Source organism: Pseudorasbora parva, chromosome 8, assembly GCF_024679245.1.
Source record: "Pseudorasbora parva isolate DD20220531a chromosome 8, ASM2467924v1, whole genome shotgun sequence".
NCBI lineage: Eukaryota > Metazoa > Chordata > Actinopteri > Cypriniformes > Gobionidae > Pseudorasbora > Pseudorasbora parva.
The window spans coordinates 32,338,751-32,460,646 of record NC_090179.1 but is presented as its reverse complement, the minus strand read 5'-3'; the positions used below and the strand labels follow the sequence as shown (position 1 = coordinate 32,460,646).

Below are 121,896 nucleotides of genomic sequence, written 5' to 3'. Positions count from 1 at the left end.
TGTAAAACATTCTAATAAAATATTAGATATAAAACTTTGGCAAGTCAATCCTCCCATAATTACAATATATTTTGCATTACAACTGGCCATTTAGTGTATTTAATTAATATTTTTTCACTATACTATAAAACACTTTTTAAAATTGTATAAATGTTACAGGTTATTCAAAGGTGTCCTTTAGTTTGTACTGTTGAGTATGAAAAAGGTCTGCAAAGTTCCAAAGCACAAAGACACTGTAAAGGGAGTTATTCTCTATATCAGTAAGCACTGTTTCTGAACTTCCTGAAACAGCTCAGTTGGAATTTTTAGGTTTCTTCTGGGAACGAACACACGTCACAATATTTCTCATTTAAATAATTCCTGCCCTGGGAGTTATGTTAGTAATGTGTTGAAACTCGTGGTTATGGTAAGAGGAGTGGCATTTCCAAAACAGTCTGGAAGCGGACCAATCACGACACACTGGTCCAGCTGACCAATCAGAGCACATTGTGCTTTTCGGATAGCCTAGAAATCTAGACACACCCTAGAGGCAGCAAACCTAATCTGCCGTGAGTATCATCTAGCAACTCTCAATACACTTCTGAGCTGTAAAAACCAAACTCTGGTCAGGCCAATCACATTGGCCCTCATTTATCAATCTTGCGTAGAAACTGTTGTATATGTTGGCGTAAGATTATGCTTACACTCCTCTCACCCCCTGATTTATGAAGCTGTGCGTACCTCTGCAATCCAGGTGTACGCAATACTTGCCCTTGATAAATGCGGCGGCTGAAAACGATCGTCATTAGAATAACACGCCCCTATATATTAAAGTCTCCGCCTCCCCCACGCCCTCATTTTACGCCATGGACAAACAGAAGACGGCAAAGAAGCAAAACTTCTCCGACGTGGAGATCGGGCGCGCTCAATCATCTCACTAGTCCACTAGTCAGGGCACTGATTATAGGACATAAGTCAATGGGCTGACTCCCTGATCAGTGCTCTGACTACTGACCTATTGAGATGATTGAGACGCGCCCATCGAGATCACCTGGGAAGTGGAAAAAAACCCGAAATTGTTTTATTTGGGAGTTTAAAGAGTGGAATTAAAGGCACCTACAAAAACAAAATATGGACACAAATAACGAGTACTGTTAATAGTGTGGAGATTGAGAAGCGCACTCCAGCAGTTTAAATAGCTGTTTGGATGATAAATTACCATCACTGCATTATTTTACAGCACGTTTTGAAAAAAATTAGCATTTAATTTAGTATCACGGCACATGTATTGGGGTGTACAATAGTGATGATGATGTGATGTGGAGTAAGATTCATTCACATTAATAATTACATGACAATTTGTAAGATTCTTCTTTTTATTATTATGATTATTATTCTTAATGTTATTTAGAATAAGAATGTCGTTTTTATTGATTTTATTATTATTTAAAAGAAGAAGGTCATTTTTATTATTTTGTCAGTCTGAATTATTCCCAGTCCGTGTGCAGCTGCCGGGCCAGGCGGGCCTGAAACGTCAGATAAAGCGCACAGGCTCGCGACTGGAGGAATACATATGCCTACAAATCAAACACTTTGGTGAAGTCACACAAATTAAACATTGACGTTCATGTTGCACAAAAATAAACTATGAATGTTGGTGGGTCATAATATAGCATATCTTGCCAGTGCGTTTTGCGGTGTTAGGAATTGCTTTTCTGCGTATTTTCCCACTAACTCAAACGTGCGTACACCACCTCTGAGCTGGCGTAGGATTTGAGCGTGCCGTACGCCAACGTCTATATTGATAAATCTCAAAGTCACCGTGGGTTTAGGTGTACGCAAGGTGTACGCTGGAAATTTGGTGTACGCACTTTTGATAAATGAGGGCCATTGTGTATAGAGTTGGTGGGCGGGGCTTAACATAATGACGGCGAGTTGCATTTGCATGCTACTAGTAAACGCAGAAGCTGGCGAACAGCGGTCTTTCAAATCAGCTTTGACCGCAACTCTGGAAGACTTAGAGTTAAAGGGGGGGTGAAACACTCAGTTTCAGTCAATCTCATGTCAATCTTGAGTACCTATAGAGTAGTATTGCATCCTTCATATCTCCGAAAAGTCTTTAGTTTTATCATATTTATAAAAGAAATATAGGCTGTACCGAGTCTTTCCGGAAAAAACCGAGCGCCTGGAGGCGTATCGTGTGGGCGGAGCTAAAGAATGACAAGCGCGCAAAGCGGTGACGTCCTCAAGCGTGGAGAAACCCATCTATCTCAGCTAATACAGATAATGATCCACAATCAAATCTGAGGGAGAAATAAATTGAACAGGAGAAACGGCAACAGCAGGACGTCCGTCTCTGTGGTATGTAAGTTACTGTATTTAACCCCTTAAGTGTCACTGGCCCACCGGTGGGCCCATTAGCCACTGCATGTTTAAAACAATATATCCTATATTTGTCCTGATCTAATGTTGACAAACTATATATCATTCGAAAGCTTACGAACTCAAGATTCATCCTGTGCAAACCGATTTGAAATCGGACCTTGCGTTACCATGGAAACGGTGCTCTAAATTATTCTAGCGGGCTCCTCCCCAAGAGGCGTTGTCATGTTTCATATTTATTTAACATATTTATTTAATTTATAATAAAAACCTTTTCTAATCTTGACAAAACGCATATCGTCGGAAAGGTCTTAGTCTCACGGTTCTATATCTGCAAACTGTTTTGTGATATTTACACAAAAATATATACATTTGACACAGGAAATTGCATTTTAAAAAATCAATGGAATTTCAATGACACCCGGTGGCTATTTGTGGTACAACGCCTAAACAAAATCTCATGGGAACTTCAATTTTTGTGATATCAACTTCAAATTTGGAACACATTAATTAGACAAATGGCTTTGATTTGATAGTAATTTTAGAGTCCACATTATTTTGTAACATATATATTTTATATTAAATATTAAATATCTAGTACAGTATTTTTCATTTACAGTACATTTAAACTTCCATAACTTTTTTAAACTTATTTTTTTTGAAATGATTTCACTTGAGCAATACTCTGCTGACTGTCTTCTTTAAAATGAGACCAAACTTATGTCTATATTCCAAAGCATTCTTGAATTGCAACCATTTAAGTTTGGATAGTGAATTTTCATGTATATTTTCAAAAAGGGGGGTGACACTTATTAATGGCCTCTCCACATTTCTGTGTGTTTACTCGCAGTGTATGAGGACATGATTCGGTTTATGGACTTTTGTATGCGACTAGACCTTAGAAGTAGCAAGCATACTGTAACGTTATACACAGAACAACAATGGAGTAACCGTTAGCGCATTTGAATGACGAAGCACGCGATCGTGTCGTTTACTGATGTTTACTCATGCGACGGTAGCCAATAGCAAAGACATTTGAAGCAGTTTAAGTTAACTCACCGTCGAAGCTTTATCGCTGGGACCGCTCCGTCAGAAACACACTTCTTTGGTATGATTTGGTAAAGTCCTGTGACAGCAGTGGCGTGTAAATCCATTTTGAGACGCAACTGAAACGATGTTGTCAAGCTTCCCGTCATTTCTGCGTTCAAATCGGTTCAAATGCAGCGCTGCCTTCCCAGAATGCTGTGCTGAAGAGTTGAAGTCGCTCGACGTCACCCATAGGAATAAAGTGGAGCGCGGCGCCGTTCACGGACGACTGGATCTGCAGCTGAGAGACTGTTTACAGCGTGCTCTAGTCACGCGCGCGCGCACCCTACCGGGAGAAGAGCCCGTACGGCCCATACAAGGACCTTCCGCTCTTATTAACGTCAAATAGACCCATACTCGAAAAAAACTCGCCGAAACTTGTGAGAAACCGGAAGGAGTATTTTTGACACAGAAATACTCCATCAAACGTCCAACATTAGTTTTTGAAACTTTGTCTATGTTTAGGATGGGAATCCAAGTCTTTAACAGTGTAAAAATCTCAGTATGCATGAAACAGCATTTCACCCCCCCCCCCCCCCCCTTTAAGCTTTTCTCTGAGAAAAAACAAAGAACGGCACTGAAGTCATTCTTAAAAAGGCATGATGTGTTCAGAGTTTTACCGACCGGATATCAATCAATCAATCAATCAACTTTATTTATATAGCGCTTTTACAATCACGATTGTGTCAAAGCAGCTTCACAGTGTCAAACAGGATAATATTGCGACAAAATTAGATTTGGCTGTACAGTCGTACTGGAGAAAACAGTGATGTTATCAGCTTATTTTGATTTATCATATAGCGACAATGTTGGCAGATCAGTATTATAGTTTATAGAATTAAATAAGACCTAATTCATACATTTTATTTGTATAATAAGTTGAATAACTTAGATCATAATTTAAGGATACAGCGAAAGTTTAATCTATCAACGAGCTCTGCTTCACAGTGCTCTGGTTGATTGTAGCGCTATCCATTTGCATGCACGCCGCTCAGAGGAAGTTTGATAGAGAACCGTTTATCCCGCCCCTCGGATTGAGCCCTGTCAATGGTGAGTTTCCAGACCAAATCTTGATGTGGGTCTGGCTTGTAAGGCTACTTTTCAGAAGGAAGGGCTTCATAGGGACATGAACTTCAAAAAAATATTCACAAACTGTGGAGCTGCAAAAATGTAAAAATAATATTTTTTGTACATTCAAGGAAACCTATTCTAGTAGACCCCCAAAACAAAAAAAGGACATAATATATCCACTTTAGCTATATATGAACATTTTGTATATAAAAGTTTAACATTTTCATCTCAACATTTTGTTTTTAGGCGTCAAATCTAAACACATTCAGCTGTCGATATGGAGCCAAACAGCTTGACAAGCTATTGGGAGGGAAGAATAATGACTTACACTTTCATGCCTCTTTTATTCTTTCCATTAAAGTTGGACACATATAACAGAATGAGAAAATGAGCAATCTGGATTGTTGTTTCATTGACAGTGATGATTTTTATTGGCACTCTGCATGTTTTCAAACAATGAGACTGATCTATGAATCACATACTAAATCTGTTTTCAATTACTGATTTGAAGAAAGTTAACGGCTTTGTGAATGAGATAATGCACATTTTCAAGAAAGCTAATTTCAGCCGAAACAGAGGAGTTTTAATTACCGTAGCATTTTTCCATTTTTTATTCAGATGGCAAGGTATTCTAAATCCATTTTCTAGAGAAAAAAACTCCACCTGGCTCAGCAAATGTAATACTCAGTACCAAAGAAAAGTATATTACAGATAAATATTTGCATGCTGAAGAAATCTTCCATTAATCTGCAACTCATGACCTAAACGAAGCACAGAAGCAGGCCAGTCTGAACAAAGCCAAGAGTTTATATGACACTCTTAGTGTGTGATTTTTACCTTTAGTGTATTACTAATACTCTGTCATAAATTGTTCCCACTGAGAAAGACTTTCTCATTCATATCCGCTTTGCCAAATCAATTTTGGTCTTAATATTCTGCTCACAGGAAGGTATTTCAATAAAGGCTTTAAGGTGAAGCCATGAAGAGACTGACAGCCTAATCCCAGATTTTTAGGAGTGCTCAGATAAAAGTCCTAAGTAAGACCAAGCCATAGGTTTTTGCATTACAGTTAATTGCGAGGTTCCAGATATTCTGTTCATAGCTCTATTGTTCTGGTATAGTTACCAAGCCAAGTGGAATCTGGTTTGGCAGTCCTTTAGCAGAAGTTCATCTCAAGGATGAGGAGCCGTTGAGGGAAACAAGGTTTTAAAAAGTTAAACATTCCTCACAAAAAAGGAAGAAGAAATCAAAATAAAGAGAGAATGGAATTTCTTATGCACAATTTACTTCAAACATTCTAATACTATTTAAAGAGATTACTCTTCAGATACTTAGATTGAAGTAAGAGAAAGAGATGGTTTGGATTATTGTGAACTGAGGTATAGTGTCAATAAGAAACCAGTCATTTTACCAGTATAGTGTCATTTTAGATAAATGAACCTTATTTGCAATGATATGCAGTCAGAGACTTATTTAATCCCTTGAGAGATTGTGATTGGGATGATATAATCTGTGTGTGCGCGCACCCTTGTTTATATTACATTTTGGGGACTAAATGTCTCCATAAGGATAGTAAAACCTGAGATCACCTACATTGTGGGGATCAGCCAGCGGTTGGCTTATGAATCATACAGGATGAGTTTTTTTGAGCAAGTAAAATGTTTTCTGTGATGGGTTGGTTTTAGGCAGGCTATTCTCACAAAAATGCGTATAAATAGTACGAGTGTGCAATGTCGTGGAATGTATACGCCAAAACTCATTTTGGCGTGTCTATGGCACGCTGTCTTTCGCGTGCATATGACACGCATTTTATGGCGTATTATACATACGAACCCCCCACCCCACCCCACCACCCTAAACCTACCCAAGAGCGTGTCATATATATGCCCCACCACCCTAAACCTACCCAAGAGCGTGTCATATATATGCCCCACCACCCTAAACCTACCCAAGCGCGTGTCATATATATGCCATAAAGTGCGCATCATATGCACGCGAAAAACAGCGTATCATATGCCTATACATTCCACGACATTGCACACTCGTACTATTTATACAGTTTGTACGGTATAAAAACCATTACGTCTATGGAGAGTCCCCACAAAGATAGTGAACCAGACGTGTGTGTGTGTGTGTACAATGACATTATGACCCCCTTCCTAATATTGTGTTGGTCCCCGTTTAACTGCCAAAACAGCCCTGACCCCTTAGAGGCATGGACTAGAACCCTGAAGGTGCTGAGGTATCTGGCACCAAGATGTTAGTAGCAGATCCTTTAAGCCCTGTAAGTTGTGAGGTGGGTTCTCCACGGATCAGACTTGATTGTTCAGCACATGCACAGATGATCAGTTGGATTGAGAATTTGGAGGACAAGGTCACACAAGGCCACAGCCACCAGGGTATACAGGACCCAAGGTTTGCCAGCAGAACATTTTCCAAAGCATCACACTGCCTCTGCCGGCTTGCCTTCTTCCCATAGTGTATCTTCTTCTATGTGTTCCCCAGGTAAGTGACGCACACGCACCCGGCCATCCACTTGATGTAAAAAAATATGATTCATCAGACCAGGCCACCTTCTTCCATTGCTTCGTGGTTCCGTTCTGATGCTCACATGCCCACTGTTTGCACTTTCGTCAGTGGACAGGGGTCAGCATGGGCACCCTGACTGGTCTGCTGCTATACAGCCCCTATATGCAACCAACCGCAATGCACTGTGTTTTGAACACCTTTCTAGAAGAAGCGTTACCTTCTTGAGTAATTTGAGCTACAGTAGCTCATCTGTTTGATTGGACCACATGAGCCAGCTTTCACTCCCCATGTGCATAATGAGCCTTGTAATAGTGAAAGTGCCCTTTTCGATTGTACCGCAGTGCTTTGACCTTGCCCTCACAGAGGTCTGTGCAAGCCACTGATGTCCGGAGACTCTGGATGTTTCTCAATACCAATTCACTTCTGACTTGAGTCCTTGGTTGTTTAGACTTGCCAAGTTCGACTCAGGAGAACAAACTCTAGAGGACGTGAGGACACAGGTCCGCTAATCTGCGAATGGAACAGCAGCGTTCCTGATAGCGTCACACAGCTCACTCTTACTCTAGTTATCTCTGTTTATTTTATCTCTGTTTATAATAAAAACTAATTATGTCCTAAAACACCACTCTGCCTCTTTTCATTTTAATTTTAAAAAATCAAAAATTTATTAATGGCCACACAAATGTGGTTCACAGACATGAACACATATCGAGAAACAGCCTCGGGCTTGATGGCCATGATGGCCAGAAGAGCCACCAGAAATGGAAGTGCTGAAAACTGTGGTGGCCTGAGAGGAGCGCCCTCTGTTGGATATCATGGGCACTCCCGCTGGTGGATGTAACACCTGGAGTTCCAACACATTGGAATTTTTATGGAAAAACATGAAACCAGTGGTCTCAAACTCAGGTCTTGGAGGGCAACTGCCCTGCAGAGTTTAGCTCCATCCACACTTGATCCGGCTATTTCAGGATTACTAGAAACTTCCAGACAGTTGAGCTGGAGCTGTTTGGAGTTCAACTCTTTAGAACAGTGACCCTCCAGGAGCTGAGTTTGAAACCACTGACTTAAACAAACACCCTGAAGAGATTAATAGCAATATAGCCACAAAATACACAACAGTTCTGGCTATGCCTTAAAATGAATGGGTTATTTATCGTAACATTTCATGTTCCCCAGGATCCTAGCTTCCAGTCAAGAGCGCTGACTTCTGCACATCTGTTTATTTAAAACGCCCTCAGTGTTTAAGTTTGTGAAGCATTCCCTGGTAAAGTGACCTAGGGGGATTCTGAAAGCAACTTAAAAAAAAAGAAGACGATGACGCAGTCTGTCTGAATTAATCATCATTCTTTTTTCCACCTGAAAACTTTTAATGATTTCCCAATAAAATGTCTTTGATTAATATGCTGTGTCTCACTGCAGATTCCTCAGAGATCATTCATAACCACTCAAAATGTGAGTGTGTTGCTACGAGCAGTCTGACAACAACAGTCATCTGAACTGCAGTGTTTTGAGTATGACGAGGTGAAATTCCAGCCACAAGTCTGTCGGGTTTAAACAGACAAGAGAGATACATACAGCAGAAGGCAATGTGAAATCAGCACCTGAAAGTGACTCAGACTAGTAGACACATATGCTTGATCTTACCAGATGTGTTTGAAAAGATGTTGTAAACTGTGAAAAAGTTTTCATTATTTTGAAAAATGTTTGAAATATCGAGGGGGGGCAATTTTATATTAAGTGTCTTTACTATATGTAATATTTAAATTAATTAATTTGATCTGTGAATCTGCAGAATCTGTGAAAATGTGAATACTTTAAGTGCTATCTTATATTTAGTGCTGTCCTGGATAATATATTTTACATAAATATAGTACACAAGAAAAAAAATGCTGAATTTAGAAAAATGACACCCATTCAAAAGTTTATGAACCAATGATTTTTAATACTGTGTGTCTCTGTGAACCAATGATTTTTAATACTGTGTGTCAATACTGGATGATCCATGGCTGTTTTTTTGTTTCCCTGAAGACTAAGTACAATTTACATTGATATTCAAATCAGAAAGCTTGGTGTTAAGGTATAAGGAAGGGTCAATAGTGCAAAGAGGGGAGGCCCCATTGCACTGTTGACCCTTCCTTATACCTTAACCCGTCCTTAAACCTACCCCCACACACACCATTAAACCTGTCCATAACCTTACCCACATACCACTTCAACAGCAGAAAGTCTTTTCAATTCAATTCAATTAAATATACCAGCACAAGTAAACTGTATCTTTATTTACACTGTACTTTTATTTTATGAGTACATAGTCAAAGACTCCTAATATAAGGTGGGACATTGAGACAAAGTCATAGGGTAGTATGGTAGTCATCGGGTAGTCAGTGCATTCTTTGCATAATGTATTATCGTTGACACTATTACTTTTAAAATGCATATTTATTTATTACAGAAATAATATACTTTAAAAGAATATACTTCAAGTGCAAACTAAATGTAATGTTTTCACTTAATTGCATGCAGGGACTTGAATCTTGAGCAGGGATTGTCTTCGTGGGGGGGGAGGGGGAGGTATGGGTATGGGGGGTCGTTGAACTGAACTTAGCCCTCCATGCAACCAAACAGGGAGACGCTGCTCTGTGTCACTTAACGGTGGCAATCACAGAGAGGCATCTGTGGCTAAATCTGTCGGATATCATGGACAGAGACACCTTAGCACATGCACAAAGATATTATTATTATATTTTTTTTTGTCTGAGATAATTTTTTACTTTGCATTTGAATTTGACATCGACATGGTCAGTCTTGAGGACAAGAGAATATGATACCAAATATTCTCAGGAAAACTGTAAACAGAGACATGTAAGTGTTTGGGATGGACTGATAACAGGCCATTAACTCTAAAGGGAAAGATTTACATCTGATTCCTGCAGAAAAGTGCTGTGTGGTTATTTCTCATAGCTTCAGGTTACTTTTTAAATATTCATAATGCATGCTGATGGACAGCAGCAACAATCAACACCCCAGGCAAATCAAATACAGTTGTATGCACACACGCACGTACACACGCGCACACACACACACTTTTTGTTTTTGTGAAATAAGGGGACATTCCATAGGCGTAATGGTTTTGATACTGTACAAACTGTATTTTCTATCCCCCTACACTGCCCCTACCACTACTCATCACAAAAAACAATCTGCATTTTTACTTTCTCAACAATAACTCATCCTGTAGGATTTATAAGCCTTTTGATAAGTGGGGACATATTTCATATTTCACCTTCTCCTTGTAATTTCTGTCATACCCATGTCATTATACACATTTTGTGTCCTGCTATTTCACAAAACAAGCAAACACACACACACACACACACACACACACACACACACACACACACACACACACACACACACACACACACACACACACACACACACACGTTTGTTTTTGTGAAATGTGGGGACATTCCATAGGTGTAATGATTTTTATACTGTACAAACCGTATTTTCTATCCCCTTACACTGCCCCTACCCCTAAACTTAACCATCACAGGAAATATTCTGTATTTTTACTTTCTCAACAAAAAAAACTCATCCTGTACGATTTAAGCCTTTTGAACTGTGGGGACATGGCCAATGTCCTCATATTTTACCCTCACCCTCACCCTCACACACACACACACACACACACACACACACACACACACACACACACACACACACACACACACACACACACACACACACACACACACACACACACACACACACACACACACACACAGACACACACACACACACACACACACACACACACACACACACAACAGAAGCACCGAAATAGTATCTAATTTCAGACTTGGGTGTGGTTTTCATTATACATTAATGGATGATAATACAGTCTGCATGCTGCATAAAGTAAAACATGCAGACAAGGAAAGCATGCAAGCTGATGTGGTTCATTTTATTTCAGACCACAATGATGACCACAGTTATTTCAGAAGGATTGGACATCAGAGCTATAGGTTCACTGAAACTATATTAGAAATTGTGTTAACGCTGAGGGGAAAAAATAACATTTCAGAACCATAAGGATTTCAAAAATATAGATAGATAGATAGATAGATAGATAGATAGATAGATAGATAGATAGATAGATAGATAGATAGATAGATAGATAGATAGATAGATAGATAGATAGATAGATAGATAGATAGATAGATAGATAGATGGATGGATGGATGGATGGATGGATGGATGGATGGATGGATGGATGGATGGTCATTGCATTTAATAATAATACATTAATTGTTTTACCTTAGCATCAAATTGTATTTGTTTATTTATTATTTTAAATTATTTTGAAGTAGGCTAGGTCTATATTATAAAATATGCGATTTTGTTTAATCTGCAAATAGGCCCTAACTAATTAATTAATATATTTCTGAAAAGCTGTTGTAATGATTTTCTATTTTGCGCTAATAACTATTGTCAAATTATTGTTCATTTTATATTTTAGCTTACTATTTTTGAAGTAAATGTTTACATTATTACAATCGATTTGTTTGGTCTGTAATTTAGTCAACAACGTACGTGCCACGCAGATCACTGATAATAAGAAGCAGTGAAAGCTGTCCGATGCTCCTCCTTTCTTTTCCTCACGCTGCTATTTTAACCGGGGGAGGGAAGTCGCACAAGTAGTCTTACCCTAGTCTTAGTCTACCTTCACAACGAGCGTGGCGAATGAAGAGAGTCAATATTTTCTTACATTTCTTACTGTAGTCTGAAATTATTTTGTGCGTTAAATTCGGTGGTTGGCCAAGACTGATAGACTAGCCTAATAACTAAACTGACAACTGTTTGAATTAAAAGAGAACAAACTACTGAAGAAACGGAAGCTCGAAGACATAGCATATCGACGTCGCTTTGAAATATTATGTTTGGAGTGACAGAAATACTATTTACATGCTGGTTAGTGAGTGATGTGGGTGAGAGGAATAGCCGCGGGCGGCAGTGATGGACACTCCGCGGACAGGTGCGTACTGACTGCTGATTCAAATTGATGCTTTATTGCCATGACTACTTGTTGTTGTGAAACTATTGACTGCGATGCAGTTTTCAAGCGAAGGAACATGTGTTTTAAACTGTGAGACATGATGATACATAAAACATGACAAATGCTTAAATGCTTTAAAAGTAAGGTTAAAAAAACGTGTCAAAAGTCTTGAAATCACATGTAAAAACAGATTGATTGAAAAGTTGTATTTAAAATGTATATGATTTTAGAATCTGTTAACATTGGTTTGTCCCTCTTTCTTCAACTTCACATGTTTGCATAACCTGATCTCCAGCTTGATTTGAGAATGAACCAAACAGCATCTTATGCTTCAGTTGAAACACCTGGCCATCTTTTCAAATGAGTTTAATATCACATATTTACCTATTATTATTAATGACATTAGAAATTGTACAAAACTCAAATCACTTTACCTCCAGACTTAAATAAAAAGACTTTAAGGTTTTTTTTCTGTAGACATTTGCACCTCACTGGTCTTGCAGCCTACAACAACAACAACAAAAACATAATGTAGATAATAACTGCATATAGGCCATCTAAAATTGTGCTGTTGTTACCATAAAGATCTAGTTCTACCTGAGATGATTGTTAAAATAACTCATTTTCCTATCAGAAGGTGCTGAGGTTTATTCAGTCATATGGAAACATATTTGAATATGCAAATGTTAGTATAATAACGCAGTCTCTAAAATGTGAAAACCACTCTGTTAAACCACCTGACAATAACAATCAATAGTAAACAGATAACTATGATTCATGGTTGTGATAAACAAAAGCCTGTCGGCTATTTAAAGAAGCACTGGGTAACTTTTGCTCTCGGGGTCCCCCTACAGTTGGGAAAAAAATGATGTCCTCAACTATACTGTCGTAAACTGTCATCCTACAACAGGGAATGCCATCGCGACCACTATTTAATGGTCGTGGGTGCGGGTTGTAAAAATATATACAGTGGTGCGGGGCGGGCCAAATAACTTTATAAAAGCGTCCCCGCGGGTTGGTGCAGCACTAACAGTTCCCCTGAACACTGCAGGAGGAGTTCACATGCAGGTGTTCTTCTGGCGTAGCGTGTGAAATGTCTTCATCCCAGGTACAGTCAGTGGCATATGTTTCAGCATGTCATATGAATATAATTTCATGGGTTTTCTTTTTTTCAAACGGCAAATAATCACGATGCTCACATTTACAAGCCAGTGTCATTATAGTAGTCTATTGGTTACCGTTTTACAGATTCTATATACTTGACTGGTAGGTAATCACCAAAACAAGCATGACAGCATCGCTCGGGCACGCCTCCTTCAGCTCACGGCGACGAGCAAACGCTGGTCCAATGTTGATCCTCGTCCTGCCTTTAATCCCATCACTTTTTCGTTTCCTCTTATTGCTTTCCTCCAACAAAACCTTTTCTTTCTTATTTGTCTCTGCTGCTTCGGACATGACTATATTATCCGACAAACAAAGTTGGGCTCTCACGTCTGAATTTAAGGAAGTGTTGGTGGAAGTGACGTATATGCCGTAAAGCAGTCGAATTTTGTAGTTCTTTTTGTTCTCGGGTTACTTCCCGAAACCCGAAGTTTAAAAGTACGATTAAAAAACGATACAGACCCCGTCAAGCTATGGCAGACGTGTCATTCAACTTATTGTAAGTCGATGTATCATCACAAGAGTCTTGAAAATATATTATGAAGGTTGAAAAGTTACCTAGTGCTGCTTTAATAGAACAGACTATTAGATCCTGCCACAATATCCTGTTTCAACAGGAAGTACTGTACAGCAGCACATGAATAGAAAATAGCAGTCACCAGCCCATTTCATGGGGTTGTTAAGCAACTGGGATGAGATGTATTGATTCGGTAGAAATTCAATTGTTTTTTTTTGTTTTAACAGACCCTCCAAGAAAAGGAACTGCAAGTCACTCACAATATACAAAGTTGCCATTGCTCCATCCCTGTGTCTGGGCTTAGGATTTAAGGGCAGGTCCATCTGAACATGCTTTCAAACAAGTCATGCGAGAACATCACCAGAATCGATGTGAACGGGAATCCGGTGATGAGCGCTCTGATGTTCATCGCCGGGGTGGTTGGCAACCTCATGGCTCTGGCTATCCTCGGTGTCCACCAGAAAGAGCGCCGAACCAAATCCTCAGTCTTCTGCATTCTCGTGACTGGCCTGGCTTTGACAGATCTGCTGGGAACATGTATACTCAGCCCACCGGTTTTCATTTGCTATGCCCAGAGCACATCTCTAGTGGGTCTGACGGGAGATCAGCGGCTGTGCGGACTCTTCGCCTTCGCCATGACGTTCTTCGGCCTGGCCTCTATGTTAATACTATGCGCTATGGCAGTGGAGCGGTGCCTCGCCATCAGTCACCCGTATTTCTACTCCAAACATGTACGCCGCAGCTTCGCTAAGATCGTCCTTTTCCTCATCTATCTCTTTACATTCGCTTTCTGCTTGCTGCCTTTCTTTGGATATGGTCGGCACAAGCAATACTGCCCAGGCACATGGTGTTTTATCAAGATGGAGGCAGAAGGAGAGAGTGAGGATGAGGAGAGGAGAACACTGACCTTCTCTTTGTCCTATGCCGTGCTCATGGCACTGCTTATCGCTGTAGTATTCTTGTGCAACGGTTCAGTCATCGTCAGCCTCTGCCGCATGCACCGGAGCCAGCTGACACGTCGGGGTTCGGTGGTGTCAGCTGGACGCAAGAGGAGGCTGAACACCTGGTTTGGACAGGGAGAAGAGGAAATGGACCATTTACTGCTGCTGGCCTGCATGACCTTCATCTTCGTCATTTGCTCCTTGCCACTTACTGTGAGTATTCTATTGTTTTATGTCACTGAAATGTTCTAGTGCTATTCATCCTGTTTAGTTCAAATGAGGATCAGAATCAATGTTGATGAGATTTTACAACAGTTAGTTCTGGTCCTGTAATTGATGGGTCAAGTGGTTTTCAATATCTTTAGTAACTGTCCAGACAAAGGTATGCGAGTAGTCAGCATTTTAGGAAACCACTCAGTCCTGTGAGGCCATACCACTGTCATATAGGCCAGTAGTTGACAGTATTGTGCCATAAACCTTTGTCAAAAACTACAGAAGAACATTTTGGCCTTGCTTATTGATTTTTTTTTTTCCTGATGTCAAACAACAATAGAGTGGTGGGAGGAAACCGACTTTTCAAAAATCTAAATTAGGGATATCAGCTTTGCTCCTGGAGGCACACTGGAGGCTCCGTCCCTAATCAAATACACCTGAAATTTCTAACCAAAGTATTCAGAATTGATAAAACATTACAGGCAGGTGTGTTTGATTTGGGGTGGAACTAAATTCTCCAGGACCGTGCCCTCCTGGAAATCATGTGGCTTGGTGATTTTAAAAACAAACCCCAACAAACTGATTAAAAACAAATATCTGATGTCTCAAAGCTTCGTGATGCATTATGAGTGCCCTTCACAACAAACGAACGGGTGTACTCAGTTATGTTTACAGATTGTGCTGCCATATTTCAGTCCAACACATTCCCAATATCTATAAACAACCTTTACGATGCACAAGCTGTGTTCATGACGTAACCATATTCTAATATGCATCACGGAAAATGTGATGCATATTTTTATTTTCAAAAACCATTTTCAGTGACCTTTCAGTGAGTCATTTTGCTGTTGGTGTCTAGTTGGTGATGCTATCCTGCCACTGTATTTTACTTGATCAGATGGGGATCTCATTGGTAGTCTGTGTATTATATTGCTGCTTATTTGCATAACATTTACATAAATCTGAGCTTTGCTCAGCTTTGTTGCATCAACCACATTCTATATCATATGTGGCACTAAAAAGCAGCAACTTATTAAAAATTATGTCTGGTGTCTTTGTTTCACCTGATGGAAAAATCCTGAATTTCTGGCCATCGGAATAAGGGATTTGCACGTTGTGAGCAGCTAAACCTCATAAACCAGCCTGGACAAACACGAAATTCCTGCTAGTTTATGCTGTATTTTTCTTTCCCAGCCCATGTCATCCTTTTAAACAGATGCGATACTGGACATAGCCCTGCTTGAACTGTAATTGCTTTTGATTCTGCTTTAAAAGGTCACAGAGATTGTCTTTCCAATTTGGTTGCAAATTATTCACAGTTGTTTAGTCTAAGATCAGTTCAAAATCAAATCTTTTGCCTTTTAAATCACATCCTGATTTGTGATTTAAAAGGCATTTGTGATTTAAAAGGTGATTTAAAAGGCCTGATTTGACATCCTGGCTGCTAACATATACTTACGAGTTTATTTACATGATTGACTAAACAAGATGTCTGCATTTTACAAATCAGTCAGCCTTGGTGGAAAAACAGCTCATATTTACCTTCTTCAATCCATTCAGTGAGCCGTAGGTGAGTTTTAGCTGTGTGTTGGGTTCACTGGGCGTGTATTTGCTGCAGGGGAGCTTGTACATGTATTACATAACAAAGGCTATTATTTTTGCATTGTAATCCCAAATGCCAGTTGATGTGTTGATGTTTTTTTTACCACGTTGTCAGTTTTGGCTCTTAATTTAGATGCACATTACAAACTTGACAACCCTGGAAGACTGGATTAGACTAGCCTTGATTTTCTTCCTCCAGTTTAAAATGGATTTGTTTCTGAGTAGATCAGTTCAGTTTGGAGATCAGTTCATTTTTGTCTGTTTTTGAACATACTAAAATCACTTAGTTTGTGTATAAAAGTTGTTGAAATGCAAATATTTTAAACAAATTATTATTGCTTTTTGGTTAGATGGTTTTTGTTAGTAACACTCTAGTGAAAGTTATAAGGCTATCAATCAATAGAATATTTTGGGTAAGGGTGTATGATTAAATGTGTGTTTTAATTTTTGTCGTTGTTTTAATAATTAATTACACTTATGCATTAAGCATTCTATATTTCTTTCATTCTTGTCTCGTTCTCGTTCTCGTTTTTTTTTCTTTTTTTTCTTGTCCCAGCTGTTTTGTATACTTTAGCATGCAGTCTCTGCAATTTATTGAAAGATGACACTAATAGTATTCCCTTTGTCTCATGAGATGGTCTGTTTGTCACCTGGAAATAAACACTAGATAGTAGATACTTAATCCAAAGCAAATAGTTTACATAACCAAACCATTGTGATATTCATGTGTCATTAATCATGTGCTTTTGCACTCAAATGTCATATTTCCTTTTTAACATTAAATGGTAAGGCACGTCTCCATTACAAGTGAGCATGGGGTATTGCTGGACCTTTTAGAGAGGCAGTATGCAGAAGGAGGTAAAGGAGGAAGGAACTATGTCACAATATTGGAAAATGCCTGGTTCATGTTTTTGTTTTTTTTTGTCTGAGAAGACAATGATCACATGTCTAGGATTATAATATATCAGATTGTGTAAAACTGTTTTTTTTTTTAGCTGCAGATTTTTTATTTTTTTTATTTATTATTTAAACTTAAGATTCCAACTTTTTTTCACACTTGATAATTTTTAAAATGCCTTCGTCATTAACTATAGATATGCGAGACAGTCTTTTATGTGTAGACTTAATAGTTACTTTTCACAATGGGAAAGTATTTCAAATATAAATTATTGCAAAATTATAAAAGTATGGTCATCTTTAATAATCAATCCATTTCAGCATTTACTAAGTGAAAAAAGGTAAATTATGACTGCCCTTCAATTGTGGCATAATTTCCAGCCAGAAAATGTAAGTTTTTATTTATTTATTTATTTATTTTTATTTTTTTACTACACAATTCGAGTCTAGCTATGAAATTAGCCTTAGCAAATATAACCGTTTTCTACACAAAAAAGTTGTATATTGTATAAGTATGTATATTTTATATATGTATGTATATGTGTATATATATATAATGTGTGTGTGTATATATATATTAGTGTGTGTGTGTATTAATGTTTAAACTTTCCACCACATCCATTTGCAAAAAATGTATATAACCTGTATTAATAGTTTGATATAGTTAGTGGATAAATTAAACTACAGAGGGTGTGAATAGTGTTTTCAGAGAGCTTAAAAGTGCAGACAACCAAAAGATCCCCCATAGTAGAAGAAACACGTATGTGTGTGTGTGATATAAGAGCTTTAACAATAACCTTGTTCAGTCAGGTCCTCTTACCGGTAAGTCATACACCATAGACAATCTTTTAGTCAACTTTTTATTGCCATATTTTGCAGAAATGTACATTTGCTGATACGGCTCTCTTCTAAATTCCCCATCATTTTTATGAGCTCCATGAAAAGCCAAGACTGGGAACAGCAGCAGCCTCTGGGGACAACCTCCCCTTTTTTTATTTTAAACTGGGAGGGCAGCATAAATCCCCATTGAGAACAGAGCATGACAACAGAATGACATCGATTAAAGCTGCAGTTCGTGTTCGAGACTTACAAAAAAATTATATAATGAGACTGTACAAAATGAATCCATTTTCAAAACCGTGTTTTTGTGTTACCCTTAATCATTATGGTACACTTTATAATAAGTGTTTCTATTGGGACTCTTTAAGACCATTCTGGTAGGAACCGCTGCAGAGGAGCACATTACCTGCGTGACTGGCCATAGACATGAACAGAGAGTAGCTCTCGCTGCAATGTTCTTCCGCAAAAAGCATTCAGTTTTGTTTATTATTTGCTAGAGTGCAAAAGGTTATAAAGACTGCAGCTTTAAGTTTAACACATTTTATGGAGGAGCTGGGGAGGAGGTGGGTTGCAAAGCAACTTGCAGTCGAAGCAACCAAGCAGGCAGGCTGAAGTTTAAGTAAGGTGCCCTGTTTAAGTGTTGCCAATTGAGTCGGATCCGCTGATGTAGGCGGGGTCAGAATTTTGCCAGAGCTGAAAACGGAGCTTGACTGCATGGCCTTCCTGAACTAATGCAGAATGCTGGATTCATGGCACTAAGGCATTTGCAGAAGCTGGTGAATGGTGATATCTGCCTCACCTCATGGAACAGGAAATGACAAGCTGCCTTTGGTCACTCTGTCATCTGAATTTAATTTATTGTACGACTGCTGTCAGACCTAAGTGTTTGCTCAATAAAGATACAGTAGCTTTAACCTTGAATTGCATTTGCCATATTTCAGCACTATTAATTCACTGTAATAATCTGCCACCTGTTTATAAGGTTTAGGGTGGTTTTCCCCCTGACTTTAATTGTTTACATCTGTCGCAGTCATCAGTCTTATTGCATTACTGTGTGCAGAAATGTCACAAAGTTAAACAGATGGACTGTGTTTGTTTGAGTTCTCTGTTTGACCTTCATCCAATTAGTTTTAAACTTTGGTTCTGGCTGTAATAAGTGTGCATTTATATTATACAGAGTTATTTTAATTTCCCTTCCTTTTATGAGAATTTTTTTTACTTGGATTTGATTAAATATTGGGCCACGTGTTTAATCTTAAGCTCAGTCTTAAACTGTTGACAGAATACAGATCAGGAATGTGTGTCAGTTCTTAACTATTTTGTGTGTTTGAGACTTACAAAAAAATTATATAATGAGAAGGTTTTGAAAATGGATACATTTTGTACAGTGTTTTTGTGTTACTCTTAATATAATGGGTAACACAAAAAGCATATTTTTCTGACTGTTTTTGGGTATGACAGTAAGTTGGCTTGTCAATAAACTTACATGTTTGATATCTTAAAATCAATGCCAGGAACTGATTATTCAGGTAGAAACAAATATTAAAGGGATAGTTCACCCAAAAATTTAAATTGTCAACATTTACTCAACCAAGTTGTTCCAAACCTGCATGAATTTCTTTCTTCTGCTTAACAGAGTAAATGATGACAATTTGCATTTTTGTGTAACTGCCCTTTTTAAGAAAGTAAATGTTGATGTCCTTATGTTGACCTTCCTGGTTCAATGCCAGTTAAGCTCAATCGACAGCACTTGAGGCACATTGTTAATGATCACCACACAAATTATTTTCCACTGATCCCGCTTTTGGGTTACAGTAATGCACTTATAATGACCATATTCTCTTCCATTATAAGTGCCTTACTTATACTATGTTTCCATCCAAATTTATACATTTAACTTATGCAGAAAAAACAAAAAAACATTAGCGAATAAAGCACAGCCGCTAATCCAAGCTTTAAAATGGCAGGGATTGTTCTGTTTTTTAAGTACATAATTAAATGCATATGTCCTTTAATTAAAGTGTTTCACGTGGCTCCGGGAGGTTAATAAAGGCCTCCTGAAGCAAATTGTGGCATTTGTGTAAGAAAAATATCCAAATTTGAAACTTTCTGAGTTCTGACTGATTGCCGTCCGTGAAAGAGTGTTGAAAGTGCCTTCTTAAGATGAGTATGCGACGTTGGATGAGCGCGTAAGCCTGCAGAGGCACATTCAACAATTTTTTATTTTTTATATATATAAATTCAATGCGGAAGGCGATTGGCTGAAACTTTACTTGATAAAGTTTGAAATATATTTTTCTTACACAAACACATCAATTCACTTCCAAAGGCATTTATTAACCTTTGATGGATAGGTGCATTTTTACGGTCTTCAAAAACAGAGTAACAATCTGTGCCTTTTTAAAGCTTGGATTAGCCAGGACTTTTTTAATATGACTCAACTTTTTTTTTGTCTGAAAGAAGAATGTCATATACACCTAGGATGACTTGAGGGCTAATCATGGTAATATCATAGTAAATCATTGGCTAATTTTCATTTTTGGTTGAGCTAACCCTTTTAGAGAACAAAATTGTCACTTTCTGCGAAACTGGCACAATGTTTTAATAATAATCATGAGTTTATAATAAAATATAAAATAATAAAAAGTTGCTTCAACTAGGGAAGCCATTGTGGCTCTTTTTTTCCCCCTACATAATAAATTACTCGCGTCTCAGTGCGCAGATGAAATGTTTAGAAACGGCGTCATGTTATCTTGCATTCGGGTGCCTGGTGTTTGGGAACGCAATTATGTGTGGATAGTTCTGGGAGGTATTTTTACCAAATCATTTTTAATGACCGACTTTGGCTCTGACATTTCAGACTGGCTATATATTTGATAACCTAGCCTGGATGCCAGCTGAACTTTGCCCCGTCCGCAACATTTGATGTCGGGAATTTCTGTCTGGACTTTATCTGTAGTGGAGCAACTATATTTGAACCAGAGCTGTTTAGACCAACCAAATTGTTAGGGCAGGCGTCCATTGTTAGTGGACGTCCATGGTTACGAAAGAGTGCTTGGGTTGAATTCGTTTCCTAAACTGAGAACTTTTTCGTATATGCATTCAACTTTACTATTTCTCTCAAAATGATGATTCTGTTAGTAAGTACTCAGAGTATCTGTAAATTCTTTTCACAACACTGGCAAAGATCTTTACACTCATCTTCTACTTTTTACAGTGTGTGTGCAATTGAGTTCTGTTGACACCCTCGTGCTTGTGCAGACGCATGGAGTGTAAGGCTTAACGCTACACAGTGAAGTTGGCAGTGTGATAAATGCAAGTAAATTCTTCAGTTCAATCTTTGTGTGCTAAAAAGGCACATAAGTTCCTGTAGAGATAGCAATACACATTCTCTTTTTTTTTGCCAAATAAATGAAATGCATGTTATTAATGTCTTCTCTCTTGCTGTATCAAAATCTCACCCATAGCTGTCCTCAGAGATGGTCAAGTCAAGTTTGTGCATGATTTAATTACATACAAATGAAAAAATAAGAAAAACTGTACAGAACCAAAAACCGTGACCCTAAAACTGTGATACGAACACAACCGTGGGTTTTAACCTAATATGCACCTAAAACACAATCATCCGTTGCATTTTTCATCCATTTTATTTATTGTTTTTGGTATTTATTCAAGTGCATTTCTTGCTTTTGTTTTTGCTTTTGTTCATTTATTGCGGATATTTAAAATGTTTTCCATTGTCAGTGTTAAATAGTCTTTAGAAATAAAAGTTTATTGATCAGATATACCTGCGTTATGCCATTATCATTATTTTAGATGAAAATGGTCTCAGAATGACAATATTATCGTTTATCGCAATAATTTCTTGGCCAATTTATTGTCCAGCAATTTTTTTTTTTTATCTTGACAGGCCTAATCACAGGCCAATGGAGCATTATCAGACTCGTATTCCTGCTAGAATCTCAGTATGACAACGGCAGGCTAGTGATAACCCAAAATGTGCATAAAATGCTGCTACAGTAAGTCTGGTTTAAAGAAAATGTGAACAAGTGGAAATAACTTGTTGTTGTTAATCAAGTTTATGCCTCAAGTGCTACGGTAACCCCAGTTCAAAGAAAATGGGGACAAGTGGAAATTACTTTTTGTTGTTGTTAATCAGCTTTATGCCGCAAGTGCTGTCAATTGAGCTTTACCTGTATTGAACCAGGGATGTTCCTTTAAGGTCAAAATGACATCAAAAAGTAATGTTATCCGTAACAAAATACCCCTGGTGCATTCCCAATACTTTTAATTGGTTTAGGTGTTGTTGTGCCTAAAGCCCTATGGATAGTGGAAAACTGATGAGAACACATACCGGTCAATGACATGTCGTGCATATTTATTTTGTGTCCTAGGGCATTATTTCCCTTTAAAATTATTTGATAATTTCATATATATATATATATATATATATATATATATATATATATATATATATATATATATATATATATATATATATATATATATATATATATATATATATATATATATATATATACATATACATATACAGTCTTGTTCAAAATAATAGCAGTACAATGTAACTAACCAGAATAATCAAGGTTTTTCGTATATTTTTTTATAGCTACGTGGCAAACAAGTTACCAGTAGGTTCAGTAGATTCTCAGAAAACAAATGAGACCCAGCATTCATGATATGCACGCTCTTAAGGCTGTGCAATTGGGCAATTAGTTGAATTAGTTGAAAGGGGTGTGTTCAAAAAAATAGCAGTGTGGCATTCAATCACTGAGGTCATCAATTTTGTGAAGAAACAGGTGTGAATCAGGTGGCCCCTATTTAAGGATGAAGCCAACACTTGTTGAACATGCATTTGAAAGCTGAGGAAAATGGGTCGTTCAAGACATTGTTCAGAAGAACAGCGTACTTTGATTAAAAAGTTGATTAGAGAGGGGAAAACCTATAAAGAGGTGCAAAAAATGATAGGCTGTTCAGCTAAAATGATCTCCAATGCCTTAAAATGGAGAGCAAAACCAGAGAGACGTGGAAGAAAACGGAAAACAACCATCAAAATGGATAGAAGAATAACCAGAATGGCAAAGGCTCAGCCAATGATCACCTCCAGGATGATCAAAGACAGTCTGGAGTTACCTGTAAGTACTGTGACAGTTAGAAGACGTCTGTGTGAAGCTAATCTATTTTCAAGAATCCCCCGCAAAGTCCCTCTGTTAAAAAAAAGGCATGTGCAGAAGAGGTTACAATTTGCCAAAGAACACATCAACTGGCCTAAAGAGAAATGGAGGAACATTTTGTGGACTGATGAGAGTAAAATTGTTCTTTTTGGGTCCAAGGGCCACAGGCAGTTTGTGAGACGACCCCCAAACTCTGAATTCAAGCCACAGTACACAGTGAAGACAGTGAAGCATGGAGGTGCAAGCATCATGATATGGGCATGTTTCTCCTACTATGGTGTTGGGCCTATTTATCGCATACCAGGGATCATGGATCAGTTTGCATCTGTTAAAATACTTGAAGAGGTCATGTTGCCCTATGCTGAAGAGGACATGCCCTTGAAACGGTTGTTTCAACAAGACAATGACCCAAAACACACTAGTAAACGGGCAAAGTCTTGGTTCCAAACCAACAAAATTAATGTTATGGAGTGGCCAGCCCAATCTCCAGACCTTAATCCAATTGAGAACTTGTGGGGTGATATCAAAAATGCTGTTTCTGAAGCAAAACCAAGAAATGTGAATGAATTGTGGAATGTTGTTAAAGAATCATGGAGTGGAATAACAGCTGAGAGGTGCCACAAGTTGGTTGACTCCATGCCACACAGATGTCAAGCAGTTTTAAAAAACTGTGGTCATACAACTAAATATTAGTTTAGTGATTCACAGGATTGCTAAATCCCAGGAAAAAAAAAATGTTTGTACAAAATAGTTTTGAGTTTGTACAGTCAAAGGTAGACACTGCTATTTTTTTGAACACACCCCTTTCAACTAATTGCCCAATTGCACAGCCTTAAGAGCGTGCATATCATGAATGCTGGGTCTTGTTTGTTTTCTGACAATCTACTGAACCTACTGGTAACTTGTTTGCCACGTAGCAATAAAAAATATACTAAAAACCTTGATTATTCTGGTTAGTCACATTGTACTGCTATTATTTTGAACAAGACTGTGTATATATATATATATATATATATATATATATATATATATATATATATATATATATATATATATATATATATATATATAATATACTCTGATTTGCATTCCTGGGCTGTTACTTGTTCTTGGTCATGTTGGAGAAGTTTTTTAAAATGATTGATTAATCACTGAGTCCCACTTTTGCTAATTACTTATCTTACCAACTTTGAAGTCTCTTTGTCTCTTGATTATCTGAGCTGAAGAAAGTAATGACCTCCATGAAAGCACTAATCAATACTGAGATCAATAATGAGGTAATGAGCATATACCTTACAAAGTCTCCAGAGATGCAGGCCTAAAGTCAGTGAAGAACACAATGATACCGGAGACTTGCTATAGTGACCTTTCAAGCCAGCTGAGAAATGGAAATCAAATAATGTCATCATGCTCAAACACACCAAATAGGGTCATATGAAACCCACGTTATCGTAGATATTCTGCCAGGCCTGAGATGGAACCATTGAATGCAGGCCAAGCGATATTGATCAAAACCTTTGTGTGAAAGGTGACCCAAAGAAAGTGCTTGCGTCTCCTTTGGGAAATGGTCGAAATTTAATATAGCCAAACCAACTTTTGGATTACTTTGTAAACTGCCCCCTCCAGCATGTTATTTAGGCGTGCCCATTTTCCATCGGAAGCTTTTGACTGCAGTTTTGGTTATGTAAGTAACTGATGTAAAACAGTAAGGTGTAGTCAGAACTTAATGAAAAAAAAAAAACCTTGTTTAATATATTTATTAATTTAATGATTTAAAATGTGCCAAGCAAATTCTATTAAAGTTGTTATCCTTTACATGAAATTTATCCCATGTTTTCCTATAAGAAATGTACTGTACCTGAGTGGAAACTGTCAAATATCCCAATACTGCAATCAAAATTATTTATGCCATGTTGTATGCTAGGAAGAGGGGAAGTGGGACTGAAAGGCATTAAACCATTTTCAATGTATGGCTTGTTTGAACTCAAACAAAAGCAGCGCACCTGCTGGGTTCCTGAACTCTGTGAGTTGTTGGAACTTCCTAACAGTAAGCAAATAATACAACAATTAATGAAACCTTTCTTTTTTATGCATTTATTTGATGTCTCTTACAGTACGACAGATGTCAGTTCTATGTTTAAAAAAAAAGAAAAAAAGTTTAACTTTGATTAATTGTCATATTGTAAAAAGATGCTTCCTGTCTGAAAGAATCACAAAGTGACCATTATTTTATTGTATTCTGGTTGAATGGGTTTTCCAAATAGTGGCTTGTGGTGTGGTGGCTCTTGTCAATGACCGAATGCTCAGAATCGAAGGATTCATACCATTATTGCCAAAGCCATGCCAACCAAGCAAATGGCTAAGTTTTGTGGCCTCATGTACAAAGACCTTTGTTGAATTCAATACTAAAACATTGCATATGGTCTAAGTTGTAAATGTGCATATGCACAAAAACATCTTATGTATGAATCTCTGCATTTGCACACACATTCTCTTTGTGCAACCCAATTAACGTGAAATTGTGTACACCACACACACACACACACACACACACACACACACACACACACACACACACACACACACACACACACACAAATTAATGAATTAATAACAAAAGACAAAAAAAAAGTTTGGCTGTCACTGTCAATGCGTTGGGATCTGAAAATCGCTCTGTAAATGACCTTGAAAAGAAATGGTCTGATAAAGGCTGAAGTTAAGCGGAGAACTGCTGCTGGGCAGAACAGGTAGTGGTACAGGGGTCAGTGTACTTGCACCCTTTTTGACACTTTATTCTGTGGGATAGTATCTTTTGATGTGGGTGACTTTTTGTTTGCTTAACTTACTTGCATGGCTTACCAGCCTGCTTTTAATTTTCAAATGGATGCGATGTAGCTGGCCAAAAGTACACCATAGATATTTTGTATCCATTGCATTCATGGCATATTAATAAGGAACAGACTCGAATCACAGTTAATGTGCCTGTGTTTATTTAAACTTATATGGTGCCACAGCAAGAATGTCTACTGGCACGCACTCCGAGTCCATTGTGTCCGGCGTCTCCAGTGTTCCCCCCAGAGCTGAGGCATGTCCATATGGCCGTATTCAAAAAACATCTTATGGCTAAAAGTAGCTCCTAACTTGCCGATTTAGGAGAACCTCTTAAAAATATTGGGCATGTCACTGCTAATTGAGGCCAGTCACGGAAAGTAGGGACAGAAGTCGGTTCTGCGTCCATTTCGATATCATCTAGACTAGAGGCGGCCAGAGCGCTGTATAATAAGTAGCCATGCTTTCCTTGGAGGGCGGGGCAATAACAAAAGCCGGCTTATCCAGTATGGAAATGTACACAGACAATGACACGCCCATACTGCAAGCTAGAATCTCAGAAAAACAAGCCAATTTCAACCTCAAAAACGTATGCTTTTAAATATACTAATACTGCTATCTCAAACACAGAGAGGCTTCTTTGTGATCTCAACTAACAGATTCTGCAAAAAAGAAAATCACCTATTTTGAAAAAAAAAACTACAGCTTCTTTTTTATTTAGCTCGAAAGTAGTGCTGCCGACTTGTCACCGGTTTCCTTGATGGGTCACAATTGTATTTGTCCTACATTTTTGCATTGAGTATTTCACCATATTTTATTTATCAAAATTTCATCTTTATTTTATTGTTTTTAAATTTCCTTTACAAATGTTTCTATTTTTAATTTTACACATGGTATTATTTTTCTTATGCATATGTTATCACTATTTTAATCTTCATCACCTCTTTAATAATTAAGATGTTTTAAAAAAAAAATGTCAGATTACCTGTGGTAGTTGTTTTCACAAGTTCACACTTAAAATGACTCAATAAAGTAAAACGATATAAGCGTATTTGACATGCTGTCCGACGCGATCGAGGGCTTTAAAGGGGAAACCCAGACTTCTGTATCGCAGACCTAAAGTGAGGAACGGGGTGGCGGAGGGATGCAGAAAACTGTGGAGGTAACTAATGTTAGGTGAGTCGGCTCTCGGCTGTGTATATATACCTCCTCTCGCTCTGACAGTTTGAACGTGCTCCTCACAAACTTAGTTTATAAAACATAATTTGTCTCTTGAGTTATGCAATCTCTTGTTGGAGTCTGACAATTAGCTAAACATATACTGGTTTAATTAGCGACACTTAGGCTACTTTTTAAAATCTTTATTTGAATATGGCAACATTCTTATTTTAAACTTTTTCTTTTTAAATATAGCAATATGAAACCTCATTGAACTAAATATTTATATGATTAAATCCGAGACTCCCCTATCAGCCAATCACTGTGGTCATAGTTAGTAAGTGTGATGACATCATCCATAGCAATGAGGTCAACCCCTCTCTCACTCTTAGCTTAAGTCTTCTCTCTATTCTTTAGTAAAAGTTGCTATCGGGAGCTTTGTGAATAGGTTTTTAGAGAGAACGCATAACTAAGAACTTGTAATGCCATTTAGGAGAACTCTTAGTGCTAAGATAAAATGTTTTGTGAATAAGACCCCTAGAGTAACAACAACAGATTGTTATGGCCATCGGAGAAGTTGAAGCTACACTGTGTAATTTTTTGTTTTGTTTATTCTTAGCTAAGAACACTTAGTTCTTTCAAAAATATATGTGCTCATTAATGTATATTTACTACTTTCAAGTAATAAAGTATTCTCATAAGTTTATAATATGCCATTGAAAATACATACGGGTGAGGGGTTCGAATGGCGATTGCCATGTTGCCCCTCCATCTTGAAAGTACATTAGCCAAAGAGGGACATTCCCCGTAAATTCAAGCTTCGCCTTTCGCGTTTTAACACTCGATGGCACTGTGCTGAATGTGAAGAGGGGGATTGCCATGTTAATCTTGGACTAAATCGGTTGATAACCATGGTCTCCTGATGGGCAGTTAAAGTAATTAAAGGCAAAAAAAAAATAGACCAAAAACTTTAAATGCATCACGCACCCTGCTAGCTTGGAGCCTCATCCCAGCCGTGCTGTTTGTAAGGAGGTATGAATCATGAGTTTGACCCAGGCCACCTTGCCACAATATCTGTTTGGTGTATTTGTGCATCACATATTATCTGCACATTTACTGAATATAAAAGTTTTATGATTCGCATATGAAAATTCTTCTTAAGATGGCGCCTTTTGTAGCAATGTGTGTGCAGTCGATCGCTCCGATTACATTAGTAAAACCGGCTATCGTTGCAAATTTCACTTTAATGTTTGGCTGGTCAACTGCATCGCTACATACAATAGTATGCTAATTATTTTATAAATTGCAAATTAATAGCAATGCTTCTCACAAGTGATGGTGGGATAGACTTGAACAACAATTCGTAGTGTAATGTTTGCAGTTCACTTCATTGCCTGTAAGAGTTGCCAACGGACAAAACAATGAGAAATGTGCGGAACAAACATTCTCGCATTAATTTCACTGTTAGTACATCCAAAAACCTGCATAATTATGTTCAATAAATAAATATTACTTGTGTTTGGAAACCTTAAAGGCTTTCAAAGCTCATTTCTGTGCATGATTTTCCCAGTACACAGGAAAAAGCAGGTCTGTGGGCCTTATCTTGGACAGAGATGGTGAGCTGAATCTTATTGAAATTCAGATGAGTTACCAAATTTAAAGTCTATAGCCAGCAGCCTTGTCTACCAAAAGACATTAAAAAATGTGTGGTCTTTTGTTGAACCAGTTTTTGTTAAAAACCACAACAATAAAAAAAAGTCTGTGCTTGCTGTCTTTTGCAGACATGTTGTTTTTTGAATTTTGAGTGATCTCACATGTTTGATATTTGTCTTGGATTCATTCATTGTCTTTTAAAGGGCAAGTTCACCCAAAAATGAGAATTTTTCACTAATCACTCACCCTCATGTCGTTGGACACCCATAACACCTTCGTTCATCTTCGGAACACAAACAAATATATTTTTGTTGAAAGCTGATGGTTGAGAAAGGCCTCCATTAGCATTCAGTACATTCCCACTCACAAGACCCATAAAGGCACTAATGACCAGTGTTGGGAGTAATGCGTTACAAAAGTAATACATTACAGTAACGTATTACTTTTTCATGTAACGCAGTAGTGTAAGGCATTACTAATGAATTTCAGTAATATTTTACTCTGTACATTCTCAGTAACGCTTGCGTTTCTCATTTTCAAGAACGCTCTTCTATATCTCAAAAGTAATACAGGAGTAATGTAACACATTACAATTCTGAGACAGTAATATTGTAATGTAAAGAATTACTTTTAAATAGCAGTAATAAGTAATCTATAATATATTACAGTTTGGAAGTAACTTGCACAACACTGCTAATGACGTTGTGACGAAGTCCATCTCACTACAGTGGCTGTACAATAATTTTAAGAAGCGGCGAAAAGAATAGTTTTTGTGTGCCAAAAAAAATCGAAATAATGACTTTATACGGCAAGTTATTGTCTTCCGTGTAGGTCTCGGACGTGAACTCATGCAATAGCAGCGCTCCTCCACGCTTAACGCTGTATATGCTTCATATTCTCGCGCATGTGTCGAGTTCATGCCAATAACTTCGTGGATAAAGTCGTTATTTTGATTTTTGCGCACTAACTATTTTCATCGCATTGTAAAATTATTGTACAGCCACTCTAGTGAGATGGACTTTGTGTTGATGTGTTTAGTGCCTTTTATGGGTCTTGTGAGTGGGAATGGACTGAATGCCAATGGAAGCCTTACAGCTTTCTTATTTTTTATTATTGTATTTCTTTATTACCGCGGTTGAAAAGCAAGAAATTCCCGCAGTTCAGCCATCAGCTAACCTTTTAAAATGAATGTGAGCATCTTTGTTTAGTACTCTTTATGCTTAGCTTAACCCTATGCTTAACCTTATGACATGCCCTGTAAGATCATGAAAATATCTCATGAAACTGAAATAGGTTTTGACTCTTGGGAGTTTCAAACAATTGTTTTGCTTTTCCTTTTTTCTCGAATGATCTTTTATTATTTAAACCCTAAACAATAGAGACCTATATTTTAATGTTACATTTTCAGCCCCACATTGATTTGACTGAAATATTACTTAAAGCTCAAAGTACTCAATACTTCCTGATCTTTATCAGGATGTTCTTTTTTCTTTTTTCTCAGAATGACAGACTCAGATCTTTTTAGAAACGAAAATAGCCTTGAGAAATAATATTGAAAGAAGCTGTGAACATCTGATTTCCTTTTTATGTAGGTGGATAACATTTGGGGAATTCCCTTTAATAATGAGATTTTTACTATTCTATACCAATGTTTGTACTTGTAAGTCCTACGAGATGGTATAGATCCCTTTAAATGTTTATATGTGTACATTTGTGTGCAAATGTTCTTATTTTTTAACTTTAATTAAAATTTAAGAAAATATTCCTTATTAAAATTATATTTTTCAATCTTTCAACTCCCTCACATGGTTTCACTTTGCATTGTAGCATGTCTTTTCCCAAAATAATTGGCAGAGACATTTAACATAAATTAATAAATAAATATGTCAATGTCCACTGTAACACCCCCGCGGCAACACTGAGAATGCAAAGTATTCTTGCATTGCATTATAAATGTATTTCAGAACATGAATAAATGAAATTGAGATTTGAATTTGTATCAGGTCAACAGCAACAAGCACAAACACAAACCCATAAATCCTGTAACTGTGGATGCTTACTTGCTTTGATCTGATGTTTTTGTGGGGGTGACAATTTTCAGTATTCACCATTTAAGGCATTCATACTCCAGGAACAATGATAAAAATAAATCAAAAGGAAAGTTTGTCTAAACAACTTTTAATAGTAGCTTGTCAGAATGTTTATAAAAGCATTAAACGTTTGTGAACTCAAAAAAAAAAAAGTTTCCCTTTTGTTTGTCACAACCAGTGGTATAGTCTAGATTTTTGTAGTGAGTATACTGTGAATTTTTTTTTCTTTTTTTTTTTTCTACCAGCCTCATACGCACCCATCCCATCTCACAACTTAATTTGTGTTCAATTGACCTAATGTTTTTAAATTAATTAATTTGTGTTAAAACATGAATATTTTTTTTGTTGACAACAACTGGGTAGTGGATAGTTCTCAGCTTTGCTAGGGACTGCATTAGGAGAGTAAATTTAGAGATTAATGTGTTATTTTGTGTTTTTCAGTAAAGGGAATGATGTTGTTATTTGTGTTTAATATTCAGTTATGTTGGATATTTAGAGTTTCTGTAATGTTTTTGAATGTTATGGTTAACATTATGCAGAACAGTGGCTTCAGTGGCAGTCTGCTCTTATGTGTTCATCAGGGGAGAGTGGGGGAAGAGGAACCAGTGGGTAAGCTGACCCACACATCTTGGTAACTGTACACTTTTATTGGCATGTGTCCATATATTTTGGTACCATTTCTGCCAGAATGTGAAAGAGAAACATGTGTGGAGGGGAAGGCACCCATTTCCCTTTAAAAACTGTTTTTGGCATGTCAAAGTAAAAATGCAGCATAACATATCATCAACAAATGGCTGTACATCAAAGCAAATTTGTCCAGTTATAAAATATTTATGATATACATTGGTGATTTAGCAATGTATAAAACCATGCAAGTCATTTAGCTAAATTTTAACCTGAATTGGTAAGCTAGATGGTTATATCAAAAATGGCAGCTATGGGGCAAAGTGTGTCAGACTCAGCAATGCAAACAATTTAAAGATATTGAAATTTCAACTTACTTGAGGATGGTCGTGTGTGTGTGTGCGCGCGCATGTGTGTGTGCGTGTGTGTGCGCGCACGCATCGCGCGCGTCATTCACACAAAGCAGTAGAACATGCAGGAGTACTATTTAAATTGTATTTTGCAGTTATATATTTAAAGGGGTACTTCAGCGCTGGAAAGATGAATCTGTATTTAAACTGGGTCATTAATGTAGTAGAAATGTGAAATTTATTTTTGAATTTGGTGCCTTCTAGACTGAGAAAAGACAGAAAATGTATTTTTGTCTCATGGGGATGAAAGACTACAATTCCCAGAATGCTTCGCTGCTCTGTGAGGCCATTCCCAAAACCACCGCTACTGGATTACAGTGAGTTAGAGAACAGACACTACAATTAAATACTGAATGTGTCTGTTCAATATAACGATCGAGTTGCCGCGTGAGTCTCATAGCACTAACTCAGATTAGAAGTCAGATTACATTTAACGTCATAAATGAGCTAATGAGCTCTCGTGATGAAAGCTGAGGAAATTGTGACCACATTTTTCCAGAAATAAAAATGCATAAATCTCTCGTCTCAGGGGGATATGAGGAGGAGAAGCACAATCATTTGATTATGCTCCAGGGTTTCTACTGATACAAAGCCATATGCTAATCGCTGATGTACACTAGTATATATTCGGCTACAGTCTGGAGTCCTGCGCTTAGATTAACACGGAAGCGACTGAACACAGCTGCGGTTACCGGATATACTCAGGAGTCTGTACTACCAGTACTAGGGCTAGGATGGTATGTATTTTTATTACCGCGGTTGAAAAGCAAAAAGTTCCCGCGGTTCAGCGATTAAACCGCTTTTAAACCCGTTATTTAAAAAAAGAAAGAAGGCGCGTGCCCCCTCTTGCGCGTCTTGTTGTGAGTGGCCCACACATTAATTTTTTTCTATAGTTTGCTCTGTAAATTAAATTGAGAATTTAACTAATGCATATATATTGTATCTGTACTGTATTCCATATATATATATTACAATAATAAATGCGCAAACATCCATTTCATAAGCATGCGTGTTTATTTTCCGTCAGTGAAACAACACATACAGGCTGTAAAACATTTAAATGATTTTAAGTAAATAATGGTAATCTTAAGAATATAAGAAAATTAAATATTTGTTAAAACAATATTTGTTTTATAGCCTATTGGCCTGCAAAGATGCGTTTTGCCGGTCTGCGCTTTGAGATGAATGTGGGACACAAGCTGGATAGGCACCGTCTAGAATATCTTCGTCTTCATGTTTTTGTCTAGCCTGATGTGGTCATACTCAATTCTAGTCAGAATATGAGTCTGAAACTGCTCCATTGGGCTGTGATTATGGGGAGTGTTTCAACCGAACCAGGAAAGACATCAATTGGAGAGACCTAAAACCAATCAGAGCAACGAAGCCACGTGAACAGAGTTCAACGGCACTGTGTTGCCAAGTCCGTGTTTTTTCCCCACGGGTTGTTTTCTATGTCCGCGGGTTGAAGCGACTATTATGTGATATATAGACCCATGAGTGCGAGGTTTACCAGCAACCTTGCCACAATAACACACATTTTACCCCCCAAACACCATTTTTTTCCAGAGAACCCCCTGAGAAGCTATTGTTTAGGGCTAGTAGTTAGCGGGTTTTGTTGTAAAAACTTGGCAACCCTGTCTGCACGTGCGCTGAAATAAACGATCTTTGCTGGTGTTTTAAAAAAATAAAATAATATAATGATACACAGAGTACCTACCCAACATGATCATCATTTCTGAGAGAAATTATGAAGGTGAATGCATAGAAACAAGTTCTCCGTTTAAGATTTGAACAAATATAATCCAAGCCCCTTTGATGACATGGATGATTACGTTACTGTTTATCATCTGTCCGTCATCGTCTAAAGCCCGCCCTGATGATTTCATTGGTCTGAACAGTTTCTGTTCAGAGATAATTATTCCTCTATGGAGCAAGGCCAGACCGAACTGCCCGACCTAAAACATTTGTGGGCGGGGCTAAGTTCGGCTGGCATCCAGGCTAGTTTTTGTCCTGATGTTGTAAAACGTCTAAAGAGTGAATTTTATCTTCCACAGGGTCAAGACATTTAGGCTATGTTTGATTATTCACTGCTAGAGAAAATGAAAGTAAAACCGCTGGGTGTGAACTGCGCTATTCAAATAAACTTGATGCGCCTCAAGTCTAATAACAAGCACAAACTGTGTTGAATAATATTTTGTCCTACAGTGTTTTTCTACTTTACCACAGTAAAAGATGTGAATGGGTGTAATAGACAAAAACGAAAGCAAACGAAAGGAAGAAACGTTTATAATTCCCTGCAAAAATGAGTGCGCCGTGAGTGAAGATTTGGGAAAAGAAACGAGATGTCCCGTGGGATAAAATGGACTAACCCTAGGCCTATTGTTAAAATTCACGGAAATAGAAATATCGGATATCGAAATATCAGATTGCAAAACAGAATTAAAAAGTTGGCAAATCTTAAATTGGGCTTAGCCTCCCTCTCTCATTCGGCATGAATCCATTGCCTGTTTTTATTTCCCTTGTAAAAGCTTTGTGCTTCACCCCTGTGGTAAAAATCACGTAAAACAGCATACACATTTAAAAAAAAAAAACACTGGGTCAAAATTATAGTTTGAAATTATAGTTTAAATTAAGTAGAAAATTGTATGAAAGGAGATATATATATATATAAAAAAAAGTGCACAACTCCTCCTAAGTGGAAGCAAGCAAATTTTTCCCCTCACGTGCAAACTAGTGCTGATTAGTCCTTATTCGGGTTAGTAAAATAACAAAATGTAGTTTATATATTTATGTAAAGAGAGAGAGTAGCCTATAGTAAATTATATATTTGTATACAAATAAAATAATAAAAAAAACGATAAAGTGAACATGCTAGTTTTTCTGGGCCTGAATGTAAACCTTTTTTTTTTTTTTTTTTTTTTTGTGGTGATGGTGGTGACTATCTCAGACCCGCGGTAGGCATCACGTGACCGCGGTAAAACGGTAACCGTCCCAGTCCTAACCGGTACTACAGAAATGTTAATTTTAATTATAAAATTATTACATTTTTTTTATTTCAGTACCGACTTGGTACCAGTACTTGTGACATCCTTAATCTTGAGTTTGATTCAAATTCAGTTAGATCCAGATGGTTCAATTTACCCACTGACTCAGATTAACTGGGGTAAATTGAGCCACAGGAATACTTTTTTTTATAAGAAGCCATATTAAAACCTTTTGTCATAGATGCTTTCTGATCATTTAAAATTATAGCAAACATCCTAAAATTACTTTAGATACCTTCATTGTACTTCTGCCTTTTTTCTCTTCATCTTGAGGACTGCATAAGTAAAACATGGCTTATCTTACCCCACTATGCTCTGTATACATTGTGTAAAATGATGAATGAAACTGCGTATAATTGATTTCCCAATTAAAAAATTTAATTTATGTTTGACAAGCATAAAAAGTAATTTTATAAGTGTATCAGTTTCATTTAAACTATATTTGTTTAGGGTAGTTTGACCAACTCAATTGCATTACTTGTATTCATATACTCAAATACTACACATTTATTGGACGGATATTCTGCCCTGAAGTTTGTCCAATGTTTTTTTTTTTTTTTTTGCGTGTTTGTGTGTGTGTGTAATGCAGATAAATGGATGGATAGAGGAATGTGGATTGATTTAATTGGTTTTCGAAACGCATGTTTAATGAGAAATGTTTGTATTGAATTTTTGGTCATTGCATTAAAAAAAGCTGAACAGAAACACCAAAATGCACAAATTCTGAAAATGCACATAAAAAATGAATGCACTCAATTGAGGTGAATAAAAGGATATGCGTATTGATTGGAAACCAAATAAACCCTTTCGTATGCTGCAAAAGACTCAAATGACTTTGTCTAACCAGAGGATGTGATTAGTTAACTAGACTAACCAGCTAACCAATTGCATTGCAAAGCATCTTGAATGCTGCTTTGGTGATTTTGGAATTCCTGATCCAAAGTCTGTCATCAAATTGGTTAGGTACGATTCCCTCGCACACATCAGACTTTTGAGAGCAAGATAATATGACCGCGTTTATTGTTTTCATATGCACGTTATGATACGGAAATTGATGATGTATGAAAAGATAGCAGGAGCTTTTATTACAGATATTGCAGAAACAGTTGAGAGATGTTGTTTATTTTACTTTCTTATGGGAACCTTTCTTTTTTGAGATGTTGAGAGTATATATAATAATGTATTTTGATTTATTTTGACATGTGGTCAGTATATAAAACGACTTGACTGATAAAAAAGAAAATCAGTTGAATTGTTTCAACTGTATAAAGAGGACAGTGTGCCTCGTTGCATCCCTAGACATTTGGGGCCTGTGGTATTCTTTCTGTGGAAGTTTGAAAATCTTGAATTTACTGTACATCTGAGAGGAAAAGTTCATCCTCAAAGCATATTATGAGATACTAGTCTGCCTTTGTTTTCTTGGAAGTGAAAAAAGACTCTTGGGAATTCAGACTTTTCCAAAATACACCATTTCACCTATACCTTTGGGAGTTTTTTTTGTTTTTCAGTTCTAGGGGGTTTCAAATATGTTTTTGATGAGACAGAATATCATGTGAAGTGGTCCAGAAAGGTCAGTCGGCTGCTTGCACATTCCCATGCTTTTAGAGTTTGTATTAGGGGTGTCCATGGTTAACCGATTGACCGATTAACCGTTAAAAATTGCGTAACCGAGTGAAACATTTTGCTCGGTTAAGTGGCGTCAATGACGTGCTTTGAATTTAGTTGTAATATATTCTTGCACCCCTAGAGACCGCCAGAGCGCTCCCAGACATTTGTAATATCCACAAGAAGAAGTCATGACCCGCTTTCTAAGCGGGCAAAGAAAGCGTGGGAGCACTTTAAAAATGAGAGTGACGGGGCAAAATGCAAGTATTGCAATGCAGTGCTATAAGTCGCACTGGACTATAAGTCGCATTAGGGCAGAAGCAGAAGCAGAGCGGGAGCCGCGCGTGCTGTGCATAACGGATCAGAAGAAAGAAAGTTTGAAGTGAGAAACTTGTGAATGACTAGAGAAAAGCAGAGGTTACTTTAACTGTAATGAAGAAAACAAAAAAGCTAATCGCGGACTGAAAGCAAGATGGCCAGCGCTGAAGGGACGAATCCACAGATGCTTGAACTCTGCCGGGAGAGGCTCAGCCGTGCGAGTCAAACGCTGTGTGAAATGTGAATCATTCTCGGCTGCATATTTTACTGCATGCCCTAATCATGCAGGCGCCCTCGCGGACACTTGCATTGCTCTGTGAAATGTAGCGCGCATCTCATCCTAATTTAACGAAACTCAGCGTACGCCTCACTGACATGAAATATATCTTAAGAAAGCTTGAAATGTCTTTTAACAATTTTAAACGAAAAGAAATAGGCTACTCTCTGTTTATGTAATCCATGATGTGCATTTCTCTCTATAGGCGCGTTCACTACGGAGATGGTGGTCGTCAAATTAATAAACTAAAAATAACCCTGACGCACACTATGGTTAACCGAGTATTAACCGCTAAGGGCCTCGGTTAACGGTTAATGAAAAACTTGAAAACGTGCAGCCCTAGTTTGTATTGAATTCAGCTTCATTGACGCACTGATTTTTTGCATACTGAAAGCACGCATATTTGGATATTGTGAACATGTTCACTGAATCATGACAGCAGATAGTATAACGTTTAGAAAACTTGGTTGCTGGTTGAGGTGTTAGCACCAGCAGGCCACCACCAAGGTCCTTACTCTCTGTGGTCATTTCACTTCTCGTAAAGAGTAGGGGTGTAACCCCGGTGTCCTGGTTAAATTCCGTCCATTGGCCTTTACCAATCATGACCTCTTAATAATCCTCATCCACTGAATTGGCTCCATCACCCTCTCTCTCCTCTCCACCTATCGCTGGTGTGTAGTGATCATCCAAGTGGATGCTGCAAACTGGTGGTGGTTGAGGAGAGATCCATAGCATGAGTGTAAAGAGCTTTGAATGTACAGTAGTGCATGAAAGCGCTATATAAATGCTAATTCATTCATTCAATGCACTTTTGCTAGTTTAACGGTCAGTGCATGGTCCAAAAGAGTTGTACCCATAGTCTCTTAATGATTCATGGGTGAGTTTTGGGCGTATCAGCCAATCAGTCTCATCTCCTATTCCCTTTAAAAGCCAGTTGCACATGCGCAATGGCGGAATTTGCAAGAGGGAAAACTGAACAATTCTCCAGAGAGGAATCCTTTTATTTTTAATGTTTAAAAATATGTATGTGCTGCTGCGCGTCCGTGTGTGTAATAAGTAGAGTGTATCCGTTTTGTGTACCCGTCTATAGGCGCTATTACTAATGTGCCCTTTAAATAACAAAAAATACTGCGCTATTTACTTTAGACTAGGTTTTTGTTAGTCAATCGTGCAGTCGATTTCAATTGCTTCAAAATAGCAACGCACCAACAATGCGCCTGAACACCTCGTTTTTAGACCAACAAACTGATGGGCACGAGTGAATTTGATATTTAAACATGGCGCTGGACGTGAAAACTGCATCATCAGGCTGAAAAACAAAAAAACAAAAAACTGTTGGGTCACGCAAAATGTATAATGGCCTTAGAGTTCTGTCATTTCAGGCAACTTTATTTAAAGGTGCAGTATGCAATGTAAATTGCAGTCCAAATTCAAAATATTGGAGCATTACACATTTACATTTATGCATTTAGCAGACGCTTTTATCCAAAGCGACATACAACTCAGGAGTACAGGAAGCGATCCGTCAAGAAGAGGCAAAGAAACGCAAAAAGTGCCCTAAATACCAAGATTTGTATACTCAGAGTAGTAAAAACCAGAAAAAGGAAGAAGAAAAGAGAAATAGAGGAGGAAGAGTTTTTTTTAATGATAAGATTAACTGCTCATGGAAGAGATGAGTTTTTACTCATCGTCTTTTGAATGAAGCGAGTGATTCTGTCGTGCGTATGGAGGACGGAAGATCGTTCCACCAACCAGCAACAATGAAAGAAAAGGTCCTGAAGAGGGATTTCATGCCTCTCTGTGATGGTACCACAAGCCTTCGCTCATTAGCTGAGTGAAGGCTTCTGGTGGGGGTGTAGACTCGTAGGAGTGAGTCGGAAGTATGCGGGTGCTGAGCTTGTGGTAGATCCATAAGCAAGAGTCAGAGCTTTGAATTTGATCCGGGCAGCGAGTGGTAGCCAAATGCAGAGAGATGAATAGAGGTGTGACATGAGCCCTTTTGGGCTCATTGAATACAAGACCTGCCGCAGCGTTCTGGATCATTTGCAGCGGTTTGATTGCACAAGATGGAAGTCCAGTCAGAAGCGCAATGCAATAGTCAGGTCTAGAAATTACCAGGGCTTGAACAAGAAGCTGTGTTGCATGCTCTGTAAGGAACGGTCTGATTTTCCTGATGTTGTGCAACGCAAACCTGCATGACCCAGCTGTCTTTGAGATGTGGTCTTTGAATAATCTTTGATGACCAGCTGTCCTTCAAAGATTTCTGACCGACCCTGAAGGAGTAATCAAAGATGAACCTAGCTGGATGGTAAAATCGTGTTGTATGGTCGGATTAGCAGGGAAAACAAGCAGTTCAGTCTTTGCTAAACTGAGCTGCAGGTGATGTTTTTTCATCCATGCCAAGATGTCCACCAGACAGCTTGAGATTCATGCAGCTACTGTGGGATCATCTGTTTGAAATGAGAGGTAGAGCTGTGTGTCATCATCATTGCAATGATATGAGAGGCCATGTGCCTGAATGATGGGTCCCAATGATGTAGTGTAAATGGAGAAGAGGAGAGGTCCAAGCACTGAGCCCTGAGGAACCCCCGTGGTCAGTTGATGTATTTTGGATACCTCTCCTCTCCAGGCAACCTTAAAAGACCTACCTGTGAGATAGGACTCAAACCAGTGGAGTGGAGTCCCTGTGATGCCCAGAGATGAGAGGGTGGACATCTGATGATTCACAGTGTCAAAGGCAGTAGACAGATCAAGGAGGATGTGGACTGATGATTTGGATGCAGCTTTTGCGATCCGCAGGGTTTCAGTAACTGACAATAATGCTGTCTCAGTTGAGTGGCCCTTTTTGAAACCTGACTGGTTTACGTCCAGTTGATTAGACTGTGAGAGGATAGATGAGACCTGGTTGAAAACAACTCTTTCAATTGTTTTCGCTATGAACGGTAGGGGAGAACCAGGTCTGTAGTTCTCTACAACTTTTTTAAGCAGTGGGGTACCCGAGCCTGCTTGAATGTGGTAGGGAAGATGCCGGTACAGAGAGATGTGTTGATGATGTGTGTGAGATGTGTTGATATATCTGCATTGTAATTTTGCATCTGCTCACATATATTTTTTGATTAATATTTATGCTTTTTAGGTTGGGTAGAATATGCAATCTTTGACCCAGTTAGTTTTTTTGGCTTCCGTGGCAGCAATACGCTATGTTTCCCACCAACTGGCAGTGGGCGAGGTATTGAGATACTGTTGGGTAAATTGGCAGCGGGATCGCACAGACCAAAACAAAAAAAAGACGTTCCGATATGGAATGTACATTTTCAAGTATAATAACTGGCAGTTGTATTGTTTATCAGAGAAACAAGTATTTGAACTTAGCATGTTTCCTAAATCTATGCAAACATATTATGGTATTTTAATGCTTTAGTCAAAAAGATGACATGCAACACCGTTAACACTTTTCTTTTAAGTAAGAATATTTTTTTCTTTTGAATCCAGACTTTGGCTTATCTGGGCACAGTCTGAGACATTTGATAGACTCTAGGAGAGACAAGTCAGTTCAGTGTTGATTCAGTTCCGTTGTAAAGATCATCAATTATTAAATTGAAATACCTGAGGCCCCTTTTTCAGGAGCCCTTTCTTTTTTTCTGTCCTTCTGAAACTTTTTTTCTTGACTGGTTTCTTCCTGTAGAAGCTTCTGTTTAGAGCAGCATAATCGTGTTGTTTTTCTCATGTTTGCTACTTTCGGATTTGGCAGGTCATATTGTCTTGATATGTTGATATGTTTTGATGCTATCACAAAGGGTCAGGGTTTCTCCTGCAGATGCTTGAACCTGGGCGGTGAGAAATGATGACTTCTCTCACGACTGTTGCCTGAGAAGGTTTATCTGCTGCACTGCGGCTAGAATCTCAATTGAATTCAGGTCGCATTGAACCACAGTGTTCGCCTTCTTTCCTTTACTGAAATTGCTCGTGGGTAAAATTGCTTTATAATTTCCTGCCTCAACTTTGTGTTGCCTGTCACAGCGTCAACTTCTACTCTTGGTCACATTTGTCAGATATAGTGATAATGGTAGTCATATGACATACAGTTTATTTTGTATCAAAATCATCAATTCACTGTAAAAAAAAAAAAAAAAAAAATCAGGTCTCCAATTGAAAATTTTCAAATGACTGACTGGTAAATTGCATCTATTCACATAATTTCAATTCAGCAAACTGAAAAATGTAGATGTGAACAGTCACTAGAAAATTTTCAATTGGAGCCATTTTTTTTTTTTTTTACAGTGTTATCGGAAAGTCATAAACTATGGAAGCTGTTTTCCTCTTTAGAGTAAAACAAAGAATAAGGTAATTTCGACTTCCTTACTTCCATATATTATAATGTGGCTTAATATTTCACAATGTGATTTTATTTCTCACAGTGTGCATTTTTATGTGACTATTTTATTTCTCATTATCACAACTAATGGTAGGTTTTAAAATAGAGGAGGCTTACAAAATGTTATCCCCTCCCAAGGATTCCCTCCCCTCCCAGGGATTTTTAAACTGCTTTACAATGCTTTTTTCGGTCAGTATTAGACAGAAAATGTACAGATTTTTTTGTTGTTGTTGTCTTCCTTCATTTTTAATTTGTAACTGTTGTTTGAATATAGTCTGATTACATTTGTTTGCAATTAACTTTTTAATATCTCTACTCTCTATACTTAGTACAACAGCGGTAGCAGTTCAAACTAATATAGTGTAATTTATGTCTCTTTAAATGGTTGATATACCAATGGAGGTGGCCTCCTCTGCTATGTTCTCAACAATCCTAATCACTGAAAGGGTATTACTCAATGGTGATTTTTATCGGATGCACCGAAATCAAAATTCTTGTTTGAAACTGAAAAAGAGGAAACCAAGGCTGAAGACCGAAAGAAATCATGCCAATTATTATGCAAATATTTATTTAGCATGTTGCAACAATGCACCGTAGAAAGTAAAATTCAAGCTAAAATGTTTAACTTGACCTCACTCATGTGTACATTAAATAATAATGTACAGGCCTACTGACCTGCAGAAAGGTTTTAAAATGAAATGTTCTCTCATAAAAACAAATTGCATTTAGGTAAAGTGCATTAAAAACAAATTCTCAGTAGGTCTAACATTAGTTTTCAGGTACAGAAATTGAATAAAGTAATCAAAAGTAAAATAACTGCATATTTAAAGGGATAGTACAAACATGAAAATGGGATGTTTATCTGCTTGCCTTCAGTGCATGCAACATGTAGGTGTCTTTGTTTCTTCAGTAAAACACAAATGAAGATTTTTAACTTCAACTGTTGCAGTCTGCCAGTCATAATGCATGTGTATTGTATAATATAAATTAAAATTACCTCCTATTTTACCCTAAAAAATGTGGGTATGCTGTGCCTCCCCTGCATCCACTGATCACAACTTTAGGCTATGTATCACAAAATGACTAATCTTATAACTCATTCGTTTACGTTATATAAAGCCTTAAAGTTCTGCATAATTAAGGGCATGGTTACTTTGAGTGACAGGTGAATAGCCATTTATCTGCCAACTATAGTCATTGCGTCACCTAAGCTCCGCCCACATCCCACCCTTTTGCCTATTTTCTGTTATCCGGAAGTGATACGCGATGACTTGCTCCCAAGATGGCAACGCCTAGCTCGCCCCTACTTTAAGCTTCAGAACGGCTTATCGGAATCCTATGGGTGACGTCACGGACACTACGTCCACGTTTATTAACAGTCTATGTATTACACACACATGAGGAGTGTTGCCCTTGACAGTTGCCCTTACATCTCAGCATTGACCCTTTAAATAATCACCTTTATTATCCTTATCATTTCATTCCAGATCACACAAATATAAGTGTGGCCTGCCTTTTCCCCGTTGTCTTCTCCGTTTCTCTATCTTTCTTTAAGTGAAGCATAGCCCCTCCCCACATATGTTTCTCCTGTCAGAGGCTAACTAGGTTTGTCCGGTGAGAGGGTCTCATGGTCCCTATTCTTTACATTGAAAAGGGATAGCAGGATCCGAAGGGTCTCCTGGTTGGTATAATGATTACCAGATGTGTTCTATATAATGCAAGTACCACCTGTAGCATGTCACCATACCATGAGATGTATATGTGATGTAATCTTTCTCTCATTGGTTGAATCCATAATACGCCTCTTCTCTTTTTCCTATATATATTGCATTATAACAATAAAACTGGGAGAATACCTTTTTACCTTCTCCTCAGATCTGAGTCATATGTTTGTTCGAATCCAACAAGGAGGGCGGAGAGATCACGGCATGGGAACGGAACCCTACCCACAACCCTAGCTCTCAACCCATTAAATAGGTTAACCTCCACCCTTGAGCCCCAGATGCTCTGCAGCGAGCACTACTTGGGCTTTATATCTCACATTGTGACTATTTTAAGCCTCATTTTTACTCTGTGGTAGACATGGGCTTCGATAATTAATTGTGTTTTTTTTTCTTATCTTTGCACTGCTGTTTTGTCTGTTGAAGCAGACTGTTACATTGCAAGAAATTGTCTGCATTTAAAGTCCTCTCAAGACTTGATAACAAAGAAACCACATGGTAATTTGTGTTCGGGTACATGAGTAATGGCATTCCAAAACCACTTTCATGATGAGTATGGTTTGTTTATTGCCTCCAGGTAATGTCAGTCACAAAACATGGTGTTGAGGTTTGCATGTGACCGATGCATGTTCTAATATTTCAAACAGCTCGCATGAAGACTGATTGATGAAGATGAAAACATTTACAAATGAACTGCACCTGCAGTTTGATCTGCTTGCAGCAGTAACTCAGAAGTGCTGGTTTATTCAACATTTCCATCCTTTTTTTTTTTCCCCTGTGTTTTTTTTTTAATATATATATATTTGTCGACTGTCAGAGCTGACCTTTGAATTCACTCTTCAAATGGGTTATGTTGCAGTTTCAGTTACACTCCAGGTAAACATAAAAGGTTCCCAGAGGAGTGTTTTTGTTCTCGAAATTTGAAGTCAACTGATCTAGTGATATGCAAATTAGTAATAAAAAAATAAAAAAACTTGTTTTAGGTCATCAGTCATCGCTACAAGTTTGAAAAGTATGACTGATTTTATTTTCAGTCACATCAAGATTTGTTTTTCTTTTTAATTATTTCACGTCTTGACAAATCTGATGACCTCATTCAGAAAATATAAATATTGCGATAGCACATTGAAAGCAACACATGAATTATTCCAAACATTTTGTGGCTTTTGAAAGTTTAGTGTGTCAATCTTCAGCCATACTTTAAACTGCAAAATCTACAAAAACATTTAAAAAACATTAAGATGTTGTTTTTGGTTTCTTGGTTGTTGCTACATCAACACGGCTTGTGCTAACTCTTCATGGCTGTCAATGGACTCTTATTCAATACAAAAAAAAAAATTCTCACCTTTTTTTACTGTGAGAACTGAAATTGTGATTACTTGGAAAAGTATATTAAACCCTTTGGGTTACAGGTTTGTTCTGAGTATGAGCACTGCTTGCAGTTCAACACTCACCCTGACCGAACTAGAAATTTATTTAACTTTTGTAATGGTGCCAGGAAAGGCTTGGTATAGAAAAAAGAGAAGTAACAAAAGAGAACGCAAAATTGTGCAAGGAGTCACAGCCAGGGAGGGTTATTAAAATGAATGGTCGTCTCTTTCTTCTATTTTTTTTCTCTTTAGCTTTAAGTGGTCGAACAGGCCTGGGAGGATACGAGTTTCCTGTTTTGCCGATGGCAGTTGTTGAGTGTAGTTTGTACATGACCGTTCATCCACCTTCATTTGTGGCAGTATTTACCTCAACTCTGCAGTTAATGTCTTTTGACTCATTTAATTCCTTTTTATAGTGAAACACAATCTAATGATCAATGACAGAAAAGCCTAATGTGTTAGTGACCTGCTTCTATTTAGGGAACTGTGAGATGCACTTGGTGGGTTAGATGTTTTCTTAAGTATATTGAACCTGTGAAAAGTCTAATGACCTATATATAAAAGGTGCTATGTGTGTAAATGGTGTTGTGCACTTACAGGCAGTATGGAAAGGAGTTAACACTTAGACAGAAACTTGTGGTTTAAGTGTTATTGACTTTTACCAGACACTGTTTCATTATGCCTGAGGCTTTCCCAGAATAGAATAGTAATGCTGAAATGAAACGTGTGCAGTCACTGGATTTTTAAGGGAGGCTGTAATGGATCACCTATACAGGACCAGTTTCAGAATCAAATCACTGTGGGTGCATCTGAAATTACTGAGGGTGCTCTAGTAAAGTGCAAATTTAGGCTGAGCAATGGCTCCACCATAGCAGTGTACAGTGATACATTTAATGTTGCACAATGTAGTATTTTTGCAGTAAAATATCCAAAAACAACCAGGCCAGTGTTATATATTTTGTTCCGTTAAGTTCTTAAAATATCCCAAATGTTTCCAACTATTTAAAATTGAGGAAATTGCGAGAAAATTGCTATTTTAACCAAGGAGCCAGGACATCTGAGGAAGTTGCCTGTTAATTGCGTCATATCTGCGTTACCCTCGGTTTCTGGTTTTATTTGGCAGAAACTCTTTACTCTTAGCAGTGATGTCATAACATCGTTTTAAACACACTTAAATGTATGATATGATAAACAGAGCTGTGTTACCTTATACTCATGACCGAAAAAGCGGAAATGGCGCAGGCGACTGTCCCTTCATAATAAAAGTCCCGGTGCTCGCGAGCCGTGTATTGTGCAACAATCGCTCCAGTGGCCTTGCTCAGCTCCTCAACTCTCTGTCCTGCTCTGTTACAGTAGCATTAATAACAACATTCATCAACATGATTTCTGCCCGAGGACTCTTTTCCACCGGCTGTGACCTGAAGACCACATGTCTCAAGATTCTGAGCTAAAACTTGGCGGCATCAAACTATGCCTTTTGTTGTAAATAGGCGCCCTCTAGTGGACGGAAAGTTACATAGTGTAGCTTTAATATTATTTACAAGTCATCACTTTTACTGCCTTTAAATTGTTTTAATGAGTTATTATTTTAACATGTCATATTTCTAGCATTTATATGCAGGGTTCCCATTAGTCCTTAAAAAAAAATGTCAAAGCCCTGGCAAGTTTTTGATGATAAACACACATAGATACAGGTCCTTGAATTTATTTTGTGCAAAACTTTTTATGCAAAAAAACAAAAACAAACATATTATTCCCTCCAGTCCGCTAATGTGTTAGTTCACCAACACTGTGACCTATGCATTCAAGCTAGCTTGATTTACGTTAGTTAGACACGTTACATTAAGTGTGTCCCATGTGATGTTCTTTGTGTTGTACGTTGCAGTGATGTTCACGCGGGCACAAAACTACTACGAAGGCCTCAACATTTCACACATTGGAAAAATAGGCTGAAATATGATGGCTGGAAAATGCAAGTTTCAAGATATTTAAATGTGTCCCCATATTAAGTCCATGAATTTGAGGAAATTGGACCTAGAAAGTCCTTGAAAGGTTATTGAATTTGAAGTTATCCAAGGTGTGGGAATCCTGTATTTGCAGATGTCACTTAAGAAACTTTGCAGCATGCAATTGGTCATTGGTCCTCTTAGCAGCGTGAAAAACAATAGTTTTATACAATGGATTATATAGGCTGTAGTCTTGAAAGCGAGCTAAGGCTGTTCCCTTTGCAATCACTAAAACATTGTCGCTTTCTCAGTTCATAACGATCTCATAAAGTTCCGTTATAAACAATGAAGCTGCACAAAACATCTCTTACTTCCATCATGTCTGCTTTGTTTGTTAAAGGTGTCATGAACTGGCTTTAAAAAAAAAAAAAAGTATACTGTTGTCTGAGGTCAATTTAGGATGGTCACGTGGTTTTACATTCAAATACATCATAATGAATAAGTAATAGACTATTTTTCTACACTGGTTTTGAGGCTTTCTCCTGAACACCTGTTTCTCCATCACCTGTTTTGATGGGTGTGCCGCACTGAAGACTTGGAAGTAAACACCCACGGCTAGGATTGGATAAGATTTGCATATTTAATGAGCTTCTGTCGTGGAAGAGCATAGAGCATGAAGGGAAATGATGATGTGTGATGTGAATGATGGGAAAAACATCAGGTGGATGTGTTCATGGAGGACTTTAGAAGCGTTTATTGTAGATTTGTGTAGAGGAATGCATGAATTTTGGGGTTATCTCCAATAAGCATTCTAATTTAGTCAAACAGTCAAATTCATAGTTCATTTGTGTCATAGGCCTAGCAATGCTCACACTTTCAGAACTGCTCATTTGCACTTGTGAAATGCTGAAACTTCAAAAGAAGAGGCAATAGGTGACGTGCAAACCATGTACGTTTAAAGTAGGTCTAATCCCTTGTGGGAGTTTTTCTTAGGTTGTTTCAGTAAAACAAGATGATTAATTTCTGCCTTGAGAACAGTTTAGACGAGGTCAGTCCTGTGTTAAATTAAAATGCGGTACTCACAAAAACAGTTTTACTAGTTCCAATTCTTTTCAATACACTGCTTGTGAAAAGTGATTCAATAACAGTCTGGGCACTTCACAATTGTTTTTCACACTGATAAACAGATCTGATGTCGCACGTTGTGCCCTTTCTAAATTTGCACACTAAATACCTGAAACTCAAGTACAGGATAAATAAATATGCTAACAAACCGCTGTGGAGGAGTAAAATGTTGCAGATGTTAACCTCATCATGGGTCTGAGAGAAGGCTCTATTTCTTATTTGATTCTTTCATGTAAGTGATCTTTGTGCTCAGGGTTTTGTATGAATAATTCAACCAAATTTAACAATTCTGTTATCGTCATTTAATCAGTTTCTTTCTTCCATGGAGCACAAGTTATATAGCAGATTATAATACAGTAATAAATTTGAGTGTTAATATCTTTGTTCTTGGCAGAGTAGAAGCCACACTGCTGCTGTCATTATTGCTGCTGTTGCAGAGAAAATACAGGATTTACTACTGCCAATACATATACAACACGATGCTGTGAGCAAGTCTGCGCTGTGTAGTGTTGTGCTACTGCTCTACAATATTGCATGCATGAATTACCCATAGTAGATTTATACAGGTGGAGCTGGGGAAGGTGGAGGGTTTCTGAAATCACTCCGCAAACTGCTACAGCAAATGCTGACCAAGTATTTAAATGTTGAGCAGCAAGCTCATTGGCTGCTGATACAACAAGAACTAATCATCTTTGTAACTATTTCAAGTGTAACCGTATCCAAATTCTGATATTAGACCATTTCAGTTATAAATGATACGCTATCTACTAGTTTTGAGTCTGTATTAACTTTGAAGTGCTACCCATCCTAATACAATATAGTCATATTATAGCAGTACTCTTCCACATATTTTGCTACTGTAACTGCTTATTTCCATCATAAGTAGCAGACAAGAAATGACTAGATGTTTTACACCATCATACTGATAACGTTTTCTTAGTCATTTGGCAGTCCTGCAGCCTGAACCACTGCAGGCAAACCCCTCTTACAGTTGATCAGCTGTTTGTTTTGTTCATTTTCTTCTTGTGATCCAATAAACTAGGGTGACCAAAAGTCCTGTTTTCCCAGGACATAGACATTTTGGTTATAGGTAGCATTTTCTGTAATATAACAATGTTCTATCCATACAGAGGGGGCATACTTTAAATGTATTGAAATTAATAAGGCATCTTTGAATAAACTTCGAGTATCATTTGAGTATCTTATTGCTGGGCTGAGTGTCCTGGTTTTCGGTAATCAAAATAGGTCATCCTACAATAAACACTATAGCCGTCAACACTACTCTACATCTTTGAAGAGCAGCTCACATGCACACAAACACAAATGCCGCTTTCTGTGTGTAAATTTAGGACACTCAGTCATTGCGTGATTTGTGGCCAAACCACGGTGAATATCACAGTGCTGGAGGACCATATGAGGTCTTGGGGAGATGTAGGGGAGTGCCTTGGGGTGTGTTTGCAAATCTGTTTTGACGACGAGTGATTGCTGACGACTGATAACATTCAGAGCTGATGATACTGGATGGCAATTTATGTGCTCAAAGATGTGAAAATCTACCGTGCAGGTTGTTTGACACATCAGTGACAGCGTCGTTAGCATCACTCATGGCTTATTAATGTTTTATACCATAGTCGGTAGATGAAAGGCCACAGACGGCAGCCAACATTTGCAGCTGATTTTTGGCTCCCTCAGCATCCAGAACACTTTGTGCTTCAACATATCAGGTGTCAGTGTGAAGTCTCAACGTGTCTGTGATGATGGATTATAAACGATGACATCATCACAGCACTGCGGCTGTGGAAAATGATGAAGATTTCCTTTCTTGCTACTAATAGAAAATATGCAGGTCTTGAACTACTAGTTTTTGAATGCACTGTATCGGGGTTCAGATATGACGTCTGTTAAGAGTTTAGGGATTTTCACACTCAAAATTGTATAGTGTCATGTCAGTTTAAAAGTAGAAATGCACTGATTAAAATGCAAATACAATCCAATTATTTTCAAGTTATGGCTGAAAATAAAAAGAAATTGTAAATTAAATATTAATAAATTATTTTAAAAAATATTTAAAAAAAATTAAACAGTATTGTAATTATTTTGTAATATTTTCTTAAATTATTAACAACAAATAACACTTTAAATATTGAGAATAACTGGCAGTGGCTTTGTACACTGGGTGTTAATAGCAACTGGAGTCTATTTACACTCTAATTACACTATTTATGTGTAAATAACATATTTCCTTAGCGATATGATATTTACATTAAGTGCAAATAGCTGTAGGTGTTATTTACTATGGGAAAAATAGTGATATTCTATTTACACCATGCAAAACTAGCAGTTCTTTGCAATATGTGTAAAAGGTAATTACATGCAATTTATTCTTTATTTTGACAGATACATACTATTTGTACCTCAGTATTGTTGTACATTAACAGGATTCAATAATAACATAGCGTAAATGTTTATATTTATTAAAATTATTAAATGGATGCCGCCTTAATGGGACAATAAAAGCCCTCCCTACACCTATCCCAATAAAGGATTTTGTTATTAATAAACATTTTGTTAGGCACTTTATTTCACTTTCATAATATTTTCTTAATTTTTATTGACAGTAAACGCCTTTCCAATGTGATATGTAATGGGGGGAAAAAGGGAGATTCGAACCCGGGTCGATCGCGTCAAAACCAAGATCCTGTGAATATACACTCACCTAAAGGATTATTAGGAACACCATACTAATACTGTGTTTGACCCCCTTTCGCCTTCAGAACTGCTTTAATTCTATGTGGCATTTATACAACAAGGTGCTGAAAGCATTCTTTAGAAATGTTGGCCTATATTGATAGGGTAGCATCTTGCAGTTGATGGAGATTTGTGGGATGCACATCCAGGGCACGAAGCTCCTGTTCCACCACATCCCAAAGATGCTCTATTGTCTATTGGGTTGAGATTTGGTGACTGCGGGGGCCATTTTAGTACAGTGAACTTATTGTCATGTTCAAGAAACTGATTTGAAATGATTCAAGCTTTGTGACATGGTGCATTATCCTGCTGGAAGTAGCCATCAGAGGATGGGTACATGGTGGTCATAAAGGGATGGACATGGTCAGAAACAATGCTCAGGTCAGGTAGGTCGTGGCATTTAAACAATGCCCAATTGGCACTAAGAGGCCTAAAGTGCGCCAAGAAAACATGCATGGCAAGCAGTGGCCCGCTAATTATTATTAATACTATTATTAATATAATTATTATTAATTCTGTTGTTTGAGGTGTACCATAAAGCTTACATGATAATTTTAGTATATTAGTTAATATATAATTTTGCTAATATATACTATATTTAATTCTTAATTTAAAATATATACCTCTGACATGGATTTAAATTGACACCTGCCATTGTGTTTCTTATTTGTCATCTCTGATTTAGATCCGAGTCTTTGTATGTCCTTAGCTGATGTGCCATACTGTTTAGAGGTGAAGTATGTCGTTTCTGTGATTAGTGTCACCTAGCAGAATTACAAAAATATAGCATATTTTCAACTCCAAAATCACAACCACAATTCTCACGGACGGGTGCTTGTGTCGGCATATCTCAATTTTTTTGCGCCGATGTTGGTAGATTGCATTGGTCACTATGGAAATGGTCCGGCTGCGTCTGTGTTCTTTAATTTGCACGCCATAAATAGATCACGTGCAGAATTTTCCACTCCCATCTGTGTTTTTTTTTTTTTGGAGTTATGCTATCATACTAATTTGCCCTGTTTAGTAAATATGGCCCTGAGAACACTTTTATCTTACTCGTGGGAGTAAGAAAATCGCTTCTTGCGTCTCGCTTATAATAAACCTCTCCAATGTAACTGCATTGTTGTTGTTTTTTGACATTACGCACACACCTAGCATACCCGGTTAAAGAATTCACGGCCCGCCCATATATATGCATTCTAAGTTAAAACATCACCACGGTACAAATTTATATGTGTAAAGCTTTGCATAGCCCTGAGTTAAAAGGGGCCTTAACGCAGGGTTAGAAAAGGTCTTAACCACAGGTTTAAGCATGGTATGAGTAGTCACAGATGTTGTCTGAAGCACTTATCCGATAAGTGTAAATTTGTCCTGACAAACTGCATCCAGTATTTTACTGATTCACACAGACAAATGCTGGCACCTTTAGGAGATCCGGCCTTATCTGCCTGGCTATAGTGAAGCACTGATGCAAGATGTCTCAAAAAGAAAGGTCACATCTGGACCATAAATATAAGCTCATACTTTAGCGTTTCTAATCTTGATTTTTCATCAGCACCGAAGCCACATATGGCAATTGCCAAGATTTTATCAACATAAATCAAGGCTTTGTCAAGAAAAGAAAAAGCCCACTTTCTCTCAAGTTTTCAGAAGGCCACTACCATTTAGATTTTTAATCAACATGATTTTCCTGACATTGATAGTTATCAGTTGATTATGTCCTGTCAATAGTAAGGGGGCAGAAAGAAGTGTCAGACAGTTAATCTGTCAATCAGTGATTAACTCCTACGGCAGAGTTGCTGTTTGCAGCAAGACAAAAATATATATTTAAATTCAGAATAAGTTACAGAAAGTGATTAATGTGCCAATACGATACTAATAACGACACTTTCATTTAGCTGATCTTAAATATCATATTTAAGTATTTGAGTTTTAGTTATGTATTTTTAAATTAAATGTAATATTTTAATTTAAAAAAATCGTAATAATAACTCTTGGTAACACTTTGCAATAAGGTCTCATTTGTTAACATTAGTTAATGCATTCAATCAATCAACTTTATTTATATAGCGCTTTTACAATGACGATTGTTTCAAAACAGCTTTACAGTGTTAAACATGATAATATTGCAACAAAGTTTGATTTGGCTGTACAGTTGTTCTGGAGAAAACAGTGATGTTATCATCTTATATTAATTTATCATATAGCGACAATGTTGGCAGATCAGTCAGTATTATAGTTTATGGAATTAAATAAGACCTAATTAATTAATTGTATTTATATGTTTAGTTGAATAACTTGGATCATAATTTTAGTGTCCGCAACTGAGCAAGCCAAAGGCAACAGTGGCAAGGAACCAAAACTCCATCAGGGCATGATGGAGAAAAATAAACCTTGGGAGAAAACAGACTTGGTCAGGGTGCCAGTTCTCCTCTGGCCTATTAACAAACAGTGTATGATTATTATTCTGGCAACCTTACAGGTCAGAAATAATATTAGATCGGAATATTCAAAATTTCACGCAAGAGACTGATTTATTGAGCGCGGTGCATCGATTACACATGAATATTTGAAAGATCGGAGTCGCGTGCCGGAGACATGTTTATTGAGGATGACGTGCCGGTTTGGCAAATTCAGTGGAGACAACAATTTGACATGGTCTCAGCAGACACTCCAGAATGTGAATTAACTAATGTTAAAAAATACAGCTTTTGATTTTAAATATATTAGTAAATGAATGCTTAAATGAAAGAAGTATTTTTCATTTTTAGTTCATGCTACCTAATGAAACCTTATTGTTAAGTGTTATGCAATATTTTAAAATATAATAATACATTTCCATTAACAGTGAAAGTAATTAATACTGTTAAAAAGAAAACAATCAAACTTTTAGTTAAGTATCAGCAGATGTTTGGCTAACTGTATTAAAATCTTGATGGTTTCATAATGAAGATGCATACATGGTATGTGAGGGGGGAGTTCCGTTTATTTTGGCGTCATCTGAAGTAACAGTAACTCTCTTTTCCATTCCCAGTGTCATGAATGTTATGCTTGAAGTGAAGGTGTATTTATTAGAAGAGTTGGATGTGAAATCAGATGTAAATCAAGGAAGGAGATGTCAAGAATCCAAAACATGCCTTGATTTCCTTTTTTATGAAGAGCATGGTCAAATTTGAGGAAATTGGTCACTTTCACAAGCACTGGATATACAAAAAAAAGTTATGTGCCAAAAGTTTAATGGCTGCCATTTTAGCATCTGACAGACGGTTTTATTTTTTACATCCTACAGTAATTCAATTCCTATCTGTTGAAATGATGGGAATTAGAGCTCTTGAGAACAGTGGAATGTGATGCTCCGTTTCATCTGTTTCCTCTCATCTACAGCCATAGTGTTAGATTGTGAGATTTACTCCAAACACTTGCAACACAAAAACAAATATGCCAACAGTCGTGTATTTCCAGAAAACGGCTTTAATCACAAAACTAGACATATGTCAAATATTACTTGCAGGAAACCTTGTGGTTTTAGTGAAAACTAGTTTTGTCTTGAAATCATGTCCTTTCTCGTTTTCAGCATCTACTCCCTGAAATCATATGCTTATTATTATAGACAAAGTGTACTTATTGTGTGATTTTTACATTAAAATATTTGTAGACTCCAATAGTGAGACTTTTGCCAACTTCCGCAAGGGATAAAAGTGACATCCATTTCTTTATATCACATATAACATTTGAAATGGAAGAAACATTTGGTGTCAGGTGACGATTGAACACAGTGTAACATAAATCACATGGTACATTCACGGCGTGTGCCATGCAGGCTATAAATATGCAACAAAGCATTTGAGATAGGGTTGTTTCGGCTCAAATAACTCAGCAGGGAATAACATCTTATCATATTCGTCCACTAATATGTCGATATTGGAGTATTTTACTAATTCTGATCAGGATATTACTTTGTAGCCAACGACAATAATATAATGAATTTTATGTTCACTGATATGAGCACAGTAACAAAATCGATCAGTTTGAGGCCATTGAGACCAATCTAACAAAACACACACGCATACTCATTCATACAGTTTGCAGGGAAAGTGATATTTGTTACCGGAAAGGAATGAGTCCCAAGTATCTTGTTCAGACAGGATTTCTTGACCACAACCTGAGAGAATCAATATACTAGCAATCAATCATAGTTTGTTCGCTTGGATACAATTTCACCAGTTCAGCCAAAATGGAGACTTTTGTACTTGTGTTTGGATACTCCTATGAGCATTTGTTCCTCTCGGGATGGATTTGCTTGGCTGGCGGTCAGATGTTGTGTTCGGAGGGACACTTGGTGATTGGTTGAGTTTGCAGGGTAGCCTCGTAGTGCCGGTTCCTGGATAGCTTCCGTGAGAAGCTGGGTTTTGTAACAGGAGTTTCTCCGAGTCTCGGTGAGCGGCTGCGCGGACTCTAGGAAGTCTTCAGCGAGGTTCAAACAGAGTTTCGTGAAGAGTTTTTGGTAGCTCAAAGGGCAGTGAATCGCGCAGGCAACAAGATGGAAAGGATGGAAGATAGAAGTCACCGCAAAACCATGGCAAAGACATCTTGTTTGTACTTTGTTTATAAGCATGTCCCAAAGTCCATCCTTGAAAGTGTCACCAACCAAATCGGCTGTTGTTTTGGTTGTCTTATGCTCACTTCTGCTATGCTGGTATATCATTAGCATAACGCCCACATTATCATGTTCATAATGGTCTTAAAAAGGTCTTAAAAAGTCTTAAATTTGACTTAGTGAAACCTCCGGATACCCTGGGTTAGTGGTAAGTGCCAGTTACAACATGTAGATGTCACTTAAGATTTTTTACCAATAATCACAACCATAGAACATTACGAACATCATGGGTCATATAGGGGCAGGAAACAATTAGCAAACCACTTTTAGGTTAATGTCCTTTTAAAATCTACACATGGAAATTGCAGTGTTGAAGATGGAACAGCGTGACTTGAATGCTACAGCAAGAGTGTCTCATTAAATATGAATGCACTTTGTATAGTCACATTGAATTTTAATGTCATACTTAATGGCATAGTTAACCCAAAAATGAATATTCTGTCATTACTCACCCTCATGATGTTCCAAACCCATAAGACCTTCGTTCATCTTCGGAACACAAAAACTGCGTAGGAGAGTGACATAGGCTAAAACTAAATTCTTGAATAAAGTCGTTATTTTTGTTGCGCACAAAAAGTATTCTTGTCGCTTCATAAAATTAAGGTTGATACACTGGAGGAGTTGAGAGAACTTTCTGGGCCTCAAATATGGTAATTACATTGCTGTCTATGGAGAGGTCAGAGAGCTCTCGGATTTCATCAAAAATATCTTACTTTTGTGTTCGGAAGATTAACGAAAGTCTTACAGGTTTGGAACCAGATGAGGGAGAGAAACATCTGATTTCACAAATCCAACAATTACAATTTGTTTTCCATTCTGATCTGTCATTTTAATCTTTGACATTGTGAAAAGGTTTCAATTGCAATAACTGCTAAAGTGTTCTCAGCTGTTGGTCTGGGTGTAAGGCACGATTGGATATAATACTGACCACAATTATGTTTCTGTATAATATGTGACTGTTGGCAACCCAAGAAAGGAGGTCGTGTGAGTGTTTTGTTTATCTCCCACTGTTGTAATTTCTCTCTCTCTCTTTCTCTTTCTCTCTCACCAGATCTGTGGCTTTGTGAATGCTATTAGTCTGGTTGGGAATGATCAACAGAACCTAACGGCTTTCCGCTTCTCTGCATTTAACCCCATCTTGGACCCCTGGATCTTCATCATCTTCCGTAAGGCGGTCTTAAACCACATCCGGGAGTTCTTGCGCTGCTGCTTCCCCAGAGATGCAGTAAAGACCACAGCTCACAACTCCCTGTCCTTCCCCCTGGAGACTGGAGATGGGAAACACAGGTCCAGCATCCAGAGCAAGATCTACTGTAGCCTCCCTCAGTGAGGCCTTGATGAGCGATAAAGCATATATGAATGTGCACTGAGACTTGGAAGCCTGGGAAGTCTGCCTGAAGGTGTCAAGTGGTATTAGAACCAAATATAAAAGCATTGACCGCAGAAGACTGGTCAAAATTCAAAAATGATGACGTTTCTTGCCGATGGGAGTGGAAATATTTTGTAAATATGTGAATTGATGCCCATCGCTATGCCTAACAGGCTCTTCTGTGCATGTAGAATGCTGAATTTGCCTGAAAAACAACAATGTGAAGAAGATGTTGACAAATCAGAATAAAACAGAATGTGAAGACGCAACCAATGGGGAACTGGCACTTACCACACATGAAGAAGATAAACTGCCACTTATGCTTCCGTTTACCAGTAATCACCAACCATAGAACATCAACGGTCATAAAGGGGCGGAAAACAATTAGCATACCACTTTAAAGCTTTAAAGGTTAATATCCTTTTAAAATCGACACACGGAAATTGCAGTGTTGAAGACGGACAGTGTGACTAGAATGTTACAGCAAGTTGTTAAGCAGCAAACAACCAATCAAAAACTAAAAAGTGTCTCTTAAATATGCATGCACTTTGTACAGTCACATTAAGTTTGATCGACTTGGTCTGTTTTCAGAATATGAGGAAAGCGGGCAAAGCAATTGCATTAACTAATGTCATAAATATTTCCACAGAAGTTGTTAAACACTTTATTAATTTATTTTTAAATGTGCAGTTTAAAAAAATTCTAAACCCTAGCCAGGTTTACTTAACCAAGGCTATAGATGTATAGACATAACCCAAGATGCCAGGTTAACAATTTCAGGTGTAAGAAGACCATTTGGTACGAACATCATAGAAGTTAAAGATATAATATCTAAATCGCTTTTTAGGGATCGATGCATTGTAGAAGTGTGAAATTGAATTGAATGTCGCTTTCATGGCAGTACGTAATTGAGTGTTTAATTTAACTGTAATAACGTAATGTAAATAATTAAAATAAGACGCTTGAGCTGCGTCCTATCCAGGTGAGATATGATGGCAACAATCAGAAGATATCTGGTGGTTAATAGTTGTTTGGTACAGAGTTTGGACCAATAAGATTGCACTGTGTACGGGGCTACTCGGCTGCCAAAATGGAAAGTCAGGGTTGGGTTTTACCACTTTAGCACATGGTCTGGTAAGTACATGGTGTTAGAGGAAAGGCTTCTGTATAGTGTAAGTACATTTGACCATATAGTATGTTTACAATTCAGCTGATGTAGAAAGTTCAAACTATCGTAACACATTGCATGTTGTCATAGCTGCTGTTGAAGCTACTATCACCTTGAATGTTTTATTCAAAAACATGGATATCTGTCTTTAAAATACATCTTCTTTTACCATACATAGTGGTTATTGTAAATAAACATATTTATAGTCTGTGTTTGAAATAATCTGAGCTAAATAATTGATATTTGTCTAGACAGTCTTATTATATGCTTGCTTTACAAGGGTCATTGTCAGGAAATATTGCTTAATAGGTTAGCGCAAGGCCATCAGGTTGTAACCCCAGTAGACACTAGGGACGTCCTTAAGTGGGATGCATCCCCCCCACAAATTCAGATTAGTTTGTTAACAAATGGTCAGTTTTTAAACTATTACCCCTAATCCTAAATACCAAGTATAGTTTTTTTATCATTACTAGCCCCTAGCCTAATTTTAAAGTGCTACTTTATTTCAACCCTGTTACAGTTACTGAGGAAATTAGTTATAATACATTATGGGAGTATCTCTTAGTTTTGATGTGGCTTTAATTCAATCATACATTACACTGAGGAAAAAAACTAAAAAACATGATTATTATTATTAGCTGCTGTTTTGTTTCGGCCCTGCTACACTGACAGTTTTAGGGTTGAAGTGCAAACGTGTAATAATTGCCTTTGCTTAGTTCGCAAACATCACTGTACATACTTTATGAATATTTTTTCTGGAAAAAAGATTGAATAATTTTCACTTGCTTTTAAAGGGACAATTTGCACAGTATAACAGGGTTGAACGTGCAGGAACAAAGACAAAGAATTTATTCTCAGAAAACGCTTAATTTTAGAAAACTACAGTACATGGAGAACGCATGACATTTTAATTTCAATAAAAGCTCATTTTTGTATTTTTACCCCCTAAAAACAAATTGTGTTGAATGTTAAAAAAAATAGAATTGTTTTAATTATAAAATTGTTTGCATCAAAGACTAACTTTATTCTAACAAATATTCGGAATAAATTCAGTATCCTGTGATATCACATTCATGACCTGGTTTCACAGACAAGATAAGGCTTTAGTTCAAATAGATCATTTAAGTATCGCTTTAATAAACATTGCCTTGGAAAAAACAACAATGGCACTGATATGTTGATAAGATACATATCTTATCAACATATCAGTGATGTGTTAGTGCAAGTTGCTTTCAGTTAAAAAAAAAGTCCAGACATGCTGCATTTTAGTCTAAGACTAGCTTAAGCCTTGTCTGTTAAACTGGGAGAATGTGTTTTTCCTGAGAATGACCCACTGACATTCTGTCTGTATAATGTTCTGGAGGATCAGAAAGTTCAATTCTTTAAGCTAAGTCTGTATAGTATCAGTGTAAATTCACGATCCTACCATGTTCGCTAAAAGCATGCAGTGTATGCATGCATGATGTGAATCTGATGCCCTGTCGTGATGTGAGATTTTGTGTATTTATGTTTCTTTGCACATAATGTTCGTGTTGTACAGTCGATACTGCTTCATGCACATTGGGATTGTTCATGCAGTGTTGACTCAAGCTAGAAACAATGGACACTTAGTAAAGAACACAACACCCTGTCCAAACAAACGTATCTCTGTCTGTTTCTTCAGGCTGTTATTAGGATAATCATTTATATATTTACATTCTGATGGTGTAAAGGTTAACTTGTTCATTTGTAGGGCACTGAATATAGTTTTATATAATTAGTTTAATAATTGTGTTAATAAAAATATAAAAAGGCCTTTTGATAAATACTTTTATATTGGACTTATAACATTTTGAGCTACAAAAGATACACTAAAACGTAAAAGATACACTAATTTCAAAGTGACCTGATCTCATGGATGTGGCTGTTACGGCTGATACTTTTGTGAAAAAACCTGAGAGACACAAGAGTTCATTGAATCGGTTGTAAAATTGACTAGAGATGTCAATATCAAGAGACATTTCCATTTCCAACGCTAAATATAGGCCAATCCACAGACAACTAACAGGCATTAGGCTTTGCTCCCCACGTATATCAATGAGCCTTGGCCACCCATGACCCTGTCGCCGGTTCACCACTGTTCCTTTAGAGAGATGATACCACTGCAGACCAGGAACACCCCCTATAGTTGTCTAGCCAACAGAATTTGGCCCTTGTCAAACTCGCTCAAACCTTATGCTTACTTCCTGCTTCTAACACATCCACTTTGAGGATAAAATGTTCACTTGTTACCTAATATAACCCACTAACAGGTGCTGTGATGAAAATATAATAAGTATTATTTACTTCACTTCATGGTCATAATTTTATGCCTGATTGGTAATATATAATGGTTGAACGAGCATCAGAGGCATTTTGGCATTGTGTGTTTATTAGAGCAGATGTATGTTTGCTCTGTGCTATTGATTTAAACTATTGTAATGCTGCAATGCTTCAGTGAGTGTATAAAGTGTGACAGATATGGGTCTGTAATGAATGGCCACTCCAGGAACTCAAATGAATGGCCACTCAAGCGCTTACAATCAACTAGCAATTCATTTAAGTTAATGAAAATTGAGCTATGAAATATAACACTATGTAATTAAGCATTAAACTTTGAGGCAAACCATGCAGTGCCACACATTGTAAACACAGTCCTACACCGGAAAGATTCAGAAAGTCTTGCTGAGTCTTGGCAGCAGAAAACAAATCTGATAATATTTAAAGGGTTACTTCAGCGATTAGCATATGGGTTTGTAGAAACCCTGGTGTATATTCAAATAAATGTGCTTTTCCCCCCTCATATCCCCCTGCCTGAGACAAGAGATTTATGCATTTTATTTCTGGAAAAATTCCTCCTATGATGGAAACTGACGATATTTGCATCATAGTAGGAATGTTTGGCCAAAGGCTAAAGACTAGCCAGCAGAGGGAGCCATTACTGCATGTTTTGAACTTGCGCATAGGGGATGGGAGATTAAACTCAGAGCTCAGCTCGCAGCTACAGGCACTCATTTAAACGGAGCTATGGTGAGCAATGTAAGTCTTCTAACTTCTCAAATTAATTTCTATGAAAGTTAAGCTTGCAAAGGCATGAACTGAAACGCGCCAGACTGAACTCGCGTTGTGAATGTATGCCGCGGGTGTAGTCACGATTACCTCAGCTCTCATCATGAGAGCGCATTCAACTGCAGTTTGTGCTCAGTGCTGTGATACTCACGCAGTGACTCACTCATTATATTGAACAGACATGTTCAGTTTTTAATTGTAGTGTCTTCTCCAACTCAGTCACTGTAATCAAGTTGGTGGCTTTGGGAATGGCCTGCACAGGGCAACGAAACATTCTGGGACTTGTAGTCTTCCATCCCTATGAGACAAAAACAAATTTCTGTCAAAAAATAAAATAAAAATAAAAATATCCATGTTATTACATTTCACAAACTTAATTCCTATCAACCAGCTCACTTAAAACAGCGCTCGTGCATCGATTCGTCGAGACCGTTTTCCAAGATGGCACCTGTCCATGAACAGGTAATGCACTGTGTTTATAAAGTGTCTTCTTATTAAACTGTTTGTACACTTACAAAGTTCTCAATGCTTCGGTTTGCATGTAGAGACCCTCATTATGCTACCATGTTAGTGTGAGGCTATTTTGAGCCTTGTTAGTCGTATTAACTAGCGATTTAGTTTTACTAACCTGTATCTGCCCTGTGCCCCATAGACACGCGCTTTAAGCTAATCTGTTTTTAGAGATAAAAATCTTTACATTGGATTTTCATGAAAACGCATCCCAGAGAACGATATACTCGGTAACCATCTGTTAATTACCCCTAGGTTCATTTCCCACCGGAGTTGTCCTTTAAAAGATCAGATCAAGCTTTGGTGGGACAGATTCATTTTGGCGGCCACCAAATTTATTGAATGCAGAAAAAACCTTGAAATGGGTGTTACAGATCTACAGCCGGGAGAGAGGAAATAAGAGGGATTAATGCAGAGAAGGATTGCTCTTTCAAGGGGGAATAATGTTAAAGGGGTGGTTTGGTGTTTTTTTTCTAGGGTATGGTTGTGTTCATGGGGTGCAATATAACATGCCTGTTTGTTTGTTTTTAACTCCGTATTTTTCTTATATTTTACCTTTATTCCACACCGCTGTCTCCACTGTCCTTTGAACAGCTCGTTTACTTCCCGCATCTATGAAGCCCATCCCTCTGAAAAACGCAATGGTCTTAGATTGGTTAGATGGCCAAATGTAGTTTCATGTATTTTTATTGGCTGAAGTGCCAAGGTTGTCCGGAAATGCCACGACCCTTACCATTACGGGCAGAAGTTATGGTGCGTTCAAGTCATGTCGTACAGATCGTATTTATGAGTTGAAAGTGCATGAACGCCACCATAAATACCAGTGGGAAGTTTGGGATTTTCTTTAAGCCCCCGATCTTTACGAGTTTGGGTCATGTCAGTAAGAAACATGGCAGAATCAATGGATGCAATGTCTGTAGTTGAATAACAGGTATTTATCAGTGACACTGTCAGGCTTATTGTAATGTAACAATTAGCCTAATACAAAACGATACCATTTACAATGGCTTCATAGATTAATTAAAAATGTAAAAGATTAAAACACACCTGATTTAAAGGTAGGGTAGGACGGACTGATCTAAAACACTTTTGTCCAAATGTGTTTAAACTTTCTTTATATGTCAATACATAATTAAAATGTAAGTACTCTGAAAAGGAGAGTATAAAAACCGAGTGACTCTAGACTTTATCTGCAATAAACACTGCTCATTATTTTCGTTCGGGACGAAACAAATGATTGGCTTGGGCGACTGTCACTCTCTCTCGCTACCATGGCGACCACCACTTTCGTTACAGGATCTGCCCACATGCGCGCGCTCCTAGGCAAAATAATGGCAGAGAAAGAGCATTCAAAATTCCCAGTGCAGGGTTTTGCAGTCAAACAATGCAAAAAAGGAAGACGCAAAAATGCAAAAAAAGTACGAGTAAAGGCAATGCACAGAAAGTCTTTGGATAAACAAAGAACAAACATGAGTAAATATCTGCGTGGCTTTTCAACGATGGTGAGAACTGAGGGACCTGAAAAACGACTCATTGCTGGCTGTATTTCTGCTGGACAGGTAATTTCATTTTGATTATAATTTTTTTTTGGTTTAAGTTTTCATGAAGCATGTATCAAGAGCACATGAAGCTGCCTAATATAGACATAACATTACTCAGCATAAAGTTACAATGTTATACACTTAGCCATTAGTGGAGATATATTCAATATGCTTAGCTCAAGTTGATCGCTGATGTGTTGAATTTTGCAAAATTCAACTTTAGGTAACAAAATGCATGTGTAAAAGCTAGTAACAGTTACACCACATCCAGGAACTTTTTTTTAGAACTAAGTTAGCTTTAGCTACTACTAATCAGCAATGCTTTCATCATGGAAACTCTTACATGCAAAAATCTTACACGAAATTCATCTTCATTACAATATAACTGATGTTATTGAAAAAAACATGATGCTACCTGTTTTCTTTGCCTTGTAAATATAACTAGCTCGTTACCAAATCAAACAAAAAAATCTTTTAAACTTTACCAGTAGGCTATCGGTATTCTAGCTTGATAGTGAGTACTAAAAGACGGATTATTTGTTTATATTCATACTGATAAAGTTAGATGTTTTATAACATGTGATTCTGACATGTCACTACATGCACACTGCTCGTCTGAGGTAAATAATGCCTCTTTCTTCCAGCAGAGCGGTCGGTGTAGCGCGTTCATGTATTTTGGGGGCGTGGCTTTGGAAAGAGCCCAGAAGGGAAAAGGTGGAGTGAATGGAAATAATGAGCTGTCTTTAAAACAGTCGTGAGAGGTCTACAGACACTCAATTTGTATACTTTCTTTTTCAGAGTACTTACGTTTTAATTATGTATTGATATATAAAGAAAATTTAAACAAGTTTGGAAAAAAGTTTTTTAACCAATTCCTACCTGCCCTACCTTTAACATTCTTTGTTCTTTATTTTATAAAAGCGGAGTTAACAAACCTTGCTGTTTTGGGTGAAATTCATTAAAAGTAGGTAGGCTACACCGCCATCTTGCTCCAACCAAAGAGACTTGAACGCAAATGATGACGGCAACCCAGGAAGAAGCTCGTTGTAGTCCAAACTGGCCGTTTTTGTAGGCAATAAACTGCCATAATTTTAAAAGACAATATCTCCGCTTGCATTGAACTTTCAGCGCTGTAACTTTGCAGATACTGTTTATGCTCAAGCAGCAACATTACACACTAACTAAAGTTAAAACCGTGAAATTGCATGCAACTACCCCTTTAAGTATAGTCTTTAATAATTAAAATAAAAACTATGACATTTTGCACTGGTGATGAATGATGCAAAATAATACAGGGGACATCGAAAGGTTAATTTCGATTCCAGGCTGCGTCAAATGGAGATTTATTGGAAAAGTGAGATGCTCTTCAGGAACACAGCAGATGTTTGGCCTTTATAGAGTTATGACCCAAACTCTGTTAACATTTTAAAAACAATGACAGCAGCTGGTGTTTACAGCATAGTATTTGAAATCTATAAAAGGTCAATTCATTCTTTCCAATAATACATGATTGGTCCAGGTCAGATGACAGATGAGAGTTTTTGTTACCTTATGTAGGTATTTTGAAGAGAAGGGTGGAATAAGAGCATCCGTGAGATTGGTGTTTATTTATATTATAAAACAAATGATTTGTGCTCCAGGTCTTGCTGTACAATGGAAATAACTTGTTTGGCATTATCCTGCCTGATTATTTCAGTCCATTTGTTTTAAAAAATGTATTACTTTTGCAACATTAAAATTTAGAACAATGTGATCCATCTGTGGAAAAATAATGTCTATAATCCGAAATGTAGATATGTCAATCTACAAAACAGATTAATTTATCACTTAAAGGGATAGTTCACCAAAAAATGAAAATGTTATGTTTATCTGCTTACCCCTAGGGCATCCACAATGTAGGTGTGTTTGTTTCTTCAGTAGAACACAAATGAAGATTTTTAAATCCAACCGTTGCTTGTATAATGCATGCCAATGTTTTTTTTTTTTTCTATGAGAGCCACTATGAGAGTAAAAAACATACGAATACATATTAAACCCTGCGGCTCATGATGATACATTGATGTCTTAAAATATGAAACGATCGGTTTCTGCGAGAAACCGAACAGTATTTATTTTTTTTACCTCATAGCAGGCGAATCTCATCTAGTATTCCCAACGCCATTACTTTCACTGAAGAAGGTCACATATACAGTGCCTTGCAAAAGTATCCAGCCCCCTTGAACTTTGCGACCTTTTGCCACATAATGATATGAAACTGTAATTTCTTGTGAAGAATCAACAAGTGGGACACAATCATGAAGTGGAACGAAATTTATTGGAAAATTTTCAAACTTTTTTCACAAATCAAAAACTGAAAAATTGGGCGTGCAAAATTATTCTGCCCCCTTAAGTTAATACTTTGTAGCGCCACCTTTTGCTGTGATTACAGCTGTAAGTTGCTTGGGGTATGTCTCCATCCGTTTTGCACACCGAAGGACTGAAATGTTTGCCCATTCTTCCTTGCAGAACAGCTCGAGCTCAGTGAGGTTGGATGGAGAGCGTTTGTGAACAGCAGTTTTCAGTTCTTTCCACAGATTCTCGATTGGATTCAGGTCTGGACTTTGACTTGGTCATTCTAACACCTGGATATGTTTATGTTTATTATATGTATATTTTTACACTGTTAAAGACTTGGAATCCCATACTAAACATAGACAAAGTTTCAAAAGTTAAGGTGGACGTTTGATGGGAGTATTTCTTTGTCAAAAATACTACTTCCGGTTAGTCATAAGTTTCGGCAAGTTTTTTGAGATCATGCGTCCCCTTTGACGTTAATGGGGGCGGAATTTCCTTGTATGGGCCTTACGGACAATTCTACCGGAAGCGCGTGAGAGAGAGAGAGGGAGAGAGCGAAAGTAACAGGCCACGCCCATCAAAGCGCTGGCTTGTAGGATGCTGGACAGGTGATGTGCACATAACAATGTCACCAAAAAAGTGCGTTTTTGGTTGCCAGACCAAGACAGTCCTGCACAGATTCCCCAAAACCCCCGCGTTAAGGCAACAGTGGATGTAATTTGCTTTTCTGGATCAGCAACTGAGTTGCGCGAATGTTTATATCTGTTCGCTGCATTTCGGTGCCGACTGTTTCATAAACTCGACGCCGGATTTTCCCGATCGCCTAATGCTGAATGATGGAGCAGTCCCAACGATAAAGGTCCCAACGTTAGAACCGCAGGCGGTGAGTGAGACTGCTTCAAATGTCTGTGTTTTTGCCAATGCTCATCAAGTAGCCCAAACATGATCACGTATAGTTAATTGATCAATGGAGCATGCGATGTGTAGTGCGTGTACATTTGTTTAGCTGGCCACTATTTGTGTAACTTTATGTTTGTGTATTGTAAAAGCACTCAACAATACACAAAGAGGGGGGAAATATGTTGAACTAAATAAGCGCGCTTCTTCATTCAAATGCGCTACTATTCCGTGTCTTTCTATGTAAACACTAACTTAACCTGCCGTGCAAAACCAGTCCGCTTACTGTCTACACAAACCACGCGTAAACACACAAACACACGTGCACAACTGCACTTCCCACATGTACACCTTCAAAGACAAAAATACGACGATATAATTCAAGTATAAATATGTAAATAACACAAGCCGCTAAGCATATTATATAGTTAGTGTATAACTTGTACCACATAGAGACGTCCTGCTCTAGTCGTTTTTGCTGCTGCTCCTGTTCAACTGCAGCCTCTGGGTCTGATTCCGGATCATAGATGTATGGCTGTATCTGATTAAAAGCCATATTTTTATTTTGAATAAAGTTTTTTTCCCGCTGTTAGGGATGACAGCTTTACGACGCACTCGACTCAACACAATAGCAGCAGCGTGCACACGTCATTATTTAGCTCCGCTCACACGATACGCCCCCACCCGCTCGGCAATCGGCTTCGGAAAGACTCGGAACAGCGCATCTTTCTTATATAATTATAAAAAAAATAAAGACTTTTCGGAGATATGCAGGATGCAATGCTACTCTATAGGTACTCAAGATTGACATGACACTGACTGAAACTGAGTGTTTCACCCCCCCTTTAAGACTGATATTGTTGCTGTGTTCTGATATATTAAAGACTGTAAATTATTTAATTCTTTTTTAATTGAACAGTTTAACAATAGAAGTAGGCATACCATAATAATAACAATAATACTTTATTTTATTACGTAAATTGGATATGCTAAATCCTCTTGATATGATAGCTGAATCATTTAACCATCTTCATATAGTAGGCTAGTACACCATATCATATGCTCTATTGGCGAAACCTGGAACCCTGGCACTCGACGATCGGACCAGGCAGCGCAAGCACATAAATTCTGAGCTCTGGCTTAACATCATGTGCAATCTACACGTACATGTGAGTAGGTAACCTTGCTGAAATTGCACAGAAATCAGTGTATGCCCACCTTTAATGCTTTGGTATACCAAGACATTTCGGACAATTCCATGCTTCCAACTTTGTAGGAACAGTGCGATGATGGCTACTTCCTGTTCCAACATGACTGCACACCAGTGCACAAAGCAAGGTTCATAAAGACATAGATGAGTGAGTTTGTGCAGGCCAGTCAAGATCCTCCACATCAGAGTCCTCCTGACCTCAACATGATATAACACCTTTTGGATGAATTAGACAATCATACTTCGAGCAAGGCCTTTCTCGCTCAACATCAGTGCCTGATCTCAGAAATGTTCTTCTAGACGAACGGGCAAAGATTTCCATAAAAACACTCCTAAACCCCGTGGAAAGCCTTCCCAGAAGAGCTGAAGCTGTTATAGCTGCAAAGGGAGGGCCAACTCCATATTAAACCCTATGGATTAAGAATGGAATATCATTAAAGTTCATGTGCAATTAAAGGCAGGCGTCACAACTTTTGGCAATCAAGTGTATATGTAGGAAACTCACATCCTCTTAAACGTATGTTTTGGTCTAATAACAAGAAAAGGTCAAACATACCTATCCTTTATGCAGTAGCGTACCGTGGGGTTTCAGTCAGGGCCTTCACTAACGATCAACACGCCCCACGCCATAACAACACGCGCACACACACACACAAACACACCCCCCCCCCCACACACACACACACACACACACACACGATCAACAAGCCCCACGCCGTCGCCATAACAACACACACACACACACATACACACCCCCACACGCACACGTTTGTTTTTGTGACATATGGGGACATTCCATAGGCGTAATGGTTTTTATACTGTACTAACCGTATTTTCTATCCCCCTACACTGCCCCTGCCCCTAAACCTACCCATCACAGGAAACATTATGCATTTTTACTTTCTAAAAAAAACCTCATCCTGTATGATTTATAAGCATTTTGAAAAGTGATATGGCCAATGTCCTCATATTTCACCCTCTCCTGTGTGTCATAACACACACACACACACACACAAAATACAATAATGCACTGTACGCAATACTACTACGAACTTTGCTTTCATAGTGTTCGTTGGGAAGGGGGCAAGCAAAAAGTACACGCGAGACAAAAAGGCAATTTGACTATTTATTGATGATAACTTACTGCACTCACGTGTCCCCGTTTAGGCAAACGGTGAAAAGAATCAAAATCAGCTGGCACAAATACTCTTAAACAAACAAAAATACGGACCAACAGAACATCCAAAGAAACAGAAAAAACACTGCTTGTTAGCTAACATTACCGGCTTGACATCAGGATCGATCATTCGCACGCTGCCTGTCATCCGCGGCGGCCATAGTTTATTTCACACAGAATTCTCACAACCCGCGAAAAGTTCAGACGGCTGATGACATCAGCAGGGGGTAGCACACCGACACATCGCTGGGCCTCTGGGCCGTTCTATCACTACACATCAAATTTTGATTGGCTAATGACCCACGTCAGTCAAAGCTATGGTCCAATGGAAAATAGCAGCTTCAATGGAAGGCAAGCTATTCTACTAGTGCTGGTCCTCGGGGCTGTGATGCGTTTAGATGATGACATATGGAAAATACACCAAAAATAAATACATTCTTTCTGGAAATATAATCGTAACTATATATATATATATATATATATATATATATATATATATATATATATATATATATATATATATATATATATATATATATATGATTTTGACAGGGCCAGCAGAGAAGGCCCTGCTGGCCCTGACGGCCCACCACTGCCTTTATGTCATAGTTGGTGTAATGGCTAGGTCAGAGTGACTGGTTAAACTTAAATGTCAGAGAGGAAAACAGATATGCGAGGTGTTGTTTTAACACCTTTAAGAAAATATTGCAGATCTTCCATTATCTCATGTGTGAAGAGATGGAAATAGACATATTTTGATGCAAAAGCTACACAATCAATTCTGATGAATACACCCACTCGATCTTACAGCAGAGATCCACCAAAGATCTTACATTTGGAAATAAACAGACATACATGTAGTAGGATAAACGATTACAAAAATCAATAACATGTAAAAGAATTATAATATATAAATAATAATTAATATAGGGCATATTAAAGACATCATACAGGCACGTGAAAAGACCGATTAATGATTAACAGGCCTACGTTTTCACTCTTCGATAGAACTTATGATTAATATTTAAACAAAACTGAAACCCCAAGAATAGAATTATAGCTTACCTTAGCAAAACAAAGCTAAGTAGCGTCGTGACTGACTCTTATAATTTATAGTAAATATAAGTAAACATGTTTGTTCACCGAGACAAATGCAAAATACTGATTAGCTTACACAACGGCGCCATCATCTGTACAGCTTGTATATTTCCCTCCCATTACATCTAGTGTAGTTTCAACTTTTTGACTCCAATAATTGTCCACATAATCAAAATGATTATTTAAATTATTAGATTTGAGGCTTACAGATGTTAATTAGCAGCCGAATGTTCTTCAGGATCCCCCCTCTTTGTAACCACTTATCATTGATAAGGTTATTTTAGGTTATAGATTGACTTAAGTATTCGTTATAAAAAAATACCCATTGAGTAATATGATTTTACTAAAGTGCACTACTTTTCCAGTACTAGAATTTACTTTTACAATTAAGCTACCTCAGTTGGATATCCATGGCCGTGGGAATTAGTTCTTCTTTATATATATATATATATATATATATATATATATATATATATATATATATATATATATATATATATATATATATATATACATATACATATACATATACATATACACACACACACACACACACACACACGTTCTTCTAAAAAAAATAAAATTGCATATTGTGATAAAGTTCATTATTTTCCATAATTTAACTTTTTAAAATTTAACTTTCATATATTTTAGATTCATTGTACACCAACTGAAATATTAAGCTCATCCAGAGTGTTGGGTCTTGCGTCTCAACAGATTCTTGTGGGATATTGTGAAGAGATTCAGATTCAGATTCTTCACAGATTCAGATTCTTTATGGGGTTCAGGTCAGGAGAGTTGGCAGGCCAATTGAGCACAGTAATACCATGGTCAGTAAACCATGGTTTTGGCACTGTGAGCAGGTGTCAGGTCGTGCTGAAAAAAAGAAATCTTCATCTCCATAAAGCTTTTCAGCAGATGGAAGCATGAAGTGCTCCAAAATCTCCTGATAGCTAGCTGCATTGACCCTGCCCTTGATAAAACACAGTGGACCAACACCAGCAGCTGACATGGCACCCCAGACCATCACTGACTGTGGGTACTTGACACTGGACTTCAGGCATTTTGGCATTTCCTTCTCCCCAGTCTTCCTCCAGACTCTGGCACCTTGATTTCCGAATGACATGCAAAATTTGCTTTCATCCGAAAAAAGTACTTTGGACCACTGAACAACAGTCCAGTGCTGCTTCTCTGTAGCCCAAAAGTGGCTTGACCTGGGGAATGCGGCACCTGTAGCCCATTTCCTGCACACGCCTGTGCACGGGGGCTCTGGATGTTTCTACTCCAGACTCAGTCCACTGCTTCCACAGGTCCCCCAAGGTCTGGAATCGATCCTTCTCCACAATCTTCCTCAGGGTCCGGTCACCTCTTCTTGCTGTGCAGCGTTTTTTGCTACACTTTTTCCTTCCCACAGACTTCCCACTGAGGTGCCTTGATACAGCACTCTGGGAACAGCTTATTCATTCAGAAATTTCTTTCTGTCTCTTACCCTCTCGCTTGAGGGTGTCAATGATGGCCTTCTGGACAGCAGTCAGGTCGGCAGTCTTACCCATGATTGCGGTTTTGAGTAATGAACCAGGCTGGGAGTTTTTAAAAGCCTCAGGAATCTTTTGCAGGTGTTTAGAGTTAATTAGTTGATTCAGATGATTAGGTTAATAGCTCGTTTAGAGAACCTTTTCATGATAGGCTAATTTTTTGAGATAGGAATTTTGGGTTTTCATGAGCTGTATGCCAAAATCATCAGTATTAAAACAATAAAAGACCTGAAATATTTCAGTTGGTGTGCAATGAATCTAAAATATATGAAAGTTTAATTTATATCATTACATTATGGAAAAAAATTAACTTCTATCACATGCTAATTTTTTGAGAAGGACCTGAATATATATAAACGATTTCCACTAACCTCTGGTTCACAAACTAATATTGCACAAGACCCCACATTATATTAAAGATTCAACTACTTTTGATATGCAGGACTTGTTCCACAATTTACAAAGCAAGCTGTCATTTGTAAAATTAAATGTATTAAAATAGCAAAGCAAATTAGGTCCTTTAGAGATGCCCTAAGCGAACTTCTCACCTGGCATTTAGCAGAGCATAATTAAAATGGCAAGTGGGTAAAAGGAGATCCATCCCCATTTAACCCCTAGATTATTTACAGCTCCATCCAGCACAATCCTAGGAGTTAAAACCAAATATAGGTCAGATTCGGCTGAAGACCTCTCAGGTGAGTGAGCGGATTAGCTTGAAGCTAATGACAAAACCTGACAGACAGTTGCATATGACAACATGAACACCAAAGACACAAGTGTATGCAGAAACATATTTATTTTTATTGGAAAACACCGATACATATTTCACATATTATCCATAGATTTCACATGTTGAGTATTCCCAGTCCTGTCGCTCATTTTCTAACCCTGCCAACACGAAACTGTCAAGACAGTCCAGAAAAGAGCATTATATGCAATGTAAAGCTCTTCCACAGGAGTAATACATTTTGGCTGGAAAAAAATAAACCCAAATATGAGACCAATTGCAAGCCCTTCATAGTAACCATAGTCTTACAAGCAACATAATTCAATACATCGTCTATCCGCCCCTCAAAATAACCCCCGTTCGTCAGTTTCACCTTTATCGGTCGTCTAGCAAGCAGAGCGCAAATTAAATTTGGAGCACTTGACAACAAGAGGTGTGACAAACCCACGAGAGCAGGAGACAAATGTGCCGTAAAAGCAGCAGCAGCAGGTTCCTCTTCAGTGGTTGAACGTATAATCTACACCAAAGTGCAAATATATATATAAAGAGATATTTGTGTGTGTATATTCATAGATTGATAACATACTTCTTAGTTGACTACAAGATCTCTTGCGAGAAAGTTGAGGCTTACGAGTATTGTGGCACATTTCAAGACCATGGATCAAACAAAAAAAATCACAGACCTAACTAGAATAACAATACGCAATGCAAAGTTTACCAGACGTTAATATTGCAGAACAGTACATTTATAAAGCATAACACTGATAGCATTATGAGGATTATCTATGTAACTATGTTTTTACAGTTATGCTATTTGAGTTATTCTGTCACATTCTGCAGTACATACTTTACTTCTCAACGCTCCCAAAGTTTGAAGTCATCAGAGACAAAACCCACATTAAAATAAAGGTTTAAACCAGCTGACGATAACCACTGGCAACCAAGTACATGCCTTATAGCCCATAAAGACACTCTTCAAGTCGTACGGTGCCATTAAACCGCAGAGTATGAGTATGACGTTGGGTTTTTACAATATGTACGTCTTCATTAACACCCAGTTTCCGTTCCGCTTGGAGTCTTTAAAAGGAGAAGGCAATACACGAAAGCATGACTTCACCACAGGGGTCACACGCAAAAGTTTTCGCTCAATTGTTTTTTTAAAGGCAGCACTGTTACCCTGGACTAATTACCACAATGTTTTAGCATTAATATTTTTTTGTTATTTACTCTATTTTGGAGCGATGAAAGAACACTCATAAAAGGAGATGTTCTCTGCATTTTAAATGCTGCCATACTAGGCATGGACTTCAACTCGTGTGCGACTAAAGAGACGTTCTGTCCTCAAAATTTTTGTCAGGTCTGGAGACGTTTGCTCCAAAAGGGCTCATGCAGTTATGCTTGGTCCATTCACTTCTGCTGGGACAATTCTGCTAGCATATTTCACAAATTGCTTCTGAATATTGTTTTTGTTTCGTTTTGGTAAGAGATCACAGAATTTGACATTCTAATACTCTCTGAAGTAAACTTTAGATTTTTTTCTTTTTAAAGACAGAGTGATCTTAGTAGGACAAGCAATGTAAGAGAGAAAGAGAGATACAGGATAAGACGATCCTTCATTTTGCAGTCATCATCTGGACAAACTCTGTAAAGAGAGAAAGAAAAACAGATAGCAATCTAATGATTATTCCTGGCACTTAAAACAGTTCTTTCTTCACCATCCTAAAATAATTGCCAATTAAGTTAAGTCAAATTACTTGGATAATTATTTTAGGATTTTCCTTTCTATTTCAGAATAAATTTTAAATTTATCCAAACATTTTCTAAGTTGCCTTTTTTTAAACTTGAAAGTTAATTTAAGGACTTTTTTCTGTACAAAATAAATAAATAAATTAAATTAAATTAAATATGAACACACACATCACTCAAAAGTTTTAAATCTGCAGTAGGTAACTTTTGTAAAACTGTATTTTTTACATATTTGTTAAAAGTCATTATGTCCTGACAGTAGAATGAGATCGATAATCTGTGAAAAAAAATAATAATAATCAAGCTCCTCTGGCTCCTCCCAGTGGTCCTACTGCCATTTGCAGAAATAAATTTTGGACAAACAATCCAAACGGCCAATTCTTCGAGTGGCACCTGCTCATAAAATAAAGACGGGTAAATGGAAAAAGATAGATGACCATGATAAAAAAAGGTGGGTGTGATTTCCTCATCTGAACCCATTGACTCAGTGTCAAAACTGTAGCCGCATAACACAGATAAAATGTCACACACTGTGCAAAGCAACTATTGAAACCTACTAATTCACTGGCTTGTCATGTTGCTGAAATAATGTACTAGCAAACCTTATTTAGCATTACATATCGATAGAATAATCACTTACTGTAACGTAAGTTACCGCTATATTACTAGCTATTTATTACTTAGATTACAAATAGTGCAACGTCGTATAGTTACATTACATTTATTGCAAAATACGTAATGTTTGAGGACCAGGTTTGTAGTCAAAGTATGGGCAGGCCATAGTCAATGTAAATCATGATGTTTCGTCTGTATCAGTGAACTGTTTATCCGCTGTCATCGGTGGCCCGGCTTGCTTACTAGTCTGCGCGTTCACGGCCGGCTCCGTTGTGATGGGGAGGAGCTGTGGAGGGAGGGCTGTAGCTCAGCAGAGAGCAAGGGGGAGTGACCTGTGAGTTGTGCTTGTTCAAATTTTCAGGCTATGTCAATGTTTTCTAAAAACTCCCTACTGCAGCTTTAAATGTTTTTGAAAAGTATTTTATGCTCACCAAGGCAGCATTTATTTGATTTAAAAAATAAAATAAAAAAATCAATGTGAATATATTTTCAAATTTTCAAAATTTAATTCTATGATGCAAAGCTGAATTGTCAACATTATTACTGCAGTCTTCAGTGTCACATGATCCTTCAGAAATCATTCTAATATGCTGATTTGATGCTCAAGACATTTATGATCAATGTTGAAACCAGATGTGCTGCGTAATATTTTAGTGTACTAAACCATGAAACTTTTCCTTGATTAATTAACTTTTTAAACAACTTTAAATGATAATGTATTTATTCTGTATAAAATATACAAGACAAGTTGTTCAATAATTTTGATATTTAAGGTTAAGCGTTCAAAATAGCAACAGTTCTAAGATTGCAAGCCTGGTTCTTGCTGAGCAAACACCACAAATTATCAGGTACAAGTCCTTCCTATTTTTAGATCCATCACCCATGTACTGTCACCTCATTTCATTGCACCATCACATTCTAAAACTTGCGTGTTAAATATTCAATGCAGGTGTAAAGAACGAATGCAAGTCAAAACACTTTCTCTGGAAGGCTAATTAAACATGAATTCACACAACAGTAAACATGAACAACTAACAAAGTAAACATTTACAACCCAAATAAAACGTTCTTGAATGAATTGAGAACATGTGCCGCATCTGCTCACCTTCATAGTTGACTTGACCATCTCCATCGATATCTGCCTCTCGGATCATCTCATCCACTTCCTCGTCTGTCAACTTCTCGCCCAGATTGGTCATGACGTGACGGAGCTCGGCTGCACTAATGTAGCCGTTTCCATCCTGAGAAGAGAATGTTATGCATTATCATCAGAGTAAATGATGACAGAAATTTATTTTTGGGGTGAACTAACCCTTTAAGAGCTGCACAGACCCAATATACTGTTACATATGTGCTCTTTCTCAGTATTTACATTCACTTAAAGGGTTAGTTCACCCAAAAAATGAAATTTAAGTCATTAATGACTCACCCTAATGTCATTCCACACCTGTAAGACCTCCATTCATCTTCGGAACACAGTTTAAGATATTTTATATTTAGTCCGAGAGCTTTTCTGTCCAGAAAGGGAATAAAAACATCATCAAAGTAGTCCATATGTGACATCAGTTGGTTAGTTAGAATCTCTTGAAGCATCGAAAATACATTTTGGTCCAAAGATTGGTCCAAACAAAAACTACAACTTTATTCACCATTGTCTTCTCTTCCAGGTTTCTTTTCAATCCTCAAATAAAGATTTGAACATTTATGAATCAGCATATTGATTCATGATTCGGATTGCCATTGTCACGTGATTTCAGCATTTTGACACACATTCCGAATTATTTGAGGCTTGAAAACAAACACGTAAGAGAAGACAATGCTGAATAAAGTCGTAGTTATTGTTATTTTTGGTCCAAAATGTATTTCCAATGCTTCAGGAGATCCTAATTAACCAACTGATGTCACATATGGACTATTTTGATGATGTTTTTATTATCTTTCTGGACATGGACAGTAGTGTGCATAAACTTTCATTGAATGAACAGAAAAGCTCTCAGACTAAATGTAAATGTCTTAAACTGTGTTCCGAAGATGAACGGAGGTCTTAGGGGTGTGGAACGACATTAGGGTGAGTCATTAATAACATACATTTCATTTTTGGGGAACTAACCCTTTAAGACTTAACCGACTGCATTTTTTTTTTAGGCTTAGGATATTTGACCATTTAGTCAAAAAAAAAAAAAAAAGCCCATATGATTACCTGCTTTTGATACTTGATTTGAACCAAATAGTATTACGTCATTATTATGTATGTATTTTAAGACGTTTTAAAGGCTTGGGTCTTTGCTTGGTTCTATTTTTATTACCACAAAAAATATCTGATTACTCGATTAATTGTCAAAATAATTGAGTGATTACTTGATTATCAAAATAAACATTGATCACAGCCCTACTATAAATGTTGCTTTTGCCCCTCAACTTAAAGGTTAAAAGTAATGAAACACAACTAAAAACTGATGAATTGGACATCTGCAAGTTTTACTGTATCTACTAAAAACTGCAGAATCTCTATGCAGTTCCAAGACAAAAGAGTACTGGCTCTGCACCAGCTGCTTAATTACTGAACACACTAACGAAATTCCCTTTGCCAGCAGCCATGAGCATCAATTTCCCACTGACACTCCTAAATCTGAATGCATTGGCTACCACAGTGGATGTGAGATATTGAGGTGATGATGTGTTGTCAGATACATCCAAATGTGTGGCAATATTTAGATTCTAACTGGTATATTTGTTTTTAAGTCAAGCATCCCACTGGATAAGGATCCACTTATATGGTGTAAAAAAGTAATGCTTCTAGAAGCGTATTTCTACAGTTATAGATTGGTAACGTGCCATGAGGCTAAACAACTGTTTGCATAATCAGTGACATAGAATGACATGATCCCATTCATTTTAATGGAGATTAGGGCTGTCATTTACAAATATGTAATTGGAACAGATATCAAATATCAAGCAATGTATTCAAATATATTTGAATATCTACCCCTGGGCCACTGATCTGTAGAGTTCAACTCAAACTTGCCTCAACACCTGCCTTTCGTAAGACCTTGATTTCTTTGTTCAGGTGTTTAATTGGGATGTGTTGAACTCAGCAGGACAGTGGCCCTCCAGGAGCAGGATTGGACACCTTTTCAGGATCATTTGTTCACTTAGTGAATAAATAGAGATTCTGCAGTTTTCAGTAGATACAGTAAAACTTGCAGATGTCCACGTCAAAGAAGGTCTCAGACCATACTGAAGCGTTTCAAGCACTCTCTTATGCCACATGGCCTGTGCCCACATGGTGAATAATCTAACCCACTGTCTAGAAACACACCTGCACAGTCCTTGCTTAACACTTCATACACTAGCAGTTACACAGTTACAAAATCAGCTAGTCAGTGGATTGCCTGGATAGATGAGTAGTTGACTTATTGTTTTTAAGAAAGCTTTGTGTATTTAGTCTGGTTTCGGGTTCATGTGATGCTGTTAACCAATGACACATTCTCGTGCTCAAAAGTATCTCATGTACATTCATTAAAATTCTTCATGATTACGTTTCATTAATCCGTTCAGTGCATAATCATGCTTACAAATTCATGGGGGTTGGTATTAATGGTGACATTTCCTCACCTTGTCAAAGACTCTGAAAGCTTCTCGAATTTCCTCTTCACTGTCCGTGTCCTTCATTTTCCTCGCCATCATGGTTAAGAACTCTGGGAAGTCTATGGTTCCATTGCCTGTGGACAGACAGTACCATGTTGTTGCCATTCAGCACAAGATAAAAAAAAAAAAAAAAAAACTAATATCCTTCCACAAGTCTTCAATATCTTTCAACGTTTCAATGCCATTAACTTTGCAAACATTGGAAAGCTTATCAAGATCTTCCAAATAAGTGTTTGTTTTAGAAGTCTGACTACTTCTAAACTAGGGCTAGAAGGCTGACACAACATAACTGATGACAGTCTCCACCAGCCATGTGTGTTGAAATATTGCAAAGTCTGTAAACAGGAAGTTCAGCTCCAACACCTTGTTTAGCTGATTAGGATTGGAGCTGAAATCTGCAGGGTAGTGGCCGTCCAGGAGCAGGTATTGTACATTGATGTGGATGAAAAGCATCTGCTACTTAAGTAACTTTCCCACATAAATTTAAATTGACCAACATAAGGCACTAATTGTATCAAACAGAAAAAAATGGGACTACAGGATGTTACAGACGTGTTCCTGGTCTTACCATCAGCGTCAACCTCGTTGATCATGTCCTGGAGCTCAGCCTCAGTGGGGTTCTGACCCAATGAGCGCATCACTGTGCCCAACTCTTTAGTGGTAATGGTGCCATCGCCATCTTTGTCGAAGAGTGAGAACGCCTCCTTGAACTCTGTTTTAAATTAGATACATGCAAGTACACTACAATGAAAAAAGGAGCTTTATTTTTTGGAGTCTAACCCTCTCTGCACACTTTGGCTAGTAGGTCATCTTGGCACTCCATGCATAAAGAAAGTTGCAAAGTCTATTCTGCACAACCACTGTAAAGTCAGCATCCCACTAGACCAGTGGTTCGAAGGCCAGGCTATTTCTGGTACTTCTGCCATAATGACAAAGCTGCTTGTTTTCAACCTTTTTTATTTACAAAAACTACACATAGCAATACATTTTATATTACTATCAGGGTTTTTCCTACATTGACATTTTTTGGCGGCCGCCAAAGCAAATTTTTGTCCCGCCAAAGCCTTATTTTGATGAGTTATTGTGATTCATAAATTGATGTAGATTACTAATGCACGTGACTCTGCTCATTCTGACACTCAGTTAACGTGCGCCCTCGTTAACTGAGTGTCAGAACGAGCAGAGCGCACTCTCTCGGTCTTCAAAACAATCACCATTCTCTCTCTCACTCACGCATATCATCAAAATCAACTGATCTGACAAAATGGTAAAAGGTCTGAAGACTGACTCCGTGTTCCACGTGGCCCGTTCGCACAATATTTTAATTTAATTACTGCCGGATGTGAATTGTGCTCAAAAAACGCACCTCTTTTGACAAATGTTTTGCACACGCAGCTGACATAAACCATACTTTCAAATAAATGGAAAAATATCCATATGAAGTGTTTTCTTTTATCAATCTTTTGCGTTGTTTTAACAGTCTGGGTTCACATATAACGTGTCCGCTTTTGTCCGATTCGCGAACTAATGACTCATTTGTACCGATTAATTTTAATGAACTGATCTGTCCAACACTGAGCTCACGAATCGGTGTGTAATCATTTACTCACAACACCTCTAAAATGAGAACGCAAGTGTGCTTCCCCCTTTAAACAAGAAGGGTTAGTAAGAATTAGTCTTAATAATCCACAGTATTTTCATGTATTTATTTTGAGATTTTATATTGATAATGTGTAGTAAATTACCACAAAAAAATGTGTTTAGACTGGAATAAGGTGAAACCAGAACAACGCAAGTTGTTGATAGCCCATAATTTTATTATGGTAGAGAATTAGACTATTTGTTATTACATTTTTAATGCTACTTTTTAATAATTGTTACCAAAATAATGAATCAGTAAACCATGCAGACTGTGTAAAAACGAGGAACTAAAGAAACAAACATCAAGACATCAGACATTATGAGATATCAAAATTAGATGAGCAAAAAAAAAGAAATTTGCATTTATTTTACATTTATTGTCAATATTGGGTTCACAGATCACAGATGTGTGTGCACGTGCATGCGTGTGTGTGGATGACCATGTCTGGTCAGCCACCACCGAAGACCATTTCTGACCCAGGAAAAACCCTGACTATGTATATATTAGTGCTGTCATGTGATTAATTTAAAGTCCTCAATGCGTTAAAATAATTGAACGCAAATAAATTACAGAAGTACTTGAAGCTGTGTCATTAACACAATTAATGATGATCTTAGAAGTTTATCACAATGAGCACCTGTAACACTGGTAGGAGGAAATTTCCATTTTAAGTCTTTAACCCGATTCTGCTTCTCTGTCTGTGAGGACACTTAAAGCCATTAAACTCTGGGAAAGTGTTCAGTGATCCAGTAATCAAATTCATTCAAACAGTCCAAAACAGTGCTAATGAAAAAGGCCAGACTGATTACACCACACATAGAAGACACACATTGCATCCTTAGTGAATTGTTCGTTCCAGTGTGCTTTGCTTTAAAACATTGAGCTCTTTATTTATTCTGCGATTTTTTTCTGAAGAGTGCAAGTTTGTGACGGACCAGAGTCGTACAGTAAGCATGTGAGTGTCTATTCTGTATAAACAACAAACCGTGTGTACGCACTCTAGATCACTGATCGCACAATGCATTCATGAAGACACATTTCAGTACATTCACTTCATTTTTACACACACTCAGGAAGGATAATGTTTCATTTGTCATTGTGTTAATAATGCACTCAGAGCAAATGATGTAGGAGTTTTTTGGCATCGTGTCGTCCTTTTCAGTATCGCAGCTTGACATCTAAAATTAATAAAAATCTTGTTGCTCTGTAGACAATTATACACTGTGAATTTGGTAAAGTTTTTTTTTTTCATGGGTGCTTAGGTGTGTATACATTTATTATATAATAGAAATATATTGACTCCTTATATTTGGTTATTTGGTGTCATTTTGGAATCTACAATGATCCTTGAAAGCTTGCAGAAAATAGTTTTGTGCGAATCACCCTTCAATCTGATCATTTACTTTGGATATAGCAAATTAAGAAAAAAATGAATGCATTTAATGAGAAATGTATCATCTATTGACAGCCCTAATATCATACATTCATTACATAAATTCTCTACTTTTTCAGGTAGAAATTGTGCTTTTAAATTTCCCTCACAGATCCAGGTTTTCCAAGTCCATGGGAAATGTGGTATAAAAAAATATGTTGCTAAGGGAATTAATTTAAATAAATAACATTACTGTTAATATGTTTGTAGCAGTTTGGCTTATTTTAACTTTTGCTCTGTCTTTAAGCCATATTGCGACTTCCTAGTGGGTACCACCTCCCTGATCGAAAATGACTGCACTAGACATTTGCTCAGCTAATATTACTTGAAAATTAGTCTCTGGAAATATCAGGTAACAGTGCATTTAGCTGCGTTTCCACCGCTGGAACAAAGGACTTTGGGGTCTGTTTCAACTGCAGGAACCAGGGTTCAAATAAAGTTCCGGGTAAATAGCACAGCCCTGCTCATGAGGTAGTATTTTTTCAAAGCTCAGGAACGGGATTTAGGTGCTGAATGGTGGAGTTTATGCAGCATTTTGATTGGTTTACACTGGTTGATTTGATTTGAACCGCCATCTTTTTCAAGTCCGTTGCAGTGTGAGCAGTAAGCACTTCAGTCTGAAGTGCCGTGAATATTGAAAAAGTTGGAAATATATAACTGGAAAGTTTTGTGCAGTCCTGCGTTACCAGACTAATATTTATTGTATTTCAGACCACGATAGAAACACAGACAACAGGTCTGGTGGGGAAAAATATTCTGGGACAAATCGTTCAAAGGAATTTTGGTGGAAACGGGGTTTAAGTCTGACAACCCTCTTTCATTCTTAATCGAGCAGAGTCGGCTATTGGGATACTGTCATAACTCCTTCGGGTCAAAGTTATATTATAATACCATTTATCAACAAAAACAAAATTGCAATACAAGCTTCTATAGGCACGCAGCGGCATTTAAGCAGACCATTAGAGTTCACTCACCAGCAATCTGTTCTTCGGTCAGCTGATCTGCCTGCATTAGAAAAGAGAGGGAGAGAAAAAGGAAGACAATCAGCTCAGTGCCACATTACTATAAGACAAGCTCCAGTTTTGCAGTGCTCACACGTACACCTCTAAATGAGTATAATGAAGGACATGCATAAAAATACTCTTTTAAAAATATCCACGGCAGTTATAATTAGACAGTGCCACTTAGGGGGTCATGAATGCGACATACTTTAAATGATTGCGCTTCTCTCTGACACTGAGTTCATAATTCAATTATTAAAGACGAGGATTCATCTGTTCACGTGATTCACTCGGCGTGATTCAGCTGTGACTTTCCAGAAAGTGGCATCAGAAGAACACGCTGCCTTGTATTCAAAGGTGGGTGATTCATAAAGCTTGGAGCTTAAAATGGACAGGGTGTAAAATGATCTATGAGAATACAGCGGACAGGGGTCTGACTCATCCACATACGAGACATGGCTTTAATATATTTGGCGGGCTTATCTTGAGATGAGAAAACAGCTGATATAAATGGTTACCAATAACAGGAGCACACAAGCTCTAATCACATTACATACTGTAAAAGCAGAAGAGGAAACAGTGCTGCATAACAAGAGGAATTAAGAGGTTTCTGGACATGTGTATGAGCTTCCCTATGCAAACCTCAACATGATGTTGTCAAATTGTTCATGAGAACTGCATTTTATCGTTCTCACATAGACATTTTTTGGCAGGGATCTTTTAATCAATTTAAAACACCTGAACACACCTGTTCAATGATGAGGATTTTTAGATTTCTGTGTTTTTTTGAATCTTGATTGATTCTCACAACTTGTGTTTTTTCTATGAAAATGTGTCAGGGTGAACTGGGCCACTAACTGCTGCAAATCGTGCAAAGAACACTAACGGCCAAGGTCAGTATTTTTATTAAATGATACACTACAATTTGGTTTGTTTTTCACCATACCCTATTGAATAAAGCTGGATGTCAGCTGAACTTTGCCAGCTAAAGTTCGCTCTGGACTGGATCCGTTCTGGAGCAACAATGCTCGGACCAGAGCTGTTCGACCAAACAAATTGTCAGGGTGGGCTTTATACGATGATGGACAGTATCGTAATCATCCACATCACCAAACAGCACTTGGGTTGAATTAGTTTACTAAATGGAGAACCTGTTCATATATGCATTCACCTTTACTATTTCTCTCAAAATGATGATTGTGTTGGCAAGTACTTTGTGTACCCTTAAACCCTTAACACTGGTAAAGATTGTTTACACTCATCTTCTACTTCTTCCAGCGAGCGTGCAGTTGAGTTCTGTTGACAACTATGATTTGCTCAACATACAGTCTTGTTCAAAATAATAGCAGTACAATGTGACTAACCAGAATAATCAAGGTTTTTAGTATATTTTTTATTGCTACGTGGCAAACAAGTTACCAGTAGGTTCAGTAGATTGTCAGAAAACAAACAAGACCCAGCATTCATGATATGCACGCTCTTAAGGCTGTGCAATTGGGCAATTAGTTGAAAGGGGTGTGTTCAAAAAAAATAGCAGTGTCTACCTTTGACTGTACAAACTCAAAACTATTTTGTACAAACATTTTTTTTTTCTTCTGGGATTTAGCAATCCTGTGAATCACTAAACTAATATTTAGTTGTATGACCACAGTTTTTTAAAAATGCTTGACATCTGTGTGGCATGGAGTCAACCAACTTCTGGCACCTCTCAGCTGTTATTCCACTCCATGATTCTTTAACAACATTCCACAATTCATTCACATTTCTTGGTTTTGCTTCAGAAACAGCATTTTTGATATCACCCCACAAGTTCTCAATTGGATTAAGGTCTGGAGATTGGGCTGGCCACTCCATAACATTAATTTTGTTGGTTTGGAACCAAGACTTTGCCCATTTACTAGTGTGTTTTGGGTCATTGTCTTGTTGAAACAACCGTTTCAAGGGCATGTCCTCTTCAGCATAGGGCAACATGACCTCTTCAAGTATTTTAACATATGCAAACTGATCCATGATCCCTGGTATGCGATAAATAGGCCCAACACCATAGTAGGAGAAACATGCCCATATCATGATGCTTGCACCTCCATGCTTCACTGTCTTCACTGTGTACTGTGGCTTGAATTCAGAGTTTGGGGGTCGTCTCACAAACTGCCTGTGGCCCTTGGACCCAAAAAGAACAATTTTACTCTCATCAGTCCACAAAATGTTCCTCCATTTCTCTTTAGGCCAGTTGATGTGTTCTTTGGCAAATTGTAACATCTTCTGCACTTGCCTTTTTTTTAACAGAGGGACTTTGCGGGGGATTCTTGAAAATAGATTAGCTTCACACAGACGTCTTCTAACTGTCACAGTACTTACAGGTAACTCCAGACTGTCTTTGATCATCCTGGAGGTGATCATTGGCTGAGCCTTTGCCATTCTGGTTATTCTTCTATCCATTTTGATGGTTGGCTTCCGTTTTCTTCCACGTCTCTCTGGTTTTGCTCTCCATTTTAAGGCATTGGAGATCATTTTAGCTGAACAGCCTATCATTTTTTGCACCTCTTTATAGGTTTTCCCCTCTCTAATCAACTTTTTAATCAAAGTACGCTGTTCTTCTGAACAATGTCTTGAACGACCCATTTTCCTCAGCTTTCAAATGCATGTTCAACAAGTGTTGGCTTCATCCTTAAATAGGGGCCACCTGATTCACACCTGTTTCTTCACAAAATTGATGACCTCAGTGATTGAATGCCACACTGCTATTTTTTTGAACACACCCCTTTCAATTAATTCAACTAATTGCCCAATTGCACAGCCTTAAGAGCGTGCATATCATGAATGCTGGGTCTCATTTGTTTTCTGAGAATCTACTGAACCTACTGGTAACTTGTTTGCCACGTAGCAATAAAAAAATATACGAAAAACCTTGATTATTCTGGTTAGTCACATTGTACTGCTATTATTTTGAACAAGACTGTATGTCACTTACTCCATTGCTCTGATTGGTTGTAGGTCTATCCAATTGAGTGCAGAGGCAGTTTCTTTTCTGGTTTGGTGGAAATGCACCCCATAATCACAGCCCAATGGAGCAGAATAAGATTCATATTCTGACTAGCATCTGACTATGAAGACGTCAGGCTACTATTGAATTATACATCCAAAAACTTGGAATATATAGCATGTCTTGCATGGCACCATTCTATGATAATTATGCATTTTTTAATGCTGATCACTTTTCATTGCCACTATATGGACAGGCGTGGAAACGTAAAAAATATTGGCTCCGGCTACTTTAAAGGGGGGATGAAATGCTGTTTCATGCATACTGAGCTTTTTACACTGTTAAAGACTTGGATTCCCATCCTAAACATAGACAAAGTTTCAAAAACTAATGTTGGACGTTTGATGGAGTATTTCTGTATTAAAAATACTCCTTCCGGTTTCTCACAAGTTTCGGAGAGTTTTTTTCCGAGTATGGGTCGGCTTGACGTTAATAGAGCGGAAGGTCCTTGTATGGGCCGTACGGGCTCTTCTCCCGGTAGGGTGCGCGCGCGCGCACGCACGCACGCACGCGCGCACGCACGCACGCGCGCACGCACGCACGCACGCGCGTCACTAGCGCGAGAGAGGAAATGCACGCCCATAAACACTCTCAGCTGCAGATCCACTCGTCTGTGAACACTTATGACGCGCCGCGCTCCACTTTATTCCTCTAGGTGACATCAAGCGATTTCAACGCTTCAGCCCAGCATTCCGGGAAGGCAGCGCTACATTTGAACCGATTTGAACGCAGAAATGACGGGAAGCTTCACAACATCGCTTCAGTCGCGTCGCAAAGTGGATTTCCACGGTCACTGCTGTCACAGGACTTCACCAAATCATACCAAAGAAGTGTGTTTTTGACGGAGCAGTCCCAGCGATAAAGGTTCGGTCCTGCTTTGGAAGCAGCCGGTGAGTAAAACTGCTTCAAATGTCTATGCTGTTGGCTATCGTCGCATGAGTAAACATCAGCAAATGCGCTAACGGACTCCATTGTTGTTCTATGTATAACGTTACACTAGTCTGACGTTGCTTGCTACTGCTAATGTTTAGTCACATACAATAGTCCATAAACCGAATCATGTCCTCATAAACTGCGAGTAAAGACACACAAAGGTTGACAGGCCACTAAATACAGTACATACCACAGAGACGGACGTCCTGCTGTTGCCATTTCTCCTGTTCAATTTATTTCTGCCTCCGAATTTGATTGATACCTATTAGCTGAGGTCGATAGCCATGGGTTACTCCTCGCTTAAGGACGTCACTGCTTTGTGCGCATTCGTCCTTCTTTAGCTCCACCCACACGATACGCCTCCAGGCGCTTGTTTTTTTCCGGAAAGACTCAGTACAGCCCATATTTCTTTTATAAATGAATTGAAAAATGTGAATTCAAAATGTGAATTCAAAATTCAAAATTGAATTCAAAATTTGAATTCAAATGTGCTCCAATTGAAATGGAGCACATAACATCTCCGGGCAATAAGTGGGCTGCTTAAGCTTTCTGACGCAGCCAGTATCCGACCTCAGGTGGATATGTTCTCCAGGACCAGCTGCACAAATGGTTAAATGCCTTGTTTGGATGCAGGTGGACTGCTGTCTCTGTTGCTACCGGATAACATTATGCGCAGTGCTTCTCAGGCCTGTTACCGCATTTCAATGACTGCAGCAATTACTGCGGATTAAGTGGAGCATGAGGGGACAAATGTTTGTCATGCAACTAGAGTCCTCTCCGAGTTGCATTCCAATTTGATAAGCAAGAATGTGCGTGCGTGTGTGTGTGTGTGTGCGCACCAGGGGCGGAAAATGGCATAGTATCATACACTACTCTAAACCATCATTGTTTAGAAGTACAGTCAATTTAACCCTTTGTAAATGAATGGGAGCCTTAGACCACTTAGGTTATTTAGATCATTACTTTCCATATAAGCAAATCTTAAAATTCTTATCCTGGGTTAACTTGAGACATTGTCCCAAAATAAACATTAGAAATAGTCTACATCTATGCACCAAGTGTAGCCGTAGTAGTTAATTTGCTGTGCCATAAGTTAAGCAGCACAGGTATTAGAAGAACGGAAAATAATAATGATATATTCCTGTAACAGATCACAGATTACAGATCATGTAATGATGAAGTAAAAAAAATGTAGGAGCACATTTACAAACTTTTAGGGCACAACTAACTTTTTCTGCATATATATATGCCAGCCGAACTTAGCCCCGTCCACAAAAATGGCAAAAATGTTTACAGTGTGCATATTATTTATATATATATAAATGTAATGTCACAGATGTATTAGCAAGCATTAATTAGCAAGCATGAAATACACTGGGACTCTTATTTTGAAATGTATTTGCGTTATTAATGCAGGAGCCTTATATAGGTAACATTTATATTTATATTTATATTTATATATATATATATATATATATATATATATATATATATATATATATATATATATATATATATATATATATATATATATAAACTATTAATGAAAAACACAACAAAACAGTACAATGACAAACTCACTTAAGGCATTTTTTTTTCCATTACCAGTACCAGCTCAACTCGACTTGCCTCGGCTTGCTTTCGCTCCGTTTTCCATTGCAAATAGTACCTCCACAATAGTACCTGGTCGTCAAGAAACTGCTGTGATGATATCTTCTATGCGACACACACCCGCTACTCACACACACAGGACAATGGAGGAAAACGAGTGCATGCTGTTTTTGATCCTCGGGATGTGGCCGTTTCTCACAGCAAAAAGACAAACTTTTTAATCTCTGGCCAAACTATTTAAAAATGGCGGGGTTATTCAGGATACTCTGTCTGGCAATGTTGATGCAGTGAATAGTCACGATTCTCTCTGACCAATCAGCAGTCTGCTGTGTTTTCATGTCACATTTTAGTATAGCCTCAGCTCGCTCAGAACCTCACCGGAGGTGATGTGAAAAAAGCATCTGGAAGCAGGTACAGGTACAACTTCTACACAGTGGAAAACCAAACAAAGGCGAGTCGAGGCGAGTTGGTACTGTGCAGTGGAAAAGCTGCATTAAATAGGGTTTCACTTTGGAACCAAATTTTCCATCATCATTTTGTCAGTGAGCACCTCAATCTCGTGATAAATCAAATCTGACTCCTGCTGTTCATCTTTGTTCCACCTCTCACGCTCAGCTCACGCTGTATTAACCAGACACGTTTCGTTTTTAACTGAACTAAATTACTTGTACTACTATAAAAAGAAATCTAATCAACGTGGGGGGTCAGTGCCAAGATGGGCAAGTTAAGTAACCGATGTTGCAGCTGACACCGTTAACACCGACTAATCGCAGCAAGTTTTATGGGTTAGATCAAAACAGTTGATGAGGACAGTCGAAAGGACATTTTCACTCAGGTTTGCACATTTTATATAAGGTACAACCTGGACAGCTGTGCTGAATTAATGTTCAGGGTTCGTACAAATTTGTAGGAGTGAAATTCAAGCATTTTTTTAAGCACTTTCAAGCAGTGGCAGCTGGGTTTTTCAAGGCTGGGTACAAGTGAATAATCAAGGGTTCAGTAAATAATTAGACATTACATGCAAAACAGCTGAGAAGTAAACGGTAGGATAAATTGCTATATAAATATCAGACTATAGCAACTGCACACTTGTGCTCCCATTTGTTCCAACCAGATATGGAAACTTGAGTCTGAGACTTGGTCACACTTAAGTCGCAAAAAAAATGACTTGCGAACAACCGAGACTTGACTTGGACTGGACATGGAAAAAATGACACGGCATTCCTGATTACGTTCTCCATTTACTACCCACATGACAGAACGAAACGCCACCTTTTACTACTCATTCATTCACAAATATGTGCTGCAGCAGCAAATATCACAAAACATTTCGAAACACACCAAGCCAGCGAACAATTTCTGAAGGCACACAAATCCATCATTACAAAAACGCTGTTATTTAAATTAGCAAGAAATAGAAACCATATAGTCAAGCCTTACCTTACAAAAAAGCAATCAATTGTTGAAGCTGCGGTGTGTTGCACAGCAGCAGAGGCCTGCGGTCAGGGCTTGACCTTAACACCCGCCAGCCCACCAAATGCAGGTGGATTTGAGCTGTGGCGGGTAAGGCAGCCACTCTTACTAGCCACTTTGGCGGGTTGAATTTTATTTACAGCCAAATTAAATGCCAAGACCGTCGTATCACAAAATTATAATTCAATTACAATTCTTTATCAATTAACTGGCAGTTAATGAAGGTGGAAAAGCATTGAAGGGGACACAACAGAACAGAAGTGCTCTCGCGTGTGCGACACAGACAGAGAGAGAGCGCTTAATTTTGTTGTGTCATTCAGCGCATTTCCGCCAATCCCTCCTTCACTAACTGAAAGTTAATCTCGCATGAACACAGGTGGATAATAACTGGATGTGTGTCAGAATATTACATTCATGCATCCAGCAGCCAAATAAAATACCTGTCTGTCATTAATGTTAATCAACTACAGATGATAAATAAATGTATACATATTAAATAAACCTTCTGTGCAAAGTTTGTGGTAAATAAATAATTTTGTAATGTGCTGCTGCTGCGGCTGGATGTGCAAATGTTTGGGCTTTGTTTCTGTTTGATAGAATTGTAAATCTTCTTCTTCTTTCGGCTGTTCCCTTCAGGGGTCGCCACAGCGAATCATCTGCCTCCATCTATTTCTATCCTCTGTATCCTCTTCTCTCAGCTTGACTACCTTCATGTCCTCCTTCACTACATCCATAAACCTCCTCTTATGTCTTCCTCTTGACCTCCTGCCTGGCAGCTCTAACCTCAGCATCCTTTTACCAATGTATTCACTATCAGACAAAAATACTCCCCCTCCATTGAACCGATTGGTAACGCCCAACCAGCGAGTCGCACTTTCACCAAAACAAAGCGAGTGGTGTTTGAATGGGAGAGACACGGGTAACCTTAGCACCAAAAATGAAGAGAAACGCTGCACAACGGACTATAATTGCTGGTCAGAGAGGGATGCAGGTATGAGAATATTGTGTAATATCTAAGTGCACATGACATCATATATTTAGCTAGCTCATCCATTTCAATGTATTTAGCTCAGATAGCTGTTTTGATAACTTTTACTGATAGGATAACTATCAGTAAAAGTTACCAAAACAGCTGTCTGTTTTTCTAGTTCATTTTTTCAATAGTGTCTGTAATTATCACTGACAAAAGTATTCACATCGGTGTTTGTTTTCTTCCTAAATCAATCTGACTTTTGAACGAATTGGATGAATGAACGATTTTAGTCAGTGGCTCACTCATTTAAACAGCGAATCGCTGCCGCCTACTGGCGGTTTTAATACTTAGCCTAATTTCTTTCTTTTTATAATATCTACTATGTTAGAATTTTATGAGTGCTTATACACAATTTTCATATGATTACGAGGTCTATAATCTCTTAACATGTTTTTATAACAGATTCGAGGTAAATATACCAGCAGGGTAGAAAAGTCAGCAGAGGGAGAGGAGCTGGTGATCAGGTAAAGAAAAACAGCAGCTTTGTAGTTAGGCTATATATATATATATATACAGAGAGAGAGTAAGAGTGAGAGTGAGAGTGAGAGTGAGAGTGAGAGAGAGAGAGAGAGAGAGTGAGACAGACAGACAGACATTATCCAAAAACAATACACACTGCCTGATTGTCACTCGCGTGCACAAGCAGCGATTTGCCTATGATCTCTGGCTTTTGTCGGCGATTTCGCAAAACCCTTTAGGCGATTCAAAATCGGGCAGTGTGAACTAGGCTTTAGCCCCAATCACAACTGTAAGCTTGTAATAATGTGTTATAATTAGACGGGAAATTCAAGCATATCTTTGTGTCATTATGTCACATCTGTATACACAAAGAAAGAGTCTGGCTAGTAGTAGTACCGCACGTGAGTAACATGTTCTTCAGCGGATCATTTATATCCTTTTCTCACAGCAGCTGGAGTAATTAAAATTATTCATGGCAGATTGAATAAACTGTTGTAGATTTGCAGATGTAATTTTAATTTGCCAAACAATCTCTCTCATGTACTTCCATGTGCTCATGGTACATCAACGCAATGATGCGTAAATGTTCTGCACTAAGGCAACATGAAAGGCAACTTAATAAAATATTAACTCGCTGTCTGACAATGTGTTCGCTCGGGATGTGTGCATGCACAAAACCTCTCGCACAGCGCACGAGTACAGAACGGAGTTATTGATTTTTTTAAACTGGCAAGGCTTAACATGTGCAACTGATAAACTGTCATGATCAATGCAGCACCGGTCCGATTGGTTCAGTGACATGTCCATCAATTGTCCCGAGCGTTGTTCACGCTGGGTCCGAGCCATTGTGCAGTCCTTATGGTTGAGCTCTTAAACAGCGAATTAAATGGCCCTTTTCCAAATCTCAGCCTTAGAAGTCACACCCACAGACTAATGATGCATAAGGCACAGAAAATTGGAAACCTGTTAAGAGTTTGAAAGTCATCATCTGATTGGTTTAATTCTACAGGTTTTCCATGAGACGAACACCACAACAAAGATGCAAATAGCATGCAGGCAGAGTTAGGTTGCGTTCACACTTGTAGTTTGGTTTGTTTGGTCTGGACCAAAAAACAAAAACAAAACATATAGTCCTGGGGCCTGTTCTTTGTGCGTGGCTAACTCCGTTAGCTGGATTTGATTGTTGACGATTTGGCTTGATCTCGGATTGTTTGGTTCTTTGAAGCTCATCCTGGACTTGCTGTCATAGCAACAGGTCCGTCAGCTTAAACCTGCTCAGGCTTATTTCATGTAAACAGGATTAGATCGCATCTTGAGGTGATATTTAAAATCTGTCCCAGCCACTGCTACTTTATTACAAGAGTTCATTACTGAACCAGGGGCAATAATCATTTAAAATAATAATGAATATAAAACTTTATTTGAAAATAATATTTTAATGTTGTGTAAAATTTGTGTATAATTCTATAGACACAGTCACTTGATTGAGAGATTTATTTGTGCATTGTGATGGAATGATTACTTTATAGTTGTATTGGAGGTTTACAGATTGTGCATTTTATCTTTGTCGTGCATTAATGTGAGTGATGACGGATATTATGGGATGGCTTGATGTAGCGCAAGAAATGCAGATGATTTGATCTTGACTGTTAAGAAACTTTAATTAATATTGTGTGTACAAATATTATAAAATCGTGAATATAAATAATTGGGATCATGTTCATCAAAACAGTGCACATTTAATTTATCTAACTTTTATGTTGGTTTGGTCGTTTGTCTGTTTCCTTATAAAGGTCCAGAAATGTATGTTTTTTCTTCTTCGACAAGTTTTTTGCCAGGTGGCTTTTTTTAATTATATGATGTCATTGTCTTGACGCCAGCCAACCGCTGCTGATCGTGGTTTTGAGTATCGATGCATCTGCCCTCTTCAGGGAACACAGGCACGAGCAGTGATCTCAGATAACTTAATCCAGATTAGTGTTGTCAAAAATATCGATATTTCGATATATATCGATACTGGAATATCTGAAACGATACGATTCTCAGTTTTTACAGTATCGATATTAGCTGCGCTCTCCTCTCCGACCGTCAGCGAGCTGACACACACCGGCATATTCTCACTCAGCCCGGTTTACCTCTGAGCACGGCGAACGCGCGTTCTGCTGAACTTTTTCCTCATGACAGTGTGTTAGTGTTAGTGTGTGATCGGTCTGAATTTCGCGCGGGATTGCAAATAAATTAATTCTAGTCTACTAATGCCCGCAGATTTCGTGCTCCACATCTGAAGCGCACACACACATAGCCTACCCTAATAAAGCCGCCTCTGACATGATACAAGTGCAAACATTTGCTTCCTTTTCCAGCATATTATTGGTCAAATACACTCAAAGAATTATCAGTGCACATCTGGAAGAGTATTAACGTAAACACAGTCGCAAACAGTTCAGGAAGAACGAGTAACAGGAACAGTGTGGATCCATGCGTCTGTTAGTCTTAAAGGGACCGCAGTCATTTGCTATTCAAACTACAAAAAGACAAACGATCACACTGCTCTTGACTGATCAACTTGTGTAACTTTAATAGTTTCATCTGTACGCTATTGAATTTTTTACAAAGAACATTATCCAATGTTGTTTTAAATGTAATTACTATGCATTTTTTAAATTCAGTTTCTTATCTGAATGTTAGACCTACCTGAAAAAATAAAGCAGTCTTTTTAATTTTTATCTTCTATTCTATTGCATTTATTTGTGCTATTGTTTGTAATCTGTTTATTTGTTCTTATTTTATTACTGTTTACTCGTCTTTTTAAATTCAATTTACCATTCGAAATCAAGCTTTCTTGTGCTGTGTGTAAGCTACTGCAACACAATTACCCTATTGTAAAAAATACATTGAGATGGCAAAAATTTGTGAGATAATTTTAATAGTAATTGATCAAATGATCAATAATTGTTCAAATCAAAATGATGCCCAACCCTAAGGAACATGCTGGCCACATGAATTTTTAGTAAAAAATAACAATGAATAATAAGTTCTGTTGTCATATTAAGCATCTTATCTTATTTATTTATTTATTTTTTTACTGTGGTATCGATTTAGTATCGATATATCGATATTTTAGTCTGATATCGTATCGAAGTCATAATTTTGGTATCGTGACAACACTAATCCAGATATTTTAATCCAATCCGCAAATTCGTTGGAAAAACCAAATTTGCCAGAGATCAGTTATCAGGATTAAAGGATCTGTCCAAATCATCTCGGATGTATTAAGCGAGGTACGAAGAACAGGCCTGTGCCAGTGTGAAGAACGGTTTCACACTGGCATTTTTAACAGCAACCCTAGAATTACCGAACCAAAGGCATAGGGAGACAGTCACAACTAGTGTTGGGCGATATGCCTAATTTTCCAATCGTCATATCGTCAGCCTGTGAGATCGCCGATACGCGATCTTATCGCGTCGGGGCGGAGCATTCAGTGGCATAACTTTGTTTTAAAAAGTGGGTGGGACAGTCTCACGAAAATGCGTATAGTACGAGTGTGCAATCTCGTGGAATGTATACGTCAAAATGAGCTTTGGCTTACAAATGGTAGGCTACGCAGTTTTTTGTGTGCATATGATACACACTTTATGGCGTATTATAAGGGGATGCATCTAAACACAATATAGCGTTAGTGTCCAGATTTTTCACGTGAATAAAGGCATAGATTTGCACACTTTAAATCCTCGTATTTTTTTCTCATTAAAACCGAATATCATCAGTGATTGTACATGAAGAGCAGGGGCAGTTTTTGTGCATTTTGTTTCGTGATTTTACCGGAACGAATACAAAAGTTAGATTAAAGTGCTCTGCACATGCACAAGCCACGAGAGAAATCTGCACCACTGAAAACAGCAACGAGCGCCAGATCGCCTCTTATTTAACAATCGAAATGATGCTCTTCTAGTTAACCAGATGTGTTGTGTTTGTATTATTTAGGTTCATCCGTGAAGCAATCCGTGTGCAACTGGTCCGCTGTTGCATACCACAAACACAGCATTTATTCATTATTTTTTATTTAAAATCCAAAAGTTTACTGAACATGGCTCGTCACTAGCCTACATAAACAGCATTTTATTCAATTAATTTATTCATATTTAGATTTAGCTCACACAAGTGGCAAAACATTTAAACATAGGTTATAGCCTAAATCACAAACATTTTAAATTAGAAACTTACAATAGGCTATTCAAAAACAGCCGACTCTCGTCTTTTCTTTCGTTTTTAAACCTTTTAAAGGAAATCCTGCAGTCTCGTTTCCTTGCTTAAATTGAGAAAAAAAGCCATGTGTTGACTTTGAAACAAGAGTAGGCCTATATTTTAAATTATACGCATCTGTGGTTAAATTACTAGATTTTCGCGTCAATAGCCTACCTGTTTATTTTAATGCGAACAATGTTCTGTCGTTTTAATGCAGCAACGCAGCGCAGCAAAAAATATCCTCGGTACGAAAACGATCCGTGCACTGCTGCAGACGCACCGCTCCTGGAACGGACTGACGGACAGCACCCGCGTGCAGTATGATAGCTGTCATCCGTTAACATGGGTACGGAAAAAAATACGCACCGCACACGCACTGCAGAAGGAGTATGTGTGAAACGGGCTCCATCGGAACGCGTGTTCAGTGCAGCGGGCAACATAACTCCCCACCGCAACCTTCTCAAACCAGCTGGTTTTCTTTATACAAAACATTTTTGGGAATAGATACCTGAATTGCATAACAATAATTGTTGTCTTAATTGTTTCTGGCCTTGTGTTTGTTTTAGCAATAAGTTCATTCGAGTAGCCTATACATTTGAGGTGATTTAATTGTTTTGCCGTTTTATTTGAGTTCTTTCATTGTGTTTTTTATTTATTAAAGCCTATTTCGTTATTTATTATTTTTAGGCTACCGTCAACCTGGTGTCACAGCCTGTCTATTTTAATAAACTATTTATTTCTGTAGCCCATACAGCGGGCAAGGGTTAAAACACATTATTAGAAAATAAATTGTCTGCTGACATTTAAGTATTTCACTGCACTTTAACAAGAAATCTTAGCTTAACGGCCAGTGCAATATTTTTTGTTCATTGTTATTCCGTCGTTAAGTCGTTTGAAATAAAGCTGCTTTTACTTTTTGACTGATTGCTCTGTTCAAATTTATAGGCTATAGCCTATAATTATAATATAGCAATTTGTTATTGTATTATTATAAGTATAAAATCAATGTACATTTATGAAAAAAAAATGCTTTAGCCTGATGATGATGATGATGCCGTTTTCTCCGTGGCTTATGTGAATTTGTGAATATAGGGCTAGGTTGATCACCTTGCAATTAAATTCTGAAACTATGTAGTTTTTTCGTCTTTAAAAAAACATTTTTACACTGAAGAGTAACTCATTTTTACATTTTAAAAGCGTGTGGTGTTGCACTCGCAGTATATGCGGCACGTAGCCTGTGAGTGCAACACCACGCACTTTGATGTTGATGTGAATAGTAAGGCTAAGCAGAATAAGTACAATTAATGTAATGATGATGATAATAATAATAATAATAACTATGATCATAATATTTTCATTTAATAATAATTTTTATTTATTTAATATATTCATGGGGAACGAGCCAAATATCGCCTTGAAATCGCCAACAGCTTCAGCTTTCGGCGATCTCTCTGCCTATCGTCGATACACGATACTATCGTCTATCGGCACAACCCTAGTCACAACCTGATTGGTCAGCTTATATGATGTAGGAGGTGCTTACAAAACATTCTAAACAATGCAATCATTTTATCCATGTACATATGGCATTATTTTTACCAACTGAGAACTCATGAAGAGCTAAAAAATTTTTTAAAAACATTCAAAACAGCAGCAGGATTTCCTCCATTGTATGCAGAAAGGAAGATCTGCTGCAAAAGAGACGGCAGTTCCGTCGTCTGTACCGACTAATGGGCAGAACCAGGTTTGTGCATTTTTTGAAACATGCTGGTCGAACCAAATATTGATGAGGCATTTTACCTCCTCGTTGCACCACATTTTCCCTCTAACATTGCTCATTTTGGATACACCGATCTTTCAACGTCGTCAAATCAGCTCACTTGTAGCGTCCCAGCTTAAAACATTACATCCTGTTTTTGGTTTGTTTGGTCCGTGTTGTGTTCATATATCAATTAACTGCACCAGAGTTCGTTTGAAAGCCATCTTTTTAGCGGTCTCGGTCCGCTTGTTTGGTGCACAACAGGGTTCGTTTTAATCCAACCAAACATGACAAGTGTGAAAGCACCCTTAATGAATGACAACCACGCTTTCAAGCCAAAACACTAGTCTCGCATAGCCAGACCTTCTGACTGACGGGCAGAAGGTCTAAACTAAACAGAGGACGTCTGACTGACCGTTATCCCTATCAGACCAGCATCTAAAACTTTGGGAAATATATTATTATTATTTTTTTTTTTTAAACACAACAGCTTTATTCTTCCATCGGGGAGGTTGGAGACATAACGGCTGTGAATTAAAAAATCAAAACTTTTTTTTTCAACCTGCAACAGCAATTTCAAAAATTCCCCGGGAAGAGTGCGCATATGCAGTACTAATGGGAGGAATGGCGCACTAATTCACAATAGGGGGGTCCCTCAATCACAGAAATGTAATACTAAAACTTTAATGATGATATCCTAAATAAACAAAACAAAAATGTGTATATAAAATTAATGTCATTTATATAGACTCCTGCATGTTTTTTTGGCCCCCCCTGATTCCCTGGGGCCCTAAGCGTCTGCTTACCTCACTTACTGGTTAAGTCCGCCATTGGTCTGCACTGCAGATTCAGTGTCAGCGTGTTTCTGCACCAGCTATGATTTGGTTCAATGCAGGGGGAAAGGGGGGAGGGGGACAACCAGGATCCTTCACTGCAGTTCAGCCTGCTGCAATATGCAACCTCACTGCCCACTCCATTCATATTTATGCCTTACACAGCAATGATCATTTGGGGCTGCAAGATGGTGAACTGTTTTTTATTTATTTATTACCAAGCAGTTTGCAACAGCTACCCTACATGTTGCAACTTTGGCCTATGTAAATTGAACAGACAAACATCCTCATATCCGCAGGACGTTTGCAAACTTTGTGAACGTGCATGCAATGCAAATATATGGAGGCAAAGCAAGCTAAGACATCCAGATTCTTCCAGAAATGAGGAACTTGAGCGCATATGCTTTGCTGATGGTTATTTTTACACCACCACGCCCACACTTATCCTTCTGTTAAAGGCAATGAGCTCAGCCCATGTAAAATTAGCAGCCAGTCACGGTTCACATGCCGAGATGAGCCGAAGCACTGCGTGAAGTCAACACGCATGATGCTTTACATACTAAACTCGTAATAGTAATGCATCTAACAAGACATTAAACAGCTGTCAATGCTGAGGACAGACGCCGTGCATGCTGTGCATTTCATTTCACATAGGCATTTGCAACAACTAGTCTGATGTGACAAAAACAGCAAGTTTGCATCAAAGAATATGCAAGAAACCCAATACAGAAACTGGTGCGCATGTGATTGACAGACTTCAGCTGGCGCGAGAGCAGTAGCGGGAACGCGCTAAAATGCAACGGAACTAATTTATTCATTTATCCCTTTCCAAAATCTCCTGTAGCCTAACGTTAATTCATATTGAATGGCATATATTTTTTTTTATAATATAGATCACACATTCGTGTACATATGTTGGATAGCGCTAACCAGCTAATTAGAAGCTTCTTTAAATAAAAACATGAATGTGCTGCTATACATTTTCACTTTCAGTAAAGCTAAACCACTATCAATACGTTTAACGTTTTCAAAACGAAGCTAAATTATTATTACAACCATAATTAGCTGACAAATTCTGTCTGACAGGATGCTAAAGTGGCTAAACTGTTAGCTAGGAAGAAAACCTGACATAAACGTCAAGCTGAACTCACCATCGTTAAGCAATGCCCGTCAGATAAACGTGTGTAAAATCAGCTGCAGGGAGCTGACTGTGTTTTATATGTTGGCGTATAAACGCAGGACCTGTTCCTGTGTGCGAGAGAGCGACGGACCCAACGCAGATAGAGGTGTAGTAATGCGCCGCCGCTGCGCTCTGGCCTCATTCACACTGTATCCCTCCGCGCCAGCTCATTTTATTACTGCACAGTGCACATCACAGGCTGAGTGTGTGTGAGGATGAATCGCCATACGATGCCACCACCAGGCACAGATTACTTTTCATACTGTGGTTTATCTTCTCCTTTGGTGGATTAAAAATAGCGGTGCGAATTGTAATGCAACGAATTGTAGCTATAAATTGCAGCTATTAGACAGGGCTCAAATTAAGCCAGGATCAGGCCTTAGTAAAATTATGAAATTTAAGTAACTTTTTTAGATGTGCCTTATAAAAACATTACTGGAGTGCATCTTGAGACAAAACAATGGCACTGACATATTTTAAGAAGTTACTTTCAGTGAAAACAGCTCAAACATGCATTTTAGATAGCCTTGTCTGTGAAACCGGGCAGAACCGTATAAACAATATATATATATATATATATAATTTTATTTGTATTTATTTTTTGCTGTAAGTTTTGCTTAGGAGTTTTGCTGTAAACTTGTAATTGATTTACTTTTTCTCAAATACAAAGTTCTGTCATGAAACTCTAGATGGCATCGGCTGATAGGTCCTTAACGGGCACCACTGAGGGTTCCTGCTGTATCAGCAGCCAGTGAGCTTGCTGCTTAACTTTCAAATACTTGGTCAGCATTTGCTGTAGCAGTTTGCAGCAGGCTTTCAGAAAGCCTCCACCTTCCCCAGCTCCACCTGAATAGATCTACTAGGGGTAATTCATGTATGTTATATTGTAGTGCAGCTGCATATCTTATGCTCACAGCGTGCACTCAGAAAGTTGTCATAACAAAACTGAAATGCAATCTTATTACATGCAATCCAATAACTGGGCCTAATAGTTATTAGTAATGCTTTGCTCATTTGGATTCAAAGTTCACATTAAAACAATTAAATGAGTAGGCTATACTCATCCTGAAGGGGGAGGGGGGTTACTTCCGGGCCAGACGGAGATAGTCTGTGGTGGTGTCCGAAACTGCACACTTCTTTTGAAAAAGTTTTTAATTTGCGACTGTTCTGTATGTGTTGTATGAATGTAATATGTATGTCATGTTGTCAGTCACTTCACTGCCATTCACAAATCCCTGTGGCCTCATGGGATATTAAAGTGTTCATTGAATGCATAATGCACAGAATCTCACCAAAAGTGGATCACAGGTTTTGCGTACTGTTTTATGAATACATGTGATTTCAGACATGCTACCGTTTTAACAGGTTTTTAGGGAAACTTGTTAAAAGGGAACAGGTTTATAAGGGAATGTGTATATTCTCACAGCCAATGTCTTCAGACCAGTGTAACTGCATTATGGCCTTTAACTTTTGCATATTGTCAAAAAAAAAAAAATACTTCTGTCAAGGAATTGCCAGGATTTTTTTTTTTTAATAGTCAGACTAATTATCTATAAGATTAAAAATAATTTTGTGCAAAACTGGTGCTGCATACAACAATGTCATAGCTTTGTCTGTGGCAACATACAAATGATAACAGTCACATGAAGTATACATTAAGTATAGGAGTGGTTTATGTAAATATTGGAACTGGAGGAGTCTCTGTAGTTCCCTACCAGCTGGTTTGGAAGGACTTCTTTTAAAAAAAAGCAAATATCTAAACTTTGAACGTTGTCACTTTGCAGATGTTGTTTATGCTCAAACAGCAACATTACACACTAGCTAAAGTTAGAAAAGTGAAATTGTGTTTTACCACAGTAATTTACTCAACATTATTTTGGAAAACACTTTACAATAATAAAAAAATAGTAATACACTTTGCAATAAGGTTATATTAGTTCATGTTAGTTAATGCTAATGCATTAACTGCCATTAACTAACAATGTGTAATATATTTGACAGGATTTATTAATCTTTGCTAATGTTCGTTAAAAATGCAGACATTCATTGTAAGTTCATGTTAATTCAGGTTCATTAAACAATATTAACTTTTGATTTTAATAATGTATTAGTATATGTTAAATGCATTAACTACCATTAACTAACAATGTGTAATACATTTGTTTCAGCATTTATTATTTTTTGCTAACGCTAGATTATATAAATATAGATATTCATGTTGGTAACTCAGGTTTACTTTTTTTACTGTTTAACATTAACTGACATTATTATTATACTGAGATTTTTCATGTTAAGTAATGCAAAGCGTTTGAAAATGCAAACAGGTTTCAAAGTGCATGTTTTTGAAAACGATACCATTATTGCCTCAGTGTAAACTACAAAAAAGTAATGTCATTTGAATGCAATATTTTTACTGTGAAAGTAGACAGTATAGATTAAATATACTACAAACGTAGATGTTCCCTGAATTAAAAGGTAATTCACACATTATTACTTCCAAGTAAAATTAAATGCATTTCTCTGGTAAATCAAATACAGTTTCACATTGCTACTATTAAACCATTTACATTTCTAAATGACCAGTATTTTCTTACAGCATGGGGTTTGCATTAATGTTTTTATCTTGCTGCTAAAAGTTTGACAGTGTAACTGTTCTCACATCCTCCTGCACACTGTGATGATGACTAAGGTGACAGTTCTTGCTGACAGCACTGAAAACTTCTTTCTCTGCATGATATTTTGGCAGTTTTTCCAAATCTCTGATTCCGTGTTCAAATGTTGGGTCGCTGTTTGCTGTGTCCAGGCTCTGGCATACAGTTCCTACTGCAGTGCTGGCACACTTACACTTGCTCTTGGAAGGGTGAGAAGCCTTGACCACATGACAGGTGCTGTGATGGTTGCTTGTGTTCTGAATCTGCTGATTGGCCGGTTCTTTGACTTTCAGACCTGTGGCGGAGCAGCAGCTGTGAGACCGACAGCAATGCAGACTGAACAGCTTGGACAAAATCCAGTTCAACATCTGCTTGATGATGATGGCTGTGACGCTGAAAAGAGAGTAGGTGCAGCTCACGCCAAGGATGATCATTAAAGAGTTGGCTATCTGATAGACCCAGCGTGCTTCATAATGGGCCTTCTGTCCACTCACCATGTCCCCGAAACCCATGGTGCTGAAAGCTACAAAGCAGAAGTACATAGACTCTGGATAGCTCCAACCCTCCATAGTTGAGTACAGGCCCGATGCGCCGCAATTTACCAGAAGTGCAACTATTGCTAAAATGAGGGTTACATAGTAAACTGAAGGTTTCCGTTCCTCAGGACCGTCTTCATTTTTTGGTTGAGTGTTTAAATGTGGAACAGTGCGTTTTTTACTCAGATTTGTTTTTTGTTTTTGCTTTCGACATCTGCGTGTGAGGAATGCAATCAGTGTTACCATGCGTTCCAAAAAGAGGTTGAAGAATAGGATGGTGGTTGCGCAGCCTATCAGCCCATAGAAGATAAGGAAGATTTTTCCATTGAGGGTAGAGGGTGCTGACATCCCAAAACCTGATATGGACAAACATAGTTAATGGTGAAAACATAAGGGTGAGGATCATGGTGAAAATAATGGTTCAGTAATACAATTTTTTTTGTTCATTTAGATTTGGTGGATATTGGAGGTTTTGCAAGAGTAAACCCTGCATCACATTTTAGACACAATATTAGATAAAAAATTTATTTGTCATCATGTACTCACACTCATGTTGTTCCAAACCTGTATGAAAACTGCTACTTGATCCATAACAATTATAGGGCAATCTCGAATCTAAATTTTCTTTTCCTTTTTAGAAAGACATGGTATCTGCAAGGATTTCCAGTCAGGATTTAGACTGTATCATAGTACTGAAACTGTTGTATCTCTCTATTAGTATTACTGGATCTTAGTGCTGCATTTCAATATTCTTTTAAATAGACTTCAAAATCATGTTGGCATTAGTTGAATTGCATTGGCATGGTTCAAATCATACGTTTCTCTCTGTTATCCGTTTGTAGCAGTAAACAAAGAGGTGTCATATTAGTCCAGTATGGAGTACCTCAATGCTCAGTACTAGGACAATTGCTTTTTACCATGCACATGCTAACCTTGGGATATATCATAAGGAAGCATGGCATTAGCTTACACCGTTATGCTGATGATAATCAGCTCTATATTTCTTCACGCCCTGACAAAGCTGACCAATTCACAAAATTGTCCTTCACGTCTACTGTGATCTCAAAATTCTGGTCAGCTGATAATACCTAGAATATCAAAATCGACTGCAGGCAGTATAGATCCTTTCCTACTTAGCACCTAAACTCTGGAACTGTCTTCCTTACGTTGTCCATTGGGCCATTAAATTGACAGATGCTAGAACGTTGTTGCTCCCAGTACGCGCATCTCGTTTTCAAACCTTGCCGTTGTCATGTAAATGAACGGGCAGAGTGAAAATGAAAGGGGTAGTTCAAAGGGGTAGAAAATTAAAGGGGTATTGACATTCTTCAAAATATCTTCTTGTGTGTTTAGCAGAACAAAGAAACTCTTATAGGTGTGGAACAACTTTAGGGTGAGGGAATGATGACAGAATTTTCATTTTTGGGTGAACTATCCCTTTAACTAATTATTTTTTACAATGGAAATTAATCAATCAAAAACTTAAAAGCTGCACTGAGCTACATACAGCCAAAACAATCTTTGTTGTATTCATTTCCTATTATCACTGTAAGCTTTGAAACAAACTTGATGAAGGTGACTTGACTAGACATTCTCATAATATATATTCCAGCATCATCTTCACAGTGTCTGATGGATTCATTAATATTTACAGAATTGTGATATAATTGAATTACAAAAAAGTGAAATTATAGTTCTACCACAACACAATTCAGCTTACATATCCATGATTACAAAGCTAAAATGATCTGAGCTCTGGGGATTTGAATCAGGAAATTGATTTTCTTGTTATTTCACCATTGAAAGATAAGCTCAGAGGCTGGTAAAACTAGATTGTTGAAGATAGTTATCACGCATGTAAATAGCCATTCTTGAAATATAGGAACATTCTGTTTCTTCCAAATCACTATGGAGTCTGTAAGTTTATAGTAAGCTAATATTAGTACGCTTCTTCAAATACAGGAACAGATGTATGGACTTGAAAATATTATTTGAGCCAAAAACATAGACTTTATGTCAAATCACATTAGTGGCTAAATACCAAATTCAGACAAATGTTTTAATTACAACTTGTACCTATTTTTATATTTACAATAATAATAATTTCAATTAGATGACATGAAAAGAGATAGATAGATAGATAGATAGATAGATAGATAGATAGATAGATGATAGATAGATAGATAGATAGATAGATAGATAGATAGATAGATAGATAGATAGATAGATAGATAGATAGATAGATAGATAGATAGATAGATAGATAGATAGATAGATAGATAGAGTGTCATGATTTACTACAGACTTACCAATAGTGCTGACTACAGTTGCCACAAAGTAAAAAGCTCCTGAGAAGTCCCATCGGGGTCTTCGTGGTTCCATTCGAATCCCAGCAGCAATGGCCCCCTCATAGTGTTCCAGCAGCTCACGCAAGTCCTCCAAAGGAACCTGGTGATCCTGAACAAATTCAGCCAGCTGTCTGTCCCACTTGCAATGTGCCTCTAGTTCTGAAGGTCTCTCGAGGGCTGAGAAGATAACAGCCCCAAGTAAAGTGTAGAAGACAATCACAAACCATAACAGGAATATTCGGACAAAGTCTACGTTGATATGAGACCAAAAGCAGCCACAGCTTTTCCTGCTCCTACCAATATGATCTGACTGAACCATTAATATCGAGGAATAAAATGTAAAAAGATTACAAAAACAGCAGGTCTTCAACTGCATTATACCTCCAGAGAACAATCCAAACCTCAAATGTAATGTTTATTATTTCTATCAGAATATTTAGCATACCATCCTTAAAAGCTATTGATCCAAAAACAGATTTAGATTCAGAAGCTGTTGCAGAAAATGCTGTGCTGACTGCTAAGTAGAGCAAAAGGTAAATATGTTCATCCTTGCCATCTCCCCGCTTATGTACACATCACGTAATTGTGCTTTATTGCCCTGCCATTATTACTGTCACATATGGTAGTGTAGCATATGGTTAAAGATCATGGGAAAGAGGTTTGAGGGATTCAGAGGGATTGACTCTTTAACACACTAAGCTGTTTTAGATAAAAGCATCAGCTAAATTGTTATGATACGATCAATACCTACAGTTAATTTACTGGCTTGTATAAAACAGCTAAAAACACAGCTGAAGATGTCTTTTGTAACCTGAATTTTTGTGCAGAATATTTTATAATACATCGCTGTTCAAAATGTTGGGGGTAAGACATTTCAAGTTTTGAATATCTTACGATCACCAAGGCTCAATAAAAAAATACAGTAAAACAGTGATATGGAATATTAAATCATAATAAACAGTGATAAAACAGTGATATTGAATAAAAAAAAAATCATTAAATATGTTTTAAAATGTAACTTATTCCTGTGATATCAAAGCAGAATTTTCAGCATTACTCCAGTCTTCAGTGTCACAATCTTTCAGAATTCGTAGTATGATCATTTACTGTTCAAGAAACATCAATGTTGACAACAGTTGAGCTGCTTAAAATTTAATTTTGTGAAATTTTTATCTTCAGAATTCATTGCTTCAATTCATCGTTTAAAATGACACACTATTACATTTTTAGAGTCTGTGTAAATCCACAATTTTACGTAAAATAAAAATCACTTAAGATGCAGATCTGTTCCCCCTATATAGAGGCAGAATTTGAACAATATGATTTTGGTCCTCTTTATTCATATTATTATTCACAATGCTGTAAATATGTTAATTATCTGTAAATGTTTATTCTGACTCAACATACTGTTACCTGTCTTTATACAAGCTTCAATTTCTTGTGTGTGCAAACACACTTGGCAATAAAGTTCTTTCTGGTTCTGATTAAAAGCCTTACTTTTAGTTGTTCTACTCTAACTCGCCCGGTAGGTGGAAGCAATTGGACTGAATTACTAGTTTGACCAGTATGACAGGATTTTACATAAACAGCATGTAGACGATATCCACTAATAATGTCTTACTATGAAGGGGTGAAAAACCCGTTAAGTGTAACATGAACATTTGAGGACCGTGTGTCGGATCGACATGGTTTGGTCGAGGATAAAGGGTTAATGAAAAGTGTTTGCTTGCTGGAACAGACATCCGAAAGAAAACATCTTGTTCACGGAAGTAGGCATGTTATTATTTTCATGGTGATCTGTTACATTTTTCTACATTGCCCTTCGAATGGTCTCAGTCTTAACTAAAAGAAACGACGTTAGCTAGTGGATGATTGTTTTATTGTGTTGCCACGTTTGAGAGGTGCAATATCAAACCAGCTCGCTGCGAACTGAGGAGCAGCATTTCCAAACTTTTACAATGACGAAAAATACCCGTACGTACGGTATGGCTAGTGTGACAGTCAGGTCTGAGTATGCTATCACAAAGCATTTCTGCAAGCAACAATGTGGCCATGCACACCGTATAAATTTGGTTGAAGTCCCCATGATTGTACGTGGCTTATCACGTTTGACTGAGATACGTGGCCAATGCGCCAGAATAATTCTGAGATATTTTGTTAGTTATTGATGTTATTGTAGGCTGCGAGTTACACACACAAAAACAGGGTTTCTATAAAATTCACATTGTTAAATAATTACGATTGTGGACAGATTAACTGTTAAGCAAAAATAATCAAAATGAATACATTTTTTTTTTTTAAGATAGCAGCACCTTTAATGATCCATATTAGGTTATGTGTTGACATTGTAAAATAAAGTAGGTATAATGGGGTAAGATGAGCCAGTTTTTACTTGTGTGGTCCTCAACTATGATAAGGGAAAATCAGGCAAGTAGGCCTACAATGAATAACCAATAGCGTTAAGTTTATCACAGCTGAGCGCTGCCAGAGCCGTTGAGCTTGGTAAAGCCGCAGTTTCCTCCTAAACTCTAACCGTTTCTGCTCCTAATTTCCTCCATATTGCTTTATAGTATTGAGTTCTGTGTCTGAGTCTGATACGTTTTCTAGTATGCATTGACACGCATATGCTCCGCTCTGCGCTATCGCGTCTCTGGAACAGACTGCATGCAGGGTGGTTCGCGTGACAATAACATGAAACAAGACTTAATTTTCCCCAATGTAAAGCAGATTTGAATTGTTCCCTATCTCCTATAGTGCCCTATATGCTATTCACCATGTAGAAAATAGTAAATGTGTGAACATATGACCGATTTTAGCCGTAGCTTCAGCGTCTATTCATGATGTAGGGGGCGGGACACTTTAGATTCTAAAGAGCATTTGATTGGACAGAAAATCAGATGAGAAGCTGAAGTGCAGCATGTGACATGATTAAAATCATTGATCCATATTGGCGGAAGTGTAAGACTGTAAGTTTTGAATGCTTACATCTTCTAAATGCAAATTTTGTCATTGTTTTGGAGCACATTAGTTTATAGATAACAGTAAGGCTAACATATTCATTTAAAGCCACAATCTTTAATTTTGATTTCATTGGGACTTTAACACTTTACATTCAAAATAGTGTGGCATGAGCCTTTAGTGCAGTCACACTTAGCCTTGTTCCACAAAATGTTGCATGCAATATCTAGTCATTTCAATAGGAATCTGCATGATTGCAAGATGAGGAAAAAGTTCCTTATGTGTTCTTTATGCTTTTATTCAAGTTGGTAATGCAAATTCGCTGCATTGACCAACAGAAAGCTGCTTCGTTTGAAAGTGACTTCTGTGCGAGCTGTGCATCGCTATAGATATACAGAAAAATGTAACCAAAATGTTGCCAATCTGTTTACACCTATAGCAGTCTGACCTGGTTTTAGCTGGTTTAGCCTGACAAGCTAAGGCCTTTCTGGTCATCTAAAAAAGAGGCCAAAACCCCTCTAAACTACCCCCAAAAAAAGGATGTACAATCTTAGATGGAGAATAAATGTAATGCAGCATGAACCAACAAATCCGAAAAATATAGATTATTTCCAGACTACATGCCCAATAAAACAACTTTGAACTGTTGGTGGTGTACATTTGGTGATTGGCCCCTAAGGAGCGATTACAAACAGTGCATTGTTACACAACACGCCGCCAATAGTCAAACCTATAAGCTGTCACATACAGACCCCCGTGTCAATCATTAAACTCCTCAGATTAGGAGATCTTCAATAACACCCTCTTCATAACAAGTTTAAGACAACAACAAAGTAGAAAATATAGAAAAATACTGGCTACAGCAGACCTGCTGCAAACTAAACTTCATTGCTCTCGGTTTTAGTTCAGTAGAGTACGTAACAGTTCGTCCCTTGACACTGTTCCCTTGAAAGCAGTTGTTTGCTGGCGAATACTCCAAAGATCCCTGCCAGGTTGACCATTAACCCTGCCATTGATTACAGCTCTTTCCCCTGACTTCACCAGCTCTTCATGTTTCACAGATCCACACTTGTGAGTTCATAGCCCTCAGATGCTCCTGGTTACTCCTGTGTCGTGCTGAAGACCCTTACATTTCATTTTTTATTGTTTTGAAGTTGTGCCAACCATGGCGAAGAGTGGATATGGCTACTACCGAGCTACTATATTCCTGGCCATGTTTGTGGGCTACACGCTGTATTACTTTAACAGGAAGACGTTTTCCTTCGTGATGCCCTCTGTAATGCAGGAGATCACGCTGGATAAGGATGATCTAGGTGAGCATGTGCAACTAGTGGCTTGTACTTTGACTTTCCTCTGTCATGTGCCCACACATGTTTATAACATTTTACACATGCATTATTTGGAATTAGAGTAAATGACGATGACAAACAATGGACAGAAGGCACTATGGCAGTAATTCCCTGTATCCGTTCCCTAATGAAAATAATCTTGAAGTAAAAAAAGCTCCCAAAAGGATTATAATTCAGATATAGCCGAATATCAGATGAATATACACATATTAAAATATATAGTACACTACCAATCATTGATAATGTATTTCCTAATAGAGAAAACATGACTGTCTGTCATCTTTTTTTATTTAAAACGGAATGGGAATCACTTTCTACTGAAGTCTAATCGATGTTTTTCATATGTGTCCGCTGCAGGTCTTATCACTAGCAGTCAATCGCTGGCCTACGCCATTAGCAAGTTCATAAGCGGTGTGCTGTCTGATCAGATGAGCGCACGATGGCTTTTCTCTATTGGGCTGTTTATGGTTGGCGGCATCAACGTGGTTTTCTCGCAGTCCTCCTCGGTGGTGGTGTTCTCAGGCCTGTGGTTTCTGAATGGACTGGGTCAAGGTCTAGGATGGCCACCATGTGCAAAAGTACTACGTAAGGTATGGGACCATTTCTGTAGTCTATGAACTTGCAATGTAAATAGTAATACATACAGGTCCTTCTCAAAAAAATAGCATATGTGATAAGTTCATTATTTTCCATAATGTAATGATAAAAATTTAACTTTCATATATTTTAGATTCATTGCACACCAACTGAAATATTTCAGGTCTTATATTGTTTTAATACTGATGATTTTGGCATACAGCTCATGAAAACCCAAAATCTCAAAAAATTTGCATATTTCATCCGACCAATAAAAGAAAAGTGTTTTTAATACAAAAAAATAAACCTTCAAATAATTATGTTCAGTTATGCACCCATTACTTGGTCGGGAATCCTTTTGCAGAAATGACTGCTTTAATGCGGCGTGGCTTGGAGGTGATCAGCCTGTGGCACTGCTGAGGTGTTATGGAGGGCCCAGGATGCTTCGATAGCGGCCTTAAGCTCATCCAGAGTGTTGGGTCTTGCGTCTCTCAACGTTCTCTTCACAATATCCCACAGATTCTCTATGGGGTTCAGGTCGAGAGAGTTGGCAGGCCAATTGAGCACAGTAATACCATGGTCAGTAAACCATTTACCAGTGGTTTTGGCACTGTGAGCAGGTGCCAGGTCGTGCTGAAAAACGAAATCTTCATCGCCATAAAGCTTTTCAGCAGATGGAAGCATGAAGTGCTCCAAAATCTCCTGATAGCTAGCTGCATTGACCCTGCCCTTGATAAAACACAGTGGACCAACACCAGCAGCTGACATGGCACCCCAGACCATCACTGACTGTGGGTACATGACACTGGACTTCAGGCATTTTGGCATTTCCTTCTCCCCAGTCTTCCTCCAGACTCTGGCACCTTGATTTCCGAATGACATGCAAAATTTGCTTTCATCAGAAAAAAGTACTTTGGACCACTGAGCAACAGTCCAGTGCTGCTTCTCTGTAGCCCAAAAGTGGTTTGACCTGCGAAATGCGGCACCATTTCCTGCACACGCCTGTGCACGGTGGCTCTGGATGTTTCTACTCCAGACTCAGTCCTCTGCTTCCGCAGGTCCCCCAAGGTCTGGAATCGGTCATTCTCCACAATCTTCCTCAGGGTTGTGGTCACCTTTTCTCGTTGTACAGCGTTTTTTTGCTACACTTTTTCCTTCCCACAGACTTCCCACTGAGGTGCCTTAAAACAGCACTCTGGGAACAGCCTATTCGTTCAGAAATTTCTTTCTGTGTCTTACCCTCTCGCTTGAGGGTGTCAATGATGGCCTTCTGGACAGCAGTCAGGTCGGCAGTCTTACCCATGATTACGGTTTTGAGCAATGAACCAGGCTGGGAGTTTTTAAAAGCCCCAGGAATCTTTTGCAGGTGTTTAGAGTTAATTAGTTGATTCAAATGATTAGGTTAATAGCTCGTTTAGAGAACCTTTTCATGATAGGCTAATTTTTTGAGATAGGAATTTTGGGTTTTCATGAGCTGTATGCCAAAATCATCAGTATTAAAACAATAAAAGACCTGACATATTTCAGTTGGTGTGCAATGAATCTAAAATATATGAAAGTTTAATTTTTATCATTACATTATGGAAAATAATGAACTTTTATCACATATGCTAATTTTTTGAGAAGGACCTGTATACACAGGTTCTTTACTGGCATTGATGATTTCATGAAGATCCTCCAAAATCCATGGAACCGGAAAAAACTAATTGGGTACCAAATGGAAACTAATTGTAAAGTATTACCAAAACAGAAATATTTTGTAATAATATAAATTGCCACTTTTGATCAACCTAATGCATCCTTGCTAGAAAAAAAGCTAAACAACCCTTGCTAAACAATCATGCAGTGCACTTTATATAATACCTATATATTTCAGATTCAGTACTATATATAAAACTTATTGATTTGTTTCAATAGTGGTTTGAGCCATCTCAGTTTGGGACCTGGTGGGCAGTGCTGTCCTGTAGTATGAATTTGGCTGGGGGTCTGGGGCCCATAATTGCCACACTGATGGCCCAAAGCTACAGCTGGAGGTCCACACTGTCCATCTCTGGCCTGACCTGTGTGGTCATGTCCTTCTTCTGTCTACTTCTTATCCGAAACGAGCCCAGTGAAGTTGGCCTGCCAAATATTGAAGGTGGTGCAAAGAAAGGCAAAGGAGGTAAGAAGACTTGAGCATGTGCATTTCATATCTGTAGGAAATACATCACATTAAAGAATTAAAACGAGTTGGGAATGCCATTTCATGTTGTCTTAATTTTCCTTTCTCAGTTAATTTTGCTATGACTGGTTTTGCTTATTTAGGTCATTGCTGTTCTATGACATGGAAGGCTGCATTAGATAAAAGCTTTCACTCGCTAGTTCTTTAAAAAATGAACTATTGGACCAAAACACAGTACAAAGGGGTGTGTTTTTACCGTGTCTGTGTGTTAATTCACGTTTTTTTTTCTGTCGAATGCCACTCATGTTGAACCAATGGACTTTTCTGTCTGTCCTCCAGTAACAATTGTACATTTAATCAATCTGGTCTCTACCTTTGATTTCAGGTTCCAGCAAAAGTGAATGCACCTTCAAAGAGTTCATATTTTCTCCATATCTGTGGGTGTTATCTTTTGGCTACCTGGTGGTGTTTGGGGTGAAGACCGCTTACACTGACTGGGGGCAACTTTTACTCATCCAGGACAAGGGCCAGTCAGCACTAATGGGTACTTTGTGGGGTCCAAAGTATTGGGTTTTTAGGCTTCAGTGTAGGCTTCAAGTGTGATATAATGAGGGTCTTAAAAGTATGGAAGCTTGTTTACTCAAAAGAATAGTAAAGGTAATACTAGAAACTATTTGATTACACAATTCTGACTTTTTTCTTGCTATATTGAGTTTAAATCTCAAAATTGCAAGATATGAACTCGCAATACTGAGAAGAAAAGTCAGAATTCTGAGATGTAAACTCAGGTTTATGAGGGGAGAAATAGTCAGAATTACGAGATGTAAACAGATTTATGCAGAAAAAAGTCAGAATTGCGAGATGTAAATTAGGGGAGAGAAAAGGTCAGAATTGCGAGATGTAAATGTTGAATTATGAGGTAAAAAGTCAGAATTGCGAGATAAACACTCAGAAGTATGAGGTAAAATGTCAGAATTACGAGATATAAACTCAGAATTATGAGGTAAAAAGTCTGAATTGCGAGATATAAACTCGCAATATTGGAGGAAAAAAGTCTGAATTGTGAGATACAAAGTTGTAATTACATTTTTAAAAATGTATTCTGTTGAGGAAACAAGCTTACATAGAAAGGGGCAGCTTTTTGTATGAAGATGTTTTCAGTTCTAAAAGTTAATTTCATCATAAAATGAACCTTTTTATTTGATATTTCTTTAAGAAAAAAACTGCAAATAGTGTAATGAGCCTTTTTGGTTATGGATAAAAATGTGTATTGCCACTGATTTTCCCAGGCAGTTCCTTTATGAGTGCCCTGGAGATAGGAGGACTGCTGGGTAGTTTAGCCGCAGGATTCCTGTCAGACAGGGCTGTGGCAAAGGTGAGTTTGCATGACAAACCATGAGCCTTAAAGTACAATCCCAATATGTTTTTTCGCCCAGGATTTTTTAAATAGAAATTTCAAAAGAACTGCATTTGTTTGAAAAAATATATCTTTTGTAACACTGTAAAAGTATTTACTGTCAATATTGATCAATTTAAGGTGTCCTTGCTGAATAAAGTATTCATTTCTTACTGACGTCAAACTGTGTATCTGAAGTGGTGGATTTTTCTCTTGTATTTGCAGCATGGATTACGTCTGTATGGAAACCCTCGCCATGGGCTCTTGCTCTCTATGATGGCTGGGATGTGTGTCTCCATGTACCTCTTCCGCACTACTGTCACAGCACACAGCTCAAACGTATGTTTAGTATATTTACACATTGTGTAACGTGACACAACTGCATTTATGGGGTCTGTAATGTACTGGTTTTATTATAATTTTACACACAGGTCTGGATTCTTTTGTTGGGTGCTGCTTTTGGCTTTTCCTCCTATGGACCGATAGCCTTGTTTGGAGTTCTTGCAAATGAAAGCGCTCCGTCAAACTACTGTGGAACCTCTCATGCCATTGTTGCCCTAATGGCAAACGGTGACCATTTTCTCAATTTATTTCATAGTTTGTTCTCTTACCATAAGACAAATATCCATGCTGATTTTTTTTGCTGCAAAATGTATTCTACAAGATTGTTTTGTTTTGTCAGGTACTTGTAGAATAAAATAAGCAGCGGTAACATTAGTGTTAGGACATTTACTCTGGTAACCTAGAGAATATATTCTATTAGCGTTCCCAAAGACGAGTTACATGTTAGGTAGTTGCCCGTTTTTTAAAGAATACTAATGTGTTTTTGTGTTCGTTTTGCCGGCAGTTGGCGGATTCCTGTCAGGTTTGCCATTTGGCACCATTGCTAAACACTATGGCTGGAACACAGCATTCTGGGTAGCAGAGATAACCTGTACTGTCACCACAGTTGGATACTTCCTGCTCCGAAATATACGCACCAAGATGGGAAGTGTATCCAAGAAGGCTGATTAAAGAGAGTATTTAAATGTCTTTTAACTGTTTTTTAAGATATGGTATAAGTGCAAAATTGCTGCAAATGGCTAGGATTTAACATTTGTGTTTATGAAATATGGATGAATTACTGTGGATATCTATTCCCAGGATTTTTACCAATGTACAAATTAGGATACCATGTTGTGTCACTTTCAGAAGTACATTGTGTTATTTATTCTCTTCATTTTAAAGGGGTGGTTGATTGCCCCTTTTCACATTATGTTAATTAAGTCCCCAGAGTGTGTATGTGAACTTTTAGCTCAAAATACCCTACAGATCAGTTTTTATAGCTTGGTAAATTTCTCACTTTTTGAGGGCAAGCAAAAACATTCAGTTTTTGTGTGTCCCTTTAAATGCAAATGAGCTGGTGCTCACAGGGCAGAGCTTCAAGAGCTATTGTTAGCAGCTCTGATTACCTCATGTAGTTTTTTTACACCCCTAGAGCCGTCATTTTTTTTACGTCCAACCTCAAACGTGGGCCGGGCTTCGGGCGTTTTTTAGGTTTCTCCTTCGTTTTATATTTATTTTATTAATTAAAAGAAACAATGAGATGACATGTTGTTTTCAGATATGACGGCGCTACTGCAACACGTCACCGCAAATCTCAAACCAACATGCAAACGGCTGTATAAAACTAAAAATAAGTCTTAGCTGCTCAAAAACACAATCACCTTCAATAAAACTGAGACTAAATGATCTTACCAGTATTTAGCTCGCTCTTTCTCATATTGTTTTATCTTGAAATGAACAGATGAATAAAATACAGCTCATTTTTATTGCTTTCAAGGACGTGAATTCTGTTAAATGTGCACATAGCACGTTTAACAGTGCTATAACTCCGCAAAATGAACATAAATCACTGCGGTCACTTCAAAAATAACTTAAATTTAACAAACAAAAAAATGCTCCAAATATTTTTCTAAATTAACTTAATAAAGAAACTAAACAAAATATTACTACTTTGACATTAAATACAAAACGGAACTATTTTAATGGCAGCAACAATCAGATAAAAAAAAAAGAAAAGAAACGGGCTCCAGTCGGACTCGGGATGAGAATTCTGATAAGCTGTCGGACACGGGCTGGGCCAGGGCCGGGTTAGGGCCTAGCTCTGAGGCCCATGCTGGACTATATCATGTAGACAAGCAATGAAATCTTTTATGTTCAAAGTTGACAATGATGGAGAGACTCAAGAAGAAGTGACAAAATGTAGAATGCAGTGGTTAACTATCTTCAGGTCATTGATTAGCATTTTGTCATCATAATCTATAAATTCTCAACATGGCCTCACTCCCTTTGTTGCCTGGTGGTGGGGTTTATGTAAATGCCAGGGTTAGTGACATCACTAACCCAGGAAAAAGCTTGTGTATTCCCTACCAGCCATTAGTAGTCCTTAAAAAGTGATTTCTTAAAAAAATCAAAAATCAAAAAAATTCTCCCTTTGCTTTGAATGGATGAACATGTTGTTTATGCTCAGTTACACACTAACTAAAATTAAAAAAGTGAAATCATAATCAACCACCACTTTAAAAATGGATGTTATTTTATATTGTTCTGTTTACTCAACACTTAAATTGCAGAACATATTAAGTGTTTATTAAGGCATGTTTAAGCCATTTATTCAGTGGGTTTAAAATGCTGCCATTAAATCATTTAGAATAAGATTCATTTCTTGTACTTTTCATCCGTTTCAGAGCTTTAACTGGTCCTACCTCTGTATCTGTATTATTACAAAATCATAAATGTGTATGATGAAATATGTGATCTAACTGTTAGTTATATCACGTGACTGTTCAATAGCACATGAGTTTATTTAATAAAACATTTAAGATTTACAAATTCATGATATTATTGTTTGACCTTTTTAAAACTTGAGCTAGCCTTGGATCCAAGAAGAGTACTTTACATATTCTGTTGACAGAATGCAAAATATGTGTACATTTAATTTAATTTGGATAGACACCAATAAATGTATTTCAATGATACATATTAAGCATGTTGAGCTCCTCCATCTTGCTTAGACGTTCTGCACAAGATCACATTACAAACTTAAGCTGTTCATGTACATTATTTACAAAGGTTACGTCTCACTGTAAATTTAAGACTTCATTTGAAAAAACATAAAGGAGTCAGTGGTCTTAAATAGAGTTAAATCATTCAAGCTTGAGGAAAAGATGGACATCCTTATGCCAGCAACCCAAACATTTCTCTGGACAAGTTTAACTGCTGAACTTCTGGAGATCTTGTCAGGTAGAGGAACACATTCAATGCAAGTGCAGTTCAGGATCCAGGTCCAAATGTCCCCGCTTTCTCTGCTATTTCCAAAGCATTCTTTAGGTTTTGGTCAAAAAGCTCACATCTGAAAGAAATCAGGCATTTTTTTTGTTATACACAACCTTACATCAAATTAACTCAGGCAACGCTCATAAAATCTATAATGTTTGTAATAATAATAAAAAAAACACCTGATAGGCATCTCTAAAGAGTAGAAAGGATTCTTCAGTGCAAAGTCTGAGTAAATTTCATAAATCTTTCTAAGGAGGGCATCAATGCCAGACTGCCGAGGGTCTGCCAATACAATGAACTTTATACCTACAAAAAGAAGGGGGAAAAATTCTGTCAGAATCACTTTTTATTTGGCACTAAATTAACACAACATTCCTTGACTTAAGGCCAATTCAAACCAAACAGATACACGCCAACAAACAAGTTGGCTGATGGGATTTTGAATTTTATGAAAAATAACATGTTCACACTGCCTCAACAGACACCGACAAATGCTGAATTCAGTCAGGTGAAAACAAACCCTGACCAACGCCAGCAGGCACCAACAGGGGAAATGCTTTGATCCAAAAAAAACAAACAAATGTTTTTGTTGGTGTTTGTATGTGCAGTGTGAATTGGCCTTTAAAGGTGCAGTAAGCGATTTCAGAGACAATCTGTTGAAAGTGGATTGGAGCAGCACAACACACTTGTAGCCAATCAGCAGTAGGGGGCGTGTCCATTTATGATGGAGAGGAGAGAGAGAGGAAGCAAGAGACACATTTGATGAAAGACTGTAGAAAGAGACCTGGCTGAGATAGAGGTGTTGAAATGAATCAATACAGTAATAGACCATAATCGATTATAGCCTGGTGGCGTTTCTCTGCCATAATTAGTTACAAACGCGTTTCTTGTACTAGAGTAAAATGGCGGAAAGAGGCGAAACACAAAGCAAGTGATAGAAAATTCTAGCCTTCTTCTTCCTCCAACGTACTTCTGCATTTTCTCTTCAGTACTCTGTCTGGGGTTGTGTTATATTCTCTGGTTTTCTCAGGTCAAATTTTAACCGGTTCAATCAGCGAACAAAGTGATTGGCTGAAAATGATGACGTTGATATTGTGCGCTATTTTGAGATGACAAACCGCAGGACCAAACGTTAGCGACTGGTTATGGCAGATCCAATAGTTTTAAACTTCAACAGAGTACCCGCCTTCAAGGAAGTTAACGCTCTCTGACTCTGTACAAATGAAATGTACGAGAGTCTGGTAAGAACAGGCTAAGTCTAGAAGACACCAAATTCAAAAATAATTTCACATTCTACTACATTAATGACCCAGTTTAAATACAAAGCTTAATACTAAATCACTGAAGTAACCCTTTATGTTGTTTACATTCAGGAAGTGTACTTTCTTGGAGCAGATAAAATAAAAAGTGAGTAATTATATCTGGCTGCTTGTATTCACTGACAAAAATGTAGCCATGTGCAGTAAAAGTTGAAAATTAAGTATTCAATGGATTGTGATATTGAATCGAATCAGACATGATAATTGGATTGATTCGTGAGACCACTGAAGATTAACACCTCTACTGAGAGACATTACAAAAGAGAATTCAGAAATATTACTGAAAAAAAGAAGAGTTATGATCAGGCAATAGCTTTAGGACCGCCGTTAGTATTAAAAAAGTTTTCCAGTGCTAGAGATACCAAACTGGGAATGCCTGAAAACCGATGCAGAAGTTGTGTTGTTTCTGCTCTGTATGCGAGTAATGTTAGTTTTGATGTTTTACAGAACCAAGATGCTGTTGTTGTAATGTTAGCTGTAGTAAAAAGACAGTTTTGAGGGTCAATGTTTGTCTGGAGCTGCTGGCGACTAACAACCAATTCTTGCTTCTATATAATCATGTGTACTGTGTTATTTTTTTGTTCTTGTAGTTCGTTGGCCAGCTTTACTTTATTTTCTGCAAAGCATTATTCTGCTTCACTTCAGCTATGGTAAAGAGACATTGCATGTTTGTGCATTTTGGGGGTGGAGCAATGAAGGGAGGGGTGTGTTTGTTTGGGTTGATTTCAAATATCTCTCAGAAATCGCTTACTGCACTTTTCACATCATTTTGTCATTTCAACAAGAGAAAACAGACCTGTGAGTGTTTGAAAGCAGTGCAGTTTAAACATATCTGTCTCCAACATTTCAATTCCAGAGCTGCCAACTTCAGGTGATAACTGTGATCCAATGGCAAAGAGCCTTAGAAAAGACAAGGAAAAACACATCTAATAAAAACAAGTCACTTTAAAATGCATAACATCATTTTGATGAAGGGTTTATTATGCTTCTGATGATGATTTATCTATAGATTGCACTACTGTTCAAATATTTCAAGTCAGTAAGATTGTTAACGAAAAGTATGTTACAAAGGATTTATATTTTAAATAAATGATGTTTCCTCAAAATAAAGCAGCACAGCTCTTTCCACATTGACAATAATTATTATTTCTGATATATCAATGATGTGGAAGCCTTTTGTGTTTTAATGAAGAAAGTAAGCCATACAGGTTTGAAACAACATTACAAAGAGGTGAAATATCTATTTAAGGAAATCAACTCACGAATGAAACATTGAGGCCAGCATGAGTTTCTCATTGGAGGTGAGTCTCGATCTGCCGAATTTGATGGACACTGGATAGTTGGCAGGTTCTTTCAGATATTCCAGTATCTCCTTCCCTTCTGCCGTGTACTTACCATTCACATCCACTCCGTTAATGGAGAGAAGCGCATGACCGACTGCACAAAAGAAAATAATTAATATAAATCACAAGAACTGGAATGACAAACTAGTGTGTATTAATACACGGTGTATGGTTTGCAGTCACATGAACACGCACCTCTGATTCCGTCCCGCTGTCCGAATGACACAACTACCTTCTCATCATGAATCTTTAAAACTAAATCAAGAGGAAAGCTAAACGTTTTTTCGACTTCAGTTCGAGGTACATAATTGTCGTACTGGTAGATGAGTCCACCAGCTTTATTGACAACATACACACTGAAGATCGCCATTTTCTTCCTGTCAAAGGGGCAGTCATGTGACTTTGTGACGTGGGGGCGAAAAAAAATCGAAAATAAAAAAAGATTAAACATGCAGACAATATCCACAAATTATATTTATAAATATAACATTTGTGTTATCATTTAGTACGTTTGCAAAGGGTTGAATTATTTTGTGTTTATGTGTGTTTGATTTTTGAAACTACGTTCCCATAAAACCATGCCCGTCGAGCGCACTGATTGGCCATTAAAGCTTATATTTAATTCCCAGCATCTTTCCTGTAATAATTGTCTTATTTTAACGTATTAATGTATCGATTCTCAGTATGGTGGATTTTTTTTATTTATCCAAACCGCTACTGAAGAAGATGTCACATGGTAGCTGTTACTTTCCACAGCGCATTCAGGATGGACTAATCACGGCTGTTTCTGGTGGCATAATAAAGTTGTTTTTTATTTAACATATTTTTTTAAAATAAATCATTTAAAAATAATTATGCGCATTTCAATGTTTAATTCAGTTACCACTATTCAATCAATTATTTTAACGTTTTAATAAACAAATGTTGGGAAACTGCACGCGGTTTAAATGAAGATTCGTGTTTCTGAGCTCCCACGCGCCGTCTGGAAACAGACAACACTATCAGAACATTCCTACGTTTAATGTGTAAATAATCCCAGTTATGAACAGTTCTGGTAATGCTATCCTACGCTATATTCAATTGCAATGCAAGCTTCATAGGCAATGTAAGGATTTCGAATGGTCTTGTTAAAACAAGAGACTTGAAGGTCAAGGAAAGAGTAAGAAGAAGGTTTGTAGGCCTATGTCAACGGCCAGGTGCTTGGCAGGTAGGCTATAATGTAAATAAAAACCCATCACTTGTGAAAATCACAGTTTAGCTACTAAGGAGATAATAATAGCCTAATATGTATAAAAAATAAAAACTTTTAACAAGAATGCTAGTATAAAATGAATCCCCATAGCCATTAATGACCATAAGTTAATTTCAGGTTGCCACTGAGATGGCAAAGACTGGTAAAAAAGTGTCCCAGTCAACCTGAATTAATTTTATTCTACAGAATATTACATTTGCACATGTTATGCACATTGAAGCTTGCAAAATGAGGATATAAGATATTGCCGATGTCTAATTGGACAGTGACATTTGTTTTCTCTGTGTGCTTGGTACACTTTCAGCTCAAAAGGGTTTAGCTAAGCTTCAGCTTTGAATAATCACCCATGGAATTATGTGAATGCTCTTTTTTTTCTGTTATATTTTAGTTTGCTCTCTGCTATTTTTACACATTTATGAGAACCAGCATTTTCCCTAGAGCATACAGATGTTTCTCTTCTATAGAGCATTTCCAACATGGGCTTAGTCAGGTCTTTATTATACATTACATTTTGCTTGCTAGTTGCTACAGACAGATTTGAATGATAAATACAAGCGAGATTAAACCCGCCATTTTTTTTGCTGGCTGATGGGTCTGATATTGATGGATGTGGTCAGCTGTTTGCCTTATCAAAGTTTGACTACACTAATAACATTGCAATACATGCTAGGGTCTTTAAAGAGGTCAGGCCTAGCCTTCTTTACTAGTGTGTTTTGGGTGTTTGCTAGGTGGTTCCTTACTGGCCTAAAGAACACTGATAGTCTGGTCTCTATATGGCTCTTTAACGTAACTTGCAACCATAGATGAAAATTTTAGTTGTGGAGGATTTGAACTGTGAAGAGGATTGACAGGGCCGTTTAAACGGTGACGGGATGCACATAACTAAGCGGCAGAGTCCGATTAAGATGACGAGGTATGTCCAAAAGCTTGCATACTCTTCTGCTACACACTTAAAAGTATGTACTTTTTGATCATAAAAACAGTGCATACTTTTAGGTCATAGTATAAGTAGGCGAATTGGGACGCAGCACACTTTTTCTTTTACATAACTTGGATGGTGCATGTGCGGTCGCTTACCTGGGGAACACGTGGCATCAGGATGAGAAGGCAACCCGGTGGAGGCAGTGTGATGCCTTAAGAAATGTTCTGCTGGGAAACCATGTTGATGTGACTTTGACATGTACCATGTGCTTTGTTGCAGATCATGTACACCCTTTCATGGAAACAGTATTCCCTGGTGGCTGTGGCCTCTTTCAGCAGAATAATGTGCCCTGCCACAAACCAAAAATGGTTGAGGGATGGGTTGAGGAGCACAACAATGAGTTTGAGGTGTTGACTCGACCTCCAAATTCTTCATATCTCAATCCAATCCACTAGCTTCTTTTTGATTGGGCGGCTGAATAAAAAATGCAGTTATACTCTCGGGGCCAGTAGGTGGAGCTTATGGTATAGCAGAGACAAAACCTCGCAATTGCAAGAGAAAAAAAAATTGAATTGTGAGCTATAAACTCCCAACTGCAAGTTATAAAGTCAGAATTCTGAGACTTTTTTCCTCAGAATTGGACTTTATAACTCGCAAAAATTACATCTCACAATCCTGAGAAAAAAAGTCAGAATTGGAAGTTATAAAGCAAGAATTGCGAGAAATAGAAAAAGTGTTTTTCACTTTGAAACATGCATAACTCACAATTAATTATTTGCAGTTTATTACTTATTCACATTAAGCAATATCGCTATTCCTGTTTACCTGTCCTCAAATTTAGAACTTCTTCAAGTAATAATTAAAACTTTTCTTATACCCTTTTACACCCTCAATAATACAACACCCCTTTTAATACAACAGCATTTAAATTTAAGGACCTAGTCTGTTATAGCCCAACAGTGTTGAGCTCCTATTTCCAGCTGGATTCCCTAATTTGGGGTTTAAAAAAACGTTTTCACAAAGACCATTCTGACTCCTA

General features: G+C 37.8%; 6 protein-coding genes across 11 annotated transcripts in view; 3 read left to right on the top strand and 3 right to left on the bottom strand.

Moving 5' to 3' along the window:
* Positions 1-11,620: 11,620 nt before the first annotated feature.
* Positions 11,621-57,086, top strand: ptgir (prostaglandin I2 receptor). Its single transcript, XM_067450957.1, has 3 exons — positions 11,621-12,085; positions 14,012-14,938; positions 56,471-57,086. Exons 2-3 carry the CDS (start codon positions 14,114-14,116, stop codon positions 56,747-56,749), a joined length of 1,104 nt encoding a protein of 367 aa, XP_067307058.1. The 5' UTR covers positions 11,621-12,085; positions 14,012-14,113; the 3' UTR covers positions 56,750-57,086.
* Positions 57,087-72,122: 15,036 nt separating this feature from the next.
* Positions 72,123-98,867, bottom strand: calm3a (calmodulin 3a (phosphorylase kinase, delta)). Of its 2 annotated transcripts, XM_067450956.1 has the most exons (6): positions 98,697-98,867; positions 82,130-82,160; positions 78,650-78,793; positions 78,049-78,155; positions 75,539-75,674; positions 72,123-73,714 (listed from the first exon to the last, which is right to left on the bottom strand). In XM_067450956.1, exons 1-6 carry the CDS (start codon positions 98,697-98,699, stop codon positions 73,686-73,688), a joined length of 450 nt encoding a protein of 149 aa, XP_067307057.1. In that variant the 5' UTR covers positions 98,700-98,867; the 3' UTR covers positions 72,123-73,685. The 2 variants fall into 2 exon arrangements, with proteins under 2 accessions (XP_067307057.1, XP_067307056.1); XM_067450955.1 differs by lacking the exon at positions 98,697-98,867 and having other exon boundaries at positions 82,130-82,166.
* Positions 98,868-101,314: 2,447 nt separating this feature from the next.
* Positions 101,315-102,287, bottom strand: si:ch211-261a10.5 (potassium channel subfamily K member 13). Its single transcript, XM_067450954.1, has one exon. The coding sequence runs from the start codon at positions 102,258-102,260 to the stop codon at positions 101,355-101,357; it is 906 nt and encodes a 301-aa protein (XP_067307055.1). The 5' UTR covers positions 102,261-102,287; the 3' UTR covers positions 101,315-101,354.
* Positions 102,288-105,816: 3,529 nt separating this feature from the next.
* On the top strand, positions 105,817-114,588 carry slc37a4a (solute carrier family 37 member 4a). Of its 5 annotated transcripts, none has more exons than XM_067450948.1 (10): positions 105,817-106,029; positions 108,175-108,289; positions 108,373-108,531; positions 108,925-109,157; positions 111,061-111,304; positions 111,690-111,848; positions 112,594-112,679; positions 112,926-113,039; positions 113,132-113,270; positions 113,548-114,588. In XM_067450948.1, exons 3-10 carry the CDS (start codon positions 108,384-108,386, stop codon positions 113,712-113,714), a joined length of 1,290 nt encoding a protein of 429 aa, XP_067307049.1. In that variant the 5' UTR covers positions 105,817-106,029; positions 108,175-108,289; positions 108,373-108,383; the 3' UTR covers positions 113,715-114,588. The 5 variants fall into 5 exon arrangements, with proteins under 5 accessions (XP_067307049.1, XP_067307047.1, XP_067307048.1 ...); XM_067450946.1 differs by having other exon boundaries at positions 108,123-108,289; XM_067450947.1 differs by having other exon boundaries at positions 105,817-106,033.
* A 566-nt stretch (positions 114,589-115,154) lies between these two features.
* On the bottom strand, positions 115,155-119,074 carry trappc4 (trafficking protein particle complex subunit 4). Its single transcript, XM_067450950.1, has 5 exons — positions 118,879-119,074; positions 118,603-118,777; positions 118,137-118,240; positions 116,201-116,327; positions 115,155-116,094 (listed from the first exon to the last, which is right to left on the bottom strand). Exons 1-5 carry the CDS (start codon positions 119,051-119,053, stop codon positions 116,016-116,018), a joined length of 660 nt encoding a protein of 219 aa, XP_067307051.1. The 5' UTR covers positions 119,054-119,074; the 3' UTR covers positions 115,155-116,015.
* A 2,365-nt stretch (positions 119,075-121,439) lies between these two features.
* Positions 121,440-121,896, top strand: part of sgcg (sarcoglycan, gamma) — an 8,949-nt gene continuing 8,492 nt past the window's right edge. The window contains exon 1 of the mRNA XM_067450944.1: positions 121,440-121,896. This exon is cut by the window's right edge and continues 586 nt beyond it. The gene's annotated coding sequence lies outside the window, so the exon portion shown is untranslated.

Coding starts and splice junctions, on each gene's coding strand:
- ptgir (XM_067450957.1), top strand. CDS start 14,114: ATGCTTTCAAACAAGTCATGCGAGAACATCACCAGAATCGATGTGAAC. Junction 14,939..56,470: donor TTTGCTCCTTGCCACTTACT/GTGAGTATTCTA, acceptor CTCTCTCACCAG/ATCTGTGGCTTTGTGAATGC.
- calm3a (XM_067450955.1), bottom strand. CDS start 82,166: ATGCAGGCAGATCAGCTGACCGAAGAACAGATTGCTG. Junction 78,794..82,129: donor GACCGAAGAACAGATTGCTG/GTGAGTGAACTC, acceptor AATTTAAAACAG/AGTTCAAGGAGGCGTTCTCA. Junction 75,675..78,048: donor CTTTCAGAGTCTTTGACAAG/GTGAGGAAATGT, acceptor TTCTCTTCTCAG/GATGGAAACGGCTACATTAG.
- si:ch211-261a10.5 (XM_067450954.1), bottom strand. CDS start 102,260: ATGTCAGCACCCTCTACCCTCAATGGAAAAATCTTCCTTATCTTCTAT.
- slc37a4a (XM_067450945.1), top strand. CDS start 105,972: ATGAAAAGTGTTTGCTTGCTGGAACAGACATCCGAAAGAAAACATCTT. Junction 109,158..111,060: donor GTGCAAAAGTACTACGTAAG/GTATGGGACCAT, acceptor TTGTTTCAATAG/TGGTTTGAGCCATCTCAGTT. Junction 113,271..113,547: donor TGTTGCCCTAATGGCAAACG/GTGACCATTTTC, acceptor TTTTGCCGGCAG/TTGGCGGATTCCTGTCAGGT.
- trappc4 (XM_067450950.1), bottom strand. CDS start 119,053: ATGGCGATCTTCAGTGTGTATGTTGTCAATAAAGCTGGTGGACTCATC. Junction 118,241..118,602: donor CTGGCCTCAATGTTTCATTC/GTGAGTTGATTT, acceptor GTCTTTTCTAAG/GCTCTTTGCCATTGGATCAC. Junction 116,095..116,200: donor TCTTTAGAGATGCCTATCAG/GTGTTTTTTTTA, acceptor GATTTCTTTCAG/ATGTGAGCTTTTTGACCAAA.